The sequence below is a fragment of the Cyprinodon tularosa genome, unplaced genomic scaffold, assembly GCF_016077235.1.
Source record: "Cyprinodon tularosa strain WSP-4 unplaced genomic scaffold, ASM1607723v1 ctg470, whole genome shotgun sequence".
In the NCBI taxonomy this organism is placed as follows: Eukaryota; Metazoa; Chordata; class Actinopteri; order Cyprinodontiformes; family Cyprinodontidae; genus Cyprinodon; species Cyprinodon tularosa.
This window is the reverse complement of record NW_024039197.1, coordinates 5,246-124,320: the sequence shown is the minus strand read 5'-3', so window position 1 is coordinate 124,320 and position 119,075 is coordinate 5,246. Positions and strand designations below refer to the sequence as shown.

The following is a 119,075-nucleotide window of genomic DNA, read 5'->3' as shown; positions in this document are numbered from 1 at the left end:
AAACAGTGTCCTGTCTGGCAATGTGGCAATAAGAATAATTGTCTTGATGCCAAAAAGAGAGCCCTACAGATTTTGCTTTCACAAGTGGAGCACTGAATATTTTGACAGGAACATTTTTCTGCACATCATGCACATCTATTCTGTATGGAAAAGCTGCAAGAAGTAAGCTATCCTTAAGCAGTAATTCCTCATCTTTTGACATGTTTGTCTATGTGTGAAATGCTTTGTAATGCAGGGAACCCTTATTCACCAATATATTTAGAAATATCGTCACTACAATCAAAAATAATGATAGTAGAATCAGGATAAACAGATTCTAAATGTAAACATAGATTATGTCCTCTAATAACCTATACTGATGCTCTTTCCCGTTATGTTTTCGGTTTATAAGGGTGATATCCTGTGTCTGGAACATGAGCCAAAGTGAATGTTTTATAGTGGTCATGGTGTCGTTTTTTTTTTCTTCCAAACTGGTGGGTGATTGCTTTCCTATCTGACATTACCTCTTAGCAGTGGATTTACCTAATCATGTGTTTTTACTGCAGAGAACAGGGCCTTAAGCAGGCGGTAGTCTTGGCAGTTGCACAAAACACCTTGTCTTTTTAAAAATCCACTATATGTTCATTCTTTACTGACCATAATGACCGTCAACTCAATCAGGTTAATAATAAATACCATATCCAAAATATGTTAGCATATATTCTAAATTAATAACAAAAAAATTTGGGATGAAATACCGTCAAATCACACAGTTGGCACCACTGATATTAATGGTGAATTGATACATATGAATTAACAAAATTAAGAAAAGTTGTCTATATAAGTGTGTGTGTATATATATATATATATATATATATATATATATATATATATATATATATATATATATATATATATATATATATATATATATATACACACACATAACATAAGATTCTGTGTGTGTAGGTATATTTTTATGACCATAAATACTATCACTAACATGCTATACTGTATACATATTAGGCTGAGTAGTTAGTAGTATTTAACATATAGATACAGATGTATTCATAGATATAAGCACCAAATGTAGCAACCATACACTTTATGTAAGAGTAATGGGAGGCAATAATAAGCTTGCAATCTTTCTACACCTACAAAAAGATTTTTTTAGTTTAGGATTTTAACTTAATCATATGTTTCCTTTTTAATTTGCCAAACTTTGGATAATATGTCATTGTTACTTAAAAAGCTGATTTCTTCCAAATGATGTTAAAGTAGTGGTGACGTCAAATCATACGTTTGTCCCCATTATTTTTACCCAACCCTTTTTGTTTCAGGGACAGTAACAGTCTGAGTATCAAACCGGTTGCTCCAAGAACCAAATGCTCTGCTCTCAAACCACTAGGCCAGCCCATGGCAGCTCAATCCCTGATTACCGTAGCTTAACTCTAGACCAACTGTAAACTTCAGTAATAATGTATAAAAAGGCTTCATTGTAAAGAACCTACAGTGCTATTTTTGGGTGGCAGCATGTCTGTAGCCTCAATTTATATTCTTTAAATTGAAAATTAAAAGAATATAAATTATCTTGCTCTGGAACATGGTTTTCCTGCATTTTACAACGAAAATATGAAAGTCAGATGAGCTCACACCTTTTGAAATATTAAACAATTTAAAGATATAAGAACCAGTAAGTCACTTGATTAAAAAAAAAACAATTGAACCATGTTGGTTTTCTGAACTGATTTAAATCATTGTCCCTATATTTAACACTTAATTTTTTAAAGTTTACACAAATAAGTGTTTTTTCAGCTCTAAAAAAAGGAAATAGGTTTCCTTTTTTCAGTGAACTCCTTTGGAGCCACATTTCGCATTCTATGCGTAGAATGCAAAATGTCTATTAGCATTTAACATAAAATCTGTACACTATAGCCTCATGGATTTATGTAAATTTTTTGGATATAAAATATTTTTGTATACGTGACTTATTAATAATTGATTTATGGTATAGGGGGGGGGGGACATCTCTTTAGTGGATTTGGAAAATTAAAGCCTTCTAAAAAGGGTTAGAACGCCTGTCCGTGATAACTAAACATACAGGAATAAAATTGGATGGTTGAGATTGAAGCATTTTTATGTGTCTGATGGGTATAATAAAAGTCCTTTTCTCAATATGTGTCAATTCTTGAAATTTGATTTTGAATAACGCTTTTTATTTAACCCTTTACCTAACAAGGCCCAAAGTGGCGATTTTGAGACATTTTGTAATAATGATTGTAGAATGGGAAATAAAAGTCCCGTGTTTGAAAGATTTGGTTCTCTTACCCATGAGGACTTTAACTTAATTTTTCAAAATCTGGTTATTGTCTAATGCACATTACAATAAATTGTCAACTGTTTAAACGTAGAAAAAAAATATATATATTTGTTTTTTCAAAGTTTTAATTAAAATAAATCTTCAGATTCTCCATTTTTTTTATAAATATATACACATGTTCTGAACAACCACTGTGAAGGACCAACTCTGCCATATAAAAAAAAAAAACAGATATAAATAAATGCTTAATAAATAGATAAGCATACAATTTATTGCCCCGAAAAATTCAATAAACATATAAATGTAGGTAGAAATTAAAAATTAATTATTACAAGGCGAATAAATAAAGACGCTAATTAAAAGAGATTCATACATTTATGTCTCACTGTATAATTTAATTTCTACTTACATTTTTTAGTTTATTGTATTTCTGGGGGCAATTAATTGTATGCTTATTTATTTGAGCATTTATTTTTTTCTGTATTTATTTTTAAATATGGCAGAGTTGGTGCACCATACAACCACCAGTAACTCTTTGTTCATAACTCTGGGTTTACCAAATACAGTGCAAAAAATAACCAATAATATTGTATACCAAAAAAAAAGGGCAAAGACAAAAGAAATGCCTTGCAGATATCTTCAAGTAGTACATTTCTATTGCACATGAACATTTGATTCACGAGTCGAAATATAGTGTTACATGAATCTGAGAAACTGTAGAAAATAAATACATACATATGGTGAAATTACAACTATTTTTTTTGCTTTAACACTTGAAATATAACTTCGAACATTAAAAAAATGCAAAAGGTAAGCAAAATATTTTTTTTTCCATTGAAGTGAAGGTGTTTTTAATTGAAAATATATATTTTTTGATTGAAGCTACCTTTTTTTTTTTTATAAAGACACAAAACTACCTTCATAGTCCTGCAGGTTCAACTGCAATCTAAAACAACCACGCCACACTTCTTAGATTGTCAACATTAAAAAAACAGTGCCACCTATTCTTCCTTCTCCATTTGTCATGGCCTATCAGATAAATTACATTTAGGTTCTTGCTTTCAACTTGGCAGGAAATGTCGAAACGTTTAACTACTGTGTTTTATTAAAGCTTTCACGATGCGGGTAATGACTTTTCCCAGCGGCTCCTGAACGTCTCAAAGATACCGTCGACGCGCTACGTCATCTCTCCGTCCCACGTAATTAACCGTCAGGTGCCACAACATCCGCATCTGCATTTGTGTTGGGAAACCCTGCGGTCTTGGCACTTTCGGCTCTCCGGGCTGCGTTGGACTGCTTGTTGACTTGGACCAAGAAGTGGGGAGAAAAGATGGAGGACGGTTTGAAACCAACCGGCGACACTAAGCTGGACCAGGCTGTCCGACAGTGGCTGCAGCATGACCGGGTGAGCTGACAGCTAGCTGCTTAGCTCCCTCTGCAGTGTAGGAGACAGAACCTGACGGGTGGAGTGGCTGACTCCGACTTTTCTACCACACCTGAATCAGATATGAACGGAGAACATTTTTGGGGCTTTTATTCTGAAATTTAGAAACAGATGTGATTAGACGATTAATGAGACAAAATGGTGACTTATCGACTTAAGATATTAAATTATACATAATTCATTTGAGTATTTTCCCGAATAAACCAAAAATGGATAAGGTTAGTATTGGTGAGTAAATTAAAGAGAGAGGAGGTGTCAGAAGAAGAGTAAACTCAATTAGCATCACTCAGCTGAGAGGACAGAGAATGTCTAACATCAGACACATAAAAATTAGAGATAAAATTAGTGATCTTATGGCTTTTTTTTGGAGTACAGTCCTACATAAGGTATGTACTATACCCTTTACAGTATTGCTCTTGTCTGACAGATTTGACCTAATTATTATGTTTTTGTTGTTTTTGTTTGTTTTTCTCTCTGTCTGTTTTTCCATCTTCTTCGTTTTGATACTAATTGCCTGTTTATCTAAATTTAAAGTAAAAAAAAAAGAGTGATCTGTAAATAGATTTCTGAAATTAAAAATAAGTTGCCTTTATCATCCAGAATAATTTTTCTTACCATAATCACAGCATTCTTTAGAGATTGGAACTTCACACTTGCCAACAAATAAATAAAAACAGTATAGTGGATAATTATGTAGCCTTTGTCTTAAATAAATATTTAATTAGCCAATTAAATATTACATTGAGAGTTTGTTGGAGTTTTTGAGTATCTTCAAGTTAAAACTTACAGCCTGCTATGGATACTGACAGCTGAGTTATTTCCATGCATTCATCAGAAAAAGATTCACAAAACATTTTAGTTACACCTTATTTTTCTGAAAGCTTTTATTTTATAGTTGCTGAATTCCACTGCATGTTCAGAAAAAAAAAAAAAACCCCAGAGCAGCATCCAAATAAAAGTATAAATAAACAAATATTTTAATGACTTTATGTAAATAAAGATTGTACATTTTTAACGTCTGTGATGCAGCTTAGAATAATAGTCTAAAGAAAAGTTCATGCATTTAATACAATGGATGTGATGGTGCGTTCTGTTAATTTCTTTAGATAATTAGCTTCAATTTCACACACTGATCAGATTAACATCACAAAGAGGAGACTTAGTCATAGGATGTTCATGCAGTTACCAGCTGACCAGCACAGGAAACGTCCTTCTTGGCCCTAAAGAGACATGCGATGCCACCAATTAGAGCTCAGGGGCCTTAGATTCATTAGACTTTAGATAATTGTGTTAAGCTGTTCTTATTTAAAATACTTTTTATTTCTTTTGGTGCTTGTTGTGTATCTTCTTTTTCAAAAGTTGCTTGTTTAAAGTTAAAAAAAAAGTTAAACAATTTTTCTATTTAGTTATTTTCTCCAAGCTCATGTTAGGTTGATTATGTACTAAAATGCATTTTGAATTGATAACCTTCATCAAATAGTCATTGTATTTGTCTTTAACCCAATCTCTGTGTTTATATGCCCCAGAACCCCAAAACGGTGTCCCTGGTGCAGGACATGGTGAAGGAAGGGGCAGTGGATGCCCTAAAGAAGTGTTTCTCCTCGAGGATGGAGTTTGGTACAGCAGGACTGAGAGCCGCCATGGGCCCCGGCATTTCCTGTATGAATGACCTCACCATCATCCAGACTACACAGGTTTGTTAATGGAATAGCTACTGTTAGACATTAAGCATTCCAGTCACATGAACAGTCACACATGAATCATGTTAAAGCCTGAAGCTCACAAGCCTCTGTTTTTCACCAGTGAGTTTCATCCGTTGACCTGTAGAAGTGAAAGAAAATGTAGCAGTCATACAAAAATGGATATGAATATAAGATTGAATTATAATTACATCTGAATCAAATGGATTTGCAGCCAATTAATATTCTGGAGCATTTAGCCTCCTGTCATCTTGGCTCATGGGGAAACCTCATGTTAACCCAGTGTCATTAGGGCATTTTTCTGGCCCAGAAGAAAAGATCTGCTTAATTTAAAACAGACTTTAACATCGATCTTACATCAGACTGATCCTGACATACCAGCTTTCAGGCTGTCCTAAAGTCAATCAATTATTTTGATGTTTCAGGGTTTCTGTTGTTACCTGGAGCAGAGTTTTAGTAACCTTAAAGAGCGAGGCGTGGTGATCGGCTACGACGCTCGCTCTCACCCTCCCAGCGGGGGCAGCAGCAAGAGGTTCGCCAGCCTGGCTGCTGCAGTTTTCATCAGCCGGGGAGTGCCAGTCCACCTCTTCTCTGAGATCACCCCAACACCATTTGTGGTAGGTTCTTCAATGGCAGTATTTTTTAAATTTTTATTGACTTTTGACAATATTTAATTGTGTTTTATATATGATGATAAACTTGGTGAGAAAGAGAACATTCATCCTATAAAATATCTTTTAGAATTGAAAAGGTAATTTCTAAGTTGAGTTAAGCTTGCCTGCTGTTAAGGTTTTCAGAGGAGCTGGCTTTAACAGGACCAAAGCTCCAGGGCAAATTCCAGTCAAAAGGAGTCATTTAGTCCCTGGCGCACAGCAGGTTGCATAACACATGTTTCCCAGGTCATCATGTTTAGAAAACTATCATTTACTCTATCTTCTCTCTGAATGAGTCTGTAGTGATATTGGACTGATTTAATGCACCTAAAACTAAAACATCATCCTGAGCCTCATTTATCTATAGCCTCTGAGCTCCTTGTTAGACTTTTTTTAAGCATTTTTCTATTGCTCTTTGCTCTAGCTTTGTTTTTTCAAGCAAGATGAGTTTTAATGTGGTTTTAGTTAACTTTAACTTTAAAATGGGTTAAGCTCTTTGGATGTAATTCATGTGTTGATTATATTTTGTAGAAATCTATCAGTAAGGTAGTTCAATCTTTTTTTTGTTTATTTATTTTTTTCTCCATTCTGCCAAAAGATCACAACTCATCAGTTAAAGATATTGGCAGTGTAATATACTTTTTTTTTTTTTTTTTAAGTCAGGAAAACCATTTGTTTTCTGTAAACATCAATAGACGGGTTCCAGGCACCACTTCAGCCACTGTAGTTTATTTTGTTTTGAAGATATCTATTCAGTTAGCCTGGTGTTTAAAAACAAAAAAAGAAAAGAAAAACAGCCTAAGAGAAATTAAAGAAATATTATCTGGCTGATCTGTCTGGTCTTGATATAAGATCAATGTTACCATCTGTCATCTGTTTGATATCCTTCCTTTTTCAGCCTTTCACCGTTTCCCACCTGGGTCTCTGCGCTGGCATCATGGTGACTGCTTCACATAACCCCAAGCAGGACAACGGCTACAAGGTCAGACACACGTTTTTACAATTGTCCTTTTGGTTTGCTTTTTTTGTCAGAGATGCACCAGTAGGTTACCTGGGATCACAATGATTTCTTAGACCATCTTAGATCAGTTTCTGATCTTTCTCAAAGGGATAAAGGAAGAAAAAAATCATCTAAGTGGTAATAATCCTGTTCCTGATAGGTGTATTGGGAAAATGGTGCACAAATCATTTCTCCTCACGATGCTGGCATCTCCAAAGCTATTGAGGAGAACTTGGAACCCTGGCCAGAGTCCTGGAACACAGAGGAGGCCCTGAAGACCACCTTGCTGAAAGACCCCTACCAGGATATTACCACAGAATACTTTAAAGCTATCCAGAAACACTGTCACCACAGGTAATGCAACATAAGCAGCATGTGGCGTTTAAAACCCTTTGCAGCGAGTTCACCAATGTTTTAACTATTCTCTTTGCAGAGAGATAAACAAGAACTCGGAGGTGAAAATAGTGCACACATCTGTGCACGGCGTCGGTCACAAATTTGTGCAGTCAGCTTTCAAGGCTTTTGACCTTCACCCTCCGTATGCTGTGGAAGAACAGAAAGATCCAGACCCGGAATTTCCCACCGTCAAATACCCCAATCCTGAGGAAGGAAAGGGAGTCCTGGTACACAGCTCTGTCTGCATATAAATGATCAAGTCCCTGCTGTATTGGTTTGTTCACTCTTTTACTTTTCTGGGTTGATTTGCAGACATTGTCGTTTGCCCTTGCAGAAAAGGAAGGAGCCTCTGTGGTGTTGGCCAATGACCCCGATGCTGATCGGTTAGCTATAGCTGAGAAGCAAGAAAGGTGGGTGTGATTGACGTTTATGAATTAAGAAAACAACACTCTCTCCAATAATGCAGACACCTTTGTCCTAATATCCCTAGTAAACGTATGTAAAAGGACTTCAGATCATGTTATTTTGTTTTGCAATAGCATTATCACTCTGTTTGCGATCCGCATTGCGTGCAGCAGCCACCACAGCCTCCCAGACACTGTTCAGAGAGGTGGACTGTTTTTCCTGCCTGTAGATCTCACATTTCATGAAGGACCACAGGTTCTCGATGTGGTTCAGATCATGTGACCAAAATCCATCTGGCCCATCAAGACTCACTCTCATTTCAGACCAAAACACCTTGGAGAAATCAGTCTTCAGATATTTCTTGGCCCAATCTTAACGTGTTGTCTTGTGTGTCTTGTTCAAAGGTGGCCTTTTTTTGGCTTTCCTCACCTTGGCCAGGTCACTATTGAGAACCTTGTGCTTCTCGGCACTCCAGACATGTTGCAGCTCTGAAATATGGCACAACTGGTGGCTAATTGCTTCCTGGCAGATTCACGCTTGATCCTTCTCAATTCATGGAGTTATTTTGCGTCTTCTTTTTTCAACATGCTTCTTGCGCCCCTGTTGGCTATTTGCCATGAACCGCTTGATTCTGCGATGATCCCGCTTCACAATCTTGGCAATTTCCAAACTGCTGCACCCCTCTGAAAGACATCTGACAATTTTTGACTTTTCAGAGTCTATCAAATCTCTTTTCTGACCCATTTTTCCAAAGGAAAGGACGTTGCATTATAATTAAGCACACTTTATATAGGGTGTTGATGTCATTAGGCCACACCCCTTCTCATTACAGAGATGCACACCACCTGATTTACTTAATTGGTAGTTGGCTTTCAAGCCTATACAGCATGGAGTAGGACAATATGTATGAAAAGGATGATGTGGTCAAAATACTCATTTGCCTAATAATTCTGCACACAGTGTATGAATATGATGTGACACAGAGTTAATTTCGTTTAGCTACAGCTCATAATAACCACGATGGTAAATGAAGGAAAACAAATCTTTATATTCATTTTTAGAGATGTTCAACAAAGAGTGGCTGTAACTGGAGCTCTGCTCTATGCTCAGAGTCGGCTAAAAGCTAAGGTTTGGTGAAACAAATGGTAAGAAAGTAGAAAATCACTTTATTGTGACTGTTTAGTAAGGTAGAGACCCCGTGATCCTGTGGGCTTGTTTCTCCCTGGGAACTTTGCTAAGACTGTATGATTTTATGAACCCACCAGAACTTTTCAGGAGAGATTTCAGTGCCACATGACAAGTGTTTGGGTCTTCAGTGGTTTGGAGACAAAAGGCTCACTGGACTCAAAATCACCTGCCCTCTGTGACCATCTCAGTCTCTATTCCTAATTAGACATTCTTAGAAGCAAATTGCAGCTTAGAAATGTAATTATAAGTAAAAGGACGTCAGTGCATGAGAGGTTACTAAAAATAAAATAACCTCTCATTTTCATTTGTAGATATACTAAATAGATCCAGTTCCAGTTTAAGGCTTTTGGAAAATCCTTAGACTGGAAAAAAAAAATCCACATCTGTGATTAAAGTTATGACAGAGATTTTTCTGAAGCATTTAGTAGCATGAATCATTCCTACAAGCCATGGATATCATTGAGATTTGAACTTTATTTATTTTCTCTAGTTTGTTGTGTAAGTAGCATTGTTTGCTATGTAAACATTTTTCTCAGTCCAGTTACTCTCCACCAAAGTGCTAGTTTATAGGGATTTTCTTTTATGGGTTTTACTTTTTCCTGCTACATGTAGGACTAGTGGCTCGTGAGTTGCTCCACTGGTTAGAACCTTTTTCCCTCATTGAGTCCAAATTGTTGTGTTTGTGCCAGATTTGCCTGCCTGCTTTTCCTTTGACCTTCCTGTGTTTTGTGTTTGCCTCAGTGGACAGTGGCGCGTGTTTAGTGGTAACGAACTGGGAGCCTTGCTCGGCTGGTGGCTCTTCCACTGCTGGAGGGAGCAGAACTCTGACTCTGGTGCAGTGAAAAACCTCTACATGCTGGCCAGCACTGTGTCCTCAAAAATACTAAGAGCCATCGCTCTGAAAGAGGGCTTCCACTTTGAGGTAACACGTTCAAGCTTGTGTTCCCATGTATTACATGGTACTTGTGTGTGGGTGTGGGTGTGTGTGTGGGTGGGTATTGCACCCTTTAAATGGTTAGAACCCTCCAGCAGAACCAAGCTCAGTGTGAGCGACCTTGTGCCGTGGCTGACTGGGGATTTAAGGAGACAGAAGCAGACCTACAAAACAAGCATAGAAGTACTGATCTATAAATACTTTCTATGTTAGAAAAGGTAACATTAAACTGGCTCCATAGGTGGCTCTGTTTAGGGAAGAAATGGTTAAAAAGAAGAGCTCTTATCCAGTTTTATGTCGAAAGGGATAGAAGAAAGCACATGTAGTTAGTCACATTTAAAGCTGAGCCTATAGCTGTGGCTAACAGAGAAGCTGGACAAACACTGAAAAACGGCCCCAACTCTACCATCTATGATCAAAGTTGTTGATGGCAGCGGCACAGCTGATATTTCCATTATGGTGTCCCTGCCAAATGAGACCAGGTCACTATATAGGTTATATAAAAAAATAGTATAATTCTTATTTTTTAATTGAACTTTATTGATCGCACATTGGAGAAATTTACCTCTGCATTTAACCCATCTACTTGGGGAGCAGTGGGCAGCCATTGTGCGGCGCCAGGGGAGCAGTGTGGGATTAAGGGTCTTGCTCAGGGACTTGGACTGCAGGCTGGGAGGATTGAATCGGGTACTTGCAACCTTCTCACAGCACAGTCACACTGCACTAACATCTAGGCCAACACCTCCACTATATTATATTTAACAGATACTGCAGAATGGGATAGTAAACATAGAATGATGAAAAGTGGTCCCTATGTTCTCGTGCAGCCAGGGCTGGTTATACTCCCGCAGCAGTTTGTCGCAGTGAGCTTGTCGCAGATATTTTTGATCTATGCCAAATATTGAAGAGTGGTCTGCACTATGTTATTCCACGCCACAACGCAAGAGGGACAATCAGGAACTAGCTGTGGGTCTAGATACGGCCGAGGCGGTGAGGAAGTGGGGGCAAGTTTGTGCGACAACGGAGGGACATGAGGGCGAAAAAGAGCGGGGATCCAAGTGGAAAGAGGGTCCCAGCGTTCTCGCTCTTCTAGCGGGGCCAACTTCACAAGTCATTTTTCACAACAACCGTCATACAAACAAAATAGCCAGTAAGTTACCAAACAGGAAATATGCATAGTGTAAAACGGATGTAGATTTGACCAGTTAGAGGCCTCCTGTCTGCGCTCACCTACAACATTGGAGAGTTGTAGCAGAGTGTCTGCAGCAAGGGCGGGGGCACATTTGCATTCAGTGCGACACACGCAGATGCCCTGGTTTCTGAGTATAAATCACACTTAAGCCTATAGCAGCATAACTATAGAGATAGCTCAGGATAGCAGACAGGATGTCTGCCTACTAATAGTTGGTTCCACAGGACAGGAGCCTGATTACTAAAATATCTGCCTCCCATTCTACTTTTAGAAATTCTAGGAACCACTAGTAAACCTGCAGATTGCGAGCAAAGTGCTCTTTAGGAACTTAAGAATTGATCAGATCCCCAGATATAAGATTTAGCTTAATTATGTTGGGTGAGAGGAGAATTGTAATTTTTTTTTCTGGATTTACCTGGGAGCCGATTAAGGGAAGTCAACATACCCCGGGAGAAATATATGAAATATGCTTTCCAAATTTGTGAAAGGCCAAGTCATTTTCATGTATTTATGAAAATGAGTTATGACTGATGAAATTACAAAGAAATTTCTACAACTTAATTTGTTTATTTTTGGCATTTTGCAAAAGGGGTATCATTTTGGATAAATCAGATTTATTATCGATTAAGGAAATTTTTTATTGAATCTATGCAATTTGTTGTAATTAAACATGTGGTTCACAGCAAAATTATTCCCATTTTTTGCAGGCTTTGCCATTAAAAATGTCAAGCCATGTGTGCTGTTTTTAAAGTCTTGTTTCTCTCAATGTTTGGACAGGAAACCCTGACAGGTTTTAAATGGATGGGGAACAGAGCCAAAGACCTCTTGGACCAAGGAAAGAGTGTTTTGTTTGCTTTTGAAGAGGCCATAGGTAGGCACACACTAACCAATGTTATCCCTTTGTCAAATCACACAGTCCCTTAGATGAAAAAGTCTGAAAAATGCTCTAGCTGACAGAAAGTGTCAGACTTCTCCCGTTTGCGACGATGTCTTTTGATTGTATGGGGTGCAGCTACATCAGTCATTATATCAACCTTTAACTGGGGTGGGCAACTAAAGCTTCTAAGTGGCACTTTGGTCAAAGTCTGTTGTAAAGTTTACTGGGAAATAAAAATGACACTTTATTTATAAGAAAGTTGTCATTTGCACATGAGCAGCAATCAATGGCACTTCATAGCTACAATACAAACATTTCCCCTTTTTTTTTCCCCAAGAACAAAAAGGAACAGTAAGAAGAAACAAATCATGCAGTTTCTGTTCCGTTCCATCATAAAGAAAAGAAAGAAATAGCTGCATTATGAATGTGTATAAATATTAATCATTACCAAACCAATCACTAAACATACCATATACATTAATATGCTGTCTTGTATATCTGTTAATGTAATTATTATATTTTCTGTTATAACATTCCAATATTTTCTTACAGTTTCTTAAATTTACAAAACTGTTACGCAACACTTTCCAATTCCAGGGTGTTCCACGGTAGACGAGAATATGGAAGCCGTTATTTAAGTAAAAATGAGCGTTTGTTTAATGAGCTTCCCGAAACAGGTTGAATAACAAGCAGAGCGGGCTCATGTGACGGCGTAATGGTCATGTGACTGGACTGACGCACTGGTAGAAAAAAAAATATTGTTTATGATAAAATAGTTCTGTATATAATTGTCAATTTTAAGATACTCGGACATAATGTTGATATTATAAAAAATAAATATAATAAATCTTTCCATCTGGGTTATATGAGCGCCAGACATTGTTACAATAATTGTTCCCTATTAGCTGCCTTACCAAGTCACTGCTGGAGTTCCTGAGTCAACTATAGCTGAAATGAAGGGCTCAGCCTTTCTTGCGTCTTCAGATGGAGAATTCTCATTCCCTTTGTTGAGCCTAATGTTTGCGGGGAAAGCCTGAAACCCCTTTGTACGGGCTTCATGCTTCACCTTGTAGCCTGATTTTAGGTGCTTTGAGGTTGCCTCTCTGTAGTCCGCAGCAAATTGAGGTTGGATATTAGCTACTTCTGGAGAATTTTTCCTGGAACCTTTCAGGATTGATCTCTCCGTCGTCGTGCCAAGGATTTTCTTCACCTGCCCAAACTACATTTGGTTCAGTATCAGATGTGTTCCCGGCTGCTACTAGAGCATTGTTAACTGCAGACAGCTCTGTATGCTTTAGAGTGGTTGTTAGTTTGAGTATCACCAACTCCCTCACATAGATTCATCTTAAATAACAGACCTCATTATTGCTGTGTTTGATGCAAAAGGAAGACATTTCTTTTCTCTATTGTAAAATATCAGAATTATAGTCAAACATGTCACTAGGTTCAGATAAAGTTTGTCAAACAAAGGGAGTGGGGCATAGTTGAAGGATTCCTCTTTAACTAGATTAAGATGCTGGAATTGGAACAGCGTGCCATTGTATACACGGTTATTAAAGGAAACAACAGCTGAGCTCTGCAGCTGGGAAATAGACTGTATGTGTGTTTGTGTATTTCAGGCTACATGTGTTGTAACTCTGTATTGGACAAAGATGGAGTCAGCGCTGCAGCTATTGCAGGAGAGATGATTTCATACCTGGCCACCAAAAACAAAAGTCTCTCCCAACAGCTCACCACCATCTTTGAAGAGTGAGACCCTTAGATTCTGCATATCTAACTTTACATTTGCAGATCTTTGTTGTCATTGTAGACTAACTAACTAGACTCACTTTCTCCCTGCGAAAATGTTCAGTTATGGCTACCACATCAGCAAGAACTCCTACTTCATCTGCCACGAACAGGAAGTCATCCGCAGTCTGTTTGAACGCCTGCGCAACTTCGGCGGCAAGAAGGACACGTACCCGTCGGAATGCGGGCGCTTCTCCATCTCTGCTGTTAGAGACCTGACCACCGGCTACGACAGCAACCAGCCCGACAACAAGGCTGTGAGAAAACCATTAGATCATAGACTCAGAGCTGAATAAACCTTTAATATCATGCCGTGAAGGGGGAAAATACTGCTGCCTCTACAATTATCGGCATCCCTGACAAAAATCTTCATAAAAGCCTCGATTGTTATGGAGACTCTGTGACCCCCAACATACAATGTTTCCTGCAGTTCTGTAACAATGAGCTGCTGAGTTTTTCCTCTTTTATACTTACTTTATAAGTTGAAAACATTTTGCACAGATCAAATTTTTGTTTTGTTTATTCTTCTTTCCATTAAATAAATGCATTCAGTTAAAGTTTAGATTCTTTTTAATTTGCCTTTTAAAGCATGGGCTTTGTTTTATGGATGTCTTCCAGGGTTAAAGGATTTTTTGAGGAATGCCTTGGAGAGAAAAGAAGGTTTTCCTTACATGAATTTTGCTGCTTTATCACAGATAACCATATAACAGTGAATTGAGGTTTTTTTCTTTTTTCAGCCCCTTAAATATTTCTCCCTGTCTTCTCTCAGATTCTTCCTACGTCCAGATCCAGCCAGATGATCACCTTTACCTTTTCTAACGGCGGTGTCGCTACCATGAGGACCAGCGGCACAGAACCAAAGATCAAATACTACACTGAGCTCTGTGCTGCTCCTGGTAACAGGTAGGTCATTGAACACACCATTTCCTCAACTGTGACTTACTTTTATAGGTTTATTAAGATCATTATCAACCAGGATTATTTTTGAGTTTTTGATGTTGTTTTTTGTTTTTATCGAGCTAATCGAAAATGTTATGTCTTTTTTTTTTTCTTGACATTAAAAAATGTCACATTCAGTGCATGAAAATCTTTTTACAGTTGACAGATGATCTGATGAAGAACCATCAACTTTTTGGGAGAATAATTTACTCTGCCACTTATTGGTTTCAAATAATTATAGCATTTCATCCTTTTTCTCTCTGGTTCTTTTTTCAGTGATGTGACGCATCTAAAGAAGGAACTGGATGACTTGGTTGACGCCATCGTTGAGAACTTCTTTGAGCCAATAAAGAATAAGCTGCAGCCGAAACCAGAGTAGTTCTAACGGAAAATGGTGACGAGAGTAGAAATGTCTCTGACCAGCTTTTAACATGTCTTAATTCTTCCTAAAGAGTTCCTTGGTTTTGCTCCAGCTTAATTGACTTTTCACTAGTTTGCTCCAGGGTGTTTAGAAGCCATAATAGTAAAATTAGCAAAATTGTTTTTTGTTTTTTTTTCATTTTGAGATCATTTGCAACATTCATGCAAAAATCTGACCCTAGTTAATTGAAATCGGAGTAGCTGTGGTTTGTTTTAAATAAAACTTCTAGCTAAACAATTCTATAGAGATCATTTATCCACTATATAAATAATGATTTTACTATTTTATTCTAAAATACATAGTCACCGCTCCGCTCGCCCTGCAGATGTTTCCAGCAACATCACAGAAGGAATGAGGCCACTTATCAGGGATCTTTTGATTATTCAAAACATTTCTGTTTGTATTTTATTTAATTAGTTCATGTGGAAATAATCAGCTTTGATTTTCTTTCTAAAATTGTTTTATTTTTGGTAAATTGGACGTGTAAATCGCCAAAGTCATTCCTTTTATCTAGACTAAGTTTTTATTTAAACTTGGAAAGCTTTACCTTACCTGTGTTTGACAGGATGCATTCCCAGATACAATCTCCTTTAGCATGAGCTGCTGCTGTGAAAAACTTCCCTCAAACTAAATGATGGGAACTGCTGTTTTGCTTTGAAAGTATGACACAGTACCGCTAACCATGGTAAGAATTTACCATTGGAATCTTTCTGCACTTATGTATTCAATGTAAATGTGGAAAATAATAGTGCAGACTGACCATAGTGTCACCAAACTCTGTGACTGCCTTTGCCGTTATCAGAAAAATGAGACCAACTCAGTGGATAGTTCAGTCTACCTCGTTACACAGTGGTAAAGGTGTTTTTTTTTATACATTATACAAATAAAAGTTTCAAAGCTTTAGTTTATAGTTAGTCATTTTCTAATAGAAGCTATCAGCATAGAATATAAAATCCCTTTATTGTCCCACAATGGGGAGATTCTGTTAGGATATGCGAGTCCCTGTATTTTAGTCTCTTTTCACAGGTCAGTATTTTTTACATTTGTGTATGTTTTTTGGTGCAGTTTCCCAACAGCATTTTTGGAATAACAATATTTGATCGTCACACGGTTTGGTGTAACCCTGTGTCTTCAACCTTTTTTTGCAATAAAGGCAACTTTGTTGCTTCTGGCACCACCTGACATTTAAACCGGAGGTCTTCAATGTGGGGGGCGGTCAAAATATTCATTTCAAATTCTGTCAACTTTCATTGGCTGAAATCGTGTATCCAGCCCTCATCCCTCTATACAAATTGTGTTTCAGGTGCTTCCAGACAGTTTTTGTTTTTTAGCACCACCTTATTCTTAAACAACAGCAGCTGTTTAATGGATGCAACCTGCTGTAGATTAAACATGGCTTTTGAATTGGTAACCACGCTGTGAGGGGCAGATGGTTATGAAAAATATTATTGGCCATCACTGCCGATTTTAGATGAAATTCAAGAGAGGCCAGGGTAGGGCCATTACTTTTTTTTTTTTCATAAGGACACATTAAAAAAATACACGGTAAAATAATGGTAAAGAAAATTCTATAGGCAAAATATTGAAATTGGTCCAAGGGAAAAAAAATCAGCTATGGCCTCTTCTGTTAACACATATCACCATAATACATTTATTTAGTATTACACTACAAAAACTGATCTATAAAAGGAACATTTTCTTAAATAAATTGCATTCACCCTTAATTTGAGCAGTTAGTTATAATTATTATATATATTTTTTAATTTTAAAATAGATAAATATTATGTACTTAATGCAAGTTAATGGAGGGAATTTATTTTCCCTTATTTTACAAGCAAATCATCTTATTCTAGTACCAAATTGTAAAACATTCCTGCTCAAATCAAGGGGACATGCACTTCAAGAACAATGTACCTAATTATATTTCAATTCTTGTAGCTTGTTTTTTTTTTTATCCAGCGGCCAAGACCAGTTCTACTGGGGCACTGACTCCTATTTAGAAGCACACATGTTGGATTTGTATTGTTTGTTGCTTTTTAAGCATGTTGTGGTGCCTAATAAGTGTCAAATGGTGCTGTTGTATCCATGTGACTTTCGAAAGATTATATTCTAAATAGCTTTCCATATACCACCAACTGGCATTAAAATAACTTCGCCTCGTTCATCAAACCGCCGCCAGGGGGAGACATTGTGCATTAATTCTTCTACACTCAACCCATTCCTTCATACTCAGTTATGTTTCAACTCAAAGGGATTCCTCACATCTTCTTGTTACTTTCTTGTATGAGTGAGACCTTCCCTCAGATATGCTGTATTTCTATTTTACACCTGCTTTTCTAAACATTGTGTCATTAAGCATTTATTTCCCCACACCAATAAAAACATTTTCCAACTACCCTGAATTCCTGTGTAATGAGACGTACAGCGAATGTTAATTAATTTACACCATCATCAGTGGGGTGTATTTGTGCAGAGGAGGGAGGTCGGATCGGCCCCTGTCTTCTATATTTAACACGAGCAGCAAACAGCGAGAGCCGTGCGTGGAAAGGTCTCTCTCTCCTTCTGTGGAGTGGGTAAGAAGCGGGCTGCTTGTTTTCCTTCAGCCCTCCTTTCAAAGCGTGTCTGACAGAGAAGGAGGAAGTCACAGGTAAGATTGATCCAGGAAGATATCAGATGATGAGGCAGACATTAAATTCATTAGATGCGCATTAATGCAGATGATGTTATAGGGCAGATGAAAAATGTAGGTTTTTACTTCCGCGTGATCTGGGCCAACTTAAGGATTTAAAATCAAACAAGGTCAACCATCATAAGGTGGGTAAGGAGCCGCTTTGCTCATGTTCTTCTGCACTTCTTCACATGATCGTTTTGTTTATATGCGTGGTGTAATCGGATGACCTCCTGTCGATGGATGCATTTTGATTTAAGGCAGTTTATCAAATCCTTTCTGAAACAAACCAGAGAGAATCTGACGCAGAAAAGGTCGTCTATAAGTTTCACCGTACAGCCTTCTTGTTTATTTGTCCTTGTAGCTGTAAAAGTCAAGCAACTTTTTTTATTCTGGGCTGTTTAAATAAAACTAAACACTGGGTTCATGAGATTAGAATAGAATAGATTATGCCTTTATTGTCCCACAATGAGGAAACTGGATTAACTGCCTGCATTCATTATTTTATCATTAAGAGACCAGAAACTAACAAATGAATTGTTGATATGAAATCCATTTCGGAACATTATGGGTTCTAAAAGACCTGTTTGCCTTTTAGCACTTTTAGATTATATTTGTTGTGAATTTTCACTATATGTATGGAGGACCAACTCTGCCACATTTAAAGATAAATACAGAAATAATTACCTGCTCAATAAATAGATAAGCATACAATTAATTGCCCCAAAAAATACAATAAACAAATAAATGTAGGTAGAAATTAAATTATACAGTGAAACATAAATGAATATATCTCTTTTAATTAGCTTCTTTATTTATTTGCCTTTATAATAATTGCCATATTTATTTATTATTCGTTATAATCTTCAACTTTATTACTTATTTTTGTAAGTATACATTTATGTGCATGTCATAATATTTTTGTCTGTTTTATTCTTTGTATTTTTTTTTATCCTATTTATTTCTGTGACACTATTTATTTCTGCCTGTCGTTTTCTTTTACATTTCTGTATGCAGAATGAGGAGAGGCTGTGTCTTAGAGGTACCTGGCGTAACTTTCTGTAGGACTGGTGTGGACTTGTGACATGAGGGGACAGTCCCCACCAATAATTTCTGTTTTTCCCCCTGTCTGCTGATTTACTTTAGCCACCAGTAACTGGGGTTGGGTGTTCAGAGCGTTTTCAGTCCGTGTTTTTTCCTCACTCTCGAGTCCCACCACTGAAATATCATCGGATCTGTCACTTTGCGACATAATATTATTTGGGGTCATTATTCACTGTGTATGTAGTAGCTACGTGGAGGAGGAGAGACACAGCAGTTCTGCTTGATTTGGGGGATTTCTTACATTTGATTTCAATTTATTAGGCCGCTGGGAGGTGAAACTCTGCCCCACTCTTTAGGTGTCCTCTAGCTTTGGCCTGTTATTAATCAGCTTCTTCATTACTGCTGGAGAAAAATATTCCCACAGCATGATACCTCCACCATCAGGGTTCACCATAACAGATTGTGCCCTCATATTGTTTACTGTGTAAATTAATGTTAAGCTGTTGTTATTTTGCCTTTAGATGCAGAAGGCCGCTCACACTGAGTGGTTAAGAGGGAGTTTTTCCTCTCCACTGTCGCTACAAGCATGCTTAGTGTGAGGGATTGCATCCGAGTCAATGAGTCGATGCAATCAGCTGGTTTTCCTTAGATAGAAAACTTTGAATTAATTTGACTGGATGATCTGGTGAATTGTAAAGTGACTTGAGATGACGTGTTGTGAACTGGCGCTATATAAATAAACTGAATTGAACTTACTTGGATTGTAGAAAACTGCAAAAGAAAAAAAATCTCGTGGGTTTCTTCTTCTCACTCTAATGCAAAGTGTAGAATTTTGGAATGATTGACAAATAGTTTCCCTTTTCAAATGGCTGTCAGTTTTGGTACACAACCAGGTTTTGTAAGTCCGCATTTATCTGACTCTTGATTTTCAGATGACAGATTAAAGCTTGAGGTGTTGATTTATGACCTAACACCTCTTTTGGCAGCTCGTTCAGTAACGTATCTACCAAGTCATTTTCCAGGTTTCAAATAATGTGTGATCACTGGACTCCTTTTTATTTATCATCCAAATACATGTGCATGCAAAAAATGTTTAGATTTGTTTTTACAGAAATTTCTAGTTTAACATAAAATAATGTGCAAAAAAAGCTTAATGGGTTCCAAGGCACTGTAAATAAACAATTTAATTAACTTAGGATCTAAAAAGATATGTAGAAGACAACTCTGCATTTGCTGCTTAGTAACGTTTCACTGATGTGTTGCAGGTAGAGGGGAGGAATACAGCTGCCAGAAACTATGGATGGACTTTACTTTGAAGTAAAACCGAAAGGAGGGGAAGCCAAGAGACCACAGAGCTCTGAGAAACCTCGTTATAATCTAACCTCAAACCATCACTCCTGTCCCTCCCTGTCCCGGCTCAACTCTGCGGCTCAGAGTCCTCAAAAAAAGGAGCAGGGTGCATCATGGAGGGGACAGGTGGACGAGGAGGAGATACGATACCAGCTGACGATGATTGGTTTTAGGGTAGTCCACCGCCTGACCACCATGGCCATGCTGCCCTGGGTTGTGGCAGAAATCTGCAGGTCCACCAAGAAGGATGGAGGCTCTCAGAGAGGAAGTGGAGGAGGTCCTCTGCCATGCTATAATAAGACAGTGTTTCTGTGCGTGTCTGCATCCTGGGTGCGGTGTGTGTCTGTTCTGGCAGAGCGGCGTCTCTGGGACCCTCTGACACACAACGTGCTGTTTGAATGTCGCCCACATCAAGTGACCAAGTTGATTCACAACAGCCAGGAGCCCAGCATCTTCGCCTGCCTGGTGAGAGACTCGCTGAAGTGTGCCTGCTACGTCTTCCAGTGCCTGGACAGCAACAAGGTAGGCATCTGTCTTAACATGTGGAGATGTGTGCAAGGAATCATAACCTCATATATGCTCAAAATACACATAAAGGCTGGTCCTGCAGTTTGGTGCACATTGGGTGTAATAAAATAAAGAAAATAACTGTGTGACATGTGCTGAACTGCTCTACATTGACTTTGTTAGGAAGTCACATTTTAAATAGACAGAGTTCCTCTGCATGTAATTTAACCTTAGTATACCTACATTTTTTGTAAAGGTGCATAAGTAAGCAAACTGGATCGCAAGGCTCAAAGAACACAGCAGACAGGCTAGAGGTAAAGTTTGCATGAAGCTCTCCTTAATTCATCATCTGAAAACAGCAAAAGTGTTTCATATGTAAACCAACAGGCCGGTCAAGGAGAAAATGAATCAGAGAAGAGGGCTGTGGTAACTCTGGGGGATCTGCAGAGATCCGCAGCTCAGCTGGGAGAATTTTCCAACAGGAAAACTATTAGTGATGCGGACCTTAAATATGGAACTGTGGCGAGAAGAGACAGATATAGGGAGGACAGCACACATGGAGAAGGAGCAGCTCTGCTCAGATGGGACAGAAACTGGTCATTATGCTACAGTATGGGGGATGCTTTTCTTATTTGGGACGACATTTGTTGCTGAAAATAAAACAGACATGAAAGAAAATCTTTTAGAGGCTCAAGAGATTGGGGCAGAAGTCCACCTTCCAGTGGAAAAATGAACCCAAATATAAAGCCAGAGCTACAAAGAAATGGTTTTGATAAAAACGTATTTATGTGTAGCATCGGTCTAGTCAAAGTCCAAACATCCAGATCAGAATCAGTGGCAAGAATTAAAAATATTGTAAATTTTGAGCATTAAAAAAAAAAAAAAAAGCGCAAAGCGGGTGAAGACATCGCCCCCAAAAGACTTGGAGTAGTAATGCCAGCAAAAATAGTTTATGACTCGATTAAGCAAAATACAAACTCCAAATAAAAACAACTCTAAAACTACTATCTTCAATCCACCTGTTTGTTTAAGTTCCATCAAAATACAATTAAGTTTTTGGCTGTGACTCTTGAAAAAGCTCAAGGGGTATGAATACCTTTTTAAAACTCTTAGATATATGAATTTTGATGAAATAGTTCTCAGAACTACATGGTCCTTTTTCGGTTATTCCTTTGCACGTTATGACATTTATACTTTGCCTCAGATTTATTTCAGCAGCCTGATAGAAAATGGAACCATAGATTCAAAGACAGAGCTCAGGGTGAGGTTGGCTGAGAATCTGGTAATGATGAACGAGCCGAAGTTAGCGAGGAGATGCAAAAGTCGTGGCTGAAGAATAAAGGATCCACATGCAGGAAGCAGCAGGTGAAAAACAAGCACAGCTTTATTGATTTATTGGATCTAAAAGCACAAAGTGTCACAGTGGCAGGTAAACAAGAATTACCCATAAATGACCGTGATCTAAAATAGAAGGGATTGAAAACGGGTCCTGAGATGGATGCATTGCCCCTGATCAAGCAGAAAGGAGGAATGTACACAGAAGGGAACTAGAGGCAAAATAACAACAGCTTAATATTTAGCTGAAGAAATGCAGAGAATAATTACAAACAAGGGAAAAATCAAGCCAAGTCAATCTCCCACAACTCTTTCATTTTTCTTGACATGACCTCTGACCTAAAGTGATCCCTGTAGATGTTGTTGGTTCAGTTCTTTGTCTGTTTATGGTTATTACCTCTCTCAGAGGTTGACAGGAGTCACAACACCTTTTTACATAGCACCATGTTTAAATGTACTCACCTTTACATTATGTTCCGTCTCTGTAAAGGTGTCACAAATTATGACCTTAAAACTAATCTAATCTCTCTGAGCATCAAAGGGGGCTCTCCAGCTATTCCCCATGTTAGAATTATTTTCAGCATTTTCATAAATCAAAGGGAACTCTCCTGTCATAAGTAATAAACCCATCAACACATGCTCGGCTATAAATGTTGCAGCGTGAGAGAGATGCGGCATGTTGGTTGAAGATGTTATTAACAGCAGGGTTTAGTGTGGCACGGACTATATCTGTTCTTTGTATTTATGGCAGAAAGCTGGCTGAGTGTTCAGAGGAACTGTGTTGGTATCTAATAGGACATCATTCTGCAGCCCATCTATGCTGGGCTTTTATCCCTTTCATCAACACTGTGTGTTTGTACACTAACACAGTCTGCTGACCTCAAATCCGTTCACCTCTCCTCCACATGGCGTGAGTTTCCCAAAATGCAAAGCTGCAGCTGCCTTGGGAGTCGGGTCGGAGACATCCGATAGCGCCACCCCGGCTCAACATACCAAAGACAATGAGGGATATTACATGTGACGCTAAATGATGGCGCAAAGCAAAATGTCAGTATGACCTTAACCACTACGTCCCCCTTCGCTGCTCATATGAGTCAAGCGCAGATGTCATGTTCTGAGACAGGAGGGGTCACGTAACAAATACCTGCACGCTTAGCCTGCATGCACAGCCTCCATGTGCTGCGGAGTGTACTGTAAATACCACCAAGTGCACACTGTGGCAGAAATAAACAGACTTTGAAAGTCTTGGAGTGTTTTCTTGGCTGAGTGTGCTTCAAAAATCGCCCAGCCAGGATGTGAAACCATGTTACCATGGAGACCACTTCCTGTCATACTGTGTTTGTTGTAGAGTTTATTAGGTTTCAGAGTGCTCGTTGTTCCAGGCGTTCTCTCAGTCCTGTTAGAAATGTGAGGATGATGGTGGCGATGATGTCAGACTGACCACCTGTTGCTCCGGTTCTGTTAAAGCAGGCTTTAGCCAACACACCAAGGCAATAATAATCCAACAACTCGTCTTTGTTCTCTCATTTATAAAGCACTAAGAGGGTACATCTTCTCGAGGTTTTACTAATCAACATATGATACAAATAAGGACACACACACATGACTGAAAACCAAAACATTTACTGAGAGCACAACTATGACTGCTTTGAGTTCTTAACAGTAGGGTTTCTATGAGTAAAACTACCACAATTTACACAGTATTCAGACAAAACCAAACATGATCCAATTCATTTTATTGAAAAAGGAAAATAAATTCTGTTGAATTTGTATAAAATATCGATTATTACCTTTGTATAATCATTTTATTATGAAATTCATTTGGATCGGATATCGGCAATCCCATCCAATGCAGGGAACTGTTATTTCATTCTTTTTCCTGATAGTATACATTTTATTTGTTATAGTGGGTAAAGTGGAGGATTTTCACGAATTTTTGGAAAGACTCACCCTCTCCACTTTCCACAAAAATTCCACAAAAAATGCACATGCACAACTCTGTACCTGCTTCTGAGAGGGAGCGCCTATTAAACGTATGAAAGAGCATGCACAAGCCCATTTCTCCTCGTGCACGCCCTGTTTCAATATTGCTGTTTGCATCGCTCATACATGCTTACTTTGCAAAAGAAGATTTGCAATTTTTCCTCTATGTCAGACTCACCTCCAATAAGTGAAAATGGGGATGAGCACATAGGACGGCCTTGCATAAATACACTATATTGCCAAAAGTATTTGCTCACCCATCCAAATTATTGGAATCAGGTGTTCCAATCACTTCCATGGCCACAGGTGTATAAATTCAAGCACCTAGGCATGCAGACTGTTTTTACAAACATTTGTGAAAGAATGGGTCGCTCTCAGGAGCTCAGTGAATTCCAGCGTGGAACTGTGATAGGATGCCACCTGTGCAACAAATCCAGTCGTGAAATTTCCTCGCTCCTAAATATTCCACAGTCAACTGTCAGCTGTATTATAAGAAAATGGAAGTGTTTGGGAACGACAGCAACTCAGCCACGAAGTGGTAGGCCACGTAAACTGACGGAGCGGGGTCAGCGGATGCTGACGCGCATAGTGCGAAGAGGTCGCCAACTTTCTGCAGAGTCAATCACTACAGACCTCCAAACTTCATGTGGCCTTCAGATTAGCTCAAGAACAGTGCGCAGAGAGCTTCATGGAATGGGTTTCCATGGTCGAGCAGCTGCATCCAAGCCATACATCACCAAGTGCAATGCAAAGCGTCGGATGCGGTGGTGTAAAGCACGCCGCCACTGGACTCTAGAGCAGTGGAGACGCGTTCTCTGGAGTGACGAATCGCGCTTCTCCATCTGGCAATCTGATGGACGGGTCTGGGTTTGGCGGTTGCCAGGAGAACGGTACTTGTCTGACTGCATTGTGCCAAGTGTAAAGTTTGGTGGAGGGGGGATTATGGTGTGGGGTTGTTTTTCAGGAGCTGGGCTTGGCCCCTTAGTTCCAGTGAAAGGAACTCTGAATGCTTCAGCATACCAAGACATTTTGGACAATTCCATGCTCCCAACTTTGTGGGAACAGTTTGGAGCTGGCCCCTTCCTCTTCCAACATGACTGTGCACCAGTGCACAAAGCAAGGTCCATAAAGACATGGATGACAGAGTCTGGTGTGGATGAACTTGACTGGCCTGCACAGAGTCCTGACCTCAACCCGATAGAACACCTTTGGGATGAATTAGAGCGGAGACTGAGAGCCAGGCCTTCTCGTCCAACATCAGTGTGCGACCTCACAAATGCGCTTCTGGAAGAATGGTCAAAAATTCCCATAAACACACTCCTAAACCTTGTGGACAGCCTTCCCAGAAGAGTTGAAGCTGTTCTAGCTGCAAAGGGTGGACCGACGTCATATTGAACCCTATGGATTAGGAACGGGATGTCACTTAAGCTCATATGTGAGTCAAGGCAGGTGAGCAAATACTTTTGGCAATATAGTGTATATCACCAGAATAATTGACGATTAGGACCGCTTCACCCGGAAGGGCATCCTCGACTATACTTTTAATAAATAATATAAAGCATATTTATATTTGTGTTCATTTGTTAACTTTTCTTGTTAAGTCTAAAGCCTTCACTCACTTGGCAGATATACGGCTCATTCATTCAACAGCTGGATTCTAGATTGCTTTTTGTAATTTTCCGTGAAACAGAAATTGGGTTCGTTCGAGCCAATTATATTTTTGTTTTGTTTATGTAGTCAAAACACATGTCATGTCAGGGGACTTTAAAGAGAGATTTTAATCAGATCATATGGATCAGATTGGATAAAAGTTTTCTATCTAAGGAAAACCTGCTGATTGCATCAAATCATTGACTTTGCAGAATTCTTTCTTCTCAGATGAGCATGTAGTGAGTGGAGATTTGCTTGCAGTATTGTTGACTCCATGGAAATCCCTCACAGTAGAGAGGAACAACTCCTTTTTAACGGGAAGAAACCTCAAACAGAACCAGGCTCAAAGTAAGTGGCGTTCTGCTAAGGCCAACTGGGAGTTCAAAAAGACAGAAACAGACACTCAAAAAGAACATAAAATCACTGATCCAAAATACTTCTCGATAGTAAAGAAATACAATAGTCCAGCTTGGAAAAAAATGTGTTGGTTAGTTTCTTAGCCTCACCTCAAGAGGATATTTATTATTTTTGCAATATTCCAAAGAAGGGAATTCTAGACACATCTTTGATATTGGATTTAAATGACAGATCCTGATCGAAAATAATTGTTTCTTTATTAATTGAGATCAATTTAATCCTATTCAATAAAGTGACAGATTAAAGACTCTGGTCCAAAGACTATAACTTATGTTTTGTCTGCATTCAGGAGCAGAAAGTTAACCTCTTACACCCTAAAGGGGTATAAATAAATTTCTGCCTGACAAAAACACACAAAAGTAAATAACTTATAGCCTCAAAGCTATTAGATTTAATAAGAAACTTTTGGTACGGCTGTAAAGGTAAGATGTCATAGAATGGTTTTCTGGTGTCAGCACCATTGTAGCTTTGACCCTGCCTGAAATATTAGGAACAAAGTACAAAATATTTTGCATTTTTTGAACCTCGCCAAAATTTTCTTTGAAATAAACATTGCAAAACACAACCAAAATATTATTTATAGCACAAAAAAGTAGTACAGACTTTCAAATCTAAATGATGTGTAAAAATGTACCAAATTTGGACTCAATCAGATGAATCATATTTATTTTAGAATGGTATTAGTGAGAAATTTCTTAGGCGGAGAGGCCATTTTGGCACATTTATCCATAAATGTCACCAAACTGTGCCAAATATGTTTTTTACATCAATACTGGGGGTTTGGTAGAATTACGAGGTCATGTAGCAGGTGGACCCGCCGGTGGGTCCGTAGGGTTCAAGGGGTTCATCCAGGTTTTTATGTCTTCAAGACATGCCTGTAATCTATGTAGTGGGTTAGCTTCATCTGGATTTATAGACAGATATAGCTGGGTATCATCAGCATAACAGTGGAAATTAATTTCATGCTGTCTAATAATTCTACCTATTAGGAGCATATACTGTATATAGGGAAGAGAATTGATCCTAGCACTGATCCCTGTGGTACTCCAAAGGTAACCTTTAAGCATGAGGAAGATTTGTTATTAACATGAATAAACTGAAATATGAATGAAAATTTAAACCAGTCTAGTGCTGTTTCTTTAATTTCTACAAGTATTCAAGTCTTTCTAAAAGAATATTATTATCAAATGTATCAAATTCAGCACTGATGTCTAACAGGACAAATACAGATACAAGTTCGTTATCTGAGGCCTTGAGAATATCAATAGTGAATTTCACCAGAGCTGTTTCAGTGCTATGATGAGCTCTAAAGCCAGACTGAAACTCTTAAAAAAGTTAATTATGGTGTAAGTGTTCATGCACTTGTTTGGCAACTATTTCCTTAAGAATTTTAGATAAGAAAGAACGATTGGATTTAGGTCTATAATTGACTAAGTCATCTTGGTAAAGAGACAGCAACCTTAAAAACCTTTGGTACATATCCCTGTAACAGGGTTAGATTAATCACATTTAAAATGGAGGAGGAGATCAGAGGAAATACCTCCTTAAATAACCTGGTTGGAACTGGATCTAACATACAAGTTGAAGGCTTAGATGAAGACAATAGTTTTGCTAACTCTGAAAGTTCAACTGTATCAAAGCAGTCTAAACCCGGTCTATGGCTACCTCAGAAGCTGCCTCACCTTCCAGAGATAAACCAAGCAACAACAACAAAAAATAAGCCCAAATAATCAACTCTCCACCTCCATATTTAGAAGCTGAAGTTTGCTCTTTTTACTCTACTTCATGTTTTTCCTCTTTTTCAGTAAAATCCTTGTCATGTAAAGAACACTGGGTTTGTTTGAGAGCCGAGCTTCAAACTTTAGAGACTGGTTTTCATAATGGGCACATTTTTTGTTGCGCTGAACATACGAACCACTGTGAAGTATGTTTGACCAAAAAGGTTTTTGTTGCATTACAAACTGAAGGAGCTATGACCAGAAAGTTTACCTTTTCTGTTTATAGCCTGTTCCTCCCTTGTGGCTATTAACAGTTAATTTTCCATGAGCTGTGCGACTGTTTAGGGAGGGCAGCCACAAATAAGGACAACCTCATGTTTATAAAGCTTTGGAATCCGTTGGGTGTTTTTTTTTCCCCAGTGAGGGCTCAGAAATCTTCATTTTGGTCCCAAACTGCAAAGAATGCTCAATAAGTCTAAAGTACTTTAGATTAAACAATATAAAAAATTAAAAAAAGTTGTATTTTGTTGTTTTGTTTTGGGACTTCAAACCACTCCTGCTGTTCATTCCAGTTTTCTTTTCACCATTTTATGAACAATCAACAATCTGTGAAGGGAAATCATGATCAGGTCCTTTTATAAGCTGTACAGCTGGGAGTTTAATTAAAACGTCCTTCACTGTCTCAGGAGACAGAAATCCTCTCAGTGAAAAAACATCTTTTAATTCCGCTGCAGCGTTAAAAACAAAACAAACCACTAGGTGTCGCCACCGGACTGCATACATTTCGGTCTTCTAGAGTGGAAGCCTTTAAGGAACATAGATTATTGGTTCCTGTTGACATATTTGATCAAATTTCAAATGTATTGTTAACTACAAATATGACTTTTGTATACTATTCTTTTCTTTTTATTGTTTTATTTTTATTTTGCAGTATTGCTCATTATACTTTTTAAACAAACTAAAGTCAACAACCATGAACACTCAATTACACCACCAATATTTACTGGAGCATTTTGAATGCTCCAGTATTTACAGTATTAGTATTAGTATTATTTATTTCTAAAAAAACAAAAAAAAAACATGGAAAAGTAGATAAATAAATGAAATGCTGTGGTGACATAAGTTTGAGAAGTTTCGTTATGATTAAATATCTTCCGCCACTTTTTAAAAATAATTTTCTTCACATTCAGAACTTTACACACACTATGTCTACTGTCCCTTTAATCTATTTTGGTAAAAGTGAATGAAGAAATCCTTTTTTGTTGTCATTATGCCCTTAATTCTAACTTCTAATTTACAAATTTAAATGAATCAGAGGTACAGCTGGGGATGTATTTAAATGTCCAAAGGTTTAAAGATAATTCTACCAAGTTGACATACCCTTCCTTTAAAGACAGAAGGAAAAAAAATCAAATCAAAAATGAGAAAAGTAATCGCAGTATTTTGTATATATATATATATATGTGTGTATATGTATATATATGTATATGTGTGTGTGTATATATATATATATGTGTGTATATGTGTGTGTGTTTATATGTATGTATATGTGTATATGTATATATGTGTATATATTTTTTTTTATTATTACTTTTTTTAGTTTTGTCTTATTTGAATTACAAGTGTGAATTTATTATTTTCTTTACATAACTGTAAAGGAAATACAAAATACTCTGATTATCCTTACTGACCTCGAACAGAGAAAGGATTAGAGTGATTTAATATCAGATGGTGAGATTGTTTTTATACAGTGCTTATCTACAATGCCTTACAATGCCTCTGAACTTGTTCATGTTAATATCTGATTTGAATTAAATCTCATAACTGAAAAAAGAAATAATTAAATGTAAATAAACAATTCGCCCTTGTAGTTAGAGAGTAGGGGATTTTCATCTAGAGAAGCTGCAAGATCAGACTGTCACTTTGGGTCCCATAGCAAGGCTCATAACCTCACAATACTCCCTGGACACTGCACTCTGCTCCCTGCAGGATGGGTTAAATGTGACAATTACATTAATAATAAACTAAACATATCAAATCAAATGTGTTTATATAGCACGTTTAAGAAACACTGCAGTTGGTCAAGGTTCCACACACACAGAAAAAGAAAACAATAAAAGATCATCTAAATATGAAACAAGACCCAAACACTATAGAATAGAGGGGGGAAAACTCTTAAACTTTAAAGAGTTAAAGCTAGTCTACTATGAAAGAGCAGCTCGTTCCACAGTTTAGGAACTGCAACTAAAATCTCCTGATCACCTCTGTGGATGAGCCTGGACCTTGGGACAATACATAAGAAAATATTTCACTTACTTAAAAAAATAGTTCTTATGGATTATAAAATTACATGTCTGACTTGTCAGAAATTACCTTTTTATATAAGTGGTAAACTCTATTTTTAGCAGTCCTTACCGGCATACTGCGTTGATATGTAAAGATGACAAATATAATACAATTGTTGTGAGATTCAGAATGAGACCACATAATGAAAATAAAAAAAATATTAAAATATCTACAGTTTTTGTGAATAACATACAAATATAAACCTTTATGTTATTTTTTCTACATATTTTCTGCTTTTATTATTTTAGTGGTAAACATTATTTTTAGTAGTATTTTTAGCAGTCCTAACCGACATACTGCGTTGATATGTAAAGATGACAGATATGATACAATTGTTGTGAGATTCAGAATGAGACCACATAATAATGAAAATAAAAAATCTGCTAAAATATCTATAGGTTTTGTGAATAACATAAAAATATAAACATTTATGTTCTTTTTTTCTACATATTTTCTGCTTTTATTCTTTTAATTTTAATGTAGAAGTTTAGGTATTAACGTGTCCAATCTTTAAATTGTGTCACTCTTGGACCTCCATACATTTTTTGGGGGTCTGTCTGACATTAATAATAAACTAAGTCCTCTGAGCTTTAAGTTTAGTAGTTTTCCGACAGTAATTATCCCTAAAAGGCATTCATTCCTGCAAGATTAGGACTGGTCTTCCGGCATACAGGAAATAATGTTTATATTCCCACAAATTTACGAGGAAAACTGATACAATCCTCATGAGGTAACGGTAACTGTGTTAACCACCCAGGGGAAAACATCTACCGCCTAAAGTTTTGAGTGAGTGCGGACAGGAACTGTGTCCAGCCCATCCCCAAAACACATTGGAGAGCGGAACTGGGTCACGTTGTCAAGAGTTAGCTAGAAAAAAAACAGGAAGTCACTCCTCGCGCCGTCACAATAAAAGCAGAGAGCCAACATTCAGCGTTGTGTTCATTATTTTGAAAGGTCAAAACCGGATATTAGCGCTGCTTTATGTTCACTGCCAGTAAAATTAACCGCATGATTCTTCCTTGGTTTTTAGAGAGCAAAATGAACTTTCCATAAATTTACACTGGACTTCAACACACGGGACGAAACGGGCTACGGATAAATTAGCGCTGACGTCTGTTTTTTTTTGGGACGTTTATGGCGGATGGGATGAAAGCGCGACTCCAGCGGTTCAACTTGTTCAACAGCAAGCAAGAGCAGAAAGATGTGAGTGAAGTTATTAGCGCTGTTAAAGTTCGCCTTAAATGCTAAGTGGGCAGTTAGCTTACATTAACGGGAGCGGACTTGAATGGCTAACCAGTCCGCTTTATTGGGTCAGGACCTCTAACCGCAGTACACCAGGAAAAGAACACAGTCAGGTGTCAGTTACTGTAGTCCCTTGATGATATTAACCGACCCAAACCAGCCAATACCACACCAACTGCTCACATTTCTCCTTTCTTAGCCTTTAACCCGGTTTACAGAGCAGTTTTCAGGACAGAAATGTCTTTGTCTCAGTCTGTCTGTGAAGTAAAGTGGGTCAAAACACGGTACCACATTTTAAATCTGTCCTCCTGTTGCTTATTGTTGTCGTTTAACCGGTTATTTGTTTGGATCACTGAGGTTTGAACATTCAGGAGCTGCTTTGAAAAGCTCACAAACTGTAAGCGGCTCTACTTCTCAAAATTCCTCCAAACTTAAAAGATAAGGTTTTGTTTGAACCTTGGTATTTCCTTACTCTGTTTAAAATCTCCAGACATGTTTGAAAGACTACAGGCCCTGTCAGAGGTATCTGCTCCAACAGGGCCAGAGTTTTAATCTGTACCTAGTTTGTCATGTTAATGTTTCCATTAACAATAAACAGGATCAATAGGTCAATGCAATTATGTAGTATTTTTTCCACCTACTGTTTCTCCTTGTTTTTGCATTTAGGTGAAATTGTCAAACAGATTTTAATATCAGTCAAATGGCCCCTGAGTAAATCAAATTATTAACCGACTGTGCCATACAGTTGGTAAAGAAATCCTTTAATCATAACCTGCTGATAACTCCAGGTATGCTCTAAAGAAATTCAAGAACAGATCAGAAGCAAAGTCTTACGTCCATTATATTTGGGTCTCTTTCTTTTTTAATTTGTTTGTAAAATAAATGGCTCAAACTTGCATTCGAACTGGTGTTGGAAGTATCATGGTCTGGGCCTGCTTTAATTCTCCTAGAATAGAGGTTCTCCAGCCTGCATGTTTTTAGATACGTCTTTGTTTCAGACCGCCTGATTTAAATGACTGCTTGACCTTCTCAGCAGCCCCAGGAACCTGTTAATTACTGATTCATTCACATCAGATGTTATGCAGCGAAGAGACACCTAAAACATGAAGAGACACCTAAAACATGAAGAGACACCTAAAACATGAAGAGACACCTAAAACATGAAGAGACACCTAAAACATGGAGGACGGTGAGCTCAGAAGAGCAGGTTGGAAAACCACAGTGACTGATATTTTATGTTTTACACAGGGCTAGGTGTGTTTAAATATCTTTTGTTTTTACAATACTAGTGGGTAGTTATTCTCACAGTAGGCTGACAGGAAAGGGGGTATGATGTGGGGGTATGCCATGTTTGAATATCTTTATTTTTAGAGGCACTAAATGATTGGCCTAGGGTTGAAATAATCAGATTAATCGCAATTAATCGATAATTGTCAACTAATTTAGTAATCGATTAATCGTTAACTGGAGAATATAGACGCTAAAACAGGCATATAGCTGACAGAGCAACCCACTTGGAGTAGTAATCATACCTATATTAAAAAAATTTTTAAAATGTTTTATCTGTCAATATGCTCTATCCAGAACTCCTCAAGTGGAAAATTTTTAGTTTTACCTGCTTTAATTTAGTAAAAAAAATCTTCTTTAAGGAATGTTTTTGATATTGGATTATTAATTGTTTAATCCAAAAAATAATTGACAGATTAATCGATTGGCAAAATATTTGTTAACTGCAGCCCTAAATTAGCTATTTATTAAAATCTGCCAATTTCTGTTTTTGTCGATTTTAAAGTCGTAGGGAAATCATATATAAATTTCAAATCATTCTGGGTTAAACATGTATATAAATGTATTCTTTATCAGACTATATTGTCCCAAAATTTAGAAAGAAAAGGAAATAACTGTCTTAAATTCTGTGGGATTATTTTTTATTATTTTATGCAGCTAATATATGCAACGGTTGAAATTATAAGAATAATTTATTTTACCATTAAGTTCCGTCCCAGTGTTCACAGGGATGGACGTCTGTGTCTTCAGCAGGCGTAGAGCTAACAGAACTGCGTTGCGAGGCAAGGGCTCAAACATGGACGGCTGGAAGCCTTCTACACCAAACCAAGCTTCTGTCGCCCTGGCGTCCTCTTCCACAACATCTTCATCCCCGCTTTCATCCTCTGAATAAAAAATATATGACGGAGGAGACTCATCTACGACCTCCGACACAAAACTCTCCTCCTCTTGCATGTTTACTCTGTCCATAGCGTTCCTTGACAGTGTCGTTTCTAAGTCAACAAATTAAGGCTACTTGGTCCCAATGTAATTTCCCATTGGGAACCTACTAGCACTAAGTTGCTAACTGGTTAGCAAGATGCTTCTGAGACACCGGCCACAACCAAACTTGCTTGCGAACCTTCCACAACAACAATCCCACCCCCTTGATAAACGATCAATCACATTCACTTTATTCACTCGGGTAAAGTCTGGCAGTCAGGAGAATTCAGAAATACAACGGTTGGAACAGCCGCTTCCCTACGACATTAATCATGTCAAACTAAGACAAATGTTTTTTTTCCCCGTTATTTATTTCAGTGAATCAAAACTAAAAACTTGCACAATTTGGGGTCACTAAGCAGATCTCTAAACTGAATCTCTTAATCTCATTGACATATTTGATTTTCTTTTTAAAGAAAATCAAGAATCTAAATCATTCAAAATTGTCAGAGCAAACAAAGAAAACCAGAGATCTGTGGGGAGGCATAGAGCTTGGAATCTTGAGGTTGTGAGTTCGAGACCCACTCCCACAGACTGACACTCTGGGTCTCTGAGCAAGACCCTTAACCCCACACTCCTCCCCAAGCTCCCCACGATGGCAGCCCGCTGCTCCCCAAAGGAATGGGTTATGCTGAGGTAAATTTTTCCAATGTGAGATCAATAAAGTTCAGTTCTCTTTGTTTATTCTTTAGATCTGTAGTTGGCTGTTGTCAAGCTTGTCAAGCTGTTTACACGTAGATCCGGCGTGTCTCCAGTGGGGTGTAGGTTTATGTGAGTGAGTCATAGTAGCTGTACTCCTGCCAGGTTGTTGATACCAAGCCAGAAGACAGGTGTATTCCTTCAGCTTGTTAGTCACAGTCTGTATGAAGCTCCTTCAGCAGTCTATCAGTTAAAGCTGATAAAAGACGCTTTTATGAGGATTTAAACCCTGGAGCCTGTCCATCAATCCTTCTCTGGTACGAGCTTTAAAAGTGCTGAGCTGTGATTCTCGCTGCTCTGTATCTGGAGCACAGAATGAATGAGAGGTTGTTTTTTATGACTGCCGTTGCTCATCAGAATAGCATTTTTATGTGATCTCCAATTACTCACAGAGGTAATTATACCAGTTACTCTTTGAATTTGCAAAGTCCAACTGACAATATTTGGGTTATTAGAGCTGGGTGTCAATTTAGATTTTGAGAATTGATTTAATTCCAATTCTCAGATAGGAATGCTGGTGTCGAAAACATTTCCTTATATTGATACTAGTATTATTATTCAACAGCAAATAAATAAAATAAATGTAGTAAGGAGGCTGCTTTAAGGACAGTGGTAAATGCATTAAAAAAATAAATCAATCTTTGGCTGTATGATATTGCTCATTTGCCTCTTCTAGTTTATTTCCCCTCATGTGACCAACATATGACTTTACAGCTGCCTACAGGGGCCTGTCTGATTCACAGTTGACAAACCATTCACATTTCCCATCAGCCTGTCATGTTTGTCTGGTGTTTTAGGACTTTCACCTTAGATGGGAGCTAAATGGCTTCCTTTTGTTTAGATTGACTCAAATCGGGGGATATCAGTTTGTTTTGTTCACCCATAGCGTTTTCTAGCCTACCCTGCGCTATTTGAAAGTGTTTTCTTTTTCTTCTCTGTGCTTCACTCTCTGTTAGTGATCCAGCTCTTCGGGTAAATATATATTGAACTTTGAACTTGGCTTTGCTCCAAAAAGCACAAGATTCAGCCACATGACTGGGGAAAGAGGAGAACGGGACTTTTTGTTGTCTCGTCATCCTCGTCGCTGATTTTCATGGCCATCTGAAAATTGTGTTTCATTGTGTTTTTCCCTGTAATGTTTATGTTTTCTTCTTTTTTCTGACCTCAGCAGTCAGATGTCTGTATCCATTTGGCTCAGTCACACTATCTATAAAACTGAATTACATTAGTCATACAGCATTAATACTTCCCTTCCTTATGTTTTGTTTCATTCATTTGCTGCTTCTCAAAACTTTACTTATCTCTCTAAGGATCCCACATCTTGTGTAAACAAAAATAGCGTCTTATCTGAGAAGTGTTCAACCCTGTTGACATAGATATTACTGTATTAATAAATACAGAATTATACAGTTTTATTAACAAAACTCATTTTTTTTAATTACCAATATTTTCCTTTGGTTTAAAGTCTTTAAAATAAGATAGATGTGAAATTTGTCTGTGTGACCGTGATTTTCTCGGACTGGTGTGTAAAGTAAAGGTGCATTACCCCTCCCCCACCTGCTGCTGCACTTCTGGTCTGCTGGCTGAAAGAAGGCTGCTTCGCTGTTCACCAACAGAAAGTAATTAACTATAATGTATTATTAAACACTTATGAGTAGGGCTGAATGATTTTACTTAAAATCTAAATTGCGTTTATATTGCAAGTGCAATTAATTACCCAGTTTTTTTTCCTTTTTAATCAAGTAAATGTTGCACTAACACTATTTCCAATACTATTGTATTTGATGTGTTTTGTATTAGCAGCACTGCATGCAAATGTTCCTTTCTTGCTTTAATCAAAGTGATTAGATTACAGTATTTGACATTTAAATAGTCGGTTTTTACTAAACGGTCAAACTTTTAGTTTTAGTCAAGGTTATAATTCTATCAGAACCCGATACTGAAATGCTTATATATGCTTAGTTATCCATGCTTATATATTAAGTGATTATTTCCCTTTGGGGTTTTAGTGTAAATGATACCTTTAAGAAACACTCAGCTCATGTGTTGAGCTACGTTCACAACTTGAAAAAGCTCTTACTAAAAAGAGAGACTTTGGTTGAATCTTTTTTTTTTTTTTTATTTATATATATATTTATTTTTAAATAAGACCCTGGTTTTATAACCCAGATCCAGATAAACCTTAGCTAACCAATTAGCTAAGTTGCTAATTAAGTCAAACCAGGTTTGCATTTCTTCTTTATTTTTTTACGCTATTGAGTAATGTGGAGCACTTTACTCTATTTTTGCGGAAAATCCTCTGTCTGATACAGAGGATGGATGTAATGAGCCAATTAGATTGACGGGTGTGAAGTGATGTGCTGCTATGACTGCTTAGGCTGTTGTGTGTCCACGTCCATTCTTCCTGAATAATATTCGGTGAAAGTTGAGGGGTCTAAATATGGAAATCCTTTGAAGCTAGCAGAATTAGCAACAATGGCCTTAGAAATGGTAGACGTGCTGTTCACCACCTCTATCAAGGTGGCGTTCGAAGCAGAGATCAGGAGGCAAAGTCAAAACATTAACTATAAAAAAAAAAATCCTCAACTTTGAATAAAAAGATAAGTGTTAGGGTTTAAAATGTAAGGATGATCAAATGTGGATAATCAGTGGTTGGTGTGTTGAGATTCTGCTTCTTGTCTAGATTTTTTATTGGCTTTCAGTATAAGATATATTCCTACAGTCGTTCTTATTAACAACCATTTTCTTCCTTTATTCCTGTCGTCCCTGTCTTGCCTGTTTTAGTGCACCTCAAATAGTTCATTTTGTTTATTGCACTAAGCTGAAACTTCTCTATTTTTTGCAGCCCTTGTGTAACTTCCTTCCTCTCCAAGTTAACACTACACTAGTTGTACTTATTTCTTTCTAAAGGACTTTGGAGGGTTTTTTCAGTGTAACTGCACCGTGAGTGGGCCGATCTGAGGGTCACCTCACAACTTTGTGTCCAGATGCCTTCCTGTGTGAGATCAGCCTCCTATAAACCTTCCACTGTTAGAAATACAGTCAGCTGTGTGTCTGAAGCATAAGCTGTCACCCAACAAGCCATCTTTTCACCAGTTTCCTTTCGCTACTCAAATGTACAACTTAAAATCTGTAAGAGGGAACTTATAATGAGAAAGGTACATATATCATACCAGATACCGCGCCCCCATTCCCATCTCCTCTGTGTGGTTTCTTGTTGAGATTTATCTGTTTAGGTTTTAATGAGGTTGATACTGATTGTTTTGACATCAATCTAATACATTTCTGTTATGTGCTGCTTATGTTTTTTGGCCGATTCTTTAAACCAACATTGTTTTTTCTTCCTCAGTTTACATGATAGAGATGACGCAATTATAATAAATGCTACACAAGTCATAATTTTAACTAAAAACATTTATCAACTAATCAAACCAAACATTAACAGTGGAAAGCTAATGGAAGGAGCAGCGATGCATGTACTTGACAGGATCTCAAGGCATGGCTGCTGAACGCACTAATACATTAGTCAGTGTGTGCATGTATTGGCTGATACAAGAAAAAAATTTAGCCAGCTGTGTATCGGTCTATCTCTAGTTTCTTCTCACACCTAAATGTTTTAGACTGTTTGAATAATTCCATAATAAGGGAAAAAGCCAACCAGACCATCCTGGAACTATGTGAAAAATATTAGTACAGCCCCGGTTGAATCATGCAATAACTGATTAACTAAAGTCATTCATTCTTTCCATTTATCTTCTACCACTAGTTCGTTTATGAACTAAATGAGAGCTAAAGCCCGGACAGGTCACCTATCCAATGCAGGGTAACACAGAAACAAACAAACCTAAGGATGATTTGAGTTACCAAATAATATAGTAATCATGTTTTTCAAGTAGACACACATTCACAGGGACAACATGCAAATCCCATTCAGAAAGAGACAAGGCGTCTTTCTGCACCACCGTTTAGTGCAGCAAAGACGGTCCTATTTGACTCAACTCCAGTCTATTTCAATAAATGTGAATATTGTGGAAAAGCTTGTTACTTCACACACAAACATATATTTTACACTCAATTTCTGTTTGTTATAATGAATTCCTATTTACAGCTAAAGATGTGATATTTAAGATGAGAATACAAAAAATGTATCTCATTACAAAAATATGGTTATGAGGAAAACTGTGTTTAATGCCTGTTTTAAGGTTTGTTTTTAGAAGATTCTGTTTAATCTGACAAAAAAACATCTTGTAAACTGACTGTTTATTGACTATGACTGCATTTTTGTTGATGAGTTCTGTGTCTCTGTGTCAGACAGGAGATTTAATGTGTCCCACAACATCAGATACGCCAAAGAATCACATCATTCATTCATCATTAAAGAAATTCACAAACAGATTAGAAATGTACCTCACTGAATCTGGAAGGCGTTAAAAGGAATTTCTTCATGTTTTTAAGCTGAATGGTGAAATACAATAGTTACTTTTGATGTTTTATTTTTTATAAGCTTTTTATAAGAAAGGCACCTCTAAATCTAACTTTTGTCCCAAATGTCACACAAACATTTTTTTCTTTTTAGGAAACGGCTTTAGATAAACATTAGAAATGATAAAAAAGAAAAAGAAAAACCTGGAATACATTGCGTATAATTATAAAGCAACTTAGACACTTTCGATATCAACCATAACTTCTAATCTAATATCTCTTTTCAAAATTGTCAATATGTTTAAAATCGCCCAGACCGAGTTAAAAACTTTGGGAATATGATGAGGAAGAGCGAGAGCTGTCATTCATAAATGCAGTAACCAGAGGGCTGTGGTTTACCAGTGGTTTACCAGTGACTCTTCTACTATCATTACTTTAAAGTCATACAGCGGGTCAAAAATGAACCCAAGACAACTATGAAACACTGCAGACATAATCTGTTCATGAGTAATCAATAAAAAATAACTGCGCTCAAGCCGATTTCATGTGTTGCAAAAAAATATTTTGATGGTTCCCGAGACATTTTTTTTTTTTTTTTGGTGAATGTTCTTTGAACTGAGGAGACAAAAGGGATCTGTTCCTCCTCTACTGCTGAAGTGCTGTAAAATGCTATAAATAAGTGAGCTTCTTCAAAACTTGTATATTTTGCCATAACTGACGGAATCATGAGTTCTGCTTCTCATTAGGAATCTCTGCCTGAAAAAGTTTCAACCATCAGTTTGTGACCTAAAGCTCAAGGACACTCAATGCGATAGGAAAATGATCAAAAGCAAGACCTTTTCCCAATTAAAACAAATTATTTGTTTTATTGACCAATTCCTTTTTACTCTTAGTCAGATTTAAATAGACCTTTTCCTTTTTTTTAAAACTTCATTTTGTATTAACTCAGGCTTTGTTCTTCTGATATAAGATAAGTTTAATAAACTGAAACATTGAAGGACGATAAAAGCGAAAATCTGCAGTGGGATGAATTCCTTGAGAAAACCACTGCTGCTCTCTGGAAAAGATGACATAGTTACAAAAGAAAAGGGCATGCATTGCCTCAGGGCTGCAACATATGAATCATTACATTGATAAAGCTAAAAAATTTAGACAATAATTTGTAAAAGCTTTGTATCAGTATGCATTTTCATATTTCACATTTGTAAAAAAAGAGATTCATAAGGAGTTGTTTCAAATGTTTTAGTGAAAACTAAGAAAAGTCATTTGATTGGAAGGGAAAAAAAAAAAAAAAAACCTTTTTGGAAGTGTCCAGACTTCCAAGAGTGCACGCTTCTCTCCCACAATTGAGGCAAAAAAGTGACAAACAAGATGTCTGGATGTTCGAATGAGCAGGTGAAAATGTCCTTCATAGAATGCAGCATTAGATGGAATGTTTTCTCAAACTTGTCCAATGCTAGGATTAGCTGTTGGCTTTAGTGTGTCTTCAGGGCCCTGTTTATGCAGCAGAGATACAGTAGTGTCTATAACTCTATGATAACATTGAATTTAGTGATCTTCTTAACAGTGCCGGACTGGTTGTTATCTTCATTTATCTTTCTAACCTTTTTAGGCAAATATTGTTTATAAAACAAACCTTCAGACTCGTGAAACTACTTGAGGATAAGAACATGCATGCTTGTTACAGGCATCATTCTTTCCACCAATAGTTACCACATAATTGGCCTCTAAAAGCAAAATAATAGCCCATCACATAAACATACTTTATATCTGATGTGTATGTGAAACCCCTAATATACTATCACCAATCGAATGATGTCATGAAATGGCTGTGGGAAAATGTTTAGACGCTTATAGATAAGTAGAGTGAAAGCCTAGGGGGGTAAAGGATAAGTAGATGCTCTGAAGAACTGAGTCTTTTAAAGTTCCTTGATGGTAGACGGGAATCTTGTTGTCCTAGTAGCACCCTGTAGGTCATTACACCAGAGAGGAACAACACCTGATGAGAGCCTGGATTAGTACACATCACTAGCCAAAACAATCCCTTAATAACTTGTGTGACTAGTCATGATTTGTTGAGACATACCTTAAAAACACTTTAGGCTTTAATCACATTGTTGGTTCTGTAAAAATTTGACCTAACATGGGTAGGTTCAAATAAATGATACAGTCCTCAAAATTTCATTGGAAAGGAGAAGTGAAAACCACACATAATTGTTCTATAATGGAAGAATTGCAGGCTGCTTTGTTTTGGTCAAACACAAGTTATGAGATAAGAGTTTAGTTTGGGTTTGCAACTCGACCAAATGTTGAGTAGTTAAATTAGTACTTTTGTAGACAACTATTTTGGGATGAAGTTCTTTAATGAAATCTAACAAGGATAACTTAATGATTTAGAATATCTACATCAACTCAATTGGATATCTAATAGCAAAATCCGAGCACATTTTCAGCTTAACATGTTCTGTCTCATTGTTTGACAGTTTTTTTTTTTTTTTTTACGTTTTTAAAGCACTACAGCACTAGTTGCTTGTTTTTCTGCAGTAGGCTGACAGGAAAGCAGGTAGGAGAGAGGGGGAGAGACATACGACAAAGGAACACAGGTCGGATTCAAACCCAGGTCGCCTGCATTTAGGACTAAGGCCTCCGTACATGGGTTGTGCACGCTAACCACTGCGCCACCTGCACACCCCGACAGGTTTAGTTTTGATTACGTAATTAGAAAAACTAAAAAAACAAAAACTGGGTTGAGCAGACCTCATACCGAGACAAGATGCAGCAAGACCTGAGTGTGTTCATAAGACATATTTGCTGTTCAGGCATTTCATCTGACTGACAGTCCTGGTGTGACTCAAACGTTGCTTCTGCTTAGCTCATCTACTTCCTCCCTTTTGTTCCGTGGTTTGGTTCACAGCCATTGTGGTTTCATTAAATTGGATCGAAATAGGAGAAGCAAAAAATGGCATTTTCTGATGGAACTGGCATTCATCTGTTTTATCTGATTTATATAAGTTTTTTTTCTTCCTTTTGAGGTTAGATTATGTTTGCAGCAGAAGTAGTTTATTTTCTACTGAGGCATTTTATTGTTTATTATCCCAACTTCAATGCCAGTAGTGCAGTAAACCTCAGCTCTGTGTTACAGTGAATATTATCTACTTAAAGGAATAGTACACCCAAAACATGATTAGCCTTCATTTTCTACTCACCCCCATGCTGAACAACACTCTGGAGTACTTTTTTGATTTCTCAAATGCATCTGGAGATCTGGGAGGCTTCTTGCTGTCTGCTGACATTCAAATAATGGAGGTCTATGGTGCCCGAGACAGAAAGGTCCATAAAAGTCCACAAAAAACGTGTCAATATTCCTCCATACTGCTCGTCCAATGTATTCCAAGTGTCCTGAGTGGGTAGCATCCATAATTTACTCGAAACAAAGTCATTTAGAATGTTTTTAGAGCATAAACAGTAGTGTATAGGATTTCCTGAAAGCGCGCGCCTGCGCGTTCACGACGCTACGGAAGCCGGCAGACCAAACCAGATGAAAGTGCGCATTCAGCATCTGCTCCGCCAATAATGCAAGCGTAGAAGAAGAAATGTGCTGTTTACCTGTGCAAAGAAAGAAACAACGAAAGAAAAATGTCTGAGGACTTCAGTGTTGAGGAAGAGCATGAGTTCTTTGCTGAGCTAAATGCGCTGGTTTGGTCTGCCGGCTTCCGTAGCGTCGGGATCGCGCATGTGCGCGCTTTCAGGAAATCCTATACACTACTGTTTATGCTCTAAAAACATTCTAAATGACTTCGTTTCGAGTAAATTCTGGATGCTACCCACTCAGGACACTTGGAATACATTGGACGAGCAGTATGGAGGAATATTGACACGCTTTTGTGGACTTTTATGGACCTTTCTGCCTCGGTCACCATAGACCTCCATTATTTGAATGTCAGCAGACAGCAAGAAGCCTCCCAGATCTCCAGATGCATTTGAGATATCAAAAAAGTACTCCAGAGTGTTGTTCAGCATGGGGGTGAGTAGAAAATGAAGAGTAATCATGTTTTGGGTGTACTATTCCTTTAAGTAAAAGATTTGTGTTACACCTCACTTTTTAGACAAACCATTTCCTGGGTCAGGGCAGCTTTTCTTTGACACTCACCATTTGGCTTTAATACTCTGTTGTCCTACATATTCAGTAAAATACAACAAACTGTCCTAGTTTTATCATCAGGTTTGGGCTAAGATGTCTTTCATACAAAATGTATTACTGTATTAACAATCTTGGCCAATTTTCATTTTAATGGTTGAGCCTTGATCATGTATAAGCATTTATTACCCAATACAGGATACCTTGCTGCACTTTTCTTTGCTACAGTCAGGAATCATTAAGTCTATCAGACAAGATCTTTGTGTGCACTTGACTCTTTGTACAAATGAGGTGAACATTTTTTTTTTACACAACAATGGTAAATGTTCGCTCTGACAGCTGAGAATGTCAGAGTGTCACAATGTTTTTCACAATGCAATAGTTTTCAAAAGCCTCCTGCTTCCTGTGTTCCTTTTATGGGGAAGCTCTGTTATGTTCATTAAGACTGATATCAGAAACTAATGCTAACATTCACAACATGACAGCTGCCGATCAGATATCACAGAAGATATCAAAAACATTGGGAGATTGCAGTGCACTTAGTTGTGGTGCTGCTGACTCTTATAGTTTGTAGCTAATTAGTAGCTGTTTTCTCCTTTGTTTTTTGTTTTTTAAGCAGAAAGTGCCCACACTATTTTTAAGATTCAAAAAACATCCTGCCCACTAGAGGTTTGGCAGCAAATTTACACAATTTGTTTATATTTCTGCTGTTGCTGTTTTAATTTTTAGGTGTATGGTAATAACAGGTTGTCCTTTGGGATATAAGCAATAATTAACGTCATTGATCGTTTATTAGATTTAAATCTATCTTTAAAAAGGTAAGAAAATTTCCCAGTGATTCTGCAAAAAAAAAAAAAAGTAATTGTAAATAAATATTTGAAACTTCTGTAATTGATTAATTGAAGTTCCTTGATTTTAGTTTTGGTCGTTACACATCAAAAATGCCAAAAATGCTATGGTTCTAAATAGGAGCTAATAAATTAATCGTTAACTGGAGTATAGAGACTCTACAACATGACTTTAGATGACAGATCAACCTACTTAGAGCTGTAATTACACCAAGATTGTAAAAAGAATTAACATTTTGCATTTAAGATAAAGGGTTAGTCCGTCGATACACTCTATCAAGAACTCCTCAAGTGGAAAAATTTGAGTTTAGCCTGGTTTAAATTCATAAGAAGTCTTCTTTAAAGAATCTTTGGTTATCCAATTAATGATTGATTAATCAAGTTGCAAAATAGTCGTTACTTGCAGCCCTAGTTCTTATATTTTACATAATCCTTTCTTTAGGTACTCTGGCTTCCTCCCACAGTCCTAAAACATGACTGTTAGGTTAATTGGCTTCTCAAAAAATGTACTTAGGTGTTCCTCTCTGTTGTCCTGCGATGGACTGGCGACCTATCCAGGGTGTACCCCACCTCTTGCCCGTAGGCTGCCGGAGGTAGGCACTGGCCCCTACACAATCCTGACAGGACTAAGCAGGAGAAGATGGATGGATAGATGGATTTCTTTCAGTTTTCGTTTTTTTGCCTTAGTTTTCCTATTTTTGTGTTTTTTTTATTTTTGGCCAAGAATTTTCATTTTGGTGCATCCCTATAAAATGCTTTTTTAAATGTGGCTGTTACCATTTAATCATTAGTCAATTGATAAGATCAATGTACATAAGATTAATTAACTAATCAATAATTTGCAACCATAATTATCATGTAGATGTGTTAAATGAACACGGAAAAGAAATCCCATTTTAAAAGGATCTTGTAAACAGGGCCTTAAGCTGGTCCTGGTGAGTCATCTTCACCTGCAGGTTAGGTTGAGTGGTGTTGCAGTGGCGGCTTGAGAAACCTCAATTTAAACTGATTATCTTCAACATTAGATTGCAGCATTCCATTGTTGTGGCTACGCCTGCATTTCAGTGGTGCAAAAACAATGAGGACAGCTTCATGACTCAAAACAGCATCCATGTAAACATAAGGATGCTGGTGTTTCTATGAAAGGTAGCAAGATTCATGCTGGTATTCTCCAACTTTTCCAATTCTGCTTTTGTAAGGTTAGTCGGTGAAATGGAAAAACATCCGAAACAAATATTGTATACTTGGTAGTGTTTTTAATCAAATTCATATGGGTGACTGAGAACACACATTTATTTCTATTTAACATGGTCTTTCATTTTGTTTTGTTTAAAAAAAAATTAACAATCCAATAGTATTTACAGACCTTTCCGGACTGATGTGCTGTGTACTTGGCATAAGTCAGGCTGGCTGGCCAGGCTACAGTTGCGTTGCACTCAAGTTGTCACCAGCTAAACAATTTAGCCCCACACCTCCTACACTACTCCTCTGACTTTATACAGAGAAAGTGTCCAACCCTTTCTTAGTTAGAGGGTAGAGAAAAGGAAATGGTTTTCAGAGTGGTGAAAAAAAAAAAAGAGCTGATCCCCCTACCTTTCCACATATTGACCTGCAGTGGTCTTCATACCATTTTTACCAAATTTACTCTTCATTGTATCATCCTAAATAGTTTATTTAGACGTACTTTGAAAAGTATAAAATAACAACTTAGCCTGTCGGTGGGGTGAGTAAAGCCTAGCAGGCGCCAGGCTTATAATACAGTGAGAGAAACCATGCATCTAGAACAACCTGTTGGTTCCACTTTCTGTGTGTCTGTTTTAGATCCTCAAATTTCTTTGTGGTGTATTTAGTCACTAGTATAGTGAGATAAAGTTCTAGGTTCAAAGGTCTCACAAGCCTAGAATCGAATATTTTCATTAAAATCTGCCATTTTCCTGCAACAAAACTTAATCTTGAAGAATGATTTCACTAACTGGCATAACCTCGAAGTGAGTGACTACTGTAGAGTCAACAACACAATGCTTGTGAATATTGACTGTCGCCACATGCGTATCCTGGAAGAGCATGTCCTGCAAAGTCAGTAACTCCATGCAATCAGCTGGTTTTCCTTAGAAACTTTGAGCCAATCTGACTGGATAATCTGATTGAATTGTCTCTGCAAAGGGCCTTGAGATGACATGTGTTGTGAATTGGCCTTATGTAAATAAACTGAACTGAATTAAATGCACAAAAAGGCTTGAAGTAATTTGCTATAAAAGCGAACATGGAAATGGAAAAAAATTTAAAACCTTTGTCAGTTGAGAAATGAGTGCAGTCACCAGAGAGCACAAAGCATGCTTTGTGAGGAAAAGGTTCTAATATGGTTTTGCTTCGTGCAAAAGCGTCTTACAAAAAGCTGCTTGTTTCCAGGAAACAATGACCTTGTACTTCATGTTTGCTCACTATGAGCTGAAGAGTACATATGTTGTTACAGTAAGCATTTTGTCGTTTGATAAAAAATGACTCTGTATAGCATTTTACATTCTTTCAATCCTGTCATGCGTATAAATCCGCAATTCTTATTTATCTTTTAATAATTATTTTTAAACAGATTAAATCAGGCAACATTTTTAAAGACAAAAAACATCAACCATTTTTTTTTACTTAAAAGTGAGATCACTCAAAACTGCTCTGACCTCTTTTAGCTGATAGTATCCACTAGTCTCTGATAGCAGACTGAGGAACGTCTGCTCTCTGTCTGTTTGTTGTCCCTAAAACAGATGAGTTCATCTATAACAGATAAACTCCTCTCTTATAGGGCTCATCTGTCTGTTGTTGATTTTACAGCCCTGCACTTTCAGATTAACAGCAGGAACATTTCAGAGTTTGGATCCTACTTTCTAGCATCTTACAGTTTGCTTTGTGTGTTTTTATTGACTACAAGACCCAATGATATTGGCAGCTGTTTTAAAAACCCTCCATGTGTTGACTAATTTGAATTCAGTCAAATGGCAGATTTTAAGATCTCTCTAAATCTCCTACCAGCCTTACAGCCTGCTACCACCCCCCCTCTGAAGGGTCTGCTTATTTAAACTCACAGCGTTCAGTTTTATACCAAACTTACTTCTTTTTTAACCGAGTTTCACAATTAGAAAGCGGCAACAAATGAACTTATTTTTTTCTGTGTGGGGGATTTGAATTTAATGATAGATTATGGCCCCTGAACAAACCAAAGACAAAAAATAAAAGATGAGCAGAAAATGCTGAATCTGTAAAAAGCAATTTAAATTCTTATTTAAAAGCATTTGTAATTTCCATTCATCTCTCAACTTTTTTTTTTTTGGTTTTGCAAACTGCAATGTGCCACATTACTGTTTAATTCCTCTTGTAAGTTTTGCAGCAGCCTACCTTCAGTTTGGTGTCATTACTGACACCACTAGGTCAGACTTAGAAATGTAATGTACCCCACTTCTTTGATGTCCATCCCAATTACCTTAAGGTTCTACTGTAAGTTCATAGTTTTTGTCAGAAATGTTGGCAAACCTTTGCTAATGCTTAACTGAAAGCAAATCTTGCAAAAAGCAAAAAGTTGCATGGACAGTCCCTACATCTGTGTTTACCAAATGGAATGTTAAAAAAGTTCCTCTTTCTTTGTTTATATTTCTGTTTCAGGTCCCTGAGATCATCAGTACGTTGAGGCATGCTGGTAAAAGCTCGGCACGCAGCAGTGACATCAGCGGCGACTCCACCAAAACGTCCACGAGCTCTGAAAGCAGCGATTCTTCAGAAACATGCCTCTCTGTCTCTTCTTCATCAAACACTTCCGCCCCCACCTCTGCTGTGTCTCCGTCGACGTTCGCTAAGAAGTTCGAGGTACTTTTCTGCGGCCGGGTGAGTGTCGCTCACAAGAAAGCCCCACCCGCCCTAATAGATGAGTGCATCGAGAAGTTCAGTCTGCTGCACAGCTCAGGGACAACGGATAAAGGAGGCGGAGGCTTGGTAGATGGGCTTAAGAGGGCATTTACCTTCCCTTCAGCTGGACTGGTAAATGGTTCTGTTCGGAATGGAACGGCTGGCAACGCCACCACTGGGTCCACCTCTGCTCAGCTCAAGAGAGACTCCAGTTTTCCAAGCCTGCACCTCGATGAGAACGGCCTATGTCCAGAAATTTCTAACAACAACACTAAAGATCCGATAACCAGCTCAACCAGTGTGCAGCCAACCAGCCTGCAGGAGAACAGGACCATGCTGTTCACGGTAATTTGATTCCATTATTGAGCTGAGTTTAGCATCGCATTCTTAGAAATAGTTTCCCATTTAGATTGAGTTGGATCAGTATTTTTTTCTCCTCTCTGTGAAAACAGAAAAATTACAAAAACATGTTATGAAGTTTGTTTCTATCAGCTGTTGTTCATGATAAAAGTCTGCAGTTAAAGGGGAACAATGTTTATTTTTTTTTTTTACATTTGGCCCTTGATTTTACGTTATTACATCTTGTTCTACTCACCCATATAAGTTTTGTGTCATTTGGAGCCGTTCTGAAGATATTCCGTTTGCTTATATCCAATAAACGTCTTCCTATGGGCGATCGACTTGAAGGCACAAACTTAGCTGTTCATAATTGATCATTTATGGTACGCCAGCATTCATAACATGTAGGCGAATCACTGTCCCCCAGACATCCGCGGTTATATTTTTTATATTTATATGTTTTAAAAACAAAGCGGCGTGTATGACGTCATCCGCGCATGCGGACTGGAGTCGTAACAGGAAGCCCGGGCCACAGGCGGCTACGCTCTTCCTCTTCTATTCATTCGGCTAGCTGATCTGAATCGTTCAATTCCATTTCGAGAGCGAAATCATCTGTGGTAGCAGCACTAGACATCTTCCAGGCATGTGAGTAAAACAAGCAGCAGTTCATCAGACAGGATGAATGAATGGAAGCTGGCGCGCTTTATTACTGCTGTTCAAAAAAGACTTATTATTTTCAAGAATTAAAAAAACAAAACGTTGAGTCATGTTTGAACTGATGCAGCTTGGGTGTTTTACTCACCCAATTTTAATATATATATTCAGAAACTAGAAAATGTTAGCTTTCAAATAACGTATCACACATGTATTTTGGCCTTACAGATCCACAGTTTTTGCTTTTCCATTTGGGAATGCAAAATAGGCAAGAATTTCCCAGAAATGTGGTGGATATTAAGAGGTTAAGGGTTGAAGGACAATTCCTCCTAGCTCTTAAAATTATAGGGACACACTACCCTTACATGTGAACACACAAAACCGAGTGCTAGGGCGCAAAACGAGTTGATAGAAATGTAAGCTGGGTGTGTTGCAGCAAGGAGACAACTAAAACTCACAGGAATTTGAGGAGCAGGATTTAGAAATGAAAAAGCCTTTGTCGAAGTATTTTTTGTTGGAAAATAAGAAAAAGGAAAAAAAAATGTTTTTCTTTTCTTTGGGAAAGTTGCCATGTTCTCATTTTCCTTCAGGCATAGTTATTTAGTTTCTAAACAGTAAAACTATTTCAGTACTACCTGCTCCTTCATTTGAACCACTCTATTCGTCTTCACCCAAAAGCTGGTCAGGTGTGAAAAAACCTTTAACGTTAGAGCTGGTAAGGTGGCTGAGTCCTCCTATGTACATCCTGTGGATAAAAAGCGTAAGTTGATTTAAATCGCCATAAGATCACCTGTTATTTGTGTGAGTGTGTTTCTAAGTGAACTCTCTTAAACTCTTAAGGATTTGGATTCGGTGAACTCTGTATAGTTGGTTTCCAAAAACTTTGGCAAAGTACACAAACATGATAACTGGTATCAAATCAGCAGGAAGAAATGCTGACTGCTGCTAAAAATGGGTGTAGCTGCACTCCTCTGCCTGACCTTTACTTGCCCCCTGTGGATTTATGCCAGCAGGGATTTTCCTGTATGCATCCCAGACAGGAAATGGTCATGACTGGCACAGGAAGCATCATGATACTGTCCTGCTCAGCAGATATTTGACCACTTATTCTTGACGTATATGATTCACAGATATGATTGCTGCCCCCACAATCTGATCTAATTAGGTGATGTCAGCACTTCCTCTTTTGGCTCAGGCTTAATATAGTTAAAATAATTACTGTGGAAACGATCTCAGTATGGGAATAGTAATAACAAAAAGGGAAACTGGGGGTGGAGGAGCGGCCAAATATGTCAGGGCTAAAAAAAAAATACAATTAATACTTTGTTTTAGTCGGTATTTTAGATCAGCCTTTGGAGGCCAGTAATGAAGATCTATAGGGATGTTGTTTTCTGCTTTTTATCATAAAAGCAGATTCCTTGTTTTCTAATTCATAACATGTGACCAGATATACCGTAAATTCTCTAATATAGGCCCGGGCCTTTATTTCACTCAAGTGCATCGCGGTCCAGGCCTTTATTGGATAGAGGCCAGTATTAGAGACAGGCCTCTATTGCTATTTGAGCAAAACAGACTACCAGTGGAATGAATAAAAATGAGATTTTGTGTCTATTTGAACCTATAAAACACTAGGTTCATTTATTGAAAAAGTACAGTTACCATGTCTCGCTTGGTTTGAAGTAAAAAAAAAATATAAAAATCCTCCAATTCTGTTTAATTCTACTCCTCAGTTTCCTCCTCCTCTTCATCTCTCCCTTTATTCTCCTCATCACTCGCGCTGCTCCTCCTGTTCTGCTGCGTGTCTGTTCTCTTCCTCGCGCAGACGGGCAGCAGCAGGGCTTGTCGTTCAGCTGCGCAGGGCTCTGGTACTTGTATGTTACTTACTACCACAAGTATAATGTTGAGGTATGCCCAGAAAAAACGTTTATAGCCCCGGCCTGTATTAGAGACCGGCCATTATTTACCTCCTCTGACAGCGAGACCGGCCATTATTAGAGACCCGGCCGCTATTGGAATACAGGCCAATATTAGAGAATTTACGGTACATTTAAAACCAGAAGTTTTTTTCTGCATATATTAGAGAAAGAATAAAAACATGGATTTTCTCACTTTCTGCCATTAAACCAGCTAAACAGTTTCTGTTTTATATTAGTTAGGATTACCAAAATAATGTCTGCTAAATTCATGATTGAGTGGGAACCGATAAGTTCTTATATCATTGTTTATTACTATCTTCGAATTTAGAAGTCTGTAACAGTAAGGTCGCCATTACTCCCATGATGTTGGAAAGTCCAGATGAGAACTGGCTGCCTTGTGTGGCATCATGGAAAATCAAAAGAAATCAGCCAAGATGTCAGTAAGAGAAATGTGGAGCTTTGCTAATCTGGTTCAAGCCTGTCGCTTTAAACAAACTCCAACAAGAAACAATTTCATACTTAAAGATTGCTTTTATTTTTTGCTTTTTTAAATAATAATACAGATTTTATAATTATGAGAGAAAGATAACAGGTGTGAATACAGGAAGCTGAAAACTCTCTAGGAAATACAATGCCTGTGGCTGCTTTGGAACCTGGATGGCTTAATGTACTTACTAACTTTTATTTGGGAGAAGATCCTGCAGGATAGCTTCTGACCATCATTTCTAAGCTTAAGAAGTAGAACAACAAACCATAGCACACTGTACAACTCTGAATGACTCTACACTGCAAACCTTTGAAATATAAGTCAGTCAGGTTTTCCTAAAACAAGCTCTTTGTCCTTAAATTTACATGGACACAGTCAGATTGAAGGTATGATTGGATCAAAAATGTGTCATATAAGTATTTCATACTGAATATTCTAAGCCGATTCAATCCGATTGAAAAAAATTTATAATAATCGAACTGTATTGATCTCGCATTGGAGGAATGGAGGCGTCGGAGAGCAGTGTGGGGTTAAGGGTCTTTCTCAGAGACCCAGAGTAGCAGTCCATGGGAGTGGGGCTCCAACTCAGAACTCAGGGATTCCAAGCTCTATGCCTTTACAACTAGTCCAACCCTCACCCCACTAGGCCGCCATGAAAAAAAGAATGTAATTGTAATGTAATTCCCTAAGGCAGTGGTGGTTTTTGCAAACCACCATTCCAATTGCAGTTCTTCTACACAGCCATTCAGATCTTTGGAATAGAATAATCTCAACTGTCTTCAATGTGACGTTTTTTCTGAAAATTGAAAGGCTATGTGCATGTTTAAACAATTTAATCTAATGAAACACTCGGTGCATCCATACACAGGTGCATCCATACACAGGTCTTCATCCAGTCATTTAATTTATTGCACAAGTAAACTGAGATTTTCAATGTCCGATCAACCAAGGTTTAGATCGGATCTTGGAAATTTGAAGCATGTAAGCGTAGCTAGTAATGTCGAGGACTTAAAGGCTGGAGCAGCCAGTTGTTAGGTTTACATTTTTCCTTAATACTATCCTCATTTAAAAAGTTGCATTTGGTAGTTTCTTTGTTTAATTTTCTTTTTTTTATATATATCTAAAACATTTTAGTGTTACAAAAATACCTGTTTTCATTGTTTGCAAATAAAAACACAATGAGAATATCTAGCCAATTAAACTTTAAGGAGGTGGAAAAGATTTGCTTCCCAGAATAGAAGACTTCTTATTCTAAAACATGTGCCTCAGCCTCAGAACAAGGACACATGAGCTGGTGAGAAAAGATCATGGGCCAACATGAGCTGAAAGGCTGCTCAGAAAAAAAAGAGGCCAGCGCTCCAAAAAAAATGAACAAAGTTAGATAAAATTTTAGAAATCCACTCAGGGACCAACCTTCCTCCACAACAACCCATTTTATTTGGGTGATGAAAGATAAAGGAGGAAATTTGCATTTTAGGCATTTAGTACAAATATGAGATCTTTGCACAATTGCATCTTTTAAATAGAAAATAAACTTAATCACACGGTCAGATCAGTTACTAAAGGGCTTAAGATGAACATATTGTGTGATTCGGAGAGGCCTCCCTGAGGTGGGAAGGTTTGTGTCAGGGCAAGGCGCCTGCATAACTCTAAATTTATTTTCATGGGAATTGGCTACCATTTCTTTACTGTCTTTCATTGTTTTAGCATTTAGTTTAGCTTTTTTGGGGGGATGATCCTGTCTGAGTTGCAATGATTAAATAATTAGTAGAATTAAATGTGAGAGTGTGCATATATGCAGTGTCTGTACAGTTATATGTGGTTCATGCTTTCATACACTTGTTTTTTTTTTTCTTCCTAATGTTAGGTGGGCAAGTCACAGATCTTCTTGGTTAGTCCTGACACTAAGAAAGTAGCCATAGAGAAGAGTTTCCGGGAAATCTCCTTTTGCTCCCAGGTCTGAAACGGTGGATTTCTGTACAAAATAAGCCATTTTAAGTTGGTTTCATGTGAAACAAGTTTTGATTTCGTCTCCCCCCAGGGTATTCGTCATGTCGATCACTTTGGCTTCATTTGCAGAGAAACGGCTGAGAGTGGAAGCTGCCACTTCGTGTGCTACGTCTTCCAGTGCACTGATGAATCATTGGTATGGAGGTCTTTATTCAAAACTCAGATGTTCTCCTGAAATGAATCCAGAGACTACAACAATTTCCAACCTTGTTTTGCTGTTAAAGGTGGATGAGATCATGCTGACCTTGAAGCAGGCATTTTCTGTGGCTGCCCTGCAGCAGAATGCAAAGACTCAGAGCCAGCAGTGTGACAGTTGCCCTATACAGCAACTCCACAGGCTGTGTGAGAGAATAGAAGGTAGAAAATATGCAATTATAGACTGAAATAAATTATTATTATATGGGATAAATAAAGATGTACCTTAATAAATGTTTCAGGTGGGAGAGTTAAACTAAAGAGTCGACATGGTTAAAAAGTAATTTCTTTTAAAAACATGCCTCTTCCTGCTCTATTTTTATTCTTTCGCAGGTTTGCATCCTTCCAAAGCAAAACTAGAGCTTCAGAAGCACTTGGCCACTTTAGACAATGATGAGCAAGCTTCCGTCTTTGAAAACACTATGGTAAGGCCTCCAGTTCTACATGTTTCCTGTTGATTAACCATTTTTAAATAAATTTAAGTAAAAGGAAAAAAAATATTGGTGACTCTGCAATGTTTTATATCAGCTTTCAGTTTTTTAAGCATGTCACACGTGGAAGAGTAGCAGCAGGGCAGGTTATAAGAACTTTGACAAAGTAGATGATTGCAGATCCGTGATTCTCAGACTCTGGTGACATCTGCTGGTGGCTCAGCTGAACTACAACAACATTGTTCAATATAAAACCTTTTTACTGTGGGCAAGCAGGTGGACAGTGGCTGTATTAGTTCAACCGTTTGACATTCTGTCACATTGAAAACACAAAATAAAGTGTGTTTGATTAGAATTTAGAGTAATGGATCAAAACAAAATACTTCATACGTAGTTAGAATGAATTGGAATTAAAATTAATTTTTTTTTTTTTTTCATACTCAAATTTTGTGGTTTGTTAGTGTACATGGAGGCCAAAGTCTTAGTATTTTTGTAGTTGTGATTTTGTCTTTCTGTTTTTTCATTTATAGATTTAAAAAGTGCTTGAGAGATTCAAGACTTTGTACATTATTTTATAACCTAAATCTGCCTCTGTCTTCTCTACATCCTTTTCCCTGACCTGCTGCTTTGTTCCATCTGTTCTGTTTGCTCACTAATGTTCTCCAACCCAAAGAACCATTGGATGGATTCTGAGGTTAAATCAGTTTTATAGGCAGGATTATGTTGAGGAACAAGACTAATGAGGGACAAATGGTGACAACTTTTTAGACTATTTAAAACCTTTGAATAAACAAGTAAAACAATCAATGAAAAAAAAACTGATTGTGGATTTGTAAACCAAGTTAAAAGAAAAAAAGAAAACGAATCCTGTCTTGTTTCAACATCTAACTTTAATAGAGAATCTCCTTCAAGTTACAAGATGTATTTCCAGCTGTTCTACACAAATCAAACAGCTTAAATCTTTGGTTTAACAGATATAACATTGATTTTAGGTGGCTCTAATCAACATTCTGCTCCTTTGTATTCAGCGGGCTCGTCCAAAGAGTGATCAGGAAGAAAACGAGCTAGTGATGGCCGATCTAAGGAACCTGTATGAGGACAAGCAGAAAGCTCATCAGCACTATTTGACAGAAAACAGCAAACAGGTATGCATAGCACAACGCTGAAATGAATATACATGTACAGAACTGTACAGCAAAGTGCTGCTGTTTACTTTTTACCTCGGCAATCTGCAGACCACTGATTGCTCTATTTTCTATGTCAACCATAGAGTGGAACAACCTGGTTAGACAGGAAATGGGCACAGCCGACATGCCGATCTGACCAATCATAATTAGACTGTCTACAAAAAGCAACAAAGTCCTAAACCAACTTAAAATGATGTACCTGGAAGAGGGGCACATTTGTCTGCTCAGTATTGATGTTTTTGCACCAATAATCCAGAACTGCTTTGATGAAATGGTTTCTCCCTCATTTAGAAAAGTTTAATTCTTCACCAGAAGTTTTAGTAGTATAACTAGGGATGCACCACGCATTGAACTGCAATCGAATATCGCTGTTTGCAATAGTTGAATTAGAAAAGAGTATTTAAATGTAATATTTGGAAGGTTAAATATTTTATTAGCTCACACTCTAAATTATACATATACATCTTTATATGAGATATATATATATATATATATATATATATATATATATATATATATATATATATATATATATATATATATATATATATATATACAAACAAACAGGTACTCTAAAGAAAACAGTGTTCTATTCTTAAAATTCAAACTACAGAATCTGTATCAAAAGGTTTAAACTAGGGATGTGGATTAGATATTAGTAAATTATTCAAAAGTTGATTGATCCCATCAATCGACTCATTGATAGGTGGAAATTAAAGACCTGAGTTTTCTCCTCTCTTAAGATCTTTCCATTAAATGAAAGGCTGAATTAAGTTACTAAAACTGTATGAATATGATATATAAAACAGCTTCGAATAAATATCCGTATAAATAATCTTTTAATACTGATTAAAAGACAGGGTATATCTCCTATAGGCTGTTAAAATATTTGATGCTATATTTCAGTGAAATATTGATCTACAATTTGTTTACATCCCTAATTTAGTCTAATATTGAATCGATAATCAATTAAATCATGTGTCCAAAAGAATCTGAATATAATATCAGCAACATTATCATAAGACAGGTATGTTTATTTATGGCCATTAATGCACAAAGAAATACAAAGTTTTTACAAGACATCAAAGGAAAGGAAAAAAATAAACCCTAAAAGCATTTAATAGGAAGTAAAAAACATGAATATATGATTTCAAAAGATAATTTTGAGAAAGTACAAATCCCTGTTAAAATGCGAATTTCATGTCTTGCTTCATTCACCCATCAGACAGGCCAGGGCATTGATGGCGTGTCAGTTTCTGATACGGACAGCTAAGCATCCACCTGATGCAACACATAGACACGTTAGGTATAAGAAGCAGTAGAGGACCTTGTTAGGGGCTCAATCTTTGCCACTCGCTGACATTTTTTGAGCCCACAGCTGTGCAAGCTCCAAGTATTTTTCTATGTCCTGTAACGACCTGATCTGGAATAAACTCTGTTACTTTTTTACTCCTGTTTTTATAGTCTTTTTTATATGGTTTTACCCAGTTTGAGTTATGAGTAGTAAATAACTTGCTCCCAGGAAAAGGACCGGAAGGGAAGTCCCGAGGCGCAACTGCCTGCAAGGGGACATAACTTCCTCATTTAACAGTTTCCATCCCTCCTCTGTGTCCAGATCTCTGAAGATGCAGCTGCTGCAGCTCAGGAGACCCAACAGCAGAGCAGCGGCCGGCAGCGGCTGGAGCAGTTTAAGACCAGAGCAAAGCGCTCTCTTACCGAGTCCTTGGAGGGCATCTGGAAGGTATTCATTTTTTTTCTGCTTGCTTTAGGAATGCAACAACTGCTTTATTCAAGCGTGTTCTAATGAAATCATATTTCCAGTCAAATGACAGACTTTAAACTTGAATACTAAGCCTTTCTTGGTATATACAGGCTCTGCTATGGTTTCCTGACTGATGGCAGCTGCTCAGACAAATTAGCTTAATTTCCAATACTGCTCCTTTCTTGCACTGAATGAATAATAATAATAAAATAATCTAAGGTAAAATAAAAGCAAATAATGGGGGAGATGATCTCTATCTCCATTTCTGGAGGATTCAGAACTGCTCCCATTGATAAAGATCTCGCTGGATCTGACTGATCTATGCTTCTTTTTATAGCTGTTTGTAATCCATGGTTTAGACTGATGTAATTGATGTAATGTGATGCAGGCTGCTAGTTTTTCTTGCACAGTGGGTTACCTGTCCATACACCTTTTGATTCACATCCGGTGTAAACTGAAGGTCAAAGTTCCTCAAACATGTTATTGGAGTTCTATGTCTATAGCCATCTCATTTATTTTTATTTTTTGTTTTTGTAGGGAAGCAGTAAGGCCAAACCTCAGAGGGAGAACAGTCCGGGAAGCGAGAGCAGTGCTTCTTCTTATACTGCCAACAGTAGCAGAGGTCAGCCCTGCTTTGAGGAGCCTCTGACCTCCTCACCTCATCTACGGCCCACCAGCCCTCTCAGGTAAATTAACCTAAAGGCTACAGTTTGGTTCGTTTTAATGTTTGCTACAAGTACATCACTACTATTATGTTAAATATTTTGCTGGTTTTCTTATGCTTTTAGTCAGCGCTTTAGTTGATCCATAAAGCAACAGAATCCTCCTCTTTTTGTCTGACTAAATTTTATTACTTAGCTGGTGTCCATGCTCTTTATTCTTGATTTCCTCAGAGGCCACAACTCCACAGGAGACCTGAAGCTTCTTGACTCCTCTATTCCTCTCTCACCTTCCTCCTCCTCTCTTCCCTGTGATCCCGAGCCGCATACTTTTCGTCGTCGAGCCAGCACCTTCAGTCACTCCCCGACTCCCTCTTCAATGCTCGAGGACTCCCCCTTATACATGCGAACTCAGACACCGCAGGAACTGAGTGCAGCTACCAAGCCCAAGCTTGTACGACACTACTCTGTGAGCACAGACACTCCTCACCATAGCAGGTAAGAAGTTTGGTTCTCATGATCATAGCTTTGTTTTTGTTTTTAAAAGTAGACATTTCTGATAGATAACTGTTCTACAATTGAAACTATGAAATCAGAACATTGTTTAGTCTTTTTGTATCAGAGTTTTTTCCCAAAGGGGCAGATCTCTGTGTTGTACATCTACAACATGCAGGCATCTAAACCAGAGCTCAGCAATCAGAAATATTCTGACTTATTTGCTAGTCAAATACTGAAAAAATAAAGTTTCCCGATCCCTTTTCATGAAAACAAAGAGTAAATAGATATTTCTGTATTTTATTTTCTTATTCTTTTAATTCTTAAAAGCAACATGCACCACTTTTTTTTATTTGGAGTAACAGTATTCACTGGTTAGGCCTCCAAAAAAAACAAATGCTTATTGGCTACCCGAGCCTCATATAACCCATTGAAACTGGCCAAAAAACCCATTTGAACCCAGGAATAAATGGCTTTTAGTGGCATTGGGAACAGCTCACTGACGCGTGTCTATCTTGGTCAAATGACTCGGAAAGCAACCCATATAAAAATCTAATCAGCATGCTGTGGGAACACCAGAGCCAGTTGACCTGCTAAGTTATGTGATACCATTGAACACAACGTATGGACGCCAACACACCGCGTCACACAGTTCTGATCTAACAGGCAGAAAAAACAGTTTAAATTCCATAAACTTGGAGGGACACTGGTGAGAGGAATTTGGAGGGACAAAAGACCGAAAAAATAAAGCGCACTGACTACGCCCTGCCTGCCTTACATGTTGCTTTCTATTGTTTACTGTCCTGATTTCTGTCACACTGGTGGCATCATCGACGCTAATCCAAGCATGATGGGATCACCAGACATGCAGCTGCGGGATGTTAGACATGGCTTTTTTTTCCAAATGGAAGGGAAGCCAAATGCAGATTGTTAGGGGGTCAATCTATGAAAAACATGCATTAACGTGCTGTTTTCAATTGGGAAAGGTGTTATAGAGGACTACATTTTATAGGCCTGTCGGGTTTCAGAGACCATTTATCAGTGTTGATGAGGAAACCACTGACCACTGGATCCTAAGCTGCTTTCACACCAAACCTATGTAGTGCTTTTAACCATGCCAGGGTTCAGTTTTTGGAGTATAACACTGGTAAGAACTAGGGCTGAAACAATTCATCTGAATAATTGATTATTGAATTAATCGTCAACTAATTTAGTAATCGATTAATCGTTAACTGGAGGATAGAGACTCTGTAAACTAATTACACCAAAATTGTCAAACATTTATGAACCTTTTGCATACAGAATAAAAAAAATGTCTTTTAAAATGCTATGTTGGGAACTTTTTAAGTTGAATAGTTTTAGCTTTATCTGGTTTAAATTCTGTATAAAATCTTCTTTAAGAAACCATTTTATACTAGATTATTAATAAATTATTCAAAAAACAAAATCAACAGATTCATCAATTAACATAATAATAATAGGTTGCAGTCCTAGTTTGAACTCATCCTGGACCCTGAAACGGACCAGAGAACCATAGCAAGACTCAGTTAAACAGCTGCTCTTTTATTAAGAGCCTGCAGCAGTGTAAAGCCTGGCAGTACAACTATACTAAAAGCACTAAGAGAGGATGTAATGGGAGCATTTTAAATGTAGCAGGAGAAGAAGAAAAATTATGAGCTCTTAACCAAAAACTAAATTGTGTAAAAATTCCTGTTGGGACTACATGAAGTACAGAAGAGGTTGAAGTACATTTTAAGAGTAGAGTAGCATCAGAAACACCATGAGACCAGTGTTCTTCCTGGTGCTGCTGTTCCTTCCTAATCACTACGATGCTGGAGCAATACTGCCTCTGCAATAATTCAACTGTCTGAGGTCTTCTCTGAAAATCTAGAAAAAAACCAAACAGACTGACTCTGGACCGATCAGTGGACTGGACCGGCAGTGTGAATGCCCCCTTTTTAGTGTTATTGCTCTTCATTGGGCCAAAAAGACGCTTTTAGATTCTGTTTTTTATTTTATTTTATTTTTTTCCAGACGTTTTTCCATAGAAAACTTGCAAAGCCAGCTGGCTCTGTATGCATTGATCTGTCCAAATGTATTTTTAGTTTTGTTTTCAGCATCCCCGCTTTAGTCACCAGCTGCACCTTTTCTCCCCTGAAACCACTGTAAAACCTTTTTCCTTGTTTCATTTTAACCCGTTAAACCTGCTTCAAAAACTCAAATAAAACTTACTAACAAATCTACTACGCTCCACTGAACTCAATCCTTTTATCTTCTGTGATGTAAGGTTGGGGCAAAGAGATCTAGAGATCGAACGTGATCACTAGTCCTTCAGATGAAAAACTTTTTAAGGCTTCAAGCAAAAACACATTTCTAATGATGCTGCTACCAGTGTTAAAATTACTTGAGGGTTGTATCACTTACAGCTTTCACCCAAATTGCAAAACTGGACCTTTTTCCTGCCCTAACAGAGCAGCTACGCTAACATTTTTAGGTTTTTTTTTTAATCAGGAAAACATTTCTCAGTTTAAATATTATTCTGCTACATGAACAAAAAGCTGTTTTTTTCTTTTTGTTTTATAAATTCAGATTTTTTCGAAATGACTAGTTATGAAGAATGGGAGCCAATTTGCAATAGATATGACCATCAGTATTAAATAGGGTATTCTTATCATTTGTATATTTGATTTGCATTATAAAAAGGAATATATTTCAAATAGATTTATAGTATTCATCTTTACTACTACTACTACCTGAGTGAAATATTTTCTGTCCTGTTCGGACTAAATGCTGGGTGATATGGAAAGTTCTATATAACCTAAAAGTAATGAATACTTGTTTCTTTCCTTTTTCATATCTATATAGTAACTTAAATAGTAGGGAAAGTTTTGAAATCTCATCATATGATGTCAAAGTTCCTCTAATTCTGCTTTTAACTTTGACTTTTTCTCACTTTTCATACAAACTCAAAGTCTGTGACTCTCTTCTGTTTCACTCCCGCCTTCATTTGCGCCGGCTTTCAGAAATGTCACGACAGACTCCATCCTTCCTCCTCTTCCTCCCTTTCCTTCATTCCCTTCTCCTCTCCTCCGCCGTCCTTCCTCACCTTCTGCTGGAGCACGTTTCAACAAGAGAAGGTGAGCGTTTGGCTTTCAGTGTAACCAAGCTGCATCAATTCATTGGCAGTCTTTAAAGTCTTTAAATAATTCCCCGCAGCATGTTTTTGTTTGATGTGAGTCCATGTTTTTCCTTTTCTCATCTGTGTTTTTGCTTCCTGTTCACATCCATCACCTCCATCTCAGTCCTTTGGGTGGGCTCCGGGCCCGTCTCCACTCCTCCTCCTCTGTCCCTAACTTTCTGAAATTTCAATTTCTGGCTCCTGTTCAAGAGAATGATAGTGTCGACCCAAAAAGCAGGTACACATATACACAGAACCATCATGCCTATCAGGTTGGGCCTAGTGCTGTGTGAATCCCTTTGTTTGTATATCAAGTTCATGGGTTTATGTGTGAGCCATATATATTGTTTCTGTTTTACATGGAGATAGCTTACGACTCCACCTGCAGCCACCTTCATTTGTTTGTACTTTTCAGGGATGTAGCAGCTCTCTGTACACCGAGAGCAGGATGTGTAGCTGGAGAGAGTCCAATGCGAAGCCACCGGCACTCGTGGAGGCAGCAGATCTTCCTGCGGGTTGCAACACCTCAGAAAGACACAGGCGGTAGGTACAAACAATGCTTTATAGAGTTCCTCTTTTTTCCAGTAGCTTAGTATTTCTTTATGCTTCACTTGGTGTAGACTGTAGGAGTAATGTAATACGTAGACTGCAGTGACCAAACTTTCCACTCTGTGTCGCCCTTTTGTTTGAATTCAGAACAATTCAGATACGGTAAGTTTTTTTTAGTTTTTTCCCCAGATTATTTTCTTAATGGAAAAGCTGAATCCTTTTTTTGTTTAACTCTTTTTATATCTTCTGTTATACCCAAAATCTTCCATGAGATCTTAAATATTTGTTTTATGTTTGCAAAAATGTAGTTCAAGGGTTCCTGGGTTAGCGTGTCTATGTGCTTCTTTTTCTTCCTATTTACATTTCATCCCAGGATCGAAAGAAACAAAAAACCCTGGCTGTTCTCATGCATTGCTTACTAGGTTGATTCTCACTAGGTTGAAGCATTTGAAAGGAGGAGATAAATAATCATTTAAAAAAGTATTGTTTTACATCAAGTTACATTTAAATGCAGATTTTGTTTTCTAGAAACATTTTTCTGTCTTATTAGCATTTGGGGTTCTGATCCCTCTTTAGACCAGTCTGCTTTATATTTTTTCTATATGTTTATTTTAGCTGCAGATGCATCATATGCTACAAATGTTAAGTGTTCAGAGGATGTGCAACTTTACTGTGTTGTAAGCAAAAAAAGTTGTATTTTTTTTTAAATGGAACTGAATTAAATGTTTACTTGCTTTTTTTATATATATATGTTCCTATTAGACATGAAATAAACTTAATTAGTTAAATGAAAAATCTGCAAAATGCACCAAATGTTAAGGCATTTACTTAAACTATGATAATAATAGATTTTATACACGGATACTAAAACAGTTGTTGCAGCCTAACTAAGAGCTTTAATAAAACCAGAATAACTGAGGGTGGTTTACTTTTATTATTTATAAACTATAGGCAAACAATAAAAGGTTTATTTAAATCCTCAGTTTATAAAACAGGTAAAGATCGCCCCCCTCTGACCCATTTTAGTTACCAAAACAACCAGAAACTGCAAAGTTTCAAAATCCCAAAGCAGTAAAATTACACAACTCATGATTTATTCTCAGCTTACAGGTATATTGTCCTCCCCTTTTATGACTTTGGCATAAAAATAAACTCATGATTAATTATTCTGTGATATATGCTGCAGTTACCATAAAAGTGATGCTCAAACTTTATTTTTTTTCTGCCCCTGTAAATAGTCAGAACATTTTAATCAGTACTTATAAAACTAAAATGCATCCAAAAGCTGTATTTCACACAGTTTCAAAAATGTTGATAGTTATTGAGTTGAAGCAATGGGAGTAATAATTTGGTATAAGTAAAAAAATCCCCAAAACTTTTAATTCAATTTGTAGTTAGATGACCTCAGCCATTAGGGCTGATTGTAACCACTGTAAATAAGAATCTAAAATATACCATAATTGTATTTTTCTAATAAATATTTTATAAAGTAATGCTTGTTCAACTATTTTGTTCCCTTAATATTCCATTTGGAAAATTTCAACTAACAATAATCTGACTAATATTAAATGTTAATAAATCAAGCATTTTATAGGAAAGCTTTTCTAAGAGTGGATAAAGCTGAGACCAAACCAGCAGCTTATGCTTAATGTTTTAAGGATTTATATGAATCTCAGGATTAGCAGAATAAAACATGTGCCTTCCTGCAGAGAGGCACACGTGTTTTTAAACAAACCCATATAACCAGGTCCAGTTTTTTTCCTCCTCTTTTGCAAATAAAATTGTACATCAAAAGTATTTGTTTGATTTCAAGAAAAAAAACGCTTTGACAGGACAGCGTTAAAGTAGCCTGAGGTTTGACAACGCTGTCAAATATTCTGTCTGACTGAAAGATACAAGAAGAGAAGTGCCTTAAAGACTTGAACTTAACCTTTGACAGCTTTGTAACCATCCGTCACCTGTCACTGTATTTGCTTTTAATAAAAGTTATGCAGTTCAGCCTTGTAGTGTGGAAACACAAAAATGTTTCCATGTTTTAGCTTCCATGTTATTAAACCCTGACTATTTATTATTGTAATGTATTGTATAGTTTCTGCAAAAAAAAGAGAAAGAAATGAATACATTTTGGCAGCTCAACCAGTTGATAAATTCATGTCCCATATTTTACATCAAGAGCCCTACAGTCTGGAAAAATTGAGTTAAAGGTTAATTATAGAAAAGGGGACCGGTCTATAAAAATAATAGGATTCCCCGACTTTTTTTTTTGTTTTGTTTTGTTTTATTGAAGATAAAAAAAAAAAATTCTTATCGCTTTAGTTGTGTTTTTACAAACAGTCACTGTAACTACAACTAAGGCCCGAGCATTTAAGATATGAAAACAAGAAGGGCTGGTATTGTGTGGCATCATGCACATCTTGATGGAGCCATGGCTGTCTGGGATCAAATGAACCAGATTTTTAATTTTTTTTGTCTTGCTCAACTCCTTGCAGTATTCTGCATCTTTACTGTGGGACTGTTAGCTTGCATAGAGACTGAAAATACTTTAAGTTTTCTTTCCACGATTTCACTTCAGCAACTAGTGCTAACCTGAGCTGTTAGCCTTTATACATGCTTAGTTCACTGATCAGAAAAAGATTGGATTTTTGTGTTTCCATAGTTGATCAATCTAAAAAAAAAACGTATTTCTGTGCATCGTAAAATCATACAGATTGTAATGATCTTGACTTGGCCAATAGAATACAAACACTGTAAGGTTAAGCCTTTATAATGTAGCAAATAAAAAAATGGTAAATGGTAAATGGCATGTACTTATATAGCGCCTTTATTCAAGTCAGGAGACTTGACCAAAGCGCTTTACACTACATTCATTCACCTATTCACGCACACACTCACACACTGATGGTGGTAAGCTACATTGTAGCCACAGCTGCCCTGGGGCTCACTGACAGAAGCGGGGCTGCCGTACACTGGCGCCACCGGGCCCTCTGACCACGATCAGTAAATAAAAATAGTAGTCTAACTTTCCCCAATTTATTAGAGAAAACTCAAAGAAAGAAAAAGCTTCAGGCAGATAGCAGGGGTTCAAGATAGACTAAAGTAAGTTTTTTTCTTTTCTTTTTTGGGGGGTGGGGGGTGGTGGGGTTAGCAAAGTAAGCTTTCCCTCCTTTAATGTAACTAGTAAAGAGCAGAAGAATCATCTGTCTGCAGAAATGAAAAGATCTCAGCCAAATGTCAAGTTTTAAGCCAAGCACTATCAAGTAGAGGAAAAACATAGCTTTCAGCAGGTCACTGCAAAGACTGGCTGAATGCAGCATTTAGGTTTTGGTTGGGGTGGGTATGTTTTCCTGTGCACTCACTCACGCACGAGCTTATGGGTGTTTCCAGAGAGCGCATGTTGGCAGGGAATGGTGGTACTTCAAGGTCATGTTGACAGTCCACACACAGACAGCGCCAGAGCAAAGCACTGATCTTGTTGACCCACTTTGCCTGTTCTGTGTGTGTTAAACAAAGTTCGGGTAAAGGTGTTTGCCCAGCAAATGGTCTCTGCTCCACTTTGCAGAAATTAATGGTTGAGAGATCTTTTTGTGGTATATTCAGCCCTTCAGCAATAAAACGGTGAATTATCATAAGCAAAACACAAATAAAATTCTTAATGTAGATTGGCCTTCAATTGAAAAAAGGTTGTTTGGGTTTTTTTTTCACTCCTCAAAGGAGTTCTGTTGGATCAGTGTAGCTGTCTGTGTTTGCAAAGCTCTGTATCTTTCAAGGGATTTTAGAAGCTTTTACCTAAACTCTTGTGATTGTCTGCATCAGCCTTGAGTCAGTCCGCACTTTTTTTGTACCTGCAGAGCTGTATTTTTTTTTACAGTGACTGCTGGTTTCAGCATGTTTGAGAAACTGTCTGACTCAGACAGAAATATATTTAGCATTCATTTTTAAACCTGTCATAAAGTACACAGTTGTAATCATTTATGCCTTGGCATCAAGCGGGGTATGAGGATTTCAATGTTGTTGTTTTTTTGTTCTTTAAAAAAAAAGCTGCCTTGCATTTTTGTACATGGACTTTTTTTATTTTGCATATCTGACTGCAACTGAGAAATATGCAATTGCGTGTGATTGCCAAGATGATCAAGCTGTCATGATTTTCCAAAGAACTAAAACTGAATGTTATCTGGAAAGTTGGTATGTATCTTGTCTAAACAAGACAGGCCATTTTAAGAGTTTAGATTCACCCCAATTTTAGCCTGGGTCAGAAGAAGCTCTTCTTTTAAGATCCTCTAGTCTGTTAATTATATTTATGCTCCATCCAGATCTCAGTTTATATATTCTACATATAAATATTTCCTTTCTGGTTGTCCTCTGATTTAAAAAGATTCTAATCAAAATCTGTTTTCTTATGCCTCAAAATGCATAGATTTTCTTTTTTTATAATAAAATAACTACAGAGTACAGGTCTTAATATACACAGGATCATTGGTAAATAGATAGATGTGGATTTAAATAAGTAGCCATGCATATAGGTTATATTTTAGCTTCAAAATTTATTCTCCAAAGCTCTGATTCCTCCCACCATTTTCATTTTGTTGGAGGTCTCTGGTGTCTCTGGTTGGTGGAGGTCCAACCTAAGAGTGCAAAGTTTCATAAGTTAAAGATATTTTTTCAAATGTCTGAAAGGACCGAAAGAAAATGAATTCCCCGAATCCCAGACGGAAACTAAAAACAGTATAAGAACTTTAAGCACAATCCAGGCAGTCGTGAAGGCTACCAGATGTCTTGGATATTTGCCTTACCAGGCTGCATTTGTTGGATGATTTAAACTGCACTGCAATGTTTTTAGAATCTCAAATTCAGTCTATAATTTTATGCTTTTTCCATATTTCAGATCGGGGGGATCCTTGTCTAGATGGCGGTCTGATAGGTGTGGGCCAGGTGTCAGCGGCGGGCACCGGAGACTTGTCCATGAGAGTGGTGCAAAAGGAAGGGACGAAGAGAAGCAAAGAGGAGCTGAGGGAGCTGTGGAGGAAGGCTATCCTGCAGCAGATTCTGCTGCAGCGAATGGAGAGTGAAAACCAGAAGCTGCAAGGTAAGATGGAAGAATGAATAAGCTATATGTAACCTGCATGTTCTGCATTTTCTTATTAAACAAAAAATGATTTGATATTTAGTTCATAAATGTGCAGAAAACACCATTGAGATTGCATTGTCCCCTACACCAAGCATGCATGCAACGATAGTGGAGAGGAAAAACTCCCATTTAACAGGAAAAGAGAAACGGGACTAATCACTGAACAACAGGACCAATACTTTTATCTATAACAAGTTGTTGACAGCAGCAGCTCAGCAGGTGCTTCTCTTCAAGATGGTCTCACAGCTAAACAAGGCGGCAGACCAGAAAAATCTACTATAAAGATAAAAAGCATATTCATAGAGAAATGGTCTGTTGACTGGTATCAGTAGATTCAGACTCAGCCCTAATTTAATTGGCCAGAAACCCAAAAAACCTGAAGGGTTTTTAACCTGTGAACACACCAGATTAAGCGGTTTTCAGGTGGTACTGACTGCAGAATAAAATGTTCAAGCTTTTCATGAGGAAGTAAGGGAATAGACAACTGTTATTTAGAGATACCTGATTCTTTTAGGGGAACCAAAACTACCGATGCATAACAGGAGTATAACAAACTCCAGTGCTAGCTTGGCTATTTGCTAATAAAAAAGGGAAACTAGTTGAAAGCAGTTACTAGGTATGGATGCTTATCCATCCATTATCTGACACGCTTGACCCAATTGGTGTCATGATGGTTGCTGGTGCCTATCTCCAGCTGTCAATGGGCGAGAGGCGGGGTACACCCTGGACAGGTCGCCAGTCCATCGCAGGGCAACACAGAGACACACACGACATAGAAACATTCACACACACACTCACACCTAAGGAGAATCTAGAGAATCCATTAACCTAACATTCATGTTTTTGGACTGTGGGAGGAAGCCGGAGTACCCGGAGAGAACCCACGCATGCTCAGGGAGAACCTGCAAACTCCATGCAGAAAGACCCCGGGCCGGAAATCAAACACAGAACCTTCTTGCTGCTCTACTGAGCAGCCCGTATGGATGCTTATCGAACAATTTATATTGTGAGAATTTTTATGTTGTCAAAAGATGAACTCATTACTGTGTTTGCATCATCTTAAAAACTAAGGATATTTTTTTTTTGGTTTCACCTTTTCATCATTTTTCACAGTTTGAACGCAGCAATAAATCAAAATTATCTCTAAATAGAATGAAATGCAACCATTTTGGACTGTTAAGTGATGAAATGAATAGTCCAGAAGATGGGGTGAGGATATTTCTATTTTGGGGGGGAATGAAGTGCCGCCCCATGCTATCTATTGCCAAATAAACTACAAAGGATTTTCTAATACCTTTTAACATCATTATCGGAATAAATCTCACAAGACATCATGATGAAGGTTTCTCCTCCTCTACGTCAGCTCTGCAGTTGTTTTTGTTAGTGGAACTTGTGTTTTACTGTGACCACACCCAAGAAAGTGACATCACCTCTGCTCCTGATATAGATAATGATGACTACTCACGGCAGAAAGGTGGGGGGTGAAATTCAAGCGCTACTCTTGTCTATATTACAGTTCATAGAAATATTTGAATACTTTAAAGTCAGCCGGCATCCTTAAAATCAAAATGTATTTTAACATGAAAAGCTTTTTTACAATAGCAAAGGCTTTAAGGTGCCAGTAATTTAGTTATTTTCTATTTCTATCAGTGTCTTGTTAAGCCAGTCCAAATAGTCTTCATGACAGCTGCGTTATTGTTACAGCTGAATGGCAGAACCAGTTGTTCTGTCTGACTTGCACATATGCATGCGCTGAGTTTCTATACTTCATATTTCTAAAGTGTGCCTATATTTGTGTATGGTGCATGCATTTACTAAGGTGTAGTTTTAGGGTGTGCCGAGTGCCCTCACCTCTTTGATGAACCAATTGGCACGTAGCTACACTTCAGGTAGCTCTTTTTTTTCATTGTAATAACTACCGTCTAACTTGTAAACCCTTAATTGATACACACCCATGGCACAAATAGAAAAAAACATCTCCACTGCTGGGTGGGGTCAGAGATGTTTGCGGCTCAAAAAATAAAAACCTATATATATATTTTTTTTTTTTCAGTCTTTCATGCTCTCAGTCACACTTTTTAGCATATTGTGTCTTCCTGGCTTCTTTTATTTTGGAGCTCCTTTGTGTCCTTGTTGTGCCTGCTTGTCTGAGTTCAGCTAAGTTTGTTTCTTCGATCTCTGCCCAGTTTCTAGGTCAGCTTTGAAAGCGCTTGTGTGCATTTACCGTCATGATGTGTGGATCTTTTTCTGCTTCTGGGTGGAGTATCCTGTTTTGTTTGTGTTATCAAAGGCAAAGCAGAGAGAGAGAGAGAGAAGGTTAGGAGAGACTGAAAGGTGGAGATGCTGCATGCCAGCTGGGCAGCTGCCAACAAGCAATTCTTGATGGACTTGATTCTGCTTGCTCCAGGCAGATAAGACGAGCGGCGTGGTCACAGCTTTCTCTGGGTGTGTCAGTAGCCAGCTCCTTAGAAATTTTCTTTTTTTATCATCAACCTTGCTTTCCAGGTTATTCCCATTAGTCATCTGTCTTTGGATGCACATTTTCCTCTCTATAACAGGGTTCCTTCGCAGAGTCAGAGAGCTTGGAATTTTATTTGAGTATCTTCCCAGTCTTCAAAAAAAAAAAAATCTTTATATTTTTACACTGCCTTCCCAACTTTGTGGGAAGTGGGTCCTTCTTTGATCCCTTCCTTACAGATAACATCCCTTTTTCCTTGAACATTTATTCAGCAGATCCCTCCTTTTCATTCCTTCCTTCCACTTTTCTCTCTTACATTCTTTCCTTTTTAATTCCCTACATTTCTTCATGTCACCTTTCTTTCCTTCCTCATGTTTTTCCTTCTTTCTTTGCTGGTGTTCTTTTCGTCTGTCCTTAGCCCCTTTTTCATTGCCGTTCAAAGCCTGGTTAGCATTTTCATACGTATTCACTGGCATAATTTCACCTTCCTGGGGCTTTTCTGTCACATTGCTTTAGTTCCACTAAAGACACAGTTCTTCCTAACCTTTGTGGAGCCTGTTGAGGTGTGGTTCATGTACAGCTGCTGTGCCTTGTTCCACCAGCAGTAGCAGTAACCAAGGAAAGTGAGACCACAATTATGTTATTATACCTTTTAGTTTATCCATAATAGGTTTTAAGATGCTTTAAAGTGAGAAATTAGATCTCAGATTTTCATTGGCAATTTTATTTTGTATATTTTTTTCACCCCAAAGCAGATGTGTTTTTCTTTGTAATCATTATGTCTCTCTTCCTGTCAGACCTATGAAATTGCCACTGAATTTCTGCATAGTCTGACTAAACTAGAACTGGGTTCTATCTCAGTACATCCCCGCAGAAAATCATATTTGGTTTTGGTTTGGTTTGTTCATCACCAACAGATCTCAATGAGTTCTATACGCCACAACCTCTGTCTGTCTGTCAGATCAGATGCAAAATCAGATTCGATATGGTCAGGACTTTAGCCTGGGTTTTTAGTGGGACTCTAAACCTAGTTTTAAGATTTGTTTAAGTGAAGAGGTACTCCTTAAAAATGTATCTATTTTGTCAGAAAGTTTGAACATTTTAGGTAATGCAGGGGTTATTTTTTGCAAATTCTTGCTAATTTCAAATGGAGCAAAGATAAGACAGAGCTCTTTCAATTTGTCTTGTACTAGAAATATACGTTCTCCTTTGACTTTTAATGTAAACATTACTTAATAGAGCCTTACCCCTTTTTGTGCTTATGTATAACAGGGCTGCAACTAATGATTATTTTGCAAATTGTTTAATCTGTTAATCGAATTAAATTATTAATAATCGGATAGCAAAATGTTCAATAAAGAAGACTTTTGAAACTGAACCAGGTGAAACCAAATCTTTTTCCACTTCAGGAGTTCCGGATAGAACATATTGACAAAGTTTTATCTTTCTTTAGTGCAACATTTCTTCTTTTACAATTTTGGGTTAGAGCGGATTGCTCTGTCAGCTAATGGCATGTTTATGAGTCCCTGTACTCCAGTCAACAATCGATTACTAAAATAGCTCAAGATTATTTTAATAATTGATTGATCACTATTAATGTGATTAATTGTTTTAGCCCATATACATTTCTACTCATAGTTTTATGCCAACAAAGATGGAAGAAGGGAGATCACTTGTTGGATGCTGTCCTTCACTTTCTAGAGATTTCTTTCTGCTTGCTGTGAATATATGATTATAATTATAAAATGAAGGTATTGATTTCTTAACTAAAACGGTGCATTTGTGCTGTAAAGGTGAGATTTACCTGTTTTTTTTATAATGATGTAACTTTGTTAATCAGTCTTAAATAGATGTTGTAATTAATCATAAAACAAAAAGCAACAACTCTGGTCTGATGCAGGTTGATCAAGAGATGTTAAATAGTTAAACATTTTATGCATAGGGAGTAACTTAGAGCCAGAAGGCAGTGGAAGTAAAGGGAAAACCAGTAGTGTGTTCTTATTACCGCCACCCGTTGGACTGAAGGTGTAGTGCAATTTCAGGCTGATTGTTCTGGGGCTTTAAGGGTAATGAAAACAGCACTCTGATGATTTCGCTTGGTCATACAAATCCTAGGACTTTCAATAAAAAGGGGCCCTTGCGTCTCATATTTTTGTTTATCCAAGGTCTGGACAATATGGCCAAACCTTTTACTATAATACTATATATTTCATTATTTCAGTTGAAAGGATACAATGACGATGTCATTATAAAGAAAATAAAAGCCTCAGAAAGACTACGAAGAAATATGACAACAGATTTTTGTACAAGTTTATGATACAAAACAGTGAGATAACCAATGTAAATATGTGCTTTTAAAAAGCCTAAAACTGTACTACACCTAAACATGAAACCTGGACTGTCAGTCAGTGGCAAGCGCCATAATCAAAGACTGTAGCATATATTAAAATATCCCAAATGTCATTTCACTTTATTGAATAAAAAAAAACATTTTCATATACATTAATCTGGAATTATTTTCCAGCCTATCCTCATCTTTACTTCTTAGCTTTTTTGATGTTATTTTTTGGCCATTTTTCCCTCCTACCTATTTCTTGTCTGATGTCAATTAAAGCTATTGGCATCACTAAGATGTAAAAATAAGGCATGGTTTCTGCTGTCTCCAGTCTGAAGATGTCTGAAATTTGGATGTGAAAAATATGAAAGATCTCCACAACAGTAGAATAAAAAAAAAAAAAAAACAGAATCCATTGTTTATTATAGTCAGTATGTATTTTGTTGGTGGAAAACAGCCTACCGAAATGGCTTTGGTGTAGTTTAGATTGCCAGTAGATTTGTGACTTTAGTAAAGTCCATGATAGCTTCCATTTCCTGGAATGTATGAAAAAACATTGTGATCCAGCATCCTCGACCATCACTGGATCCTTGGATCACCAGTCCAGTCAAACCTGGCCAACAGGTGAACCCCAACGATATCCATGACTGAAAAGGGGAAGGAATCAGAGATTGGCTCATGCAGAAGTGGGACTAACGGAGCACGAAGAGCGGGGCAAGTCCCACTCCCTGAAAAAAAAAACAGAAGCAAAGAAGATATATTGTGAAGAGAATGGAGAGGCAGAGAGGAAGGGTGCGGTCAGAAAAGAGAGGAACAGCAGGGAGGCGTTGGGTGTTTCCTCACCTTTGATCAGGGTTGTGAAAATGTTAACAGAAATCACAGTTTTGTGTGTTTTTTCTTCCGTCAATATGACACTTTTGGGCTTGGTTACACCATGCAGAAGAGTTTCACCCAGCACCTAGACGTAGAGGCTATATAACCCCACTCGAAAAGATTAACATTATACTCCTAGGGTTTCACAGATATGCAAGGTATCGTATTCCTTTGTAGAGTTTGCATATAAGTTATTACTATATTTTAAATTCTATTCATGTGAATGAATGTATGAAAATAACCTTCTTAGATATGAAGATGTAAAGCATACACAGTTATGTGTGCAAACACAGTTATTTCATTAGTTTTTAAAAATGCAGGATACAGCATGTTTTTGCCCAAAACATGGTAGTTATATGAGAAGCTCCAGCTGAGTACCAAAGACTGGTCTCTGTGTTCTGAATTGGAGGCACAGGGCAACAGTCCCTCCAAAAGACACGCAGAAGAACGTAACGGTGAGAAGATTAAATGCAAAAACGTCGCCATTCAATATGTTGCTGGAGTTCTTGAAAAAAACTCAAGAGGTTTATCTCCAAACACAATATCCCAGAACATTTCAAACCTAACAAGACCCTTAAACAGAGACTAGTGCATCCTAAGCACTACACCCACAGACCAAACATGAGCGGAGTGGTGTACGCAGTCAATGCAGTGTGGAATGCTCTGATCTTTATATTGGAGATACCAAACAACCTTTCCACAGAAGAGCAACCTCATCGGGACATTGGACTTTCCTAAGTGGCGGACCCGCTCATCAGGTGAAATTAGCATGTTTCTAAGCCAAAACAAGGCTTAGTTTTTGGTCCACTCTATAAAGCCTTGAACTCAACGCTATTTCTGACATTTTTAATTGAAAAAGCTTCTTGGATAGGAAGCTAAACGTCATCAAACTTGGAAACAAAGTCCAGGGGATAGTTGTTTTTTGTTTTTGTTTTTTTACTTTTTTGGAATGACTAACCTGGATGACTGAAAATCTTTACCAACAACAGTCTCTCTGATCCGCTCCCTGACAGTCCATTGTACTTTAATGTACGACTGTACGACACCTTTATATTATATAATGCTGAGCTGAAAGAAAAAAAGTTTCCCTCTTTTGGCCACAGTCCAAGATCTCTTCAGAACTTCATGAGTCTGAAAACCTTCCAGCTGACTAAATTTAACAAACATTTCGCTAAACAACTGGTTTTCTCCATGGATCAGGATAGTTTTAACAAGCACTTTGCTACCACAGGGTGATATATCTGTTGATCATAGTGACTGGAAAGATGTCTGTTTAAAGAAAAAAAAGGTCTGTATTAGAAATAAAGTCCTTGTAGTAACTAATGACTAGCCAGAATTAGAGACTTGGGTTTGTTCCATTTCTGAATCAAAGGAAAGCAATGTTTTTAAATAGGAAAGGTAAAGAAAAGTCTAAAATTGAACTTTTTTTTCATTTGAGAATGTTTTATGTAAGGATTTTGTGGGACATCAACATGAGAATCTTAAACCCATTCTCTTCTCAGAAGAATCATTTTTCTTTTTCTCCTCCATAAGCTCTGACCTGGTTACTGATCTGATCAGTCCTTTCCCAGCTACTTGATGATCTTATTATAGATTTCCTAAATGAGGCTCCTCAGCCTTAACAGGTTGAAATGATCATATCATCCCAAGTAATTGACTGGAAACTAATTGCTATGAATAAAAACCCACCTTCACATTTATCATCCCTGTGTTTGTGCCACAGCTTCAGAGAGCGACCTGCAGAACAAGCGCCTGAAGCTGGACTATGAAGAAATCACTCCATGTCTGAAGGATGTCACTGTGGTGTGGGAGAAACTCCTGAGTACACCTGGTAGAACAAAAGTCAAGTTTGACACAGAGACTATCCATGCTGCAGTTGCACAAGGTACTCATTTACTTCCTCTGATAGATGCATACAGTGTGTTTCATGGGACTGTTTAACCTATAATCAGCCAGCATCTGCAAATATTGTCCAAAGGTATGATATAAGGGATGTGTTTAGCCAGTTTCTTTTCTCCTTGAAACTCATTTGACTCACTTTAGATTCGGAGTTTCAGTGCATAGCAGTTTTCTGCACCATAAAGAGTCAGGATAACTACTCATTTTAATAAAACTTTTAAATAGGAGAACAGGTTTCCTTTTTCTCAGTGTATAAAAATTATGAGAGTAACTGTATGAATCCAATTTCTAATATCTATATTATGATATTGACTCATATCTATATTATGACTGGCGTGTGGATCCAATCATTTTGGTCTGTCTTCATCCTTTATCAGTGGCTTTTGTTGTGTAACATGCATGGTTCTCTGAGCTCCTCCAGACCACAAGTAGCATAATTTGGGGTTTAGATCTTATGAAATCTAATAACAGTCATGTCAAGTCCACACATTTTATAGTCTGATGTTATATCTCTATCTCATTAGTGTATTTTGAAGACATCTTTGTTCCTTATCTACCTGTTGCTATTGTGCATCTTCCACACAGGTGTCCCAAGGCAGCATCGAGGGGAGATCTGGAAGTTCCTCTCTGAGCAGTACCTGCTCCGGCAGACGGTTCCCTCTCGCCCCCCCTCCAATCATACTCCATACAAAGAGCTGCTAAAGCAGCTCACCTCTCAGCAGCATGCCATCCTCATAGACCTAGGTAACACACTAATTTCTGTCATATATATATATATATACACCTGTGTGTGTGTGTGTGTGTGTGTGTGTGTGTGTGTGTGTGTGTGTGTGTGTGTGTGTGTGTGTGTGTGTGTGTGTGTGTGTGTGTGTGTGTGTGTGTGTGTATATGTATGGCTCCATAAATCTTAGGGATGCAATTGACTAAGGACACTTTCTGATCTCAAAGCGTATTATTAAACTGTCAAAATAAACTGACACCTCTTTCCTCATCTTAGGACCTGAGCTCTAAGTATGGGCTGTAAAACATGTATTTCACATGTTTAAATGCATACTTTGCATTTTATTGCCCTTTGCATGTACCATTTCTGCTGCATGCAGTTTTCCCTTTTTGACTTTACACATATTACATGCAATTGTGCAGTGTGGATGGATTTGTTTAAGTACAATATAAAGATATGCAAAAAAGGTATACATCTACATTTAAACTTTAAAGGAATCATAGTTTACATTGACACTGCAGCCGGAAGTGACCCAAATCCAAATTTTTTTTGGCCCATATGCAACCTGTATCTGACCTTTTCATGGCAGTCTTAACAACACAGATCCGATTTCTTCCAATGCAACCTGGCCATTTGGCTATGTGGCCCTGAATCCAAGATAAGTCTTAGGGAAGTCATATTTAAATGTCAAATCATTCTGGCTTAAACATGTATATAAATGTACTCTTTATCAGACTATATTGTCCCAAAATTTAGAACATTTGTATTTAAAAAAGGATCCTGTTTTTGTTTTTGTTGTCTTATGCAGGCCAGTTAGTCATACGTCAGCTTGTACACCTAAATTCGGCCAATCATATATCAACGGTCATCTGTTCATCAAATTTTTTCAGTCATAGAATCTTGATTCATATATCGCAGCTAAAATACGCAATGGTTTGAAATAAGAAATAAGAATCATTTACTTTACCATTTAGCTATGTTCCAGTGTTCACATGGATGGATGTCTGTGTCTTCAGCAGGCGTAGAGCTTACAAAACTGGCAGTGTTGTGAGGCAAGGGCTCAAACATGTACGGCTGTAAGCCTTCTACACCAAACAAAGCTTCTGCTGCCCTGGCGTCCTCTTCCACAACATCTTCCTCCCTAATTTCCTCCTCTAGCTAAAAAATATATGATGGAGGAGACTCAAACCAATTTATGGCTACCTAGTCCAATGTAATTTCCCGTTGGGAACCTACTAGCACTAAGTTGCTAACTGGTTAGCAAGATGCTTCCCACAAACCGGCCACAAACTTGCTTACGAACCTTCTGCTACAACAATCCCGCCCTCTTGATAAGCAACCAATCACATTCACTTTATGCACTCTTGTAAAGTTGTGCACCTCTTGGGAGAATACAGAAATGCAATGGTTGGAATGGCCCTTTCCCTACGACTTTAACAGCCACTTCGCATTAATTCGACCTGAAGGTCATTAACGCAGGGCGGGTGTGTCCTGGAGTGGAGAAGCGACCGTGAGATTCCAATAACAATGGCGGCCTGCATTGAGGAAGCAAGCGTTAGCATTGATGCTGCTATTTCTTCTGTGTTGTCCAATCTATCTGATATTGTTTCATTAAAAGAACATCAGAGAACGGCTTTGAAGGCTTTTGTTGGTGGAAACGATGTTTTCGCCCTTCTCCCGACAGGATTTGGTGAGAGCTTGATCTACCAAATGGCTCCTCCTCTCACAGCGTCACGGGTTAGCTTCGGTGTGAGTGGTTGAAATAGCACGTCAATAAAGATGACAGATAAGTGGCTTATCCAATCATATGCAAGGAGTTTTGATAAGGCCCAGCCTTCAGTAAAGGCAATTCCTATGGCGGGTTCCCAGATGTATGTGAGTGGAGCTAGGCGGAGCGAGACATGCATCTGGCTGTTGTCAGGTTACATTAATACTCAACAAAGGGAAGAAACACAACAACCATGACGGACAACAGTGCGGAGAGCAGTCTTTCTTTTTAACCATCTTGAAAAGATTGAGTTTTTATTGTTGGGAAAGAACGCTAGATGCGCTTCAGCACTACCATCAATATTTATTTCCATAAAGACAGAGCATGCTTGCTTGTGACACCATTGCATCCTCTACTGCGCATGCAGTTCACTCAGGAGATTGCATATATGTCACATATATTTAAGATAGAAACTATCTATTTATATGAATGTATATCAGAAGAAAAAAGTATTAGAAACACCTCTAACTTAAATGTATTCTTTTTTTCTTGTATTTTTAAATATTGTGTCACATTAATTACAATGAAGTTTTTGTCTGTAACTATGAGCAGAGGTGTTGACATATTTGCAGGGCACTGTATGTGTTTTCTCCTTGTTTGTGCTTTACAACATTTCTTATGTTTACAGTGATGAAAGTGTTGGAATGTGCTTTTGCTAAGTTCAATGTTACAAAAAACTTAATCTAACACCTACCACCCAAAAACCCACACATACGTACACCCCACCCATCTAACACCCACATGCTTATATCTAGATACTATAGTGTATGTGTACCACCCACGCGTCAATCCCTGCTGCTCTTAACCTCCTGCATTTTTTTGTTTTTGACCCCATGTCAATTATCTGGCCCAGCATCAGTTATAATGAGCGGGACGCTCTGCTGACACGGCTTATTGAAAAGGAGTGATGTATTTATTGAGCATGTTGTTTATTGTGTCAAGCGGGAAGGGAGATGTATCAGTTGAAGCACTTCACATTTATAAAAAAGTTGAAGCTCTTGTTATTACAGGGAACAATGCCAGTGTGTGAATTTGAGCCCTGCCACACCTCTGATGCAGATACTTTTCTTTGGGTTCGGCGTAGGAGTCAGAGTTTTACATTCACAAATGTAAAGCCCTCCAAGCACATTCCTTACATAGAAACTCACAGGGTCCTCATTGTTTTGTTCACACACCACAAGCCTCTTTCCCACTGAAATTGGCGAGTTAACGCAAGCTTTTCAAGCACGTGGTCAGCCGCTAACAATCGGCATTTGGCTTCCTTCCTATTGAAAAAAAAAAGCTGGGCCTAACCCCGCACTGGCTAAGCTGCGTGGCCTCTGTCCCCCCTCACTGCTGCGTGTCTGGTGACACCATCACACTGGGTTAGCATTGATGTTGTCACCAGTGTGACAGAAACCAGGAAAATAAACAATAGAGAGCAACATCTGAAGGAAGCCGGGGTGTAGTTAGCATGCTTTGCTGTTTGGTTCTTTTGTCTTTCCGAGCCTCTCTCACATTCTGTTTATCGCTCCATGTTTGTTGGATCAGACGCTGGTGTGGTGGCGTACATACGTTGATTTCGTTGGTATCATATAAATTAGCAAGTAGAAACGGGTCTGATGTTCCCACTGTATGCAGATTGGAGCCGAGCATTTTGAAGATTTTAACCCGTGTTGCTTGCCAAGTCGTTTTACCTGGGTCGTAAAACAATTGTTATTGAGCTCTTCCCACTGCCATTAAAAGCTGATGGTTCCCAGGTTTAAACTAGTTTTTGGACCAGTGGGAAAGGGTTAGTCTTCATTCCCAATAAGTGTACCTTATAATTTCATGTAGTGTTTTTACATAAGTCCAGGTTGGTTTGGATTGCTTTTTTTTTTTCACTTAAATTAATATTATGATTCAAAAGCTTCTTCTTGGATTTACTCAGGTTCTCTTTGTATTATACCTATTATTTAACTATGATCTAAAATAATCAACAGTGGAGCTCTGACCAAGATAGACCCCAGGTCTATTTTAGTCGGACCGAAAGAGAGACACGGTTGTAAAATGAAACACACTCTCTTTTGGGGAAATATGAGATAAAATTTCTGAATTGCAAGAGAAAAGGGGTTTGCCCTGTTTCGAATGTTTTCAAATCTCACAGAGCGCGGACAGGGCAGACTGGGACATTAACAATAAATAAAAAGATTCAATAAACTGAATACTTTATCTAGAATAGGAGTCCATAAAATTGATAGATTAAATTAGTGATCCCTTTTGAGCCTTGAAATAAACCAAACAGGGAGGGAGAGGCCAGGAAAACACAGTTTTATATTAGCATTGCAGTCAGTGTGACATGGAAAAAGAAAACGCATCCGAGATTAAAAAGTTGCACTCAACCCGGCATTTAGGCTGCATTGCTCTATGCTCCATACACCTGGAAAAAGTTTTGAATAGGTTTTATCTATATTGATAGTGATAACAAGCACTTTTACTGCTTTAATGATGCTTTAGTGATGAACTTTAGTTAAAGGCACACTGTGTAACTTTTAGTCACTAGGGGCGCTAGACCTGTAACTGCCCGTATTTTGCTTCTACTAAACATTTGTCATGGTCCCTTGTTTTCTGATCCACATGCAGAACACACAGGTAGCGCAGAAAAAGGATTACACGCGGAGTTTCTTCAGGGTGTCTGGAAACAAAGGGAGCGTGAGGCACACTGCAGCAGAGAGTGAAAATTATGGGAGTATGTGTATGATGATAATGACAGCACTAAAAGGCTTATTGCGGGAGACCTAAACGATCCACCAGGGGGAGTGAGCGGGGCTTTGTAGGTCCGTGGGAAATGCAGGAGCTTGCAGCAGGTTGGCTCCCAAGTGGGGGGAGGCTGGTCGGTGGAGGGCTAGGCAGGGCTCAGCCAATCAGTCTGTGGGCTGGCGGCACAAGTAACAGTCAGCTGGGCGTTGTACTAATTGAGCGCCCCACAGGTTGATCAACCCGGCAGAGATCTGTGAATCGCCGATGGTGCTCCAAAGTGGGATTCAGAGCCGAACTTCCACGAATGGCTAACAGGAGAAAAACAAAGACTTCTCCAGCAAAGAATCCATTGCAGCATCCTGACATAATCGAAAAATTATAACAAAGATTTTGACTATACTAGGAGGAAAGTTTTAGCTTACCATTCTAATAAAAAAGTTGAGAAAAGACAATCGATTTGAATCTGCTTCTGCTTTCAGCCTCTGCCAATGAATAAACTCCTTTCCAAGATCGGCTCGTGTTTTTCCTCGTGCATGATCCCTTTCACGTTTTCTCTTTTTAGCCTTCTCTGAAGGTTTAAACTTCTTCCTTGCCTCAGCCATTACCAGTAGACGAGCAGGCAGAAAAAGCCTTAGCTCCATGACGATATAAGAGCCTGTGGCCATAAAGCGATATGTTCTTCTAGGTCACATGACCTGGCCAATGACAGTCCTTCATCTCCCATCTTACATAGTCGATATTTTAAGAGTAGAGCACCACTTCTAATATTGATAGTGTCAAACGCTGTCTATTGGCCTGAGGAATCATTTAAAATAACTCTTATGCATCAATGCTTTAGGTCAGAAAGGCCACTGCGTGCATTTAATTTATGGTTACAAAAAAGCTAAATGTTTTTTCTTCTCTCCTGCAGGTCGTACTTTTCCCACTCATCCATATTTCCAAGCTCAGCTTGGAGCGGGACAGCTCTCTCTGTTCAATATACTGAAAGCCTACTCCCTGCTTGACCCTGAGGTATGGTTTTTCCACTTCTACTGTCTGTCTGTAAAATCTCCTACTTACCACATATTTTGTTGTTGCAGGTGGGCTACTGTCAGGGCCTTTCCTTCATTGCTGGAGTCTTGCTCTTACACATGGGGGAAGAGGATGCATTCAACATGCTCAAGTTTCTGATGTTTGATGTGGGGCTGCGTAAGCAGTACAGGCCGGATATGGTTATCCTACAGGTTAGATGAATATAGTTACTCTGTCCAGAGCAAGTCTCTACATGACTTTTGCTTTAATATCAAATCATGATCAGTGTACAGAGCTCTGCTTTGTTTGGGAAGTGATACGTTATGAGTGCAGTGATTTTTTGTCCCTACTTACAATGGGAGTAAAATACTTATTTTTTTATGCTTAAAAAGTAAGAAGGGAACCGTATGATCGTAATGATTGGCTTTGGGACAAATTTAACACTTCATGTGCTTAGACCAGAGATGAGGTTTTATTAGTACATTGACTCTTATAAAAATACAGGCAAGGTTAAATGTTTTGAATAAAAAGTCTATATATTTATTATTTTACTTGATGGATATTATGTAAGTGTTACGGCCTCTGGCCGTTTTACCACTCGCGGTAAAATGGGGTTGTTCACTCAAACCAAACACTAAACCCTTGCATGTCACTGCCTTAAACACGTATCGTCTATAACAATGTCCTCCTGTCCTTCGTTTAGTATGGCCTTAGTATTAAAAAATTAAATAAAACATTAAACAAAAGGAAAAAAAGGAACAACAAAGACATGGCAGTAAAATGAATGTTTATATGCTTTCAGTAGCTGCGGTTGTCACAATGAAGGTGGACTGAAAGCCGATGTGAAGTCTCTTCAAGCTGGCCTTTACTGTCACAAAAAGCCAGCGTTCACCACGGCTTTGAAAGCTACTAAAACCACATAAACCTACAATTCTGTTCCGAAAAGATTGGTATATGTTTACAGGATCTACTGTCATGGTTTTCATGGCAACAAGCAACACTGTCTGATTAAACTGAATAAAAAAAAGTTTGCCTTATGCTAATTTAGGCAGTACAGTTGACTTGCATGGTAACTTAAGCGTTAAAAATCTTTCTCCTTCATTAGCTCCTTCCACCTGCAGATGCTGAGTGTCAGTGTTTATCCTCATTTTTTGATGTCTCTGGTTTTGTTGTCTGTTTTGCTTTCTTGGGTTTGGTGAAACCATTTCTTGTGCTGTATATGCTAGGTACTGCATCGTGCTGTAATAATACAACAATAATTACACATATGAAATGGAGCCATTGACTTTAGGCAGTAAAAAAGAGAAATAGGTTTATTTCTAGGTACTCCTGGCTGTCTCTGCAGTCTTCACCCCTCTCTTAGACTTGGCAGTAGTTGATTTGTGCCAGAAAGTTTTGATATTACCCTGGGTTGCAGTGTGATTTTAGATTATGGATTTGGTGCGACATGTTGTGATATCTTTAAATAATCATTACTTGGTTATATTATATACTGTTGTGTTGATCATCTTTCTCTGTTATCCTTTATAACCATTTAGCTCAATTACTGTCAGTTGTATGATATAACTGTATAACAACCATCATTACAATATAACTCAAAGTTTAATGTTATAATACAGCACTGTTTCTAACTTTGTTTCTTAAAATAAGATGATAAAAGTTCAGCATATGATCCATGTTTAGCGATTTCATACGCCTACACCTGTGGCACCTTTTCTCCGCCCAGATTCAGATGTACCAGCTGTCTCGGCTGCTCCATGACTACCACAGGGATCTGCACAGCCACCTGGAGCAGCAGGAGATCGGCCCCAGCTTGTACGCCACCCCATGGTTCCTCACTCTGTTCGCATCACACTTCCCCCTCGGCTTTGTGGCCCGTGTCTTCGGTAAGGTCTGAGAGCATCTTTACACGCTTCAACCAGTTGTCTTTCTGTAATTGGGTCCAATGCCTAACTGTCTGAGCTAACCCCGCCACTTTTACTCATAGGTAGAAACCATGTCAGGGAAGAGAGACTGCAAAACACAATTATCTACTCAGTTCCTTGTCAGGACCGATAGTTGTTTGATCATAGAGATAATCCACATGTGCAAATGAGGGATGAAACGATAGATCCACATATTAGATTTTGATCAAACACAGTCTAGACTAATTGACAAAAACTTCAATCGTTTATCTCTATCTTCTATCTCTGCATTTCAAAACTAGTAGGATTCGCTGCACATTTCCAGTTTTTGCTGAATCTGCTTTTCATTTATCTATTTATTAACTAACTGTCACCACCGCCAGATTTCTGTCTGACAGGTCACAGTGCCACAGAGAGCTGCACACACAAGAGAATGCACTCATTAGCACCCTGCTCCTGGAAGTGATATTGGACAACACTATAATGAGCAGAGTTTAAAAAGAATTAGGAGGGGGCTCTCCTTGTTTTCATAAAAAGAAAAACAAGTATTATCCACGTCTGTGTCGACGTGTGCAACATGGCCTTCAGAATGCGAGCCCTTTGATTGGATAGATCTCTGATTCAGAACCGCATGTAAAAATGGCAGATTCTTCTTTGTTTTGTGTTTTTTTTTTTTTTTTTAAGTGAAAGGATCAAATTAGGTTAAGGCTGCAGAAGGGCTGGGCGATATGATCTCAAATCAATATCAATTGGGCAGTTTTACCTCAATAACGATAAATGCTCCAGCCCCTCTATCAGAGATAAAGGCATGTGCAGGAATTGCACCTGATCTATTTATAATATTTTATTGAATAAATCACATTACATATTACTTTCAATTAAACATTAAAGTCTTGTATCCATTCAGGTTTAAACATTCAACAATGTCTCATTGAACAGGAGAAAAATTTATCCTCTCTTGCAAAAATTTTTTTGCAAAGGTAATGGAGCCTTTTGCACATCTTTGAATTCCAACAGCATAGTTGTGCCGCAGGTGGTGCAGGTTGGATGTCTTACTTTGGGTAGTCCCGACAGTTTCAGTTTTTTTCTCAACATCTATGCCGTAACATTGGTGCCACCGAACTGAGCTTGCATTGAGAACAATGTTCATCGTTTAGACTCGCATACCTTCATTAAAAACCGTTCTTCTGCGCACTCAACTCTGACAACGTGCTCTCGACTTCTCTGCGCGCTCAGCTTCATCTCTGCTCCCACACAGCTCCAAAGGATTAATTGATGCATTTTCGTTTACGGCTGTGTTAGACGCTTCTTCACAGGGGTTATTCACTTAGTTTATGCTTCTGACTGGATCAGTAGAGACACCTGATTACACAGATGCTTGAGTGTCTTAAAGGGGAAGGAAATACCAACCACCAGGGCACACGGGCAAAACAGCAGAATTAGGTTTATTATTTTATTTTACCGACTTGAGAAAATTGGTGCCGGTTATCGTGGTGAATGATGTTAATGGTAAAAATCCGGTTCATTGCCCAGCCCTAGACTGTGGTGAAAAGGTCGTATTGGCTGAAGTTCTGCAAAAAGATTCTATTTTGCTCGCATTTATTTGCTGTGTGAGCATAGCCTATGCCTAACGTACATTTATTTTTTCATTATGCAACAGAAACTGTTTCAGCTAGCCCAGATTAGTCAACACTTCTAGGCTACTCAGGAACGACCTGTTTTCTAATTTAAAAAAATACTTGATTTCTCTTTGATACCGATGCAGTACTTTGAACAAAGACACAGAATGGAAGTCTGAAGCAGATGAATGATAAACAACGTCAAGGTTGGGGTTCATGAAAAGCTTCATTATCTGACAAAGTCTAAAGTCAACTAGAGCTTGAAGAGTCAGCTATTTTATTTTTTCTGGATTTCTTAGGCATTAGTGTCCTTTTTTTTCTACTGCTTTAAACGATGCAGGATTTGGGATTAAACTATGACGGGGGACAACCTGTGACAGCCGGATCAGGGACTAAAGCCTCCGTACATTGGTCACACGCTTAGGCCCTGCGCCACTACCACTCCCTGACTAATTCCTTTGGAGACAGATCTTAGTTTAACAATGAATTTTCTGGAGAATTAGTTTGGCTACATCTTGTGATATTCCCAGAAAAGATAACTTATGTATTACATTTATGCACAAAACTTTATAGGATACTTTCCTGAACTGCCTGTTTAAAAATGGAATCTATGCTTTTTTTTTAGATTTTAGCCTCAGGGTGAATTTGTCAGTTACGTTTCCGTTTGAAGTGACCTTTTATCCTTTGAGTCAGCATTTTTACAAACACTTGGTTTGTATCTCTGTCTTTCAAGGCTTATCTTCTCTCCTATTGGTTTCATGCCTAATTTCTTATATCGGGCTCTGCAGCTGAACCAGACTGGCTGTCTCCTTGTGCTCATCTGAGTGGAACACTCAGTGTGTGTGTTTGTGCTTGCTGGAGTATGAGGGCGTCACGTGTTTGATCTGGCATGATGGGCTCAGCACCTCTGCTCCCATTCCTTACTCTCATCCGTGATCCTGTGCACTTCTGCCTAACCCAGAACCATACCCTGATGCATTCAAAGAAAAACAAAAAAACAAAAGCACGCCCTCAGTTAACTCCCCGGATTCACTCCTAACATATATTTATGTTTGCTCTTGCATTTATGCTACTGACGTCAGATCATTATTCCTTTCTTTTGAAAAAGCCTTTAAGCTAAACACTAATCTTCCCTGTCAGTACCAGTCATTTCTTTATGTAAATATATTCTAAAAAATCTTCACTTGCCTCGACCATTTCCCCCTCGTGTCTCCATCTGTTGTACGTTTTCACTACTCTTTCTGATTTAGCATCTTCTGACCATATTTTTCCCCTCTTTGTCAGATATGTTGTTCCTCCAGGGTTCAGAGGTCATCTTCAAAGTTGCCTTGAGCCTGCTGGGTAGCCACAAGCCTCTGATCCTGCAGCATGAGAGCCTGGAGTCCATAGTAGACTTTATAAAGACCACGCTGCCCAACCTAGGGCTGGTGCAGATGGAGAAGACCATCAACCAGGTGGGAAAATGGCACCAAACTGCCTCAGTTTGAGAAAAAAACAACTATCTCATTGATCTATGATGCATATGACGCATTAAAATTACTGTTTTGCTTCTTATTATTTTCATTTCTACAGGTGTGCCCTATAAATTGATACAGACACACCCTAGTAGCCTGGTCTAGCCCTAAAGAATGTATACTTTATTTTCTGCAACTCCCACGAAAAGACCAAACAAGGAACAAGTCAGGGCATGTTGATGTCTGGCTGTTCATATCCATGAGGCAGGATTTCACCCACACAGTTCTTCAGAAACCATTCATCTCAACTCAAAGAGATAATAACGCAGCGAACAAGTGTCGAATGTTTACTTTGACCAGGTGGAAACAATGATGGTGGAGTTACACGGGGAAAGGCAGGGACTGCAAGAAACCTGTCAAGTTTAGATTTACAGAGCTCCTTTAAACCAACACGCGACTTAAAGCGACTTAAAAGACATTATTTAACAGCAGACGCAAAGTGAAAGCTACCTGTAACAGTGGAGCGATAGGAATGTAGCAGCATGCATCATCATGATTGAAAGGTCATCTTTAAGGCAACCGTGAAGAGTGCAAACGTTAAAACCTGTTGTTTGGAACCAGAGTTCTTTGAGGCAAAGTGACGTACTGTACGAGGTTTAAAGTTATACCTGCAGGTCAAAGTTTAAAAACAGCCTTAGCTTCTGTGATTGCAGAGCTCAGATGAATCATGTGTGGCTGTTGGTGGCCAAACTGTTTTCTTACCTCTGTTCTAGCTGCTGTGCCAATGCAGCAGAGGGATGGGTTTTCACTTTTCAGGACAGGTTAGGAAAAACTGTAGATTGATGGTATCAATGGCTGTCTTCTTGACATGTGTCATGTCAGCCAAATTCTCCCTGATAGTGTGGCCTTCTGACCCAAACTAAGAGAACAATCGGAGGCTCAGGACACCTTTACAGGTGTTTTTGAGTTAATTAGCAGGGAAGAGTGACACCACTAGTTTCCAATAGTTTACTTTTTTTTTTTTTTTTTTTACAATATTCCATGTTTGTAACAGGCTGGTTTTTTGCTTTTCATCGTCTGTAAGCCATGATAAGAGTAACAAGAAATTAAAGACAAGGTTTCTCTTCATGTGTAACACTCTAACCCTTGGTTCCACTGGCAGTGGTGCCTTTGTGCCACAGCTTTGACCAGACACCGTATTCCACCAGAACCGTTTTCAAAGCAGAGCGACTTGCCTCGGCCAAATTCAGATAACATCAGATTCCCATCATTGCGCTGTACTTCTGTTCTTGTCAGCGTTAAATAGATCAATTCACCAGTAAAGTGTTTATTTTGTGAGTACTACTATCGCCTGTGTCTGCAGTTTTATCTAATCATAGAACAGAATCGAATAGAATAGAAAATCCATTTATTGTCCCACACTGGGGAAAATTGTGGTGTTACAGCAGCAAAAACTTTACAGCAAAAGTGATCACACAAATGTGGGCCTTAAAATATGACCTTGTTTTCTTAAGTTTTATCGCTGCTAAGTGAGTTCCAATATTTTTTTTTTCTGATTTATTTTCTTATTCCATGCTCCTATTTCTTAGAGTTGTCGATTAACTGTATGAAAGCTGCAGCACACCAGGTGAACCACTCTGACTTTAAATGCTGCTTCCAGTGGAGCCAAATGGCTATGAGTCTCACTTTGACATGATTGACAAAAATATTAAAAGGCTCATGATACTCAGATATTTTAGAAGTACCTGTTAACACTTCAAAGCCTGTTTTGTGAAATTTACCCATTTTATTACAGTGGGATCACCAACTGCACAGTTGTCACCTAACAGTCCCTAAATAAGTGTATCTAATATTTGAATATCTGTGACTTTTTGTTTCTTTTTTGGTATTAACATGTCTTGACACAGAGGCCCATGTCTTTCAGCCACAAAACTAAAATAGGACCCATATTTATCTGTCTTTGACACAGTGAGTTTCATGTTAAGGAAGGGAGAAACCTCTCCAAAGCTCACAGAAAACGGTAGGACAGAGAGGCATTCTGGAGTCACTATGTCTACAGGTTGTTCCGTAGACATCTTGACCATAGGATGCCACTCTGCTGGAAGCATTAAAAGCTTCAGGACAAAGCTTTTAATTCTTCTGTCCTGAAGCAGCATTAAACCAGCCATTATCTGGCTTAAACACACATAACAGAAGATCTGTGATGCTGTGGGTCTGCTGTCTTTCTGAGCCCCCGGACCTTGTTAAAATTCATGACATCATGTTTCTTTTAATTACAAGGATATTTTAAACCTAGTTTGGACTTCACATTTAAGTGAGTCAGTAAGTTCCCCAGAGCATAGCTAGATACCAGATGCAGAATCAAAGCTCCTAGTCCATAACAGTCCCCAGTCTAAATCCTTCTGAGAACAAGCAGGGTAGGCTGCAGGAACAGAAGCATTTACATGGAAATAATAATTATAAATTGAAATAATTGAAGTTCAGAAATGATTCCTATCTCTTCATGCTCCAACATTGTGAAATATTATAGCATAAGTGTTGCCCTGTTAATGAAACAAAGTTGTGTGAAGTGTTAACTACAGGAGTGTTTAAGTACAATATTACAGCACTGCAATAAATGAGGTTTCTGTATGGTCTAGATACGTACGGAATTTGATTTGGAAGATTTTTAGGGAAAAATACACTATTATACAATTTTGAAGTGATTTAAAAATCAAAAGTTAAACGGTTAAAGAGAACAAAAGCACTTTAATAGCTTCACATAAAAAATGTGTAGACATTTTTCTTTATGTGCAATTTCACTGGAATTGGCAACCAGTTAATCCTTACCAGTAGAGCAACTTTTTATTCAGTTTTATTTCATTGTTTTTCTTCTCTCAAACAGTAAAATGGCATAAATATCAAATTAACAAAACAACTTTAAGAATAAGCGGCGTTAAGGAGTTTGTTTGGCATACATTGGAAATGCTACAGTAGGTGTCATAGTAGAAGAGCTTAAGGCAAGTTGGGGAAAAGCGTTTAGGTTCCACTATGGGCAAGTCCTTGAAATTAATGGCTAAATATCCACTGGCGCAAATGTAGAAAAATGGTTTGTACATAAATCCTTCATCACAGATCCGTTTACTTTGAAAAGTAGGTAGACAAGAAAGACAATTCGAAGATGGATAATGCTCGCTTGTTGAATTTAGCGACCTTAACCTGTGAGTTTACCCAGGTTTTAGGGCAAGTATTTTTTTATAATAGGACAGTAAATATCATGTGACTCTTAGTGTTAACTCACCACTGATTGCCACCTCTGTCAGTTTTAAAGGGATTACAGTCCCGCACACACTGGATGGTCCTGTAAGCTCTTGTATCATGGCTTACGTCATTGCTCTGTGAAAACACCTACAGTTTTATCTTGTTTTTCTTTGTCATTTAATACAGTTAACCTTTTAAACTTGTCTTAGTTCCACCTCAGCTCTGAGTGACAGGGGCTCACCTCACTGTAGGCCACGCCTTACCTTTCCAGCCGCGCTCATTGAGGCTATTGGGTGTGTTGCAAGTAATTTACCAACTATGTCACGCTGCTGCAGTTTTTTGGAAAAATACCATGTCAATAACATCAGTTGAACAGACCGCTTCTCTCGACTTATGCAAAGGTTCACTTGAATGACGTTGGATATGATAAACTGAACTTGGCTTCAGTTTTATCTTTGACGTTTTCTTCCAGAGTCGACCTGTTGTGTTACATTGCAGCTCATATTCTAAGTACTAAAGGCTTCTTTTTCCATTTGTACCAACTTTGTTAGAATGTTCTGGTACCAGTTGTTCATTTGCTTTTTAGGCTTTCCAGTTTTAGTACCAGCTTGCTTCCTATTCCAAATATTCCTGAAAACATCACAGGACTTAGAGGAGGAATCATTAATCTTTGCATATTTTAACTGATAACTGTTAAACTATTCTACCCTGGGCTTATTATGCACACAGTATCAAGCTAGCATTGAGAAACGTTAGCCAGGGCCAGGGCTTCATTGCCTCTTCCTCTCTTCAAACCATATCACCTACATTTTTCAGACTGAGGGGTCACGTTGCTGCTAACAAGCCCTCCGATATTGAGATCATGCTTACTTGTAATTTGGAACGAACCAAAATGTGTGGAGCTGACCCGGTCTGAGCACATTTGATACATCAGGGTTTTATTCCCAAATAAAGAACTGTAATTTACTATACTTTTTTAATTTGTGATTTTATTTAAATAATGTTTAAATTTTGATGGTAGAAGAGCATTTAAATGATCAATATATGTTGGACTAAAACATTTTTTTTTAAAAGAAAATGTTTGCTTCTCTTCGGAAAGCTGACCTTTAATGTTTGCCTTGTTGGCTTCTATATAATGCAATTAAATTGAGGTGATAATGTAAATTTAGGACATGAGAAATAAAATCACTTGAGGATTTAAAATGCCTTACAGTGGGAACCAAATGTAAGCAAGTAATATGAGGTGGATTTTCAGCCATTTGTATGTGCTTCTTATTTTGACTTCAATTTATACTTGTCCGTGTTTGCTTTATGCTTTTCTAATTTTCACTACATTTTGTCAATAAAGCATCTGATGCCCCTGGATTTTCCCTATTGATAGTTCATTTATAAACAAAATATCCTAACTTGTATAGCTTTCTCTGCACTGTAATGTGTTTAGAAACTAGTTTTTTTAGTTTAGTTTAGAATTGAAACATGGAGCTCTCAGGTCTTGACAATAAGTTTTTAAGATCAAAGTTGCAACAACTTCCTTTGTAACATTCCAAGAAATGCTTTCTGCTGAAGAACCAACAACCAACCCTTTGTTAGTATGTTTTTAATCCCCATCATTGAAGCAATTTCAATTACTTTACAAATCAAATAAAGTAATTGGCCCTGTTCACACAAGGCTCCAACATTCATATCGATGTGAAAAACATCCCTTCCGAAAGATTAAACACCACAAAACCACAACATTACTGTAAGGGATCTTTCCTGATTTAAAAAAGAAAAACAATAACAGTCTTATTAATTAGAGCTGAAACAATTAAAATGATTAATTGTAATTAATCAATTTTTGAAATATTCCCATCTAATTCAGTAATTGATTGATCGCCATCTGGAGTATAAAGACTGAAAAAAAAACGTGGCATTAGCAGTTTTTCTAAATTTTCTAAAAGACACTATTAGCTTAAATAGCAACCCACTCAGAGCAGAAATTAAACTATAACTGTATTAAACAATTTGTGCTCAAGATCAATAACCTTTTTTGTCAAGAACTATAGCCTATTTTGATCTTCAACTGGTTTAAATTCTTCCTTACAGATCTCTTTGCCATCCGATTATAACCGATTAATCAAAAAAATAATTGACAAGTTAAACGATTATCAAAATAATAATTAGTTGCAGCCTTATTTGTAATAAATAATTTCACTGAAATACTGTTAGAAAGGGGATCTCTTCGATCAGTGGACATCAAGGTGCAGTATGGATGTTTTTTTTCATAGTATGTAACTTTAAACCCCTAAATTACTTATGACTAAAATAAGAAATTATTTGTATTTGATTAAGAAGTTTGATTCTGTTAGAAAATGTGGCAAACAAGAAGAACTGCAGCTATCAATAGTTTTTTCTTGATTTATCTAAAAAGCAATATAATTAATAATAATAACTGAACTTTATTGATCTTACATTAGAGAAATTTACCTCTGCATTTAACCCATCCCCTTGGGGAGCAGTGGGCTGTCATTGTGCGGTTAAAGGTTTTACTCAGGAGTGTCGGCTGTCTGGATCCCACCGGATACTTGCAACCTTCTCGGAGTACAAGCTCACTGCTCTAACCTACTAGGCCACCACTTCCATTTAGTGAATTAACATTTCTAAATGAACATTTGTAAAACACTGTGGACACGTATGTATGTGCTAATAATATATATAATGTCACATATACATATTTATATGTGACATTACTTCAGGTAAATGCTGAATTCTTTCAATAATCTGTCGTTTTTTTTTTTTTTATCTCATTCATTGTTCCGCCCTACTAACATAATAAAGTAACCTATAAAAATATCAGTTTTAAATAAAAATATGTTAATTACAGTAAAAGAAATTCACAAGGGAAATATTTGATACCATTCTCATTGATAATTGAACAGATGGGAATGCAGCAACCAAACTCTTGATATCATAATTAATCTTTGATGAGATTTAAATCTTTAAGACTTAAAGGTTTCTATACTTTCATCCTAATCTGCTGCTTTATTGTCTGATTGTTTGTCATTTAGTTTTTCTCACAGATAGAAGAAACAGGTTGGCAAAATTTCTATCATATTTGTATGATCTTTATCCGACGAGCTGCAATGTTTCACTCTGCTGAGTAAACCTGACATTTTTGCTCTGAGTCTAGCTGTGTTAATGTTGAGGAACTGTATTGGACTTCATCTGTAGACCTGGAAAAAAAAGCAGCATGTTTACATGTAAGGCCAGAAACTGATATTCATGCCTGATTTGATCAGGTATTCTTTATAAATTGGTCTGTGACCAAATTTATTTTTTTGTCACCAACTGGTTCAGTATTTTTGTTGCCCTTTTAGATATCTGAAATAACGGGGGGGAAAATCAGCTCTAGTTATGTTTATTTACTTTGGTAAAAGTGTTAATTCTAAAGAAAGCTTTTAAGACCTTTTTCATGCCCCACCTCTTAGATTGTGACGGCTGGGTGTCTACATAACTCTGGTGAATAACAAAGGAAAATGGAACTGAAATATATCAGTCTCCCCTTTTATAGTCCTAATAGCTCATACATTCTTAGTATTATAAAAAGCAAAGCCTGTAATTATGCATTAGGGACTCGGGGAGAGTCTGTTGACAGCTGTCTCTCTGCTGAAAGCTTTCTGTCAGTAACAGTTTGTTTTTCTCTGCTGAATGCAGCATTGACCTATTTTCAGTCTTGACAGCTTGTGTTTCCTGGTTATGTGTCATTTCTATGGCTAAAACTCTTTTATTACAATAAGAACAATAACATTTGCAAAATAAACACCAAATACCTGCAGCGGTGCCGCCTTCACCTATTTTTTAGGCGGCATGGTGGCTAATAATTTATAGTTTAATTTTTTTGTCGTCTGCCTATAATGTTGTATGTTTGTTTTTATCTGACCTCACCATTAAGTGCTTCTCTCAACTTACTTGCTTGATTTAAAGAGTAATATAAATCAATGAAATGAAATGAGTTTGAATCATTTATTCAAAAATGATCTCAACTTTGTCTTAGTTTCACTGTTGGAAACAAATTCAAATGTCATCCAGTAATTTTGACACATTGACAAACTGATGCTTTAAATAAACCTACGTTCCTTATCCGTTATAATCTTCAATATGTTTTTATTTCTCTAAGGCCGTTTTGACATCTTATGGTGGTGGGATGTCATAAAGGATGTCATACAAGACTTTGGTAAATTGTTTTTGTTGTATTAGTCTCATCTTCATATCATGCTTCTTGTGCATCAGGTTTGTGAGATGGATGTATCCAAGCAGCTGCAGGCCTATGAGGTGGAGTACCATGTGCTGCAGGATGAGCTGCTGGACACGCCGCCAACTCTCAACCAGCAGCAGAGAGCTGCCCAACTAGAGAGGACCAATCAGAGCCTCCGCCAGCAGAACCTGGACCTGTTAGAGGAGCTGCAGGTACACAGACAGACAGAAATATGAAAAACGGTACTATGGCTACAATATTCCAGAAACAAAGTGGAAAGAAAAACATATTTTCAAATGAAAATAGTTTTTCTGTTCTGGAAAGTCCTCAGAAGTCTTTTAGAGTACTTTGGGTATAAAAGCGGAACCATAAAGACCAAGGAGACATCAGCCAAACCAAGGAGGAGTTAGTGGAAAAGTTTAAAGAAGACTTGAGTTTTAGAACAATATCCCAAAAAAAATTCAGTGATGATGTTCAGTGAGTCATGGACATTCACCTAAACCAGGGGTCAGCAACCATTTTATCGGAAGAAACCACTTTAGCTCTGCTGGCAGATACAAAATGAAAACTTAAACATTTTTAAATCTGTAAGTATATAAATTGAGGCTAAAAAATATTAGATTATATGTAAAACCCTAAGTTGTCGGGTCCTGTTGGAGATACTCTTTGTCAGGGTTGGGAACAGAGAATCATTTGGAACCGGTTCTAACTGGTTCTGACCTTTTAATTCTCCCAGAATTCTTCACGTTTTTAAATATCTGCAGCCCTAGACTCAGAATATGTAAAATAGTGTTTTAATGTTTTTTTGTTTTTTATATCTAGCTCCATGTGAAAGTGTAACCCTGTGGAAAGGCAATCCATAAGGTTCATATTAGGGCTCATAGATTTGATACTTATATTCAGTTTGCAAATAACCAAGTGATGATTTATAGTCATGTTAGGACAAAATTAAATGTTTTAAGGAATTAAATTTTTTTTTAGAAGTTAGAATCTAACTGGACTTTTTATCCAGAGAAAACTTTGGTTCTCCAGTCCATTAAAAAACAGCTACTAATGCTGTTTCTTTACACAGGTGTCCCATGCTCGAGTCTGCAACCTGGAGAGCCGAGTGGAGGCCCTCGCCCAGTCGGAGGGCCAGCTGAAGGAGCAGGTTTCTGCTCTCGAGGAAGAAAAGAAACAACTAGCCAGCACCATCGCACACCTTCAGAAACTCCTGACCGGGCTGGGTATAAATGCTGACCTTGATGGACAGACACTTCCCTAACTGCAGCTGAATCGCAGGACGGTGCTCTCTGTCTGATCCAAACGTTAATAGCTTTACGTATTAACAGTCAGAATGACATCATCAGCAGTTAGAGCAAGCAGTGAAAATCTTAGATGAAGAATTTGTTAAAATGACTCCCAGCTTGATCTCTAACGACGCCAAAGTGTTGATAAAATGAGAAAAGAGAATTCATTGTTGAACAGGTGAACGAGTAATGCAGGATGAGAGCTTTCTCTCTATCTAACTGATCTAAACGAACCCCCGGAGCTGGAACTGAGCTTTACAGTACAACCAGGAAATGATCGGATAGATCTTTTCTGGTTTTCACTCTTTATGATCCTTCTTTGGATCATTAAAGAGTGCCAACTTTTACACACATCTGATTAGGCTGGCCAAAGAACATCTAAAGAACAAAGACTCCACTACACAGTATTCTGAGACACGATCGCTGTTACACAAAGTCAATCTGAAAGAAAACCCCAGAAAAGAATCCATGCTGAAGGTATTTAGCCTCATATAAGGATGGGTTTATCTATTATAAAAGCTGAATAGAACATGATTGAAAAGATGTTGGGTGCTGCACTGTGCTGCTGAAATCCGCTGAGGTCAGAGGGGTAAGCTAGGTTTAGCTTTTTTTGCTCCCTCCTCTTCATTTCTAGCCTAGCTTCCTGACCGTGTGCTTTTTAGCTTCATTTAAGCGACAGCAGCTCACAGGAAGAGTAATACAATATATCCACTCCATTTCACATCCTGTTTTTCACCTCTGAATGCGGGATGGGGAATTTTGAAACGGTAGCTGTCCCTGTCCAGGACGGGGGGAGACCTAATTGGCTCCTTAGTTATTGCCAAATGACGCTCTGGTGTGAAGCTTGCACCGCTGAGACAATCTGTAGGATGTAAATGTTTTACTGTATTAATAACCCAACACACTGAACTCCTCGGACCCGAGCTGCAGCTTGCTGCGTTCGTACCTGAACGTCTGAATGTTACTGTTTTTTCTGCACTTCACTGACCCCCATCCCATCCCCCTCATAAAAAAAACAATGCTGTTTATCACTTTAAACATTTTTTGCTTTTACTCTTTTGCACATCTTTTCTGTTTTATTGATTTATTGTTTGTCTGTGCTTTAAAATATAACTCATTATTATTTCAGCACACGTGGAGTCTGAGTTGTTTTTGTGTCTGAGGCTGTCTGCTCACAATGCAAACCCATGTATCAGGTACGACATGGAAATTGTCTCCGATTGTCTCCTGTCTAAACACGTCAGTCACTTTGAATGCCATGGCTTTGATTGAAGCTTTCCACGTATGGAAACACGCCCCACACACATATAGAGGGTTTGTTTTCAGAAGCTCCTGGAGAAGTGTAAAGACAAACATGCTTGGGCAAGTCAGGACTCCGTTTGTATATGCTGTAAGTTAGTTCAATTTGCAGAACATTAGATCAGTTAAAACAAGCCTCTGGGTTTGTCAGCTAGCATATGAATCAGCTCTCATCCAAGGTGGAATGCTTCATCAGATTGTGGGTGTGATGAGATTTCCTAAAAAGTCCTGTCACACAAAATGTTTCCAAAGAAAAACTTTCACTTCTTCTGATTAAAATTCTACATCATTCACGGTTTCAGGATCAGACAGACAGATAAACTTTTTTCAGTGATGCAGATTTCAAAGATTTTTTAAGGTAACTACAACTTTTTTAAAACCACTATTTTTTTTCCAAATATATAATACATCTACAGAACATCCACAGGGCTGCAAAACAAAAGTACAAATTTTACTGGGGCAAAAATATAGATCAATAATTTATAAAGAACAATTGCATAAGCAATTGACAGGTCCAAAATGAATAAATATTTACTTCTGGTTTTGAAGCCAGCATCGATATGAAGGGATTCTGCACCAATAGGAAAAGTAGCTTAAGGTCCTTTGAGACGGATCCTGGAGGTGGCCAGCTAATAATTGCTCCTTATTCACTGAGAAAAATATTTTGTGCGACATTTGTCAAATTGAAAAAGACTAAAAAAGAGGCACAATTAGGCAAAAATCTGTATTTTTTTAGCATTGGAGGCAACTTAAGGAGCTCAGAAGGCATGTGGGGGTGTTGAATGTTTGCTAATGTCAACCAAAGTTAGCATTTGCATTGTCAGATGTTACAGTTGACTGGAAAACCGTATAATTGAAGGGTTTGAACGAAACCGTATGATTGCGCCACCTAATGGCCAGGAGCAGAAAGTTGTATCCATGTCCTTTAATGTGATTGTGCATATTTATTTTTACTTCTGGTAAAGGAGAGCTTAAGTCTTGAAATGCATTTATTTAAGAAGCATAATTTCAAGCTGAAAATCTTAGAATAAATCCAACTTTTATCTTTAATTATAACGATAAATCTGTTTTGTTTTTTTTATTGCAAAGCTCATGGAACATCACTTGCACGCTAATACCTTTATTTAAGTTCATCAAAGTTTTCAATAAGTTCCTGTTTTCTGTGGTACCCCATGTTTTTCTGCCCTCCATGCAAAACACTGGAGGATGGTGAAGAAGAGAAACAAACTCACATGCTGCTAAATTCAAATCTAAGTTTGGTCACATAATTTCGAAGGCAATAAACATTTCGTTTGTATCTGGTGTGAAATACTATGAATGGATGTGCCAGGCAACTCCTGGCTACTGTTTAGCATGGTGAAAGATTTATGAGACTGTGGGCCTGATTGTCTTGCGCTGTTCCTAGAAAGCTGTTGAATGTCATCACCTCTTTAAAATATGACAAGATTTTAAACAAAATTCTGGTGGCCTGTTTATTTTAGCTTGTAATTTTGGCCAAATAAACAGAAATTTTTCTCCAGCCCAAGAAAAATGAAAACTAATTATTTGGTCCTCTCAGTTTAAATAACCTAAATCCTGGAGACCTACGGAAAGGGCTGAAGAGAGGAAAGGATGCATGGCTAAAGCTATAAATGAAGTGTGATAGGAACACTAAGGGCCTGAGGCCTGTTCACAAAGCAGGTTTAACAAACTCAGACTCAAATCCTCAACTCTAATTGATCTACCTTGATCTAGCATGAGGCTGGAAACTGAGCTTTTGGTTTCACAACGGCCGGTGGGTGTTAGTTTAATCAACTCTGAGTAGGTCCTCTCAGAGTTGCGAATGTGCAAAGCCATTATTATTGGAGCACTTAATTGAAGGGTCACCATGACTACTGGAACAGGAAGGGACTATTTCAACCCACTGGAATTGGAGATTTTAATGTAGAAATAAAAAAAAAATTTTAAATGTTCAAAAGACAGAGCTACAGCTGCAGAGAATTGGCATTAATGAAAACTGCTGTTTGAGTTAATGTGTAGGTTTATATGAAGTCTATTATGGTAGGCCATTTTAACATTATTCAAAGATTTCTTCTCTCTGATGTTCCATTTGTAGATCAATAAAATAGGATTCCTTATGGTCAAAATCAAATTCCTGTTTGGTACTTTAATAACAAATTTTCTAAACTACATTTTTTTCAACAGCTGAATTTAAGAAAGTCAATAAACAAAATAGTACCAGTAAGAATCAAGTTTTATATTCCTAGAAATGTTTACACATTTTGATAAGCCATTTTGACATTCATCAGCTTGACTGGATATGTATTTCTGATATCTGAAATATATTTCTTTTTGATCAAAGTAATACAAATTCTGACCAGTTTGTGTAGGAATATGGAGTTCTGAAATAAATTTCTAGACATCAAGAATGTTTTTTTTAGAAATGTCAATGAAGATGTCATTTTGTTTGAAAACTTCATTTTGACAAGGACAAAATATATTTCAGATATCAAAAATATTGATTCTGACAAACTGATAAATATCTAAACTGCCTGCCACAACCTGTTATCATAAGATTATTTGGGGAAAACTAGTTTACTGGTTGGATGGTTTAGTAGATCAGATGTGCTCTGTTGGTGTTTCTATCTAACAGACCTACTGACTGATTTTCTTTTTATTGCTCGCACAAAACTATGACAGAACTCTCCCGACTGAATAAGGAAATAAAACAACGTGACTGGCTCTAAGGAGGCCGACAGAAGAGACTCTAAGGAAACCTGCTGCAGACCAAGTTGGCTCTGGGTAAAATGTTCCTATGGTAACAGAAACAGGTTGAGGAAATTCTTTGTGAAACAGAAATCTGAAAGTTTCCCTGATTTCAGGTTTAAACCCACTTTGTGAAACGGGCCTCAGATAAAGACATGAAATCATTATAGAACGCACAAAGTGGATCTACAAACCAGGTGCAAATCAAAGTTTGTCCAAAATCAGCAGGTCAAAGTTTTTAATATATAATATGACAACTTCATGAATATGACAAACCTGTGCTGCTTATGACCCAAGGGTTGGATATACTGGGGAATGCAACTGCAATTACTTACATCCTATGGTCATTTCTAAATCCTGAAACTTAATGACGACAAAGACTTGATTCTTTATTTAGAACATTTGAAAGTCAGAAATGTCAGCGGTGATTTAACATGAAGGCAGACATTGAGAAGATGGCAGTCAATGCAGAGAGGGGGTCTTAATTCATGTAACATAGCTGGACTGTCAGAGTTGTGACTAAGCCCTAAATATTGTGACATGTTCATAAACAAAGCAAAAAAAAAAAAAAAAGAACATTTCCACCTGTTTCCATAAAGCACATTTATGTTGGGTTATATGGGAAGGCTGATCATATTAGCTTTCCAACATTTCGTTATTGATACCTAATCCTTTTAGGTCTATTGATTTTTAGATTTTTTTACCTTTGTTTATAGGACATTGGGATACATAAATATGAAGTCCACTATTAACAGTATTAAGTATTTCTGTTAGTTTTATTATTGTCATCATGATCTTCAACTCCATTGCGTTCAACTTCAAAGGGCGGACTTAACCATTTGCACAAGCAGGCAATGTAGATCACCAGCAGCATGCCTACAAATTACATGTGCTTTTTTATTTTATCAAATTAAGTAGTTTTACTCCCCAAGAAGGCACCAAAAATGAATCAAAACGATTTGGTCAAAAAGAATAATGGAACAACACTTTTTCTTTGTCTCTTAGCCACAATGATTGTGAAACTTTCTACCGTTAACCCTCACCTTACTAACACAGTGTGAGCTGGTGCACAGGTACATCCCAAAAAAATCTTTGTTTTACTTTTTTGGTATTTTATATCATAAAGTGAAACACGTATTTATTTATTTGTATTTTTAAAGATTATGTCTGAAATAGATTGAAATAAGAATTCAGGGTCTAAGGTTGTTGTAGGGTTGACATTTTTATTTAAATGCAATTAGGACCCAGATTTCTGGGTTCTCATGATCTTTAAGCAATAATCGGCAAAATCACAAGGTTTAACTGAATTATTTCCCTCTGTGGAATTGATTTATGCAATATACAATTTCCGCTTTCTAAATGAGTATAAAAAATATAGTCTATTTTCAGGACATTCTCAATTTTTCTTTGATACTTCTATAGGGACTTTAAGTACTAGGGGGACAAAAACTCATCATCCAAAATGATCTTCTCCTGTCTGTGGGAAATCTTGGCAGCACATCATGAAGCTGAGATTTGGGTCCAAACAGCTGCTCACAACCTTTGGCCTGTAAAGTAGAGCTGACAGAATCCTTTCATCACTGATATGGTAATGAAGTTAATACCACCAGTGAACCCAGCCAGGGATTTTTCAGGCAGCTCACGTCTTGATCTAAACCAAACATTTGAGCTGAGTGGAGTTTTCCATGAAGCTGCAACAAGAAGTGTCGAGTTCTTGACACAACATTCAGAAGCCGGGCACACCTACCCCTGTGGGTGTGACTGATTAGCATGACTGCTCCTTTTGGGGCCCCCGCCCTTCAGGCCACCAGACGCAGCCTCAATCATGAACGATGCAGCTAATCTGCTGAGATCCCTTGCTGAAACTTGGATTTGCTCTGAGCTGTAACAGCAAACGTAGTTTGTGTTTCTGCACATTTCTCTATCTATCACAGCTACTAAAAATGTAAAAAGCCACTGGAGAGTAGTGCTGTCTTGTGGTTTAAACTCACCACCTGTGGGCAGATGCTCTTAATTCTCTGGTTGAGTGAGTAAGGAGAGATCAGGATGGCCTGCTCTCCGGCATGCTGCCTCAGCTGTGAGTAAACACTGCGCTGGCTCGGTACAGTGTGTGTGTGTCTGGCTTTACAAGTGTCTCTGCCAGGCTGAACACACTGCTGGGATCTGAGCTGCTGCTCCAAGTTTAGCTTTATTTGACTTGGCTCCAGTTTACCACTCTAACACGGCCCATCCCTGTTCTGCGCTCAGCGCCTCTAAATGACTCTGTTCTAACAACACTGCATTTCATATATGTTAAACTGTAAATAATACCTCTTCTGCATTGTTTCTAGTAAACATCTATTAGATATCCTGGTTTTGTGTTTTTATTGTTTTTCTTTTGCAGCCAGTAGTGGGAATTTCCCATTTCCCAGTCAGAAATATCAGCTGAAATCCAGGCTCCCTTAAAATTTACCTGGGAATGCTGATCTGGGACAGGTGAGTTATGCCCCATCTAGCTTCAAGGACTTTAACATTTATTACAGCAACACGTTAGTTTATTTATTTTTTATTTTTTGTTGTTCTTATGGGCCTTGTAAAAAAAGCCAGGAGAAGTTTTCAGCTCTGCGATGTACTGTATGTGAACTGTATGCTCTGGTTTCATGGCCCTCTCTAAGCCTCAGAAGACAACATCATTGGCTTACTTTCTTTAAGGCCAAACTCCCTCCATACCTGTGTCACCTCATGTCTGTAGCTAACAGTGGTTACAACTCTCGCTCTTCAAGTCGTGTTCTTTTCAGTATTCCCAGGATCAACACAGATCTTGGCAAAACATCATTTTTCTATGCTGCACCATGGTCGTGGCACAATATTCAAAATTCCCTGCAATTACGGACTCTTATTCCGCTACAGCATTTGAAATCACTATTGAAAACCGCTTGCACAGGGAATTGTAACTGTTATTCTAGAGTCTAGTTTATGATTGATTTTATTATGTTGTTTTTATGTGTTTTTATATGTCTTACTGTACTGCTGCCTCTTGGCCAGGTCTCCCTCGAAAAAGAGATTTTATCTCAAGGGACTTCCTGGTAAAAAAAAAGATTAAATAAAAAAAAAGTAAGAGGTTACCCAGCAATGTAACCAAAGCATACCCATGTGTTATAATGGTCTAGTTAAAGTAAAGATATAAATCCAACTAAATGACAATGGAAGCCTGGAATATTCTATTTAAAGACCTCCACACCCACTGTTTAATTAATCTAATATCAGTGTAGCTTTCCTGTCATCTTATGCATTTAAATTCTGGTGCTACAATGAATGCAACAGTTATCAAAATATTTTCTTATCGCTTAGAAATGTGTGTATGAATTTTTTGTAAAAATAAATAACCTAAAATAATGAGATCAAATCTTTTAACTCATATTTTGCTGAACCACCTTTTTAATATAGCATTAGTTCTTTATGTGTTGGAGTCTAGCTGGACAGCTGTGCATGATGCAGCCACCACCATGCTTTGCTGTAGGTAAGGGATTTTTAGTAAGTCCTTTGTATACTTTTCCTGACTGTTACCTTTATACAGTCAGATCCTTCCGATCTGACTGTATAAAGGTATTTCTTTAGACGACTGCTTTAGATCTGAAGGAGAATCAACTGGGAAAGCTGAACTTTTTGTAGCCTTAACCAGAAGAAGTAGGGAAATTTAACATAAGTTTAAATTGATTTGTTAATTCTGATGTCATCCTCTGTGCATTTTCATTTTGCTTTTACATTTGTATCCATTTCAAACAACCATGAGCTGCACTATAACATGGTGCTAATTAAATAGTTCATGGGATTTGGATCAGTACCTGGTTTTCTGTAAAAACCCACCACCATCCATATTAAAATAAATAATTCAGGTACTTGCTCTATAAATACTTAGAAGCCATGGTTAACCATCTCTCATCTTGAAGCTTTATAAATCTACAGCAAGGTGAGATTAGAAATAGTTCTGCCCGGTTTCACTGGACACGGTCAGGCTCTCATACTAAAATTGTCTTTTCTAATTGATATTGATTGCATTGGAAAAACGGATCTAAAAGGAAGTAACATTTTCTTCAATCAGCTCATTTTAACACCTTCAGTGTTAACATTTTCACTTACCAGTGGTGAGTCTGACATAGTAGAAAAATTGCAAATCCTCTTTTGGAAATAGGCTTGTATAAGTGATGCAAACAGTGATATTTAAACAGAGCGTGCATGAGAAGAAATGGGCTTGTACATGCTCTTGCATGCGTTTAATAGATGTTCCCTCTCAGGAGCGGGTACAGGGTTGCGCATATGCATTTTTTTTTTTTTAAGTACAGAAGGTGGTTTTCAAAAATTTGCGAAAATCTTCCACAATACCTTTAGCAAAACACCATTTTCAAATCCTCTAAAGACACGAAAATTCTTACTGCAGGCTTTTAGGTGGCGGTTACACACTTACAGTGGGTTTGCTGCCATAAGGATAGGTAGACACAATTGCTGCTATACTGTAGCACAGATCCATGCAGGTGAATAGAAGTAGGCATTTTACCCAATAAAGTTAAAGTTCTGCAAGAACTTTACCAGCAGGCTTTCAAAGTCATGAAAAAAAAAACTGAAACCCTGAAATGAAACATATATGAGGATGCGGTGTATGCACAGAAAAACTAAAACAAAATCACAATATTGGCTAAAAATTATCGCAATTTTGATTTGTTCAGCCCTATCAAACATTTTCATAGTTTTGGCACATTTTGCTGCTTTCACTTGAAGGCGCTCAGCTTGTCTCCCTCCTTTTTGAAGTTTAGCATCTACTTTCAGAGTCCTGATCAAATCCCACTCCACTAAAGTTTGCTCACCTGGGTCAACAATAAAGGGAGGAGCAGAGAGGACTAAGAGAGATTTTAAGAAAATAAACCAACGGGCTGCATTTAAGGTCTAATAATTGTTTCATTCAATAAGATCTACTGATGAATACTTGATTTTTGCATTGATTAGATTAGTTAATACAGGTTCCTGCTCCTATCAGTTTCTGGTAACATTTTATCTTGCACCATTCCAATCATGTTATAATTAGTAAAGTTGGATCACACCCCACAGGAACCCTGCAGGAATTTTTTTTTACACTGCTTCAAGTGTAACTAGAGGGAAGATAATGACTACTAATGATTACATCCTACTATCAAAATAAACAATAGAAAAAACTTCCCTTTTTAAAACTAATCTTTGTGACAGAGTCAAGCCAACAGACCTGATGAGAAAGGAAGGCAAAGCATGAGTAAGGAAATTGCAGTTATAGTCCACCCACATAAATTTCAACACTACAGTATGTTTGTTTCATAATAGCACGCATACTCTCCATATATAAAAAGTGCTAGTTGACATGTCTCTGCTGTTCCTAGCTGTGCTCCATAAATTCAGTGGTGATCCAGTGTATTACGTTGTTTAAATACTACTTAGATCCACTTCTGTAAGCTTCCTTTCAGCAATGCATTGAAATATTTTAAAATGAGAAAAGATAAGAAAATAAATGGAAAATATCTGAACTTTGACTAGGCCACTCCATAGCCCAACTCTGAATCCCTTTAGAGCAGGACTTAAACCATTTTTCTGATGGAGCAACACACCGTCACACCACCACCATGTTTTACTGTTATGATCTCTTTTTGTAATATGGCAACAAACTAAGTAACACAATACAAACCTTCACTTAAGTCCCGTTAGACCATAGAATAGTTACACAAAAGTTTTGTCATTACTATCTTGTTTGTTTTGTTTATGTTAGACCTAGGCTTAAACAACTTTTATTGTCTTTATTGAAATTTCGTTTTGTACAGCTTTCATGACATTTCCATTCCTTAAAGTGCAGCAGTGATCAAATGTAAACATTGTGGGGAAGAAAACAAACATGGTGCAAAAAAACCCCACATTGATAAGGGAGTGCAGAGCATTAAATATATACGGTGCAATTATGTAGTATTTTGGTTTGGTGTTGTCAGTTTGATGCAGAGTCTGTGACGTGATTTAGAGTTTTTGTTAACATTCAGCTGTCTGATAGCAGTGGGGAAGCAGCTGTTTTGGAATCTGCTGGACTTGCATTGAATGCTGCGGAGCCTCTTCCTACAGGGAAGAAGGGAGAAGAAGTCCATGGTGGGGGTGTGAGGGGTCACTGATGATGTTACGGGGTCGGGACACTCAGCTCTGAGATGAAAAGTATTTTATGTAGGGAAGAGGAGCCCCGATGATCTTCTCTGCTGTTCTTACTACTCTTCTCACCTTCTTCCAGTCTGAGGCGCTGCAGCCTCCATACCACACAGTGAGACAGCTGGTCAGAACGCTCTCTATAGTGCTTCTGTAGAAGGTGGTGAGGATGGGTGGGGGCAGATGGCCCTTCTCATGCTCCACAGGAAGTACAAGCACTTTTGTGCCTTTTAGACCTGTAAGGTGGTGTTTACTGTCCAGGTGAGGGTGTCTGTGATGTGCATCCCCAGGAATTTGATGCTGCTGACCACCTCTACAGCTGAGCTGTTGATGACCAGTGGAGCGTGGTTGGGCCTACTCTTCCTGAAGTCGATGATGATCTCCTTCATCTTCTCCACATTGAGGATCAGGTTGTTGTCTCTGCAGCAGTCCACCAGCTGTTCCACCTTCTCTCTGTAGTCCTGGTCATTGTTGTCTCTGATGAGGCCCACCATCGTGGTGTCGTCTGCCAACTTCACGATGTGATTGGTGGTGGACCTGGGGGTGCAGTTGTGTGTCATCAGGGTGAACAGCAGGGGGCTCAGTACGCAGCCCTGAGGGGAGCCTGTGCTTAGGGTGATTACAACAGAGGTGTTCTGTCCGACCCTGAGTGGCTGATGCCTGTTGTGAAGAAGTCTAGCAGCCAATTGCTGAGGGATGTATTGAAGCCCAGCTGTGTCCTGTTTCCTATCAGATGCTGTGGGATGATGGTGCTGAACGCTAAGCTGAAGTCTAAGAACAGCATCTGCACGTGGGTGTTCTTCTCCTGTGCTCCAGGTGTAGATCAGAGGAGATGGCGTCCTCTGTGGAGCAGTTTCTTCTGTAGGTGTAGTGGAACTGTTGAAATGTTGGGGGGAGACTGGAGACGATGTGTTCATTAACCTTAGCCTTTCGAAGCACTTCATCATGATACGAGTCACGGACCCCCCCCATACACCCATTCCTGGCTCTTATAAATTTTTAAATATTTTCCCATGTTGGGCTGAAGATAGAGAGAGAGTGTGCTTTTCCCAGATATTTATCAGGAGGATGCCACACCACAGTCATATTTTTCACAGTAAGCTTTTTGGTCTTTTTGAGGATTTTAATGCTTTCTGCAGTTCTTCAATTCCTTTCCAGGGTGGAACATCTTTTTTCTGTGAAGTAATATAACACTGTTCTGAAATGAGTGGCTCAATATTACCAGAGAAGACAGGGACATCTGAGTCCCCCTCTGTCATAAGTTAAAGCTATAGTGGAGGATGTTCTTTTTCTGGGTGGATCATCAAAATAAGTGGTCCTTCTAATTGTCAATCATTCTGGAGATATGTTTACGTAAGTCCGTCCTACGTGCTGCTCCTCATTTTCACTTACAGGTGGAGAGTCTGATGGAGTAGAAATTTTGCAAATCTTCTTTTTTGAAAGTAAACTTGTATGAGCGATGCACATAACAGAAACTTTTAAACAGAGAGTTCACAAGGAGAAATGGGCCTGTGCCTTCTCTCGCAAGTGTTTAATAGATTTTTTTTCTCTCAGGAGTGCATACAGCGCATATTTCATAATTAATGGATACAATTTCTTTAAGCTGTTGGACAACTTGAAAGCCAAGATATGCAAAGAAATCCACAATTGTATACTGAGTGGCTGTTTTAGGGGGACTTTTATTTTGCAATTGATTAAAGAAGATTAATGATGATTTTAATTTGTTTCATTTGTAGTCTGTGACTTTTCCAAATGCCTTTATGTAGTTCTAATAATTCAAGAATGGATTTTTCTATCTTTTTAAGGAATATGATTAAGTCATCTGCAAATAGAGCCAGATGGTGTTGTGTTGTCCAACTGATATGCCTGTTAAATTGCAGTTTTTTTTACTGTTATTGCCAGAGATTCTATAGCCATAATGAAAAGGTGAGGGAACTCATCTGCATTCTCTTGTATCTTAAAGATTTGAATATATTACAATTAGTCCAATTTTTATCATATGGTTTCATATACATCTAGGTTTTTTTGTTTTTATTAGTTTTCTCCAAAACCAAAACGTCTGAGGATTTCAAATAAATAAACTCATTCTACCCCGTCATAAACTTTTTCAGCATCCAATGACAGTAATGTTGTATCTGCTGCTCCCTCTCCTCAAGGAACATATCTAAATCTCTCCTATCATTAAAGAAGTCTTGTCGACTTTGCACAAAGCTGTTTTGATAACTTCCAGAAATATGCAGAAATATGTTCTTGAGTCTCCTGCTATTGTTTTACTCACACTTTTTTAACTACATTGAAAAGACTGATTGGCCTAAAGTTTGTACTTTAGTTTTTTCAGTTCAGTCTCCTTGAACCCCAGTCGGTCTCTGCAAATTGCTCCCCCCATAAGCCTGGTTCTACTGGAGGTTTCTTCATGTTAAAAGGGAGTTTTTCCTCTCCACTGTCGCTACAAGCATGCTTAGTGTGAGGGATTGCATTTGAGTCAATGATTCCATGCAATACACTGGTTTTCCTTAGACAAAAAACTTTGTATCAATTTGACTGGATGATCTGTGAACTGTAAAGTGCCCTGAGATGACATGTGTTGTGAATTGGCGCTATATCAATAAACTGAATTGAATTGAATCAATGGGTATACCATCAATGGGTATACTGTACCATCAATGGGTATAAGTAAATGGGTATACCAACTGGCCCTGGGGTTTTCCCTCTTTTGATAATGTCAGTGGCCATGCTATAACAAGCAATACCTTCAATTAGCCATTATGACTTATTTCTATGATTTAGTTACACATTTTTAGTTAAAAAATTCCAAATCCATTTCATGAGTTTATGGTGTTCAAACTCAAAATTTTATGTGCCATTTAAATTAAATATAACTTGAACTTGTCAACATGACAATCTGAGTTTTGAAGTAGAAACAGGATCTCTTAATCTGATAAAGGCTTCAAAATTAAGATTGAATTTAAAGTCACAAAGTTGTTAAAGTCACAAAGCAGCTGCTTCCCTCACTTGCAGTTGCCTATCCACTGAAGAAGCTGACCACCCTAGCTTATTAACTGTGTGAAAAGCAAAGTGCCGGATGGTTATTTTATTCTGAGCAATGTAAGGACCTTATACCTGTGTTGTGCCATTCAGCAATTTTGAATGAGAAATCAGAGAGAGGTGAGTGAAAGGTAAGTTTCATTTATCACAATTTTCTCAACAGCCCCCCCACAGTGTAGCCTACTAACAATCTTTGAAGGGGTCAGGACATCCTCCATTCTGTCCTACTAGATAGAGCCACTAAACCTCACCTAATAGGGGGAGGTTCATTACTCCCTGACTCCGCCCAACACCATTTACATGACAGCATGGAGAGACTGCAAAAGGCACCACAGATGAGGTTCAGGTACCTTCATATATAGTCCCAGCCCAGACCCACATACCTTCACCTACCTGGCATGGGACCATGAGCTCCAGAAGAAAAAACAGACCTCCTGTGTGCCAGATTGTTTTTCAGAGCAATCAGGATCTGGTTTTGTCATCTTATGAGACTGGCCTATAATTAGGTGTTTGTTTTCATTTAAAGCACTTTTTCCTCAAAGTACTTGCTGTACTGAGTTTAAACTAAATTGGCCACTAATTACACAATTGTTATAACTAAATTATTTGGGTTGAAAGAATTTATAGTTCCTTGACAAGAATGTGATATTTTGGAAATGGATAATGTAATATACTGAGTCAATTCACCTCAGAATATTGAATTCAAACAACAAATTGTTATGAACTGGGAGACTTTTAAAACATACTTTCCTGAGCTGAATGAAATCTTTTCTTAAAATTAAGTTAACCAATGTTTTTAAGGCAGCTTTTGAACTTCGATATTTAAGCTAAACCACCCTGACGATTATTGTGGTACAGAGACAGTTCCAATAATGTAATATCTTTCTCTGCTTCTTTTTTCCAGATTTTATTATTAATATATCATATTCATCTTCAGTATCTTGAACTATTTTTCTCTAATCTCTTTTAGTACTATTTAAAAAAAAACATATGCATGGGTGGTGCTGGTTATTTAGGCCGCAAAAGAGTAAATGCTTTGTCCCGCCCAGGTATGAAAGGAAAAATCTGTGAGACTGTCAATGTAAGAAAGGTGAAAAAAGTCTGCAGGGATTTTGCATGGATCGGATCAAATAACACAAATTTTCTCTGTGTATCGTTCAAGTTCACAGGGATTTAAATGAAAATGATCCAATGAGTAGGGAAGTGCACCTGAGCTAAGCTAAGCGTTCAGTACTAAATATGGCGGTCGTAAGACATCACGCTTCTGAAACCTATCACTATATCCATGCGTTGCAATAAAAGTCCAAAGTAATTGAGAATCTTTGGTAAAGCTTGATTTTTTTTTTCTTTTTCACAGATGCTCTCTATACAATCAGTTTTATCCTGAGAGAAATTGCAAAATGGAAACGGTTAAGATTTCATTCTGTAGCTATGCAAAGCCGTTAGACAAGCTGATAATAATCTAGGCGAACACTCCTCAACCAAAGCTAAAGTAGCTGTTATTATAGGGATGGGTTGCACAAAATATTAGTTCATGAACGCTATATAAAACATTAAAAACTACAAACATGCATCTCCTTCACCATTATTTCTGTATCATCTTGATTTCCAATGTTTTTAATATAGTTTCACTGTCACAAGTGCAGCGCAACGAAATTCACTATCTGCATTTAACCCATCCCCATGCGGGATGGTGGGCTGCCATTTGCGGCACCCGGGGAGCAGTGTGGGGTCAAAGGTCTTGCTCAGAGAGCCAGAGTGTCAGTCTGTGGGAGTGGGTTTGAACTTACAACCTCAGGATTCCAAGCTCTACTGATGTGATCTGTGGGGAAAAAGTTTGGTAAAACTCAATTGGGGTTTGTGGTTCTTATTGCATCAGGGGAAATTGAGTTATATAAAGTTTCCTGCAGTGTCCAAACAAGTGACCTCTAAGTTAAAAACAGGCCCTGATTATGAAAAGGCAGATTTTGGTCATCCTGCTGAGTCACAAACTGCTTTCATTAATGTGCAGGATGAGCAAAGAAAACTGATCCTCACTAGAAAACTGCGGACGGATGATGTTACATCATTCATGTATATCACTCTGTGTGTGTGGGGGTGTGTATGGAAGGGTGTTTCTGTTTGTTGTAGAAGGTCAGGCGCCAAAGTTTGGGTGTGACCACCACTGTCCTGTCAGCACATCAAGTGTCCACATAACCCCTCCCTTACCCCCTGCTCTTTCTCTCTCTGCCTCTTTCTTCCTCCTTTCCTCAGAGCCAGGGTGTAACCAAGACTACTTGTCAGTTTCTCAGATCTGCTAAAGGAGACGGGGGGAAGAGGGTTTGTGTGGTGCACAAGTGAGAGAGGAGAGAGAAAGCGAGGTCAGGCAGCAGGCAGGTTTTCTTGAACAATAAAGCTGTTGGTTATTTTTGAGCTGTAGAGAGGAAGCACTACTCCCTTCAGGGTGGGGAGACGATTCATGAGGCCCCCACCCAAAACACACACTCACAGATACAAGCTCATTAATGTGCACATACACATACAGACTGATCCATGACTGCATCGCAACAATGCATTTGTGGCTGGAAAGTTATATGTGCTGCTTTGACATGAAGGAGCAGTTCTTGTCTAAATTAAGAACGATTATCTTTCACTGGCTTGGGAGTGGAAATCCATCCCTCACAAGATCCAAATTCAGTTCACTGAACACCGACAAAATATCGCAAGAGTAAAAACACTTATTAAAAACACATTGGCAAATCATCTTATTTACCTACCTAAATTCAGAGAAAATACACTTAATTTAAGAATTTTTTACTAATTTCTAGTTCGTTTTTGCAGCGGGTAAAACAACTAAACTAGAAACCTTCATAACTGAATTTAGAGTCAACAAGATTAACCTTTTTGTTTTCACCGACCAATTTGTTTTTTTTAAATGAAGCATTCAAAAATAAGTTCTACGTGGCAGGTGGTGTCATGATTAAGTTGAATTTTTACATCCATCATCACATAGTCCTTTTTTGTAGAAGGTGTACAGGTGTACAGTCAAAGTTTGCACACCTCTGGTTGTTTTTGTCTTTGTTAGATTTTATTTATTTGAGTACTTTTGTGTTTAGGTCTTACCTTTTGCCTTACAGTTTACTTATCCAATTTCTTATTTGTCAGGATTTATATTTTTGTTCTATACATTACGCTGTTTTCAGTTCACACCTTTAAAATTTCTGACTGTTTGTTTAATTTTTTTGTTATCTAATGATATTTATTTAACCTGACTATTTTAGTAGGTTTCTAACCCCACCGTCTTATTGCCACTATTTGATTGCTTTTAACCCTCACAGGTAAAGGTTATAGCCATACATATAAACTCTGTTTTGCCTCAACAAGCCATGGCATGTTTAAAAGGAAACCAATGTTCAGGTTGGAAGCCTTTTTCTCATTTTAAGAGTAAAACTTTCAACTAATCATTTTGACCTCTGTCTTCATTTGGGTCCTTTTCAAGATTAAAGAGTTTTTACAGGCTGGGGAGGTGATCTCTGAGGCCAGGATTAGCTAGTTTGTTACTCTAAGAGTCTGATCTCCAAAGATTCCAAATAAGGGGATTAATTATTACTATTTTTTTTTATTATTGTGATGTACAAAGATTACTGTTCCAATGTTAAGATGTGCAAATCATTTTGGTTTCACCCACGTTAAAATACGCAGGTTGTGTAACCTACTAACTACTCTTTCACATTCCCACTCCCTAGAATCCCATACCTTTATTGTCATTATATACAGTACAAAGAGATTAAAAGACACCAATATTGGTGCAAAAAAGACAAATAAATATTGAAAAATATGTGAAATATATACAAAGCAAACATGTTGACATGGGTGTCACATGTACAGTCTTGACAAATTATAAGGTGTATATAGAATACATATAAATTTCACATAAGTGTATATTGACTAACGGTGATTCATATATTGCACATAGTCTGAGATTACAAGACAGACAAGTCAGTGCATGTCAGAGTTCAGAATAGTTCTTGCTTTAGGAAGAAAGCTGTGCTTATGTCCTGGGTGGGATGGGGGGGCCTCTTTGTACCAGGATTGGGATGCCTTGGAGCTTGACGCTTCTTAGAAGTATCTTAGCTGTTCCAAGGAATGCATGCTTGGAGCAGCAATAACCTTGATTTGTTCTGCAGAAATTTATTGGAAATCAACTGAGTAATAGATTTTAAGTTAGTAATTCAGAAAATTATTTCTTGTTTTAGTGAATTTTTTGTCCCTTTCAGTGTCATTCACTGCCCTGTTAGCTTGTAATTGCTTGCTGTATCATTTAAGGCTCCACTGCAACATGATTTTGCCTACTTTGGGACAGAATTTTGGTACTCTACCAATTTTGCAGTATGATCCAACATGACTAGGAAGTGAGTTTTTTTCCTTAATTATTTTCAACCAAACCATTCATTGTCAATTAGTGCAGACTGAGCATCACAGTATGATATTAAATGAAATGGTATTTAAGGTTATTGCTGACATTTCTATAGCATTTATGTAAACTCATAACAATGACAACCATATGGCGAAAACATTGCATCTATAATTTGTGACACAGTAAAATCGTAAAATTGTTTTCATGTTTTACGGTCTCAGAAAGCAAATGCTGGAGCGTCATTTACTGAAAGGTGCTCATCATCTCATGCCACTAAAATGCAAGGCAGTTATGCAACAGTGAGAGGGTGCAGGAGCGTAATGTATGTTAACCTCTTCACAGACACATAGCTAACATTTATTCACTGTATAGCTATTAAAGCTCATATAAGTACCCCACACAAGCTGCCAATGGATTTATTAGTTTTAAAGGTTTGTTACAAAACAAAATAGAACAAATATTTCCGGCATAAGAAAACAAAATTTAAAGTTCTGGAAATTAAAAGTAATATCGTTTTGTTGTAGGGAGAAGTTAACTTCTGGGTACTTCCTCTATCAGCTGCAGAAATTAGTGAAAAAGATGAGCTTCTAGCAGAACAAAATTAAGTCAGGAGGCAGATATAATATCATGAAGAGACAAGTTTGGTGCAGCATCTTGAAGAAATGGGTTTTATCTTTATATTTTATGACACAAAATGTAGATGTAGATCAACCATAATCAAGAAAGATTTTAATGCAAAAAATAGTGTTTGACAAAATAAAAACAAATATGTAGGATAAAACAATTAACTTCTAAGATAACTAAAGCTGCATGGACATATCGGGCCTGTCTAAACATACCTTTTTCCATTTTGGCAAACTTCTTATAATTTCAGCTTACATAGCCAGTTGAAACATATTTGTGGTTGACACTCAGTGCGTGCACATTGAAATCCATACAGTTTCTTGTATGCAAAGCAGGAGGGGTGGAGTTGTTTTTGATAGCAAGTGTGTCTGTGAAGAAGGAAAATAAAAGTGAAAAAAACAAACTAGAGTCTGTTTTTTTAGTAGCAAACACAGCAGGGTGGAAGGTTATACTATTGACTAAGCATCCTATTTAAACAATAGAAATAGAAGAGCTGGGAGTGGCTTCAGGGCACACGCCACCTGGCTGGATTCCTGCTGTGTTACCTTTGCCAAGAAATATATGAGAGTGATTTAAGAAATAAATTAGTTCCTCAATGTCACAGATCTGTTTAGCATTAACATATATGTTGCTCCTTCATGTGCACAAGTGACTAAGTGTAAATCAACGTTTTGAGGCACATAAGTTTGTAATTCAGAAGTATTAAGAAACTGGATCAAACTGTTGCCCAAAAATAAAGTCTAAACTAAAGTAAACTCTTTAGTTGCTGAGTGGAATAAAAAAACAGAGCAGAGAGAAGTTAAAGCAGAGCAGCTGTTTACATCATGCATTTCTGATTTCAATTTTAACATCTCATTGATCCAAGATAAGTTGAATCCAAATTGTAGTGATCTGCCACACATATGGTCCTAAAAGGAAATTCCTTTAAAGCAACAAAACTCTTTCAGGGACCTTCATAGACTCTGCTTATATTGAAAAATTTGGTAAAAGTTGCTTTGATCTTTTTCAACTTCGGTTTTAACTTAACCTGGAATAACAAGAAAGTTGGCATTTCTTTACAGATTTTTTGCAGAAGAGCCTGATGCTTTTTATTTTCAGAAGCTTAACAGGACTTGCCACTACTATAAAGGCACAATCATAGTTTTATAGAATTATTGCTGAATCTACCCACCCCATGAAACTGTTCCAACATCCTAAACGACTGAGGAATAACCGCCTGTTTCAGCCATTTTAAAATGATGTAGCTTTTTCAATTTTCCGCAGAAAGGCTTTTTCGATTAGGGTAATTTCATGTCCTTCAAAAAAAAAAATTTAATAAATAAAACTCCAGAAATGTTAAAATGTTTGAACATTCAAGAAAACAATACAATGATCACTTACTTGGCCTCAATTCAGATCTGTGTTATGATTTATTGTACTTATCAATCCTCATGGGACAAGACAAGGACAGTCTGGGGACAGGATCCTAACATGTAATTATTTGGAAAGCTTCAACAACTTTGTTTGAAAAATATTAATAGTTTGTTCATCTGCATCAGCTAAATTACTCTAATTATGTGATTTCTTCTTCATAGTTATTTCACACCTATATAGGCAAACAATACCACATCATCCTCACATTGATGTATTTGGGGATTTTTTTTTCTGACACAAGTCATAGCCTCTAAAATACTACAAAGTTGGGTTTTTCCTGTATCTATGTATGAAAATAAAATAGGAATAGATAAATATTAGAAATAATTCAATATTAAGAATCTATCTAATTAGATATACCTATATTTCTGATATGGCAACATCCCACAGTGCCTCTGATGCAAGCACCTGCTGCATTCAGAGCAAAATGTCATTCTAGGTTGAACGATATAACATACATATTATCAGAATAAAATACTTAAAAACTTAAAGAATAAGTGAACATTTTTGACAGAAATTCGAACTTTCTAATAAACTAGCTGCTGCTGCTGAATCTTGATTTTGTGGAGGGTAAATCATCCTTTGTTTTTTCCAAAGTTGTTAAAAAGGCTAATCCTCAAAATGCTGTATTTCCATTGGCTGTGAGCAGATTGAAAACACAGTGCGAATCTGAGTTTAAATTACACACAGGTGGCTTTTCTTTTCATGAATATTTGACTTCTGAAGGGAGCTATAATTATTTAGTGTGTTTAAAATAAAGTGGGTTTTATAGAAATGAAGTTCACATTTTGAGTTTCTAATTTGTTAAAAGTTATAACCCAGTTTTAATTTTTTCAATGCATGAAGCTGAAGCAAAATTCGATCTCCAGTTTTAATTAACAGTTATTAACTGCTTTGTGTTGGTCTGTCACATCTAACAACAGTTTGTTATTATTGTAATGAAAAAAAATAAAAATTTAAGATCTATTAAAGCTTCAGTTGTTCACTATACACGAGGCTTAATGTTGAATTTTGTTGATCTACTGTTTAAGAGGAATTTTATATGCAGCTGTTTTAAGCCAGTGCAGCCTTGTGTCCTCCTGACCTGCACCAAAGCCTGTACCTGCCTAAAGTGTGGAAAACTTCACTTTTTGGTAATAAAGAGTAAGTCTGGCCTTACCCTCAAACATACCTGTTTTTAACACAAATCACACTTTCTATCATCAAGTTATTTGACGACATAATTTAAACAGATCAGGTATGAACAGAAACCTGAGTGAGTCACTTTTAATCAAACAGAGAGCTGCTTTACACAATCCGACCTGAGTGACTTTACTTCAGGCTGACTTCATCTTTGTGTTAGTGATAGGTTTATTATTGCCTGCAGGTAAGCACAGCAGCAAGTAACAAACAAAAGACAGACGCGCCCTTCTCTGTCTCTGTAAAGAAACGTGGCAGACACCGGATAAATTCTGGAGCTTGCATTGAATCTAGAAACAGAGACTTGATTGTTTCCAGCTGAGATGCTGGGATACAGTAACAAGGCTAAAAGTCAGGTGCTGTCATGCCAATAAATATATGCGTAGCGTTTATCTGATGTGATCTTGGAAAACTGAGATTATAATTGATGTACCTCATGATCTCACATGCATCTCAGTGGCAAATCAAGCTTTACACATCTGCATCTCAGCTGTCAAAGAAGACAAGGCTTTGTGTTCTCCTGTCACAGTGTCTCATTCCTGCAGCCTGTTTGATGACGCCTACAACAAGCATTTGCAGAAATCTCATCTGAGCTTCTTCACCTGTGCTCCAGGCCTTTTCTTCCTCATGTGTCGGTTGCTGGGAAACAGGTTCCATCAATACAGATGGGTGTTTATAACTGATCTCAATCAACTTTATCAGTCTGAGATCAAACATATGGTAAAAAAGGGAGCACTGAGAAAGGTGTGTCTACTGTCTGCACATTACAATTTATGCTGTTTTTATGAGGCGGAAAATGTGAACCAAACTGGTTACACAGAGATTTATATTTGTTGCTTTTAGAATGACTTTGTTTGAATCAAAGAGAACAAAGGAAGCTGTTATTTGGTTTCAATGTTGCATAAATGTTCCTCCCTGCAAAATTAGCTCTGTCATACATGACAGACTGTAGGTAATTACTGTAGTCTTCTATAATTTTGATGCACACACATGTAACTGCGTCTGCAATACAGTGATAACTTGTGTGTCTTTCTCCTTTTTGGTCTCTGAACACACCTGTCAACTCCCTAAATTATACTCACAAGTGTCTAAGTTTTTTATTTTATTTTATGAGACTGGATAATAGGATATAAATCTCTTTAGGACCCAACCTATGGCAACAAAAAGCTAAAATAGTTTAAATTATTGACTCCTTTTAAATGAGTGTTTTGTCCCTTTTATATATTATACTGGAATTGTTCTGCTAAAGCTAAAACACAAACTAAAGTGTCCTTTACAGGGTTGAGCATGAGCTATATTTGTGCCCTTTATTTCTTTCTGCCCCTGCCATTTAAAAAAATCTGTGCACGCCACTACCCTGGACCATTGAATCTGCATGACAGACAGTGCGATTACTCAAATCCCAGCAGCTAGGGCGTCAGAGGTAGGAAATTCTGGAGAGAAAAAACACAGATTAGTGAACATGTTAATCTATAGGAGGAAGATTATAAACGTGAGTCACTAACCTGGTTTTCAGTCCATGCCGAGAGGATGAGGTAGGATCCAGCCGGTGGGCTCCCAACAACCGGCGGCGGGCACTGCTCAGAGTCTCATGTTTTGCAGCGCTGAAAAACATTCAGGAGTCCAAAGCTAGGTCAGGAAAGCAGATCAGAACTGGAACAGGCAGGCTCAGAGGTCCAGAAGTCCGAAGCCAGGTCAGGCGACAGGAAAAAGCAGGCTCAGTGGTTTAGAGGCAGAACAGGTCAGGGAAAGGAAGTCAGAAACACTAAGGTACTCTAAAAATCCTCTCACCACTTGCACGAGAGAACGAGAATGATCTGGCCCTGATGCCTGGATGTAAGCATCTTAAATAGAGACAGGAGCAGGTGGATCAGATGAGTGGTAACTAGTAACCAGGCAGAATTGGACAGGTGAATGAAATGAGTAATTAAGCCAGTCATCAGTGCCAAGATCGTGACAAAGATTAGGATCACGGTATATACCGAGAGTATTTACAATTTACTATGTTGCTCAGTACCAAATTACAGTTTTTGCACATGACCATGTTATTGCGCATAGTAAAGTTATGAGTTTATTAAGTCTGTTGGCGTCCTACAGTCTGCTGCGACTCTGTGTTTCTCAGCGACAGCCCAGAAACCTGCTTATCAAGAGAAGATCTGTGTGGAGGAATGGGCCAAAATTCCTCCTGATGCCTTTTATGTGTGTGATATATGAAAGAAATGTGCTTGGACACGATTCTATAGCCTGACGTAGTCCGACTCAATTCTAGTCAGAATATGAGTCTGATGCTGCTCCATAGAGCTGTGATTATGGGGCGTGTTTCGAACGAACCAGGAAAAAAAATGCCTCTGCACTCAATTTGATAGACCTACAACCAATAAGAGCAACGGAGTGCATGACGTATGTTAAGCGATGCATAGTTGTTGTCAACAAAAATCAAAGCGTCCAGTTGCACGCCTAGAATAAGAGGATGAGCCTTGATCGCGTTTCTCTGTTCCTCTTTTAAAATTAATTTGCTGTCGATATCTTCTAGAACAGACCTAATAGCAGAATCTACTCACCTCAACTCTCCGGCGGCAGCCATCGTTGTTGTCACCCAAGTGCGCTTTGGTCACATGGTTGATTACGTTACTGTTGGTCATCTGTCCATCATCGTATAAAGCCCGCCCTGACAATTTGATTGGATCGCCAGAGGGTGGGCGATCATACTCGCGCTACTATGGAGCAATGCCAGACCGAACTTCCCGACCTCAAACCTTGTGGGCGGGACTAAGTTCGGAATGGCACCCAGGCTAACGATTTTATATTTCTGTAATATCTTTTGCATGTACAATTTTTGGCTTCTGAGGGATGCACACTTTTAGTGTAAATCCTAAGTAATGTTTGATAACTTTATTACAGTTAGAAATCCATTTAGGGAATGGATCCATTCTAATCAATGTAGGGAAACCTACATGCAACAAGCTATTTGTGGTGGAAAACTAACAGAGGTGTTAAGTATCAAGGTAAAAAGTACTTCATTATCTTACGTAATAGAAATTTCTGCTCTCCATACTGTAATGGAGAGTTACTTTTCTTGACAACTTTTTTGTTCTATTCCATACAGTTTTTGCAGAACTAATGGCTCGTTTTTTCAACAGTAGGCTGACAGGAAAGGGGGCAAAGACATGCAGCAAAGGACCACTGGTCGGATTCTAACCCGGGTCAGCCGCGTCAAAGGCTAATGACTCTGTACATGGGTAATGCGCACTAACCGTTGCGCCACCTGCATGCCCGTTTCTTTACATTTTTTTTGCAATTATCTCTGCTTTCTACTCCTTACAAATTTAAAATAGACAAGTTAATTTTGTTTCTTTTAAGATGATTATGGCCTGTTGGTATTTAAGAAAGATAGAACCATCAAAATAATACATTTCTGTCATCCAGACAATTATTGAACTTAACAACATCTTGAAAAGTTAAATTTGACACCATTACCATTAGATATAAAACAAAGAAAATTAGGTATAAGGAAGTTATCATCCAGAATTGTAGAAAATTTTTTCCTGCATTACTTTACTTTTATAATTTAAGTTGTTTTAAAAATATAAATTTTACTGAATAAAAAGCTTAAGTGGATACTCTAACTTCTGCAAATGTGTTTTTAAATAGTAGGATTTATACTCCTACGTGAGTATTAAATATTTATACTTTTGATAGATATGAAAACTAACGCACCATCCTCAGAGTAAAATAGGGTTAAATGAGGATCATACTATGGCAAAGCTTTTAATCAGCAGCAAAAGGGATGCTTGACAGAGTTGAAGAAAAGCTGGATGGAGCTATAATGAAAAATTAGATAATATAAAGTAGCCGCCAAAGCACAAATAATAACCTGATTGACAGTCCATCTACACTTATTGAGTTTATATTATTGTGC

At 37.9% G+C, this 119,075-nt stretch overlaps 2 protein-coding genes across 5 annotated transcripts; both read left to right on the top strand.

Annotated features, from left to right (window-relative positions):
• Positions 1–3,486: 3,486 nt before the first annotated feature.
• On the top strand, positions 3,487–17,629 carry pgm2 (phosphoglucomutase 2). The gene is made up of 13 exons (XM_038301673.1): positions 3,487–3,704; positions 5,270–5,437; positions 5,869–6,060; positions 6,995–7,078; positions 7,257–7,450; positions 7,530–7,719; positions 7,805–7,902; positions 9,827–10,007; positions 11,989–12,082; positions 13,708–13,837; positions 13,941–14,133; positions 14,646–14,779; positions 15,092–17,629. Exons 1-13 carry the CDS (start codon positions 3,630–3,632, stop codon positions 15,192–15,194), a joined length of 1,836 nt encoding a protein of 611 aa, XP_038157601.1. The 5' UTR covers positions 3,487–3,629; the 3' UTR covers positions 15,195–17,629.
• Positions 17,630–17,739: 110 nt separating this feature from the next.
• Positions 17,740–95,403, top strand: tbc1d1 (TBC1 (tre-2/USP6, BUB2, cdc16) domain family, member 1). Of its 4 annotated transcripts, none has more exons than XM_038301668.1 (23): positions 17,740–17,883; positions 20,214–20,820; positions 47,523–48,107; positions 53,026–53,115; positions 53,200–53,304; positions 53,393–53,525; positions 53,697–53,788; positions 54,823–54,939; positions 56,597–56,722; positions 57,281–57,429; positions 57,637–57,900; positions 60,921–61,034; positions 61,200–61,313; positions 61,491–61,618; positions 66,507–66,707; positions 74,139–74,300; positions 74,900–75,058; positions 80,432–80,532; positions 80,601–80,744; positions 82,259–82,418; positions 85,340–85,509; positions 93,019–93,195; positions 94,056–95,403. In XM_038301668.1, exons 2-23 carry the CDS (start codon positions 20,245–20,247, stop codon positions 94,245–94,247), a joined length of 4,059 nt encoding a protein of 1,352 aa, XP_038157596.1. In that variant the 5' UTR covers positions 17,740–17,883; positions 20,214–20,244; the 3' UTR covers positions 94,248–95,403. The 4 variants fall into 4 exon arrangements, with proteins under 4 accessions (XP_038157596.1, XP_038157599.1, XP_038157597.1 ...); XM_038301669.1 differs by lacking the exon at positions 17,740–17,883 and adding an exon at positions 17,910–18,050; XM_038301672.1 differs by lacking the exons at positions 17,740–17,883; positions 20,214–20,820 and adding an exon at positions 31,261–31,457.
• The last annotated feature ends 23,672 nt before the right edge of the window (positions 95,404–119,075 follow it).

Coding starts and splice junctions, on each gene's coding strand:
- pgm2 (XM_038301673.1), top strand. CDS start 3,630: ATGGAGGACGGTTTGAAACCAACCGGCGACACTAAGCTGGACCAGGCT. Junction 3,705..5,269: donor AGTGGCTGCAGCATGACCGG/GTGAGCTGACAG, acceptor TATATGCCCCAG/AACCCCAAAACGGTGTCCCT. Junction 14,134..14,645: donor ACCAGCCCGACAACAAGGCT/GTGAGAAAACCA, acceptor GTCTTCTCTCAG/ATTCTTCCTACGTCCAGATC.
- tbc1d1 (XM_038301668.1), top strand. CDS start 20,245: ATGGATGGACTTTACTTTGAAGTAAAACCGAAAGGAGGGGAAGCCAAG. Junction 80,533..80,600: donor ACTCCCTGCTTGACCCTGAG/GTATGGTTTTTC, acceptor TTGTTGTTGCAG/GTGGGCTACTGTCAGGGCCT. Junction 85,510..93,018: donor TGGAGAAGACCATCAACCAG/GTGGGAAAATGG, acceptor CTTGTGCATCAG/GTTTGTGAGATGGATGTATC.